This window comes from Macaca thibetana, chromosome 19, assembly GCF_024542745.1.
Source record: "Macaca thibetana thibetana isolate TM-01 chromosome 19, ASM2454274v1, whole genome shotgun sequence".
Taxonomy (NCBI): Eukaryota; Metazoa; Chordata; class Mammalia; order Primates; family Cercopithecidae; genus Macaca; species Macaca thibetana.
Window position 1 is genome coordinate 33,513,492 of NC_065596.1, and position 124,810 is coordinate 33,638,301.

The window sequence follows — 124,810 nt, forward strand, 5'->3', positions numbered from 1 at the left end:
GTAAGATTCTCATAAAAAGGGTCTGCCCAGTATTAGTAATGGCAGATTCATTCAGGGTGTACTGTTTGCATAGGCTAAAGCTCCCATAAAAACTCCTTCTAAGGCACTAGTGCTGGCTCACTCTCCCAAGCAGCCAGTTCTGTCTCTTCTTGATCTCCTGTCTCTTTAAATGAAGGTTACTTAGCCCTTTAACTCCATGTGTCTCCTGACTGAATCCTTTACGTCAGTAAGCCCAAGAACTGAAGAACTTTCACACCCCTCCCAGTAACAAAAGGTGTGTAAAGGACTTAGTGTATCAAAACTAGTAAATACAAACTGCACTCAATTATCCAAAAAAATCATACAATGCTCTTTACTTCATTTTTAAAATACTGGGAAAATATAATTAAAAGCAAAATAACTTTCTGTTGACCCAAAAATCCTCTCCACACACACACACGCGTGTGCACACACACACCCCCACAAGAATCCCAGTTGTTGGGTAGTGAATGCCTCTACCTTAATCAATACCTGTTTTGAAGCTGTCAGTTTCTATTTTCTCATCAAAGATGACGCCACAGAATCTAGTCTTTACTTTGCCTGGTAGATGAGGAATACAGAACTCCTTAATCTTATCAGAAACATGTAAATTGACTGTTTTTGCATGATATTTACTAAATTTCTTTACTCATCTACTGTGGACACTTACCACAATATGAAATAGAGACCGCTCTTGGGCCAGGCACAGTGGTTCACGCCTGTAATCCCAGCACTTTGGGAGACTGAGGTAGGTGGATAACGAGGTCAGGAGTTCAAGACCAGCCTGGCCAAGATGGTGAAACCCCGTTTCTACTAAAAATACAAAAATCAGCTGGGCATGGTGGTGGGCGACTGTAATCCCAGCTACTCAGGAGGCTGAGCAGGGAGTTGCTTAAACCCGGGAGGTGGGGGTTGCAGTGAGATCCAAGATCGCACCACTGCACTCCAGCCTGGGTGACAGGGCAAGACTCCATGTCAAAAAAGAAAAAAAAAAGAAAAGCCGGGCACGGTGGCTCATGCCTGTTATCCCAGCACTTTGGGAGGTTGAGGCAGGTGGATCACGAGGTCAGGAGATTGAGACCATCCTGGCCAACATGGTGAAATCCCATCTCTACTAAAAATACAAAAAAATTAGCCAGATGTGGTGGCAGGCACCTGTAGTCCCAGCTACTTGGGAAGCTGAGGCAGGAGAATGGCGTGAACCCGGGAGGCGGAGCTTGCAGTGAGTCGAGATTGCACCACTGCACTCCAGCCTGGGCGACAAAGCAAGACTCTGTCTCAAAAAAAAAAAAAAAGAAAAGAAAAAGAAAAACGAAATAGAGGAGACCACTCTCTTGTATTATAACTTACACAGACTGAGCTTCTTCTCCAGAACCATACATATTAATAGCAATACCAATTATAATATTAAGTAATTTTATGTAAGTAGGTGTAGAATAATTCATTATTTTTTCAGCTTTGAAATAGGTAGAAATTACATAGAATGGATTTTTTCATTCATTTACTTTAATCATCATGGATTAGAGATGTAGCTATTAGAAGTGCAATTGAACAGCATTATTCACAATAGCAAAGATATGGAATCAACCCAAATGCCCATCAATAATAGATTAGATAAAGAAAATGTAGTACATATACACTATGGAATACTATGCAGCCATAAAAAGGAAAAAGATCATGTCCTTTTCAGGGATATGGATGAAGCTGGAAGCCATTACATTCAGCAAACTAACACAGGAACAGAAAACAAAACATTGCATGTTCGTACTTATAAGTGGGAGCTAAACAATGAGAACACATAGGCACAGAGACGGAAACAACACACACTAGGGCACACTGGAGGGGTGGAAAGAGGGAGAGTACCAGGATAAATAGCTACTGCATGTGGGGCTTAATACCCAGAGGATGGGTTGATAGGTGCAGCAAACCACCACGGCACACGTTTACATATGCGATGAATTGCATGTCCCGCAGATATACCCTGGAACTTAAATTAAATTACAATAAATAAATACTTTCTTGCTTAAAACAATAAAAGTCCAGGCCGGGCCCAGTGGCTCACGCCTGTAATCTCAGCACTTTGGAAGGCTGAGGAGGGCGGATCACAAGGTCAGGAGTTCCAGACCAGGCTGGCCAATATGATGAAACCCTGTCTCTAAAAAACACAAAAATTAGCCAGGTGTGGTGGTGTGCACCTGTAATCTCAGCTACTCAGGACACTGAGGCAAGAGAATCTCTTGAACCCGGGAGGCAGAGGTTGCAGTGAGCCGAGATCGCCTCACTGCACTCCAGCCTGGGTGACAGAGACTCCATCTGAAAAAAAAAATAATAATAAATAATAAAAATAAAAGTCCATTTGAATATAACCATACGGGTAGAATAGGCCGGGTGCAGTGGCTCACGCCTGTAATCCCAGCACTTTGGGAGTCTGAGGCAGCTGGATCACCTGAGGTCAGGAGTTCAAAACCAGCCTAGGCAACATGGCAAAACCTCATCTCTACTAAAAATTTAAAAATTAGCCAGGGGTGGTGACAGGTGCCTGTAATCCCAGCTACTTGGAAGGCTGAGGCAGAGGAATTGTTTGAACCCAGGAGGCAGAGGTTGCAGTGAGCTAAGATAGCACTACTGCACTCCCGCATGAGTGAGAGATGGAAACTCCATCTCAAAATAAATAAATTTTAAAAAATGAAGAAGAATAGGCTGGACACGGTGGCTCACGCCTGTAATCCCAGCACTTTGGGAGGCTGAGGCGGGCGGCTCACCTGAGGTCAGGAGTTCTAGATCTGCCTGACCAACACGGAGAAACCCAGTCTCTACTAAAAATACAAAAAATTAGCCAGGCATGGTGGCACATGCCTGTAATTCCAGTTACTGGGAAGGCTGAGGCAGGAGAATTGCTTGAACTCCGGAGGTGGAGGGTGTGGTAAGCCGAGATCGTGCCATTGCACTCCAGCCTGGGCAACAAGAGTGAAACTCCATCTCAAAAAAAAAAAAAAAAAAAAAGAAGAAGAAGAAGAGTATAACCAGGCCAGGCACGGTGGCTCCTGTAACCCCAGCACTTTGGGAGGCTGAGGCGGGTGGATCACAAGGTCAGGAGTTTGAGACCAGCCTGGCCAACATGGTGAAACCCCGTCTCTACTAAAAAGACAAAAATTAGCCAGGCATGGTGGTCGGTGCCTGTAATCCCAGCCAATCGGGAGGCCGAGGCAAAAGAATAACTTGAAACCAGAAAACGGAGTTTGCAGTGAAGTGAGGTCATGCCATTGCACTGTAGCCTGGGCAACAGGGTGAGACTCTATCTCAAAAAATAATTAAATAAATAAAAATAAAAAGAATAAAGGATGAAAAGGAATGAACAAAACCTCCAAGAAATATAACATTATGTAAAGAAAACAAATCTATGACCCACTGGTATCCCTGATAGTGATGGGGAGAGTGAAACCAACTTGGAAAGCATATTTTAGTATATCATTCATGAGAAATTCCCCAACCTAGCTATAGAGGACAACATTCAAATTCAGAAAATGCAGAGAACCCCAGTGAAATACTTCGCAAGAATATTACCATCAAGACATATAACCATCAGATTCTGCAAGGCTGAAATGAAAGAAAAAAATGAAAGAAAAAAAAAAGGAAGCTAGAGAAAAAGGTCAGGCCAGTTACACAGGGAAGCTTATCAGATTAATAGTGGATCTCTCAGCAAAAACCCTAAGAGCCAGAAAAGGCTAAAGGCCATTATTCAACATTCTTAAAACAAAGAATTTTGTTTTTTACTCTTGTTGTCCAGGCTAGAGTGCAATGGTGGGATCTTGACTCACCGCAACCTCTGTCTCCCAGGTTCAAGCCATTCTCCTGCCTCAGCCTCCCGAGTAGCTGCGATTACAGGCATGCACCACCATGCCCGGCTAATTTTGTATTTTTAGTAGAGACGGGGTTTCTCCATGTTGGTCAGGCTGGTCTTGAACTCCCGACCTTAGGTGACCCGCCCACCTTGGCCTACCAAAATGCTGGGATTACAGGTGTGGGCCACTGCGCCTGGCCAAAACAAAGAAATTTTAACCCACAATTTCATATCCAACCAAACTAAGCTTCAAAAGTGAGGGAGAAAAAAGATCCTTTCAAATAAGCAAATGCTGTGGGAATTCATTACTACCACACCTGCCTTACAGGAGTTCCCAAAGGAAGCACTAACTATGGGAAAAAAAAGACTATTGCCAGCCATTACCAAAATACACCAAAGGATGCAAATCACTGACACTATACCAGCTATCATTGTGATGACAGGACCAAATCCACACATATCTATACTAACCTTAAATGTAAATGTGTTAAATGCACAATTAAGAGACATGGTGTGGGAAGCTGGATAAAGAACCAAGACCTACTGGTATGCTGTTTTCAAGAGACCCATCTCACATGCAATGACACATATAGGCTCAAAATAGAGGCATGAAGAAAAATCTACCAAGCAAATGGAAAACAGCAGGGATTGCAATCATAGTTTCTGACAAAACTGATTTTATTATTTTTTATTTATTTATTTATTTTCTGAGATAGAGTCTGGCTCTGGAGTGCAGTGGCACATGCCTGGCTCACTGCAACCTCCACCTCCTGGGTTCAAGCAATTCCCATCTCAGCCTCCTGAGCAGTAGGGATTACAGGTGCCCGCCACCAAACCTGACTAATTTTTTATATTTTAAGTACAGATGGGGTTTCACCATGTTAGCCAGGCTGGTCTTGAACTCCTGACCTCAAGTGATCCACCTGCCTTGGCCTCCCAAACTGCTGGGATTACAGGAGTGAGCCACCATGCCCGGCCTCTGACAAAACTTTAAACTACAAGAATCAAAGAAGACAAACAAAGGCATTACATAAAGGGTTCGATTCAACAAGAAGACCTAGCTATCCTAAATATATATGCACCCAACAAAGGAGCACTGAAAGGCATAAAGCAAGTTCTTAGAGACCTTCAAACTGACTTCAACTCCCACACAATAATAGTGGGAAACTTTAACACCCCACTGATAATATTAGACAGATCATTGAGATAGAAAATTAACACAGATATTGAGGACCTGAACTCGGTACTGAATCAAATGGACCTGATAGATATCTACAGAACGCTTTACTCTAAAACAACAGAATATACATTGTTCTCCTTGCCATATGGCACATACTCTTAAATCAATCACATAATTGGAAGTAAAACACTCCTCAGCAAAGGCAAAAGAACTGATGTTACAACAATCTCTTGGACACATTCCATTCAAATTAGAAATTTAGACTAAGAAATTTACTTAAAACCATACAATTATATGGAAATTGAATAACCTGCTCCTGAATGACTTTTGGATAAATAATAAAATTTAGGCGGAAATCAAGAAGTTCTTTGAAACTAATGAGAACAATGATACAAAATACCAGAATCTCTGGGACACAGCTAAAAAGTGTTAAGAGGAAAATTCACAGCACTAAATGCCCACATCAAAAAGTTAAAAAGATCTCCAATTAACAAGCTAATATCACAACTAATAGAACTAGAGAACCAAAAGTAAACAAATCCCAATGTTAGCAGAAGACAAGAAATAACCAAAATCAGAGCTGAACTGGACAAGATTAAGACACACACCAAAAAATTCACAAGGTCAACAAATCCAGAAAGTTGTTTTTGAAAAAATTAATAAAATAGATAAACCACTAGCTAGACTAACAAAGAAGAAAAGAGAAGATTCAGATAAACACAATCAGAAACAACAAGGGGGATGTTACCACTGGCCCCACAGTAATACAAAAAATTATCTGAGAACATTATGAACATGTCTTTGTATATAAACTAGAAAATGTAGAAGTAATGAAAAATTACTGGACACATACACCCTCCCAAGACTGAACCAGGAAGAGATTGAATCCCTGAAGAGACCAATAATGAGCTCTGAAATTGAATCAGTAATAAATAGCCTATCAATTTAAAAAAGCCCAGGACCAGAAAGATTTACAACTGAATTCTACTAGAGCTACAAAGAAGAGCTGGTATCATTCCTGCTGAAACTATCTGAAAAAAATTGAGGAGGAGGGACTCCTCCCTGATTCATTCTAGGAGGCCAGCATTATCCTGATGCCAACACCTGGCAAATATAAACAAACAAACAAAACAAACAAAAAAACCACTTCAAGCTAATATTCTTGATGAACATTGATACAAAAATCCTCCACAAAATACCAGCAAACCAAATCCAGCAGCACATCAAAAAGTTTATCTAGCCGGGTGCAGTGGCTCATGCCTGTTATCCCAGCACTTCGGGAGGCCAAGGCAGGTGGATCACGAGGTCAGGAGTTCAAGACCAGCCTGGCCAATGTGGTAAAACCCCGTCTCTACTAAAAATACAAAAAAAAATTAGCCAGGCATGGTGGTGGGTGCCTGTAATCCCAGTTACTTGGGAGGCTGAAGCAGGAGAATCACTTGAACCTGGAAGGCGGAGGTTGCAGTGAGCCGAGATCGTGTCACTGCACTCCACCCCATGTGACAGAGTGAGACTCCATCTAAAACAAAATCATATGGACCCAGAAAGAGAGCCTGAATAGCTAAGGCAATCCTAAGCAAAAAGAACAAAGCTGAAGGCATCATGTTACCCCACTTTGAACTATACTGCAGGGCCACAGTAACCAAAACGTTATGGCATTGGTACAAAAACAGACACATAGACTAATGGAACAGAATAGAGAGCCCACATTTAAGGCCACACATCTACAACCATCTGACCATCTAAAAAGCTGATGAAAACAAGCAATGGGGAAAAGAGTCCCTATTCAAGAAATGATGCCATATGCAGAAAATTGAAGCTGGACCCCTTCCTTACATCATATACAAAAATCCACTCAAAATGGATTAAAGATTTAAATGTAAAACCCACAATTATAAGCGTTCCAGAGGACAACTTGGGCAATATCATCCTGGACATAGGAACAAAGATTTTATGACAAAGATATCAAAAGCAATAGAAACAAAATAAAAACTTGACAAGTGAGATCTAGGTAAACTTAGGACCTTTTGTACACATTAAAAACAACTGGATCTTGGGTAAACTCACTCAAGAACTCACTACCAAGGCAATGAAGCTAAGCCCCCAAAATTTGGGGAAAAGCAAAAGAAACTAACAACAGGGTAAATAGACAGCCTACTGAATGGGAGAAGATTTTTGCAAACTGTGCATTTGACAAAGGTCTATGTGATGGTTAATATTAGGTTTCAACTTGATTGAAGGAAGGCTAGATGGCTGGTAATGTATTGTTTCTGGGTATGTCTGTGAGGGTGTTGTCAGAGGAGACTGACATTTGACTCAATGGACTGGGCTGGGAAGACCTACCCTCAATGTGGGTCAGCACCATCCAGTCAGCTGCCAGTGAGGCTAGAACAAAGCACCCAGAAGGTGAGATAAGCTGGGTTGCTGAGTCTTCTGGCTTTCATCTTTCTCCCACACTGGATGCTTCCTTCCATGTGTCCTGCCTTTGGACGTTAGACTTCAGGTTCTTCAGCTTTTGGACTCTTGGACTTACAGTGGTTTGCCAGGTGCTCTCAGGCCTTTGGCCACAGACTGAGGCTGCACTGTTGGCATCCCTACTTTTGAGGCATTTGAACTTGGAATGAGTCACTATTGGCTTCTTTCTTCCTCAGCGTGCAGACAGACTACTGTGGAACTTGGCCTTGTGATCGTGTGGGCCAATTCTCCTTAATAAACTCCCCCTCTTATATACATATATCCTATTAGTTCTGTCCCTTTGGAGAACCCCAATACAGATTTTGGTATCAGGAGTGGTTCAAGAGGAACAGAATTTTAAAGATGTATTTCTTTAGTTGGTTTTGGGGTCTCTAGAGTTGGCTGTTTAATCGGATTAGACCCCAAAATGCTAAGGACTCTACTTCGAATAGTATGGAGAACACTGGTAGTTATTGGCATAAACTGTTGAGTTATGCAAAATAAATGCATTTGCTACTTCTGATTCACCACTCCTGAGGGGTAAGGAGTTTAGTGACTCTATACATGATACCTTTGACCATATGTTGAGAACCAAGGAATACAATGAAGTTGGTTGATTGCTCATAAGTTTGCTGGACAAATAGATGAAAGAAAAAAAATGAGCTCAGGGATTCCATCTCCCAGCGCCAGAAGTGCATATTTAGCCTCAAATCTAACATTGCCCTGGATGGGAATCTAATCTCCTTTAGACAAAGGGCTGAAATTGGGGAAAATCAGACACAAGCTCATATAATGTAAGTGGATGACCTGCAATGAAATGTGAATGTCAGCCTTGTCAGGTGTCTACTGTTAAAGTGAGGCCATTGATTGGAAAATAATGAGAACCTATAACTTGGAATGAGGACGTGAAGAAGGACCCTGATAAAGCTGGAGATACTGAGCCCCTAAACTATTTTTTTTTTTTTTTTTTTTTTTTTTTTTTTTTTGCCAGAGGAGACAGCCTCCCTACCCTCAGTGGTGGCAACATCCCCTTCTTCACCCAGGTTGCCATCGGTCTTTCCACCTTTGTCTGAGGAGATTAACCCTGTACTGGTTGAGGCAATGGCAAGGGTCTACCCTGGGACAGTTGCCAGTTAAGACTATACTGATTCTCCTCAGCACCCACACTCTTTGCTTCTAGACCTGTCACTAGACTCAACTCCCGCAGGTTCCTAGAGGTGAGGTTCAGAGTGTGTGGTGGCTCACGCCTATAATCCCAGCACTTTGGGAGGCTGAGGTGGGCAGATCACGAAGTCAGGAGTTCAAGAGCAGCCTGACCAACATGGTGAAACCCCGTCTCCACTAAAAATACAAAAATTAGCCAGATTTGGGGGTGCATGCCTGTAATCCCAGCTACTCAGGAGGCTGGGGCAGGAGAATCACTTGAACCAGGGAGGCGGAGGTTGCAGTGAGCCGAGATGGTGCCACTGTACTCCAACCTGGGCAACAGAGCGAGACTCCATCTCAAAAAAAAAAAAAAAATCAGAGCTTAGTCCTCACTTGTGAAATAGATTTGTGAAGGAAGCACCTACATCCTTGAAGAGCTCTGTGACTGATATTTTCTGTATGCTAGATCTTACAGTGCACACCAGTCACTCAGCTGAAATACTTAAATGCAATGGGAATAATTGGATCTTAAGGAGGCAAGGACCAAGTAGCCACTCAAATGCCAAAGGAGAGGTGGGCATAGTTAACATAACGGACAGCAGAGGCAAAGTAGCAATCAAAATTGTCTGACTCACTGGGCACGCTGGCTCATGCCAGCGTAAAACCAAATTCCAGCACTTTGGGAGGCTGAGGCAGGTGGACCATCTGAGGTCAGGAGTTCCAGACCAGCCTGGCCAACATGGTGAAACCTCATCTCTACAAAAAATACAAAAATTAGCCAGGTGGGAAACCTCATCTCTACTAAAAATACAAAAATTAGCTGGGTGTGGTGGCACAGGCCTGTAATCCCAGCTATTCAGGAGGCTGAGGCATGAGAATCGCTTGAACCTAGGAGAGGTTGCAGTGAGCTGAGACTGCGCCACTGTACTCCAACCTGGGTGAGAGAGTGAGACCCTGTAAAAAAAAAAAAAAAAAAATGGCCAGGCATGGTGGTTCACGCCTTAATCCCAGTACTTTGGGAGGTCGAAGCAGACAGATCACCTGAGGTCAGGAGTTCCAGACCATCCTGGCCAACATGGCAAAACCCTGTCTCTACTAAAAATACGAAAATTAGCTGGGCGTGGTGGCGGACGCCTGTAAACCCCACTACCCAGGAGGCTGAAGCAGAATCGCTTGAGTCTGGGAGGCAGAGGTTGCAGCGAGCTGAGATCACAGCATTGCACTCTAGCCTGGGAGACAGAGCGAGACAGCAAAGGAAAGGGAAAAGGAAAGGAAAGCGAAAAGGAAAGGGAAAAGGAAAGGAAAGGGGAAAGGAAAGGAAAAGGGAAAGGGGAAAGGAAAGGGGAAAGGAAAGGAAAGGAAAGGGGAAAGGAAAGGAAAGGAAAGGGGAAAGGAAAGGAAAGCGAAAAGGAAAGGGAAAAGGAAAGGAAAGGGGAAAGGAAAGGAAAGGGGAAAGGGGAAAGGAAAGGGGAAAGGGGAAAGGAAAGGGGAAAGGGGAAAGGAAAGGAAAGGGGAAAGGAAAGGAAAGGGGAAAGGGGAAAGGAAAGGGGAAAGGAAAGGAAAGGAAAGGGGAAAGGAAAGGAAAAGGGAAAGGGGAAAGGAAAGGGGAAAGGAAAGGAAAGGGGAAAGGGGAAAGGAAAGGGGAAAGGGGAAAGGAAAGGAAAGGGGAAAGGAAAGGGGAAAGGGGAAAGGGGAAAGGAAAAAGGGAAGGGGAAAAGAAAGGGGAAAGGAAAGGGGAAAGGAAAAAGGGAAGGGAAGGGAGGGGGAGGGAAGGGAAGGGGAAGGGGAAGGGAAGACTGACTCATGTAGAACTCTGTCATTGGCTAATTATGGTGTTCCTAGAAGTGAAAGCGATAGGAAGCCTACTACATTCTTAATTTGCATAAGCAGAAAACTCCCATGTTGAACGAACAAAAGTCTAATTTGAATTAGAAAAACAGAGAATTATGGCCCCTCAATTTCCAGACTTGAGCCAGTTTACAGACCCAGGAACCTTGAATGAAAAGGAAGCTGGATTTCCTTAAGGATCTCACTGCACGACAATTTATACTGTCAATCTTTCTCCCAGCCTTTTCCAAGGAGAGCTCTGGCCTCTTACCAGAGTAAATGTGCACTGGGGAACGTGGAATGATCAGACCTTTTGGGGACTAGTGGACACTGGCTCTGAGCTAACATTGATTCCAGGGGACCCAAAACATCATTGTGGTCCTCAGAGTAAGGGTTTATGGGAGATCAGATAATTAATGGAGTTTTAGCTCAGGTCTGGTTTACAGTGAGTCCAGTGTGTCCCCAGACTCATCCTGTGGTCTTTTCCCCAGTGCCAAAATGCATAATTGGAATAGACATACTTAGCAGTGGGCAGAATCCCCACATTAGCTTGCTGACTAGCAGAGTGAGGGCTATTACGGTGGGAAAGGCCAAACGGAAGCCACTAGAGCTGCCTCCATCTAGAAAACTAGTAAATAAAAAACATCACAGGCCAGGTGCGGTGGCTCACACTTGTAATCCCAGCACTTTGGGAGGCCGAGGCAGGTGGATCACCAGGTCAGGAGTTCAAGAGCAGCCTGACCAATATGGCGAAACTCCATCTTTACTAAAAATATAAAAATACAGACTGGGCGCACTGGCTCACGCATGTAATCCCAGCACTTTGGGAGGCCGAGGCAGTCGGATCACGAGATCAGGAGTTCGAGACCAGCCTGGCCAACGCAGTAAAACCCCATCTGTACTAAAAATACAAAAATTAGCTGGGTACAGTGTCATGTGCCTGTAGTCCCAGCTACTCGGGAGGCAGAGGCAGGAGAATCGCTTGAATATGGGAGGTGAAGGTTGGAATGAGGTGAGATGGCGCCACTGCACTCTAGCCTGGGTGACAGAGCAAGACTCCATCTCAAAAAAAAAAAAGACAAAAAACCCCACAAAAATTAGTTGGGCATGGTGGCACGACCCCGTAGTCCAACTACTTGGGAGGCTGAGGCAGGCAGGAGAATCGCTTGAACCCGGGAGGCAGAGGTTGCAGTGAGCCGAGGTCGCACCACTGCACTCCAGCCTGGGCGATACAGCAAGACTCCATCTCAAAAACAAACGAACAAAAACAACATCACATCCCTGGAGGGACTGCAGAGATTAGTGCCACCATTAAGGACTTGAAAGATGCAGGGGTGGTGATTCCCACCACATCTCCATTCAGCTCTCTTATTTGGCCTGTGCAGAAGACAGGTGGATCTTGGAGAATGACAGTGGATTATCATAAGCTCAATCGAGTGGTACCTCCAATGGCAGCTCCTGTACCAGATGTGGTTTAATGGCTTGAGCAAATTACCACATCTCCTGGTAACTGGTATGCAGCCATTGATTTGGCTAAATGCTTTTTTTTCTTTCCATTCCTGTCCATAAGGCCCACCAGAAGGAATCCGCCTTCAGCTGGCAAGACCAGCAATATACCTTCCCTGTCGTGCCTCGGAGGAATATGGGCTCTCCAGCTTTACGTCATAATCTTGTTCACGGAGATCCTGATCAGTTCGCTTTCATAAGATATCACACTGCTCCTTTACATTGATGACGTTATGCTGACTGGACCCAGTGAGAAACAAGTAGCAACCACATTGAATTTATGGGTGAGACATTGGTATGCCAGGAGATGAGAAATAAATCTGAGTAAAATTCAGGATCCTTTTGCCTCAGTGAAATTTCTAGGGGTCCGGTGGCGTGGGGCCTGTCAAGATATTCCTTCTTTTTTTTTTTTTTTTTAAATGGAGTTTTGCTCTTGTTGCCCAGGCTGGAGTGCAATGACTTGCAACTTCCGCCTCCTGGGTTCAAGCAATTCTCCTGCCTCAGCCTCCCGAGTAGCTGGGATTATAGGCATCTGCCACCATGCCACGCTAATTTTTTGTATTTTTAGTAAAGACAGGGTTTCACAATGTTGGTCTTAAACTCCTGACCTCAGGTGATCCACCTGCCTCAGCCTCCCAAAGTGCTACGATTACAGGCGTAAGCCACCGCATCCGGCCAAGATATTCCTTATAAGGTGAACGATAAGTTGCTGCATTTGGCCCTTCCTACCACAAAGAAAGAGGCATTAACACCTAGTGGGCCTGTTTGGATTTGGAGACAACACATTCCTCATTTGGATGTGTTACTCCGGCTCATTTATCAAGTGACCCGAAAGGCTGCCAATTTTGAGTGTGGTCTAGAAGAGAAGACTCCGCAACAGGTCCAGGCTGCTGTGCAAGCTGCTTCACCACTGGGCCATATGACCCAGCAGATCCAATGGTACTTGAAGTGTCAGTAGCAGATAGGCATGCTGTTTGGAGCCTCTGTCAGGCCCCTAAAGGTAAATCATAGTGGGGCCTCTGGGATTTTGGAGCAAGGCCCTACCATCCTCTGCAGATAACTACTCACCTTTTGAAAGACAGCTCCCAGTCTGTCATTGGGCCTTGGCAGAAACTGAACATTTGACTATGGGTCACAAAGTTACCATGAGACCTGATCTGCCTATCATGAACTGGGTGCTTTCTGACTCATGGAGCCATAAAGCTGTGCACGCACAGCAGCATTCCATCATCAAATGGGAATGGTATATATGTGATTGGGCTCAAGCAGTTCCTGAAGGCACAAGGAAGTTACCCGAGAAAGTGGCTCAAATGGCCAGGCATGGCGGCTCATGCCTATAATCCCAGCACTTTGGGAGGCCGAGGTGGGCGGATCGCTCGAGGTCAGGAGTTTGAGACCAGCCTGGTCAATATGGCGAAACCCCATCTCTACGAAAAATACAAAAATTAGCCAGATGTGGTGGTGCATGCCTGTAACCCCAGCTACTCAGGAGGCTGAGGCAGGAGACTCGCTTGAACCCGAGAGGTGGAGGCTGCAGTGAACCGAGATTGTGCCACTGCACTCCTCCAGCCTGGGCGAGAGAGCGAGACTCCGTCTCAAAAAAAAAAAAAAAAAAAAAAAAAAAAAAGAAAGAAAAAAGAAAGAGAAAGAGAAAGTGGCTCAAATGCCCATGGTCTCTACTCCTGCCACCTGCCTTCTGTCTCTCAGCCTGCACCAACATTCTCATGGGGAGTTCCCTATGATCAATTAACACAGCAAAAGACGACTAGGGCCTAGTTTACAGATGGTTCTGCATGATATGAAAGTATCATCTGAAAGCAGACAGCTGCAGCACTTTCTAGGACATCCCTGAAGAACAGTGGTGAAGGAAAATCTTCCCAGTGGGCAGAACTTTGAGCGACACACCTGGTTGCGCACTTTGGTTGGAAGGAGAAATGGCCAGATGTGTGATTATATACTGACTCATGAGCTGTAGCTAATGGTTTGGCTGGATGGTCAGGGGCTTGGAAGGAGCATGACTAGAAAATTGGTGACAGAAAACTGGAGAAGAGGCATGTGGATGGACCCAAGTGGTCAAAAACAGTGAAGATATTTGTGTCCCTAAACAATCCCTGCTCTCCAGTAGCACTGAAACCACAAGGCCCACACCCCATCTCCAATCTATGTCTGGGTGTCAGCCCTTCCCAGGACCATGCCCAGCGGAGCCTCTTCAGAAGTTCATGTCACTAGGTCATGCACGACGGAATCTAAGTGAGATGAGAGGGACCGAGGGAAGGCATGCGTGAGTGAGCAAACATGTCAGGCAGGATGTTTCAAAGATTTGCAACTTCAAAGAATGACATTTTGTTACAGCAGGTAGCTCATATGGTATGAGCAGGAGAGGGCTCCCCCTCCCCATACACACACATCAGGAATGAGCCAGGCAACCATCAGGTGATGGTCAGGTGGTTGTTAACTGTCTCTCTAAAATAATAATTAGTCACAGCCAGCACCAGGGAAAGGCATAGATAGAAAACACCTGAAACGTGATCAGCCCCTTCCCATGAGATCTCAGGAGTTGGGCAAGTGGACTGAAGCCTGTGCATGCGGACAGCCCACCCCAAGGAAGCAAGACCCCGGAAGTATGCCAACGTATAAAACCCTAAGTCAAAAGGTCAAACTGCACACTTGCCTTTCAAGTCGTCCACTTGGTCCTCTTCCAAGTGTACTTTCCTTCCTTTTATTTCTGCTCTAAAGCTTTTTTTCTTTTTTTTTTTTTTTTGAGTCGAAGTCTTGCTTTGTTGCCCAGGCTGGAGTGCAGTGGCGTGATCTCGGCTCACCACAACCTCCACCTCCAGGGTTCAAGCGATTCTCCTGCCTCAGCCTCCTGAGTAGCTGGGACTACAGGCGGGCACCACCACGCTCGGCTAACTTTTGTATTTTTAGTAGAGATGAGTTTTCGCCATCTTAGCCAGGCTGGTCTTGAGCTCCTGACCTCAGGTGATCCACCTGCCTCGGCTTCCCAAAGTGCTGGGATTACAGGCATGAGCCACCGCACCCAGAAAAAAATTTCATATGTGTTATATTATAATCAGAGAAATCAATATGTCACAACTTAGTCAACTCATCCTATCAATCCCCCCTTTGTTCATTATTCTGTGTTCCCCTCCCGTATTCCATACGTCTCTCTCATTCTCATCTTCTCTAACTCTTGGGTTCTTTTCTGTTTTCCCCTGGGTTTCTGCTCCTCATTTTGAGCCTCTCTCCTCTCTTGCTGTTTCTCTCCTTCTTCCCACTATTCCATCTTTTCCACCTGTTCTGCTCCAGTCTTGCAACTTGTTTCACCTCCTGTCCCTCTTTCTCCCCAATCACTGGGTTGTCCCCAGCGTCCACACATTTCTGCCTCCGTCTTCCTCCATCTCTACTTCCCCTGTTAACTTCCCTCTTCCCTGTTTATGCCCCCTTGTCCTCAGTCTCTAGCACCCTCAGATTCCTAGGCTTACACTGAGGTCTATGATCCATTCTGAGTTAATTTATGCACAAAATGTGAGGTTTTTAGCTGAATTTTTTTCTCCCCCCCCCCCCGCCCATTTGCATGTCCAGTTGTTCCAGCACCAAAACTCAAAGAGAAACAGACAATCTGAACAGGCCTATAGCATTTAATGAATTTGAACCAATAATCCCTGAGAACCCTGTTGTGGTTCTCCCTCTGCTCTCCTTGTCACCAGCTGCCCCTTCTTGCTGTCCCAGCACCACGCTGCTGCCTGCCTTGGCTCCAAATCCCTCCTCCTCTCCCTCACTCTCTGTCTGAGGAGCCTCCCCTCTGCTGCCCCTCTCCCTACTTTGCTGTCCTTCATCTTTCTGGACATGGAGCTTTTCTCTACATTTCTCCAGTTGTTTCCCCATCCTGTTACTTTCTCAGCTCCTTCTTTCACTCTTCCTATCTCTTTGCGAATCCCCCATGCAACCTCCATTTTGCCATCTGTTTATGGGTTTCCCTCATTCTCTCTCTCAGTTTGTCTACTTCTCTCGTAGTCCCTGTTTCCAGATTCCCTTGGCCCACACATTCACAGGAGGGTTTGCAGTAAGAGGCCTGCATCCCGCAGGAGCACATTTTTCAGGGGGTGGACCTGGGAAGGCAAGAACACCGAGTTGTCACAGGACAGGCCCCGGGCACCTCCCTAAGGCGGGCTAAGGGGAAGCGGTGACTGCAAACGAAAGGCCTGGGGAGCAGCAGGGCCCAGCATGAGTTGGAGGGAGGTAGGGGGCGACGGCGCCTTAGGACAGGGGTGGGGTGTGCAGGATCCCACCAGGCAGAGGACGGCGGCCTCTCTGCGACTGGGGCTGCGGGGCCGACGAGGGCGAGGCTGGGAGGCGCCCAGGATTGCGACTCCACCTCGCGGGTGAGGACTTGAAAAAGTCTAGGGCAGGAGGAAGTGTCAGTAAAGGGTTTCGAACAGAAAATTTTAAGGAAATAACATGTCTACATGACCTGAAGGCAGAAACACCGGCGACGGAACCAACCTCAGAATGATTTTACCCCAAATTATTGACACGACCCCAAGAGTCTCACAGCGATGTGTGACTTACTAGCAGTGAGGGGAGCGGTATGAGAATTTTCAGGGGTGTACGAACCTCCAAATCTGGGGTATGGAGGTGAGAGAACTGCGAAGCCCAAGTTTAATCTTACTAACAAACGGGTACATCCACGCGCCGCCATAAAAGGTTCACTCCGCGCGATCTGTTTCCGGGTCTGCAGGAAACTAAGCGCGCAGAGCGGAAGCCTGGGCGGGTCCCGCGAGCGACAGTTTGGTGAGGGAAGAAGGAAGGGGGCGGGGCCTCCGCGGAGGAGCTGGGCCTGTGCTTTCCTCTTCTGGCTCCCATGGCATCTCTATTTTTCGGGTTTAGGAGGCAACATTTACCAGTGAGGCTGAAGCAACTCAGCAGGATCTCCCTGGGGCAGGGCAAACTGTCGGTGATTGGATCCAGGAAAATTCCTGCTATCGAAATTAAGTTTAGCAACTTAATTTAAAAGCCCCAGAATTGTCTGTGAAGGGGATGTAAACTGCAATGTGAAATGCAAACTCTGCATGGGGTAATGGTGCAATCCCGTGCTGATGTCCCACAAAACAAAATAGAAATCCTTTTATTTTCTAATCTACATTTACTCCAGAGAGTCAACCTTGTACTCGTTTCCAAAAACTTTCTTTTCTTTTTCTTTTTCTTTTTGAAATGGAGTTCCAAATCCGTCAGCCTCAACCTCCCAAAGTGCTGGGATTACAGGCATGAGCCACTGGGCCTGGCGTCCAGAGACTTTCATAGAGACAACACCTGGGGTGTAAGCATGGAAAGCTAGGTCTGTCATCACCCTGGATTCATCTTGCCTCTGCCCAGAAGAGACAGTGCACTGATAACAGGAGGGTTTTGCAGCAAAGAGTCTAATTATTGCAGGGCTAGCCAAGTGGAACAAGTTGGGAGAGGGGGAAGTTAGTTCTCAAATCTGTCACCCAAAAAGTTGGGAGGCTAGGGTTTTGAGGATAATTCAGAGAGCAAGGGGCTAGGGAATTGGTGTGGCTCATTAGTTGTGGAGAAAATCATAGGAGGGTTCAAAACAGGTCTCCTGGAGCTGAGTCAGTTTCTGGGTGAAGGTCACAGGACCAGGTGGTGCCAGTTCTGTGGTACCAGTGAAGAAGATGTCCAGGTGGCCTGAGTGACTCTGCCCAATTGTAAAAGTCTGAAAAATACCTCAAAGACCAATCTTAGGTTTTCAAAATAGTAATGTTATCTACAGGAGCAGCTGAGAAATTACAAATCACTGGTTATTGTTTCTGTCTACATTTTAGCAGAATTCAGTTACCTCCCATAATCCTAACATTGTAGCCTTTCATTAGTCTTAGACAGTTGGTTTCAGTCACCTGAGAGGGTCACCTTGGGGAGGGACTAGTATCATCCTTTCTTCAAAGTCATAACTATAAACTGAATTCCACCCATAGTTAGCTGGGCCAATGCCCAGTAATGAGCAAACATAGCTTGTGTGTTAGAAGCAACAATTAGGTTAGATTTCTCCATCAGGAGTTTTTGCAAAAGCAGTTTCAGGTTCAGTGATAAGTTAGATCACCAATTTTTGCTTTAAATAATAAGCAATGGCCAGGTACGGTGGCTCATGCCTGTAATCCCAGCACTTTGGGAGGCTGAGGCGGGTAGGTCACCTGAGGTCAGGAGTTCAAGACCAGCCTGGCCAACATGGGGAAACCCTGTCTCTACTAAAAATACAAAAAGTAGCCGGACATGGTGGTGCATGCCTGGAATCTCAGCTACTTGGGAGGCTGAGGCAGGAGAATCACTTGAACCTGGGAGGCAGAGGTTGCAGTGAGCCAAGGTTGCGACATTGTACTCCAGCCTTGGCGACAAGATCGAAACTTCCTCAAAGAAAAACAAAACAAACAAAACAAAAACCTAAAACATCTGATGGGAGAAAGACTGGCAAAAACAATAACAAAAAAAACCCAAACAATATACTGAGTGCTCTAATGGTAAGGAGAAATTTAAACCAGCTGATTATTAATCTTAACTTTAGCCAAGACAGAACCCCAAATTCACCTATGTACCTAGGAATGGGTATACCATCCTAGAAGCAGGAAAAAAACTCAAATTCACCTTCCCAATTGGAAGCGAGCTTAAACTTTATAAAGGAGTTACCTGCCTTCCGTTGTCATGGAAGCAGGAAAACGTGCCTTCCTTATTGGAAGCAAGTAAAACTCCAGAAAAAGAAGTTGTACAGCAAAATAAACTTAAGATCTCAACCAAATTTGGTAGATCAGGGATTCTCTGGAGAGGGGGCTCCCAGGCCTCAGCCAATTGTCCTATTGGTTTGAGCCATAAGGATAGCTCAATCTGGTACCAAGCACCAATAGGAGATTTGCCCCCTCCACTCAGAGTTACTTCCTTGGGTCACCAATTTGTCAACCAAGAGTATCTGAGACAGGTTTCAATCAATTTAGAAAGCTTATATTGCCAAGGTTAACAACGTGCCTGTGACACAGCCTCAGGAAATCCTGATGACATGTGCCCAAGGTGGTCTAAGTACAGTTTGGTTTTACACATTTTAGGGAGATATGAGACATCAATCAATATATGAAAGATGTGGGCCAGGCGCAGTGGCTCACTCCTGTAATCCCAACAATTTGGGAGGCCAAGGCGGGCAGACACAACATCGGGAGTTGGAAACCAGCCTGGCCAACATGGTGAAAGCCTGTCTCTACTAAAAATACAAAAATTAGCCAGGTGTGGTGGTGCGTGTCTGTAATCTCAGCTACTCGGGAGGCTGAGGCAGGAGATTTGCTTGAACTCGAGAGGTGGAGGTTGCAGTGAGCTGAGATAGGACCACTGCACTCCAGCCTGGGTGACAGAGTGAGACTCTGTCTCAAATTTTAAAAATAAAATAAAATAGGAATACATGAAAGATGTACATCGATTTGGTCTGGAAAGTCACACACCTCAATCAGGGAGGAAGCTTCTAGGTCATAGGTAGATAACAGACAAACTGTTGCATTCTTTTGGAGTTTCTGATTAGGCTTTCACTGAATTTGTGATTTATAGGAATAGTCACTTATGCCTTAGTCTGGCTTAGTGAAACAATAAGACAAAGGAAAAAATCAGATATGCATTTGTGTCACATGAGCAGAGGGATGACATTGCGTTCTGTCTGTCCTTTGTCCACAAGGAATTTCCTTGTAGGTAAATTTTAAGGAAGGTATGTAGCTTTTAAAAATCTTTGTAGCTGGCCGGGCGCGGTGGCTCAAGCCTGTAATCCCAGCACTTTGGGAGGCCGAGACGGGCGGATCACGAGTTCAGGAGATCGAGACCATCCTGGCTAACACGGTGAAACCCCGTCTCTACTAAAATACAAAAAAAATTAGCCGGGCGAGGTGGCGGGCGCCTGTACTCCCAGCTACTCGGGAGGCTGAGGCAGGAGAATGGCGTGAACCCGGGAGGCGGGGCTTGCAGTGAGCTGAGATCCGGCCATTGCACTCCAGCCTGGGCAACAGAGCTAGACTCCGTCTCAAAAAAAAAAAAAAAAAAAAAAAAAAAAAAAAAAAAAAAATCTTTGTAGCTATCTTATTTAGGAATAAGGAATAAAATGGGAGGCACATTTGCCTGACATAGTTCCCAGCTTGACTTTTCCCTTGGCTAAGTAATTTTGGGGTCCAAGATTTATTTTCCTATTACACCTCCTTGTAATATCATTATAAGAGAACTGCAAATTAATATGGATTTTTTCAAATAAGTTAAAGTAGCAACTACTTTGTGTGTGTGTGTGTGTGTGTGTGTGTGTGTGTATGTGTGTGTCAGAATCTCATTCTGCCACCCAGACTGGAGTGCAGTGGTGTGATCATGGCTTATTGCAGCCTCAACCTCCCCATGCTCAGGTGATCCTCTCACCTCAGCCTCCTGATAGCTGGGACTACAGGCATGTACCATCATGCCTGGCTAATTTTTGTATTTTTTGTAGAGACAGGATTTTGCCATATTGCCCAGGCCAGTCTCAAACTGGTCTCAAGTGATCCTCCCACCTCAGCCTGCCGAAATGCCAGGATTACAGGCATGAGTCACTGAGCCCATCCAGGAAGTACTTTCATCTCTTGAGTATATATTATAGCCTGTGTCACAAAAAAAAAAAAAAAAAGAGAATGTACATATTCTAACACAGATGGAACAATGAAAATATTTACTACTGTCAAAAAACAAATTTGGACATTGGTTAGAAGAGATTCTATTCAAAAAGTATATTGTGGTAGGAAGAATGCTCCAACCACAAGATCTGCAAATGTTTGAGTTACAAGAAACGGGCTTTTCTTTTCTCTAAAGAAGGAAGCAAGGCTAGAAGGCACCAGGTATGGAGCAGAGGATGAGCATCTGCTGTGACCTACTCAGGGAATTTTTTTTTTTTTTTTTTTTGAGACAGTCTCGTTCTGTCGCCCAGGTGGGAGTGCAGTATCACGATCTCAGTTCACTGCAACCTCTGCCTCTTGGGTTCAAACTATTCTCCTCCCTCAGCCTCCCGAATAGCTGAGACTACGGGTGCGTGCCACCACGCCCAGCTCATTTTTGTATCTTTAGTAGAGACAGGATTTCACCATGTTGGCCAGGATGGTCTCAATCTCTTGACCTCATGATCCGCCCACCTTGGCCTCCCAAAGTGCCAAGATTACAGGCATGAGCCACCGCACCCGGCTCAGGGAATGTTTTATCCTAAGGTCAGCCTACTCTTGGGAGGGGATATTAAGGAGGAGAAGTTGTTCTAAATCACAGTGGCCAAGCGTGATCAAGGAGGAGAGGCTGTGAAATTTCAGTGCCCAAGAGTGACCCAATAGTCAGAGACCTTGAAGTAAGAGAGAAGCCTAAATAAGATTTGATTAAGTCAAGTAAACAAGCATTGTTCCCACTGATCAATGTGGATAAACAATTGAGTAATCCTTGGTGAGACAAAGGGTGGGAAATTGGAGCTTTTTCCTATGTAAGCAAAGAAGGTATCATTAGACTTGAAGTACTCTGGGGAAAGTGGGGTTATTTGAAGTAAGCTTTTGGGTTGGGCAGAGGAGTGGTTTCTGGTAGGTTTTTTTTGTTTTTTGTTATTTTTCCCCAAGGCACAGTCTGAAGAGGTCTCGAGAACATGTGACCTTCTGGTGGGTCCTTCAACCTTTGCTATTTACTAGTTTTACAGTGCTGTGGTAAACTTCAACATTGTCAGCACATATTATAACATCAAACAAAGATTTTAAAAAATAATAAATACACGTCTTCTACTTGAAAAACAGAACTAAAATAGTAAGAACAATAGCAGACTGCTCTTTACCTCAGTTTTTGAATGACATTGAAGGGTCCTCAGTGTGCATTCCGGCTGTGTGGTATTCATTTCTATCACATGCAAGACACTGATCGGTTCTTGTTGGAAGATACCGCTCTACATTTCCAACTTCAAGGGTCTCTGCAACTATCGAATGAAGCAGAAAGCCCGGGTCATATTAAGGAAAATATTGTCCCCTTATACATTTTTCTGCTGATCATGGGAAAACGTATTCTCACAGCTTCAAGAATTCTTTGGTCATAATTTGACAATAAAAACACTAATTTATATGTCAGATCTATGTCACATCCTCATATTCATCTAAATTTTCTTGACATCCTTTTTGGTACCAGCTGAGCCCTGATGAAGGAAGGTAATTGAGAAACATTTTCTCTCGTGATCAGAGAAATAACCTAATGAGAATAAACTTTTTTTGATTGGGTTTTTTTGTTTTTTGTTTGTTTTTGAGACAGGGTCTCTCTCTGTCCCCCAGGCTGGAGTGCAGTGGCATGATCACAGCTCACTGTACCCTCCACCTCCTGGGCTCAAGCTGTCCTCCCAGCTCAGCCTCCTCAGTAGCTGGGACTACGGGGTCACGACACTGTGCCCAGCTAATTTTTTTGTATTTTTTGTAGAGATGGGGTTTTGTCATGTTGCCCAGGCTGGTCCCAAACTTCTGAACTCAAGGGATCCTCCTGCGTCAGCCTCCCACTGTGCTGGGATTACAGGTGTGCACCACCATGCCCAGCTGAAAATAAAATTAAGGTGAAGAAAGTTGTTCTCGCCGGGCGCGGTGGCTCAAGCCTGTAATCCCAGCACTTTGGGAGGCCGAGACAGGCGGATCACAAGGTCAGGAGATCGAGATCATCCTGGCGAACACAGTGAAACCCTGTCTCTACTAAAAAAATACAAAAAACTAGCCGGGCGAGGTGGCGGGTGCCTGTAGTCCCAGCTACTTGGGAGGCTGAGGCAGGAGAATGGCGTAAACCCGGGAGGCGGAGCTTGCAGTGAGCTGAGATCCAGCCACAGCACTCCAGCCTGGGCGACAGAGCAAGACTCCGTCTCAACAAAAAAATAAATAAAATAAAATAAAAAATAAATTAAAAAAAGAAAGTTGTTCTCTGTGACCTCAGGGGAAAAGCTTTAGGTAAATTTGCATTCAGATTGCTTATAGAAGAAACATACAGATGTGGATGAACTAGATACTACTTTAAAAGTCTTTCTAGCGCCAGGTGCAGTGGCTCACGCCTGTAATCCCATCACTTAAGGAGGCCGAGGCGGGTGGATCACGAGGTCAGGAGATCAAGACTATCCTGGTCAATGTGGTGAAACCCTGTCTCTACTAAAAATACAAAAATTAATTGGGTGTGGTGGCATGTGGCTGTAATCCCAGCTACTCGGGAGGCTGAGGCAGGAGAATCACTTGAACCAGGGAGTTGGCGGTTGCAGTGAGCCGAGATCACGCCACTGCACTCCAGCCTGGGCGACAGAGTGAGATACCGTCTCAATCAATCAATCAATCAATCAATCAATCAAGTCTTTCCATCCACAAACCAGCTGTTGGAGTAAGTAGGTAGCCAGGCATGAGCAGTTAAGGAAAGGAATCTTTAGAAACAGAGCCCAGTGACAATCCCCTTGTGACAGCAAAAGCAGAACAGTGGCTACGTTGCCTACACTTGTCCTTGTGGCTGGGCTTGTCTGGCCCAGGAAAAGAATTATCAGGCCCTAGCCAGAAATAACCCAGCTAGCGGATTTTCCCTATTAAGAAGCATGCACACTCCTCTAATAATTCACCCTAGAATGGCCTTTTGCTCATTATAATACTAAGAAACACATCCTCCTTTTTTTCAAATACGATCCTAGAAAAAAATAAATAAAAGCCACACCCCTGGGTGGAGATTTGAGATGCTAATGAGACATGTGATGTGTGCACTAGCATGGACAGTCACAGCACATTCCTGCCCAGAGGACTTCCCGGAACATGCTTACTAATAATGCCTGTGCACGGCCCCTTCATGAATAATCATGTCAGGTTCTCATTAAAAGGGTCAGGCCAGCATTAGTAAGGACAGACTCCTTCTTTTCAGGAGCCCACCCAGTTCTGTTGTTCCAGGTGTCTCTTCTTTCTGAGATCCAATCTCTTTAAATGAAGGGCATTTACCCTTTAACTCTTTCTGCCAATCTCTTGACTGAATCCAAGAAGACCAAGAACCAGAGACCAACTTCCACACGCCTCCAGGTAACATCTGGTGTTTTCACCTGGTTACCTGGTTACCTGACGTGGTTAGCAAGGTAAGTGCCCAAAAGCTGGTGCCAGATTCTCTGGTTGACGACCTCTGCTTCTTTCTGCACTGAAGAACCTCCTGCCCTAATGCAGTTCTTGCAGCTTTAAGGGGCGGGGTTTCTCCTCTCAGGCTCTGTCCACTAACGACTGCCCCGTACCATTTCCCTTCAGCCACTGTCACTCTGCTCCCTCTGGCTGATTTCTCAGCTTACCCTGAGGGGTGACAAGCAGAGGAGGGAGGACTTTAAACTCCACACTGAGTAGATCTGAGACACATAGTGACCATTCCTGTAGGAGGCTTATAAAAGTGGCAGGGAATATGCCTGGCTGTGCAATGACTGGGGAGTTTCATATGTTTTTGTGGTTTTTTTTGTTTGTTTGTTTTTTGAGACGGAGTCTCGCTCTGTCGCCCAGGCTGGAGTGCAGTGGCGCGATCTCGGCTCACTGCAAGCTCCGCCTCCTGGGTTTACGCCATTCTCCTGCCTCAGCCTCCTGAGTAGCTGGGACTACAGGCGCCCGCCACCGCGCCCGGCTAATCTTTTGTATTTTTAGTAGAGACGGGGTTTCACCGTGGTCTCGATCTCCTGACCTTGTGATCCGCCCGCCTCGGCCTCCCAAAGTGCTGGGATTACAGGCGTGAGCCACCACGCCCGGCCTGTTTTTGTGTTTTTTTTTGGGGGGGGGGTACAGAGTCTCACTCTGTCACCCAGCCTGCAGTGCAGTGGCGTGATCTCAGCTCACTGCAACGTCTGCCTCCTGGATTCAAGCGATTCTTCTGCCTCAGACTCCAGAGTAGCTGGGACTACAGGCGTGTGCCACCATGCCCGGCTAATTTTTGTATTTTTAGTAGACATGGGGTATCACCATATTGGCCAGGCTGATCTCGAGCTCCTGGCCTCGTGATCTGCCTGCCTCTGCCTCCCAAAGTGCTGGGATTACAGGTGTGAGCCATGGCGCCTGGACCATATCTTTTTTTTTTTTTTTTTTTTGAGACAGAGTCTCGCTCTGTCACCCAGGCTGGAGTGCAGAGGCGCAATCTCGGCTCACTGAGAGCTCAGGCCATTCTCCTGCCTCAGCCTCCCGAGCAGCTGGGACTACAGGTGCCCGCCACCACGCCCGGCTAATTTTTTGTATTTTTAGTAGAGACGGGGTTTCCCAGCGTTAGCTAGGATGGTCTTGATCTCCTGACCTCGTGATCCACCCGCCTCAGCCTCCCAAAGTGCTGGGATTACAGGCGTGAGCCACCACGCCTGGCCCTGGACCATATCTTTTAACTAAAACTACAGTCCTGTGTTAAGTCAGCTCTTATACTTGCCGTTCATGGCCGTTCAATCCCCTGAACACAATATGCCCCCACCGGTGCTTAATCTCCCAGGTCACTCTGCTTATTCTTTGCTGTCCCTCTCCTTGCCGCCGGGATTTCATGAATTCTTCCTTTGGGTGCAAGACCCTTGCAGGGCCTGCTCATCCAGGACCTGCTGCGTTTGCTTCATTGCCAGGCGCCAGAGTCCTTTGAGGGCCTATGCTGATATTTATACTTTTTTCCTCAGAAATGAGACTCAGCTTTGTCCTTTCCCTTGCCTCCTTTTTCACTGGAGGGACCAGCACTGACAGGATGCTTAAAGAAATCCCCCATCTCGGCCAGGTGCGGTGGCTCATGCCTGTAATCCCAGTACTCTGAGAGGTTGAGGAGGGTGGATCACCTAAGGGCAGGAGTTCAAGACCAGCCTGGCCAACATGGTGAAACCCATCTCTACTAAACATACAAAAATTAGCTGGGCGTGCTGGCACACGATTGTAATCCCAGCTACTTGAGAGGCTAAGGCAAGAGAATTGTTTGAACCAGGGAGGCAGACGTTGCAGTGAGCCGAGATCACGGCATTGCACTCCAGCCTGGGCAACAAGAGCGAAACTCTGTCTCGAAAAAAAAGAAATCCCTCATTTATTATTGGGTCCGTGTCCACCTGACTACTCTTCAAAAATGCCTCGTTCTGTGACTTCTCAACTGGACTGCCTGGCTCCTCCAGAGAGTCACCTGTGACCACTTCCTTATTCCCTAGTTTCTCTGTACAACCAGGGTTTCCTATGGGCCGCTGGGGACTTCTTTCTTCACCTCATTAGGCCATTGTAACAGACCCTTGAAGTACTCAGGTCCTTTTTGCTTTTTGTTGAATAAGCTGATGGAAAATGCTTCTCACATTCCCCTTGCTGTTTATGTGATCATATAATGGACCTAAAAAACCAGAATCAATAGCCCAGTTCACTAACTCTGAGCCCCAGGGGGCATCCATGCTTTTTAAGCATTTTTTTCTGTATAATCCCCGAGGAACCTTTGAAGAGTGGGGGAAGATATCACATCTTTTCCATTCCTGTAATCATTAGTATTAGCCCAATATCATCATGTATTAAGAAGACCTAGGCTGGGTGCATTGGCTCACGCCTGTAATCCCAGCACTTTGGGAGGCCAAGGTGGGCGGATCACCCAAGGTCGTGAGTTGGAGACCAGCCTGACCAACATGGAGAAACCCCATATCAGCCGGGCACGGTGGCTGACGCCTATAATTCCAGCACTTTGGGAAGCTGAGGTGGGTGGATCACGAGGTCAGGAGTTCAAGACCAGCCTGGCCAATATGGTGGAACCCTGTCTCCACTAAAAAATTAGCCAGGCCTGGTGGCGTGCATCTGTAATCCCAGTTACTCGAGAGGCTGAGGCAGGAGAATCACTTGAACCCAGGAGGTGGAGGTTGCAGTTTGCTGAGATTTCACCATTGCACTCCAGCCTGGGTGACAAGAGAGATATTCCAGCTCAAAAAAGAAAAAAAATGCCATCCACAGTGGCTCATGCCTGTAATCCCAGTACTTTGAGAGGCTGAGGCGGGTGGATCATCTGAGGTCGGGAGTTCGAGACCAGCCTGACCAATATGGAGAAACCTCGTCTCTACTAAAAATACAAAATTAGCTGGGCATGGTGGTGCATGCCTGTAATCCCAGCTACTTGGTAGGCTTAGGCTGGAGAATCACTTGAACCTGGGAGGCGGAGATATGGTGAGTCGAGATCACACCATTGCACTCCAGCCTGGGCAACAAGAGCGAAACTCTGTGTCAAAAAACAAAACAAAACAAAAAATAAGCCATTCAGGAGTTCGGACAAAAAGGTACTGCCTGCTCTTGACCCTTTCAGTAATCAACAACCATTATACCAACCAGGGTCAAAAAACCTGATCAAAACCTGGAGAGATGGGTCACTTGGGTCTCAAGTCCCTATGGAAAGGCCCCTTTACTGTCTTACTTTCCACCCCAACAGCTGTCAACATTTCTGGCATCTCCAGTTGGATACATCAGTCCCGAGGAAAACTGTGGGAAGGTCCCGAAGAACCACAGAAGAACAACAGAATTCAGCACCTGAGCATTCTTGTGAGCCACTGGAGAACTTAAAAGTCCTAGTCAAGTCAAAAGATAAGTAAAGCCTTCTCTCTGTTCACCCAAAACTAAAGTCAGTCTCAGTACCGGGAATCTTGGTTGCGGTGGCATTGGTTATTCTCCTTATTTGGACCCACACTTCCATGCCACCTGAAGTCCCAATAGCCTGTTGTATCACCAAACACTCTATCTAACCATTTAATTATTTGTCTCTCCTATTTTCACCACTTTCCTTTTGCTTTCACAAAGCTTAAGGGAGAATCAGCTATGACAGAGAAATTCCTTTTCCTTTATCTTTGCCTCCTTCCCATGCCCCTACTCTCACAGGCACAATGGAGTGAAAATTCCCTTGTCAATTTTTCCAAAATTATTGCTTCGGGAAACCATCTAAGCAACTGTTGGATCTGTCACAACTTCATCACCAGGTCCTCATCTTACCAATATATTTTGCTAAGAAATTTTTCTTTAAACCTAACATTTGGTTCAGGAATCCCTGAAGGCCAACATAAATCTGTTCCACTCCAGGTTTCGCTTGTTAACTCAGCGTACCAAGTCCCCTGCCTGGATCTCACTCCACCTTTCAATCAAAGCTCTAAAACTTCTTTCTATTTGTACAACTGCTCTTCTCTAAACCAAACCTGTTGTCCATGCCCTGAAGGACACTGTGGCCGGAAAAGCACCTCTAAGGAGGGATTCCCCAGTCCCACCATCCATCCCATGAGCTTTTCCCCAGCAGGCTGCCACCCTAACTTGACTCACTGGTGTCCAGTGAGCCATAAGCAAATGAACAATTATCGAGACAAGTCACCCCAAAACCGCTGTGCAGCTTGGGAAGGAAAAGAGCTAATCACATGGAGGGTTCTATATTCGCTTCCCAAGGCACACACTGTCCCCACATGGCCAAAAACTACTGTTCCCCTGGGAGGGCCTCTATCCCCTACATGCAATCAAACTATTCCAGCAGTGTGGAAATCGCAGTTACACAAGTGGTTCGACAGCCGCATGCCCCGGTGGGCCTGTACCCCTCCTGGCTATGTGTTTTTATGTGGACCACAAAAAAATAAACTGCCCTTTGACGGAAGTCCTAAGAGAACCTATTCAACTCCCCCCGTGGCAAACCTCTTTACTTGCATTAATAACATCCAACATACGGGGGAATGTGCTGTGGGACTTTTGGGACCACGGGGGATAGGTGTGACCGTTTATAACACCACCCAACCCAGACAGAAAAGAGCTCTGGGTCTGATACTGGCAGGGATAGGAGCGGCCGTAGGAATGATCGCCCCATGGGGAGGGTTCGCTTATCATGATGTCACCCTCAGAAATCTCTCCAGACAAATAGAAAACATAGCTAAGAGTACCGGAGATAGCATCTCTAAACTCAAGGCCTCCATAGATTCTCTAGCAAATGTAGTCATGGACAACAGATTGGCCTTAGATTACCTCTTAGCAGAGCAGGGTGGAGTCTGTGCAGTGATCAATAAAACCTGTTGCGTTTATGTCAATAACAGCGGGGCGATAGAGGAGGATATAAAAAAGATCTATGACCAGGCTACATGGCTCCATGACTTTGGAAAAGGAGGTGCTTCAACAAGGGCCATTTGGGAGACTCTGAAATCTGCTCTCCCCTCCCTCAAATGGTTTGTCCCTTTACTGGGACCAGCAACAGTTATACTCTTACTTTTCCTCTTTGGTCCTTGTTTCTTTAATTTACTGATTAAGTGTGTCTCTTCTAGGATAAAGCAATTTCACATGGAGTCCCCCAAAATGGAAAGATATCAGCTATCTGTCCCTGGAGGCCCCAGCACCTACAAGCACATCTCTCCCTTGGATGCCAGTGGGCGAAGATTCCGGGAAACTATGGAGGGATTTCCTCTCTGAGACAGAGCAAGAGACGGAGACCCTGATGACTTCTTCGCCCCATGTCAGCAGGAAGTAGTTACAGAAGACCCACGACGTCCTTACACCCAAAGCTTTTCAGGGTCTCCATCTCTTGAGGAGGGAAATATTAGGGTAGACAGGTAGGCAGGCATGAGCAGGCAAGAGAGCCCTTGGGAAAGGAATCTTTAGAAACGCAGCCCAATGATAGCTTCCTTGGTGATGCTGCCCACAGTCAGTCAGCACTTCTCTAAAAACCCACCCTAGAACAGCCATTTGCTTTTTTTTTTTTTTTTTTTTTTTGAGACAAGTTCTTGCTCTGTCTCCCAGGCTAGAGTGCAATGGTGCGACCTCGACTCACTGCAACCTCCACTTCCCAGGTTCAATCGATTCTCCTGCTTCAGCCTCCCGAGTAGCTGGGACTACAGGCATGTGCCGCCATGCCCGGCTAATTTTGTACTTTTAGTAGAGATAGGGTTTCACCACGTTGGTCAGGCTAGTCTCAAACTCCCGACCTCAGGTGATCCACCTGCCTCAGCCTCCCAAAGTGCTGGGATTATAGACGTGAGCCACTGCACCTGGCTACTCAGAACACTTCTGAATGGCACGTTCATGAATAATCATGAATTTCATGATTAATCATGATTCTCATAAAAAGCATCTGAACAGCCATTAGTAGAAGACACATCCTTTTGATCAGCCCACCCTGTTCTGTCTTTCTGAGTGTACTGTTTTGATGACTAAAAGCTCCCATAAAAACTAAGGCACTAGCAGCCGGCTCATTCTTCTGAGCAGCCAGTTGAGTCTCTTCTTGATGTCCTCTCGTTTTAAGTAAAGGTTACTTAACCATTTAACTGTTTCTGTGTGTCTCCTGACTGAATTCCTTCCTTGAGGAAGACCAAGAACTGAAGGATTCCCCACCCCTCGTGGTAACCAAAGGTCTATGAAGGATTCAGTGCATCTAAACTAGTAAATAGAGGCTGGGTGCAGTGGCTCACACCTGTAACCCTAGCACCTTGGGAGGCTGAGACAGGCGGATCGGGAGGTCAGGAGTTAGAGACCAGCCTGGCCAAAATGGTGAAACCCCGTCTCTATTAAAAATACACATATTAGCCAAACATGGTGGCAGCCACCTGTAATCTCAGCTACTCGAGGGGATGAGGCAGAAGAATTGCTTGAACCCAGGAGGCAGAGATTGCAGTGAACTGAGATTGCACCACTGTACTGCAGCCTGGGCAACAGAGCAAGGCTCCATCTCAAATAAATAAATAAATAAACTAGATTTTTTATTTATTTAGTTTATTTATTTATTGTTTAAATAAATAAACAAGCAAACTGCACTCAACTGACCAAGAAATACTCTTTATTTATTAAATGTTGGGAAAGTATAATTAAAGGCAAAATAATTTTCTCCTCACCCAGAAATCCTCTCCACAAAGGAAAACAATAAATTGATAATCCCAGCCCAGTTAGTGGCTGGTAAATGCCTCTACCTTTATCAATACATGTTTTGAAGCAGTCAGTATCTATTTTCTCATGAAAGATGACTCTAGAGAACCTAGTCTTTGCTTTGCCTGGTAGGCGAGGAATACCTTAATCTTATCAGAAATATATAAATTGGCTGGGTGCAGTGGCACACGCCTGTAATCCCAGCACTTTGGGAGGCCGAGGTGGGCAGATCACGAGGTCAGGAGATCAAGACCATCCTGGCTAACACGGTGAAACCCCGTTTCTACTAAAAATGCAAAAAATTAGCCGGGCGTGGTGGTGGGCACCTGTAGTTCCAGTTACTCGGGAGACTGAGGCAGGAGAATGGTGTGAACCCAGGAGGCGGAGCTTGCAGTGAGCTGAGACTGTACCACTGCACTCCAGCCTGGGTGAAAGAGCAAGACTGTGTCTCAAAAAAAAAAAAAAAAAAAAAAGAAATATATAAATTATCTGGTTTTGCACAATATTTACTAAATTTCTCTACTCACCCACTGTGAAGACAGCACAATTTGAAATGGACACCACTCTCTTGTAATGGAACACAGACTCAGCTTCTGCTCCATAACAATAAATAGTAATAGTAATACTAAATGAAATATTAAGTGTTGTGGGAAGTCAGGGATCCCAAACGGAGGGACCAGCTGAAGGCATGGCAGAAGAACATAAATTATGAAGATTTCATGGACATTTATCCCTTCCCCAATCAATACTCTTGTGATTTCCTATGCCTGTCTTTAATCTCTTAATCCCGTCATTTTTGTAAGCTGAGAATATATGTCACCTCAGGACCCTGTGATGATTGCGTTAACTGCATAAATTGTTCGTAAAGCATGTATGTTTGAACAATATGAAATCTGGACACCTTAAGAACAGGGTAACAGCGATGTTCAGGGAATGAGGGAGATAATCTTAAAGTCTGGCTGCCTGTGGGCCGGGCAGGACAGAGCCATATTTCTTTTATTGCCGAAAACAGGTAAGAGAAATATCGCTGAATTCTTTCCCCAGTAAGGAATATTAATAATTAACAGCCCTAGGAAAAGAATGTATTCCCGGGGGGGGCCTCTAAAATGGCCGCCCTAGGAATGTCTGCCTTTATGAAGATGTAGAAAAGGATGAAACATGCCCTAGTTTCCTGCAGCACCCCCAGGCTTGCTAGGATTAGGAAATTCCAGCCTGGCACATTCTAGTCAGACGGGTTCTCTGCCCTTGAACTTTGTTTATCAATGATAAGTGTACACAGCGGGACATGGAAGTTCATTGGTGATTCTAGTTTCGCCCTGATCTTGTGATCTCGCCCTGATCTTCTTCCGCCTTGTGATCTTTTGTTGCTCTTGAAGCATGTGATCTCTGTGACCCACACCCTATTTGTACACACCCTCCCCTTTGAAAATTGCTAATAAAAACTTGCTGGTTTTGCGGCTCAGGGGGCATCACGGAACCTGCTGACATGTGATGTCTCCCCCGGACACCCAGCTTTAAAATTTCTCTCTTTTGTACTCTTTCCCTTTATTTCTCAGACCGGCCAACACGTAGGGAAATAGAAAAGAACCCACATGAACTACTGGGGGCAGGATCCCCCGAAAATTAAGTAGTTTCATGTAAGTATGTAAACAATTGATGGTTTGATATTATTTTCAGTTTTGCAATTGGTACAAATTACATAGAATAATTTTTTTGTTCTTTTTTTTTTTTTTTTTGAGATGAAGTTTCACTCTTGTTGCCCAGACTGGAGTGCAATGGCGTAATCTCGGCTCACCACAACCTCTGCCTCCTGGGTTCAAGTGATTCTCCTGCCTCAGCCTCCCGAGTAGCTGGGATTACAGGCATGTGCCACCACGCCCACTAAATTTTTTTGTATTTTCAGTAGAGACAGGGTTTCTCCATGTTGGTCAGGCTGGTCTTGAACTCCTGACCTCAGGTGATCTGCCTGCCTCGGCCTCCCAAAGTGCTGGGATTACAGGTGTGAGTCACTGCACCCGGTCTTTATTTTCTTTCTGAGATGGAGTCTGGCTGCGTCACCCAAGCTAGAGTGCAATGGCACAATCTTGGCTCGCTGCAATCTTCACCTCCCAGGTGGTAACTGTCATGCATCAGCCTCCCAAATAGCTGAGATTACAGGTGCCTGTTACCATGCCAAGCTATTTTTGTAAGTTTTGTGGAGATGAGGTTTCACCATGTTAGCTAGGCTGGTCTCAAATGCCTGACCTTGTGATCTGCCCGCCTCGGACCCCCAAAATCCTGGGATTACAGGTGTGAGCCACTGTGCCCGGCCTCTATCTTAATTTCTTCTGTGTTCATGAGCTTGTGGCATACATGTGGCTCTGAAACAGAAAAGTCAAAGGGCATTTTATGAGCTGGGTATTGGGGATGAGAACCTCCCGATAACAAATGCTTTGGCCTCAGTGATGAGTGAGATGACAATGAGTCTCCACTGTCCTACCTTGGAATCGTGCCTTAGGAATTAGAGTTTTAATTGAAAGAAGCCACCTTAATGGTGTTTGGTTGTTGTTCATTCTCCTCCAGCTGGCAGGAGATAAGGACAGAGTCCTCAAAGCTGCTAGAGAGCTTAAGGTGAATATAAAACATTAAAACTTCATTTACTTGAAAAGCCAGCAGCCAAGAAGCTGCTCAAGATTAATGCCAATGATGTCTTGCTTCCTGGCATTCAGGAACGTTCTTTTCCCCTAACCCTGACTCTTTCCTCCCTCTCTATCCCAATCTCAGTCACTTTAAGGAAATGCTGCATATTCTGAACATTTTGGGGGAAAAGAGAGATTCAAACTTTTGTAGCTCTGTTGGTAAGAGGTCTCGCAACCACCATCAGAGGAGAAATGTTAGGTGCAGGAGTGTCTCAAGCCACCAAGACCTGTGGGACCAAGCATATAAGGGGCCCGTAGGAAGAAGCCACGGAGCCTCCGGACCCTCCAGATGCTGGGAGGTACATGGAACAGTAAGCAGTATTATGCTTGTATCAAGCACTCAAGGACAAAATAAGGCCACCTAGCTGTCCCAGCCTTCCCTGACATGATTTTCACCTATGGCTCTGGGTTTCTTTGGGGACCTTCAACATAAATGTAATTCCTCCTTCTCCTTCATAAGCTCAAAATAAGAATAGGTTTGCTAGCAGTCTTTTTTTTTTTTTTTTGAGACGGAGTGTTGCTCTTAACGCCCAGGCTGGAGTGCAGTGGTGCGATCTCAGCTGGCTGCAATCTTCATCTCCTGGGTGCAAGCAATTCTCCTGCCTCAGCCTCCCAAGTAGCTGGACTGCAGGCGCCCACCACCACACACACAGCTAATTTTTTGTATTTTTAGTAGAGATAGGATTTCACCATGTTGGCCAGGCTGGTCTCAAATTCCTGACCTCAGGTGATCTGCCCACCTCGGCCTCCCAAAGCATTGGGGTTACAGGCTTGAGCCACCGCCCCCAGCCGGCTAGCAGTCTTTTTAAAAAGACTGGTGCCGGCCGGGCGCGGTGGCTCAAGCCTGTAATCCCAGCACTTTGGGAGGCCGAGGCGGGTGGATCACGAGGTCAGGAGATCGAGACTTTCCTGGCTAACATGGTGAAACCCCGTCTCTACTAAAAATACAAAAAAAAAACTAGCCGGGCGTGGTGGCGGGCGCCTGTAGTCCCAGCTACTCAGGAGGCTGAGGCGGGAGAGAATGGCGTGAACCCGGGAGGCGGAGCTTGCAGGGAGCCGAGATCACGCCACTGCACTCCAGCCTGGGAGACACAGTGAGACTCCGTCTCAAAAAAAAAAAAAAAAAAAAAGACTGGTGCCACTCCTGTTTACAAGACAATAAGAAGGCACCAAGACCCGCACCCACCAGCACCCCACCCCAGAACCGACTTCCAGGGCAACACAGTCTCCAGAAGGTGCCCCCACCCCGACACAGCGGCATTGTCTCTGCCACGGTGGTGAATGCCGGCACGGAGGCAGGGAACGCAGCACTCACTGGCACTTTGCTGCAGCTGCTGCACTTCAGCTCCTGCAGCACAGTAGATTACGAGCCTTGAGAAGCCAGAGAACAATGTCAGTGTGCAATACAAGCTTCTGAGATTTACAGCATGCACTCCAGGAGTTGGGAGCTGAGCACTGGTGCCCCTAAAATCTTCCAGAAGCAAAGCCAGTTGGTTAAATCCACCTTATACCACAATCAGACGCTCAAGGTCATCAAATGGGATAAAAGAAAAGGCTGGGCGCAGTGGCTCATGTCTGTAATCCCAGCACGTTGGGAGGCAGAGGCGGGCAGATCATTTGAGGTCAGGAGTTCAAGACCAGCTTGGCCAACATTGTGAAACCCTGTCTCTACTAAAAATACAAAAATTAGTTAGGCATGTGGGTGGCACACACCTGTAGTCCCAGCTACTACAGAGGCTAAGGCAGGAGAATAGCTTGAAACTGGGAGGCGGAAGTTGCAGTGAGCTGAGATTGCACCACTGCACTCCAGTCTGGGCAACAGAGCGAGGCTCCATCTCAAAAAAAGGAAAAAAAAAAGAAAAACAAACTCATCCAAAGGTCAGTTTCCTCAAAGACTGAAGGGAGATAAGCCCAGAAAGATGAGAAAAAAATGAAGGCCAGGTGCGGTGGCTCATGCCTGTAATCCCAGCACTTTGGGAGGCCAAGGCAGGGGGATCACGAGGTCAGGAGATCGAGACCATCCTGCCTAACACGGTGAAACCCCGTCTCTACTAAAAATACAAAAAAAAAAAAAAAAAAAATCAGCTGGTCGTGGTGGTGGGCACCGGTAGCCCCAGCTGCTCGGGAGGCTGAGGCAGGAGAATGGCCTGAACCCAGGAAGCAGGGCTTGCAGTGAGCCAAGATCGCGCCAATGCACTCCAGCCTGGGCGACAGAGCGAGACTCCATCTCAAAAAAAAAAAAAAAAAAAAAAAAGATGAGAAAAAAATCAGCGCAAAACCCCTGAAGACTCAAAATGCTCCAGAGCTTCCTTTCCTAGAAACAAGCAAATCATCTTTCCAGCAAGGATTCTCAACTAGGCTGTGATGACCGAAATGACAGAAATAGAATTCAGCATATGGATAGGAATGAAGATCACTGAACTACAGTACATTGGTACCTGATGCAAGGAATCACATTGGGTTTCAATGCAATTTTACAATCGTGATAAAACAATGCAAGAACTGACAGACAAAATAGCCATTAGAGAAAAGAATGTAAGCAATCGGATAGAGCTGAAAAACACATACCAAGAATTTCATAATGCAATCACAAGTACTAGTAGCAGAACAGACCAAGCAGAGGAAAGAACCTCAGAGCTTGAAGGCTGGCTTTCTGAAATGAGACAGTCAGACAAGAATAGAGAGTGAATGATGACAAAGAACAAACAAAATCTCCAAGAAATGTGGGATCATCTAAAGAGGCTGAATCTGTGACTCTCTAGCACCCCTGAAAGAGATGGGGAGAGTGGACCCAACTTGCAAAACATATTTTAGGACATCACCCATGAGAAACTCCCAACCTAGCTATAGAGGACAACATTCAAATTTAGGAAATGCAGAGAACCCCGGTAAGATATGGCACAAGAAGATCATTCTCAAGACACATAATCAGCAGATTTTCCAAGGTTGAAATGAAAGAAAAAATACTAAAGGAAGCTAGAGACAAAAGTCTAGTCATCTGTAAGCCCATTAGACTAACAGTAGAGCTCTCAGCAGAAACTCTACAAGGCAGAAGAGATTGGGGGCCAATATTCAACGATCTTATTTATTTATTTAGAGATGTAGTCTCAATCTGTCACTCAGGCTGGAGTGCAGTGGCATGATCTCGGCTCACTGCAACCTCTGTCTCCCAGGTTCAAACGATTCTCCTGCCTCAACCTCCCAAGGTCTGGGATTATAGGCGCCCGCCACCATGCCTGGCTAATTTTTGTATTTTTAGTAGAGATGGGGTTTCACCATGTTGGCCAGGCTGGTCTTGAACTCCTGACATAAAGTGATTCATCCCCCTCGGCCTCCCAAAGCACTGGGATTACAAGCAGGAGTCCCTGTGCCCAGCCTAATATTCAATATTCTTAAAGAAAAGAAATTCCAAACCAGAATCTCATATCCAGCCAAACTAAGCTTCATAAGCAAAGGAGAAATAAAATCCTTTTCAGACAAGCAAGTGCTGAGGGATTTTGATACCACCAGACCTGCCTTACAACAGCTCCTGAAGGAAGCACTAAAAATGAAAAGACCATTACCAGCCACGACAAAAACACACTGATGTTCACAGATGAGTGATATTATACCAGCTAACATCATGATGACAGGATCAAATCCACACATATCAATACTAATCCTAAATGTAAATGGGTTAAATGCCCCATTTATGAGACACAGAATGGCAAGCTGGTAAAGAGTCAAGACCCGGGGCCAGGCACAGTGGCTCACGCCTGTAATCCCAGGACTTAGGGAGGCCGAGGCGGGTGGATCAGGAGGTCAGGAGTTTGAGACCAGCCTGACCAACATGGTGAAACCCCGTCTCTACTAAAAATACAAAAGTTAGCCAGGTGTGGTGGCGCACGCCTGTAATCCCAGCTACTCAGGGGGCTAAGGCAGGAGAATCGGTAGAACCTGGGAAGCGGAGGTTGCAGTGAGCTGAGATCGCACCACTGCACTCTGGCTTGGGTGACAGAGGGGGACTCTGTCTAAAAAAAAAAAAAAAAAGAGTCAAGACCCATTGGCATCCTCTCTTCAACAGACCCACCTGCAATGACACACATAGGGAGAAAATAAAGGCATGGAGAAAAATCGACCAAGCAAATGTGAAACAGCAGAGGTTGCAATCCTAGTTTCTGACAAAACAGACTTTAAACCAACAGAGATCAAAAAAGACAAACAGGGGCGTTACGTAATTGTAAAGAGGTCAATTCTTCGAGAAGACTCAACTATCCTAAATATATATGCACTCAACAGAGCAGCATCCAGATTCTTTTTTTTTTTTTTTTTTTTTTTTTTTTTTTGAGATGGAGTCTCGCTCTGTCGCCCAGGCTGGGGTGCAGTGGCCGGATCTCAGCTCACTGCAAGCTCCGCCTCCCGGGTTCACGCCATTCTCCTGCCTCAGCCTCCGGAGTAGCTGGGACTACAGGCGCCTGCCACCTTGCCCAGCTAGTTTTTTGTATTTTTTAGTAGAGACGGGGTTTCACCGTGTTAGCCAGGATGGTCTCGATCTCCTGACCTTGTGATCCGCCCGTCTCGGCCTCCCAAAGTGCTGGGATTACAGGCTTGAGCCACCGTGCCTGGCCACATCCAGATTCTTGAAGCAAATTCCCAGAGACCTTCAAGGAGGCTTAGATTCCCATATAATAATATTGAGAGACTTTGACACTGCACTGACAATATTAGACAGATTATCAGGACAGAAAATTACCAAAGATATTCAGGGCCTGAACTCAGCACTGGATCAAATGGACCTGACAGAGATCTACAGAACTCTTCACTCAAAGGCATATATGTCCAAGAATTTATCCATTTCTTCTAGATTTTCTAGTGTATGTGCATAGATGTGTTCATAATTTTTTTTTCTTTTTTCTTTTTTTTTGAGACAGAGTTTCGCTAGTTTCACCATGTTGGCCAGGCTGGTCTCGAACTCCTGACCTCATGTGATCTGCCTGCCTCAGCCTCCCAAAGTGCTGGGATTACAGGCATGAGCCACCATGCCTGGCCACGTGTTTGTAATATTATCTGACGGTTGTTTTCATGTGGAGACAATGGTAATAACTCCTTTGTTGTTTCTAATTGTGTTTATTTGAGTCATTTCTTTTTCTTCTTTATTAGTTTACCTTCACAAGACTGAACCAGGTAGAAACTGAATTCCTGAACAGACTAATAACAAACTCTGAAATTGAATCAGTAATAAATAACCCAGCCAGGGGTGGTGGCTCACAAGATATAAACAAAATGAGATTGTTAACAATGAGAAACCATGAAGAAGAAACACCAAGAGATTCTAGCATCTGTGCGCAGTGGCTCACATCTGTAATCCCAGCACTTTGGGAGGCCAAGGCAGAAGGATCCCTTGAGGCCAGGAGTTCAAGACTTGTCTGGGAAACATGGTGAAACTCTGTCTGTACTAAAAAAATACAAAAAGTTAGCTGGGCGTGGTGGCACATGCCTGTGGTCCTAGCTAGTAGGGAGGCTGACTTGGGAGGATCACTTGAGCCTGGGAGGTAGAGGTTGCTGTGAGCCAAGATCACACCACTGCACTCCAACCTGGGTGAGAGTAAGATCCTGTCTCAAGAAACAAAAACAAAACAAAACAAAAATTATAGAGCTGAAAAACATAATAACCGAATTGAAAAACATACCAGAGAAACTAAAAAACGGACTTGATCAGGTAGAAGAAACAGTTAAAAAAAAAAAAGAAGAAAAAATAAAGCCATCCTAAGGGAATTAAAGTAATCTATCATGTATATTCCCTACATGTCACAGTACAAAAGAGGATAACAGACTACTAGGATAAAATATATGCCAATACAGGGCAACTGCAATCCCAGCTACTCAGGAGGCTGAGCCAGGAGAATCACTTAAACTCAGGAGGCAGAGGTTGCAGTGAGCCGAGATCACGCCATTGGACTCCAGCTGGGGCAACAAGAGTGACACTTTGTCTAAAAAAACATATATATATGTGTATATATATGTGTGTGTGTATATATATGTATATATACACATATACATATATGTGTGTGTGCATATATATGTATGTATATATGTATATATACACATATATATACACACACACATATATACATATATATATATGCCAATAAAGTAAGATAATGCAGAATGAATAAATCTCTAGAAATACATAACTTACTGACAGGCGCAGTGGCTCACGCCTGTAATCCCAGCACTTTGGGAGGCTGAGGCAGGTGGATCACGAGATCAGGAGTTCAAGACCAGCCTGACAAACATGATGAAACCCTGTCTCTACCAAAAATACAAAAATTAGACAGGCATGGTGGTGCGTGCCTGTAATCCCAGCGACTCAGGAGGTTGAGGCAAGAGAATTGCTTGAACCTGGAAGGCAGAGGTTGTAGTGAGCCGAGACCACGCCACTGCATTCCAGCCTGGTACTTTCTCTCAAAAAAAAGAAAAGAAAAAAAAAAAAAAGAAAAATATAACTTACCACGACTGAATCAAAAATAAATTTTAAAAATCTGTACATGCCTATAAATAATAACACTAAAGTAATCAAAATGTCCCAACAAAAGAGACCAAGTATAGACACATTATTTGTAATCATTGCATAATTCTTTTTTTTTTTTTTTTTTTTTTTTTTTGAGACGGAGTCATGCTCTGTCGCCCAGGCTGGAGTGCAGTGGCCGGATCTCAGCTCACTGCAAGCTCCGCCTCCCGGGTTCACGCCATTCTCCTGCCTCAGCCTCCCAAGTAGCTGGGACTACAGGCGCCCGCCACTTCGCCCGGCTAGTTTTTTTTGTATTTTTTAGTAGAGACGGGGTTTCACCGTGTTAGCCAGGATGGTCTCGATCTCCTGACGTCGTGATCCGCCCGTCTCGGCCTCCCAAAGTGCTGGGATTACAGGCTTGAGCCACCGCGCCCGGCCATCATTGCATAATTCTACTGAACATTTAATAAAAAATTAACACTGAGAACAGTGGTTCTCCACTGAGATGTGCAGGAGGGAGGAAAGCTGAACAGAAATGTCTTAGTGCCTAAGCTGTATGTTTGCAGTTATACTATCAAACAAATACATTAATCATGTGATGTTTAAATAAGGAGAATATTTAATAATTATTGGGTTAAAAAATGGTTCCATCATCTCCAATGGCAAAGTTCTAATCCTCTGTCTGAGTACAACGATAACCATTTTCACCTAAAACACATTTCACAGGGGTTCCTCCAGGAATACACAGACTGTGGTCTGTGTTCTGGACTATCTGCAAATAGTTTAACATTTGCTGTTTGACATTTACATTGACTTCATATCTTAAAATGAGTAATGAGATGAAAGTGTCTTATCACTGATGTCTGTGTCTCAGCTTTCCATTCCATTCCCAGTCATTAAGATTTTGGAGTCGGCCGGGGCGCGGTGGCTCAAGCCTGTAATCCCAGCACTTTGGGAGGCCGAGGCGGGCGGATCACGAGGTCAGGAGATCGAGGCCATCCTGGCTAACACGGTGAAACCCCGTCTCTACTAAAAAATACAAAAAACTAGCCGGGCGAGGTGGCGGCGCCTGTAGTCCCAGCTACTCGGGAGGCTGAGGCAGGAGAATGGTGTGAACCGGGAGGCGGAGCTTGCAGTGAGCTGAGATCGCACCACCGCACTCCAGCCTGGGCGACAGAGCCAGACTCCGTCTCAAAAAAAAAAAAAAAAAAATTAAAAAAAAGATTTTGGAGTCAAAAACACAGTGACTCACTCACTCAGAGTTTCAAATATGATATAAATGAGGCAGGAAAGCTTTCCCCTTAGTGTTCTAATTTTAAAGCATTTAGCAGGAACTTGGGCATAGTAATATTTGACTTCATGGGCAGTTTCTTGAATCCTGTTCTACTAAGAAGTGGCATGCATCCAGATGTGACCCCTAAACAATCCCTGCTGCCCGGCATACAACCCACACAAATATATGACAAGAAAACAAAACTATAGACCAATATCCCTGAAAAGATTGGTGAAAAAGTCCTCAACATAATATTAGGGGGCCCACACCCCATCTCCAATCCAGGCCCCTTCCCAAGTTCCCAAGTTGGGAAGAGAGGAGCCTCTTCCCAAGTTCTTGTCACTAGGTCATGGGCAATGGAATGTAAGTGACATGAGAAGGACTGAGGGACGGCATGGGTAAGTAAGCAAACATGTCAGGCAGGAAGCTTCAGACTCAAAGACTTGCAACTCGAAAGAATGACATGTTGTTATTGCAGGTAACTCCTCCGGTATGAGCAGGACAGGGCAGGGCAGGGCTCCCCTTCCCCACACACACACATCAGGAATGTTCAGGCAACCATCAGGTGATGGTCAGGTGGTTGTTAAACATCTAAAATAATAGTCACAGCTGGTAGCAGGGAAAGGCAGGCTCCTCATAGATAGAAAACACCTGAAACTGGTGATCTGCCGCTTCCCATGAGAGCTCAGGAGTTGGGCGAGTGGACTCAAGCATGCGCATGCGGACAGGTCCGCCCCAAGGTAAGAATCAGGGAAGCAAGACCCCGGAAGTATGGCAATGTATAAAATCCCAAGTCAAAAGGTCAAACTGCACACTTGCCCTTCAAGTTGCCTGCTTGGCCCTCTTCCAAGTGTCCTTTCCTTCATTTCTGCTCCAAGCTTTGTTCTTTTTGTTTGTTTGTTTTGAGACAGAGCCTTGCTCTGTCACCCAGGCTGGAGTGCCATGGCATCATCTTGGCTCACTGCCAACCTCCACATCCTGAGCTCAAAGGAATCTCCTGCCTCAGCCTCCCAAGTCGCTGAGACTACAGTCATGCACCACCACACTGGCTGATTTTTATCTTTTTTGTAGAGGTGGGGTTTTGCCATGTTGCCCAGGCTGGTTTTGAACTGCTGGACTCAAGCCATGCACCCACCTCGGCCTGCCAAAACATTGAGATTACCGGTGTGAGCCACTGCGCCTGGCCATTTCTGCTCTGAAACTATTTATTCATTCATGTATTAATTTTTGAGACGGAGTTTTGCTCTTATTGACCAGGCTGGAGTGAAATTGCACCATCTCGGCTCACCGCAACCTCCACCTCCCGTGTTCAAGCAATTCTCCCGCCTCAGCCTCAGGTCAGGCTGATCTCGAACTCGAGACCTCAAGTGATCTGCCGCCTCAGGTCAGGCTGGTCTCGAACTGGAGACCTCACATGATCTGCCGCCTTGGCCTCCCAAAGTGCTAGGATTATAGGCGTGAGCCACCCCGCCCAGCCCTGCTCTAAAACTTTCTAATAAACTTTTGCTTTCACTCCTGCTCTAAAACTTGCCTCAGTCTCTCCTAGTGCCCTATGCCCCTCAGTTGAATTTTTTCTTCTGAGGAGGCAAAAACTGAGGTTGGTGCAGACCTGTATGGACACAGATTCACCACCTGTAACAATGTCAGAAACAAGAGAAATAAAAATCAACCGACACTATTACTTTACCTGAGTAAGAACCATCCCTGTTTCTTCTTTCTCTTCTTCCTCTTCTAGGCATCTTCCTTGGGTAATATGAAAAAGCCTTTAGAAGTCAAGCCTGAATGTCTAAAATATGCTGGTTAATGACTGGAATCAACACCCTCATTTTCGTGCCTCGAACACCTATTCAGGGAAGCCCTCGCTGTGGAAAGCCAGTTCTCTGCGAGTCATTGCACCAGATGGGACACAGGGACAACAAGCTCCTACAGGAAGACCAACAGGAGAGTTTTGGGCCCATTTCTTCAGATCCCGCTCCCCTCCCAGAGAGGCCCCCACACACACTGCAGCAGTGGGGAGCTGGGCTGGACTGAGCTTCTCTTCAGGGCACAGACCCAGCCCTGAGCAAACCTCATGCAGAGCACAGCCTCCCTCACCCATCTGTGAATCACAGGCTGATTCCAACCCTCAGAAACAAAGGGCGGAGCCTGGATGCTCAATGCTGAACACACATGGAATCACCTTTAAATATGATTAAGGACAGGTCCCAATGTATTTGAATGAAAACTGCCGGTAAGGGGGCACCAGAGGTGTACCCGCAAAATGCCCCAGCACTGCAATGTGAAGCCAGGGTTGGGTTCTGCCCAGAGAGGGAAGCCCAATACAGCCCCCACCTTCTGGCTCTGCCCCCACTTCGGGCCTTATTGTCATCAGGATCGAAACAGTAGACAGCAAAGGGGCAGACAGTAACATCCACAGTAGCCAACATGGACCAGAGGTGAGGGTTGAGGGTGGCTGGAGTGTTAAATTGGGGGTGGGGGAGTCCACAGAAGTTCCCATTAAAAAGGTGACACCATGCTGGGCACAGAGGCTCAGGCTTGTAATCCCAGCACTTTGCAGATCACAAGGTCAGGAGTTTGAGAACAGACGGGCCAACATAGTGAAACCCCATCTCTACTAAAAACACCAAAAATTAGCTGGGCATGGTGGCAGGCGCCTGTAATCTCAGCTACTCTGGAGGCTGAGGCAGGAGAATTGCTTGAACCCGGGAGGTGGAGGCTGAAGTGAGCTGAGATCGTGCCATTGCACTCCAGCCCGGGTGACAGAGCAAGAATCTGTCTCACAAAAAAAAAAAAAAAAAAAAAAAGACCAGGCTCGGTGGCTCACGCCTGTAATCCCAGCACTTCGGGAGGCCGAGGCAGGTGAATCACGAGGTCAAGAGATCGAGACCATCCTGGCTAACACAGCAAAACCCCATTTCTACTAAAAATACAAAAAATTAGCCAGGCATAATGGCGGGCACTTGTAGTCCCAGCTACTCGGGATGCTGAAGCAGGAAAATGGTGTGAACCTGGGAGGCGGAGCTTGCAGTGAGTGGGGATGGCGCCACTGCACTCCAGCCTGGGCGACAGAGTAAGACTCCATCTCAAAAAAAAAAAAAAAAAAAAAAGGAAGGTGGTATCAGAAAAAAGACGGGTGTTTGCACCTGCAGCTGAGGGGCCACAGAGTCCTAGGCAGAGGGACAGCCCACATCGAGGCCCTAAGGCAGGAGCAACCTCGGCCCCGGGAACAGGAAAGAGGCCTGTGTGGCTGCAGAAGGAGCAGGGAACAGAGGCAGGGCATGAGGTCAGAGAGGGCATGAGGTCAGAGAGGTCCTGGGGGCACACATCAGGTAGAGATGAGGTCTCTAAACATTTCTCTCCCGTACCTCAAAAGAATCTAGAAATGACTTATTTCCTTACCTGTTTTAAGTAAACATGTAATTTTTTCTTTCTCTTATAAATTAACATACTAATGATGTCACTTTTTATAATTTTAATACATATTGACATGTTCAGCTAAGTCCCAGGAAATTCAGGGTTGCCCTCATCTGAGATGTGCAGGACTGCAGAGGAATGCATTTGGGGAGTTCAGGAAGTCACTTTTGGACACATGAAGGTGGAGATGCCTGCTGGACTCCCAGAGGAGAGTTGAAGAGACAATTGGACACAGGATCCCAGTGTTCAGGGGAGAGGTCTGCAGGGAACATGGAGCCGTGTAGGTGGGTTTAAAGACATGAGATGAGATGAGATGATAAGGGCAGTGGGTGTGGGCAGAGATCAGAAGTCCAAGGGGGTAAGCTGAGGGTCACTGCGTATTCAGAAAACAGAGCTCAAGACATACCAGAAGATAAAAGTGTAAAGTGATCAGGGAGGCAAGAAGAAAACTAAGAGAAATATATTTTTATTTTTTTAATTAAAAATTTTTTTGAGATTGAGTCTTGTTCTGTAGCCCAGGCTGCAGTGCAGTGGTGCGATCTCGGATGACTGCAACCTCCGTCTCTCGGGATCAAGCGATTTGCCTGCCTCACCCTCCGAGTAGCTGAGATTACAGGTGTGCAGCACCACACCCGGCTAATTTTTAGTAGAGACGGGGTTTCACCATGTTGGGCAGGCTGGTCTCGAACTCCTGACCTCAACTGATCCACCCGCCTCGGCCTCTCAAAGTGCTGGGATTACAGGCGTGAGCCACCGCGCCCGGCTCCTTCTTTCACTCTTCCCGTCTCTTTGCAAATTCCGACCCGTCCTATACTTTGCCATGTGTTGATGGGTTTCCTTCATTCTTTCCTCTGTCTCAGTTTTTCTACTTCTCTCTCAGCCGCTCTCTCTGTCTCCTGATCCTTTTGGACCACACATTCACAGGAGGGTTTGGAGTAAGACGCCTGCATCCCGGAGGAGCACATTTTCCAGACGGTGGAGCTGGGCAGGCAAGAACACCGGGTGTCACAGGACAGGCCCCGGGCACCTCCCCAACGCGGGCGCAGGGTAAGCGGTGACTGCGAAGGGGAGACCTGGGGAGCAGCAGGGCACGAGGAGGGGAGATGTAGGGGGCGACGCCTTAGGACGGGGTGGGGTCTGCAGGATCCCAGGATCAGGCGGAGGACGCGGCGTCCCCGGGACTGGGGCTGCGGCGCTGCGCTCCAAGGCAGACGACGGAGAGGCTGGGAGGCGCTCAGGACGGGAATCCACCTCGCGGGTGAGGACTTTAAAAAGCGCGGGGCGGGAGGAGGGCTCAGGAAAGGGTTTTATGCGGGAAAAAGACGCGAAAGGCAGGGGACAGGGACTGGTCTCAGAGCGAGTTTTACCCACATGGCGAGGTCTGTATTTACCTGGGGTGGAGGGCGCGATGCAGGGATTTTAAGGTCAGCAGAGCGGGTGTGGAAAAGGGGGACGGCGAATCGAAGGCTCAATCTACACTCAGGCACACTCTTGCTCGGCGGCGTCACCTTCACACACCACCAGCCGCTTCCGGGACTCCAGGAAACTGCGCGTGCGCGCAGAGCCCAGGTAGCCTGGGGCGGAGCCCGGGGAGAGGCAGGGTCTGCGGAGGGACAGCGGGGGCGGGGCCCGTGCAGTTTTAAGGTAAAAAGCATGGAGTTGTGCGGCCCCCTTATGTTGGAAAGCAAAATGTTTTCTTCCTACCAAGACGAAAACTGTTTATCTCAAAATTGTTTTTGCCGGCGGGTTGGGCCCGATCCTGCTAGGGAGTCTCCTGCAGCTCAGCGATCTGGGAACTGGGAATTCGGTGGGGGAGTCCAGGAGGAGCAGTGAGTGATTGGATCCAGGAAAGTTCCTGCAATTCAAATTAATTCGAGTAACTTACTTTAAAAGCCCTGAAATTATCCGTGAAGGGGATGCAGACTAGACTGTGAAATGCAAAACTCCGCCCGGAATGAATGTGATACGTAATGCTATTGCCCAAAGGATCCTCCTTTCCATTTCTATTCCACACCTGTCCCAGTGGAAGACCCAAGTCTGTGCTTCCAGAGAATTTTACAGGACAACACCTGGACCGTGAGCTATGGACCGTGGAAGGCTAAAACCCGCAGTAAGCTGGATCACCAACTGCTGCTTTAAAACACGCAATAACTTTTTAAAAATACATATAAATTGCATTGTTCTTCCTTATACTTGTTATTCGGTTCCACACTTGACAAAACCTCAAATAACTGAGATAAACTTCCTTTTTTTTTTTTTTTTTTGAGATGAAGTCTCGCTCTGTCCCCCAGGCTCCTGGAATGCAATGGCGCGATTTGGGTTCACTGCAACCTCTGCCTCCCAAGTTCAAGCGATTCTCCTGCCTCAGCCTCCGGAGTAGCTGGGATTACAGGTGCGTGCCATCACGCCCAGCTAATTTTTGTGTTTTTAGTGGAGACGGGATGACAGGCATGCTTTGTGTTTTTTTCAGCGTTGTAATGGTAAAGCCATGTTTCATCTTCTGTTAATATTCTCCTAAGCTACCTAGAGTTCACATGGCTGCACTATTCCTTTATTTATTTATTTATTTATTTATTTTTGTTATTATTCTTTGAGAAAAAGTTTCACTCTGTTGCCCAGGCTGGAGTGCAGTGGTGCAATCTCGGCTCACTGCAATCTCCACCTCTCTGGTTCAAGTGGTTCTCCTGCCTCAGCGTCCCAAGTAGCTGGGATTATAGGCATGTGCCACAACACCCAGCTAATTTTTTTTTTTTTTTAATTTAGTAGAGGCGGGGTTTCATCATGTTGGTCAGGTTGGTCTTGAACTCCTGGCCTCAAATGATCCACTTGCCTTGGCCTCCCAAATTACTGGGATTACAGGCATGAGCCACCGCACCCGGCCCTGCACTGTTCCATAGAAAAAGCTTGTGTATGGCTGGGTATGGTGGCTCATGCTTGTAATCCCGGCAATTTGGGAGGCCAAGGCAGATGGATTGCTTGAGCTCAGGAGTTCAAGACCAGCCTGGGCAACATGATGAAACCCCATCGCTACCAAAAAAAATCAAAAAACAAAAAACAACAAAAAAAGAAAGAAAGAGGAAGAAAAAATAGCTCACGTAGACCAGGTGCAGTGGCTCACACCTGTCCACCATTTCCCAACCGAGCCACTGCAGCTCCCTACCTCCTGGGAGCAAGCTACGTAGGAGACACTCCATCACCCCCTTCCCTGTTTTTGCTGGGCCACACCCCTGGCTACTTAAAGCCTGAAAACACAGTGCCTGAACCAACCTCCTTGGGTTTTGGACTTGTAAGTTACCTGAGATACCCACCACATATATACCTCTTCGATGGTAACTGCTCGCTTGCTGTTGGACACTGGTGGGAACAGTGCATCTTACAGCCAGAGCTCTGTGTTACCCTGTAACATGAACTGCCCATTCTCACTCGGGTGCTCACAAACCTTACCAATAAAATTGGACAGGCTCAGTAGTGCTCAACTATAAAATGGAACGGCATATTCAAGACAAGGCACAGCAGAACCTCAAGGGACCAGTGTACTCCATGAACAAATGGGTAGCTTACAATAAGGGGTCAAACAATCCTTAAGGGATCCTTTGTCTCCTCTTGTGGCTACCTGGGACCCAAGGTTCACATATATGCCCACCAAGTATATGGCATGGTTTACTGATGTCTCTGCAAAACAATAAACACACAGGGTCTACTGGGCTTCAGCCCAATGGATGGCCATTCTTTGACCCAGTGAATGGCCATTCAGCCAGTGGAAGGCCATTCTTGACTACGACTAGACACAGACATTTTGCCTAATTAGCCAAACTGCATGCATTGGTAATGGCCCCTGCAGGCCACATCCACCACCATATCTCATCATGTTTTCATGACTCATGAGCCATGCAGACTTGTGTGGAACCCTTTAATGCTGCAGGACAATAGGGGCTCCTTTGGTCCACCCAATCTTTGAAACTGTTGTATTAAGACCTTTGTTTCAACTCCATCAATTTCCATTTCCATTTCACTCATCCCATTTTTTTTGAGACAGGGTCTCGCTTTCACCCAGGCTGGATTGCAGTGGTTCAATCACTGCTCACTGCAGCCTTGACCTCCTGGGCTCAAGTGATCCTGCCATCCTGGCCTCCCGAGTTAGCTGGGACCATAAACGTGCACCACCACACCTGACTAATTTTTGTATTTTTTGTAAAGACTCGGTTTCGCCATACTGCCCAGGCTGGTCATCCCATTTCTTAACTACCATCTAAAGATTTCCACTCTGCTGGGAGGACAGCCATGAGACGGAGTCTCGCTCTGTCGCCCAGGCTGGAGGAGTTTAGTGGCACAATCTGAGCTCACTGCAACCTCCCCCTTCCACGTTCAAGCCATTCTCCTGCCTCAGGCTCCAGAGTAGCTGTGATTATAGGCGTGCACCACCACACCCAGCTAATTGTTTTGTATTTTTAGTAAAGACGGGGTTTCACCGTGTAGGCCAAGCTGGTCTCGAACTCCTGACCCTAAGGGGTCCACCCGCCTCGGCCTCCCAAAGTGCTGGGATTACAGGTGTGAGTCACCATACCCAGCTCATGAATGCTTGCTTTATTCACCTTTTTTCTTAATGACCATTTAAAAATGTCCACCTTCATGAGAGAAGTCCTTTGAATCTCCATTATTTTCCCCCATCCATTTTCTTCTTAATTAACTTGATATTGTTAATTGGCACTTGAAAGTTCCAACAGGAGATGTGGAGACAGCAAATTTGATAAGGCTTCCTGAGCTGTCTTTTGGTTTTGTAGAAGTAAGGTACCGTGGGATGTATACATTAAAGGAACAACCTTAAATTATTTTTCTCTCCTTCCTTGCTTGTAGTTCTCAAGAACAACTTCAGAATGTATTGGGAAGGTAATACCCTGAAATGAAGAAACTGGCCCAAGCAGCCTGGGCTCCATTCCAGAGTCCCCTGCCCCTCTTTCAAAAAACAGGATATCCTTCAGTGCTTTAGGGTGGCTCATCACGAGGCCATGTGCCATAAAACCTAGGATGGGTGCTCTCTGAGGTCCGTCAGCATCAGTGCCGGTGGGACACCAGTAGATAAGACTCCATCTTCCCCAAGCAGTTTTCCTGAGCCTTGGGGGACCAGCTTGCAATGAATCAATCCTAGGCTTCTACTGCCCCTTGTTGCCTGTCAGTAGTAAACTCACTTTATTGAACTTGTGTGCATGGGTTCTGTCTCACTGGAGTCAGACATTTGGTAACAGTGCGAAGTGAACCTACATCACAGGCAAGAGAGTTTGTAATCCTCCTATGCTTGGTGGTGAGAATGTACAATGGCACACCCACTATGGAAAACAGTATGTTGGAAAACTTCCTCAATAGGGTACCTACAAAACCTTAGAGCAAACATCATACATCATGGTCAAAAAGTGAGATTCCTTTCCCAAGGTTGGGGACAAGGCAAAGATGTACACTGTTACCACTTTTATTCCACGTAGTGTTGGCAATTCTTGGCTGAGGGTAGTGGCTCACGTCTGTAATCCCAGAACTTTCGGAGGCTGAGGCAGGAGGACTGATTGAGTCCAGGAATTTGAGACCAGCCTGGGCAAGATGGGGAGACCCCATCTCTACAAAAAAAACCCTGAAAATTGGCTGGTGGCTGGTCGAGATGGCTCATGCCTGTAATTTAACCACTTTGGAAGGCTGAGGCAGGAGGATCCCTTAAGCCCAAGTGTTCAAGAGTGCAGTAAGCTCTGACTGCACCACCGCACTCCAGCCTGGGTAACAAAGCCAGACCCCATCTAGAAAAGAATAATAAATGAAATAAGAAAAATAAGAGACCAAAAAGGAAAGCATAATAGTGTACATGATGTGATGGCTGTGGTAAGCTAATGACCCCCACCCCCAAAGATACACATACAAAGGATTTCCGTATCAATAGCCCTATACGCTATATTACATGGTTTCTCAAAGCAGAGTTTGCAGATGTCATCTGGCTGAGGGCCTTGAGATGGCAGAATATCCAGGATTATCTGGTTAAAGCAACATCATCACAAGAGTCCATATAGGAAAAATACAGGTGGACTTAGAATCACAGAGAATTGGCAATGCTTGCATAGCAAAGACACAAGGAGATTTTATGACACTACCTTCTGACTGTGAAAACGGAGGGATGTAGACCATGAGGTAAAGGATCTAAGTGGCCTCTGGAACCTAGCAGGGGTAAAGAAATAAACTCTTCCCTAGAGATTCAAGAAGGATCATAGTTCTGTAAACCTGTTTTGACTTCTGACCACCACACATTAACAGCATAAATTTGTGGGGTTTTTTGGTTTTGTTTTTGAGACAGAGTCTTGCTCTGTCGCCCAGACTAGAGTGCGGTGGCACGATCCCGGCTCACTGCGACCTCCACCTCAGGCAATTCTCCTGCCTCAGCCTCCCGAGTAGTTGGGATTACAGGCATGTGCCACCGCGTCCGGCTAATTTTTGTAGTTTTAGCAGAGATGGGGTTTCACCATCTTGGCCTGGCTGGTCTCAAACTCCTGACCTCATGATCCACCTGCCTCGGCCTCCCAAAGTGCTGGGATTACAGGTGTGAGCCACCATGCCCAGCCTAAATTTGGGTTGTTTTAAGCCACTCACTTTGTGGTAATTGTTACAGCAGCAATGGGAAATTAATAGTTTATGTAGAAAACCCTAAGAAATCTAAAAAATCTGGAGAACGAGATTTTAAGGAAATAGACTACGAAATTAACATACAAAAACTACTTTATTTCTATATACTAGCAATTAATACATGGAAATTGAAAATAAAATACAATACTCCTCTGGTTTGAATATCCCGAACAAAACTCATTTGGAAACTTGGTCCCCGGTGTGGCCATATTGAGAGGTGGAGCCTTTAAGAGGTCACTGGATCATGAGAGTTCTGCTGTCATGAATGAATCAATCCATGCACAGATTAATGGACTGTGTTACCATGGGAACAGAAATGATGGTTTTATAGGAAGAAGAGAGACCTGAGCAAACAGTATACTCAGCGCTCTCACAATGATGTGCCACATTGCTTCAGGATGCCGCAGAGTGTCCACCAAGAAACCCTTAACAGCATTGACCAAAAAGGTCAAAAAATGTCTAATTTTAGTAAGGAGACCTTTGTTTCTTACAAAGGGTCGCAGCCTGCAGGCTAGCCATCTGGCAGGGTGGGAAGCATGGTCTCTACCAGAAGCAACACAGGTAGTTCAGAGGAGGAAAGCTGCCGCAGGAATTTATGCTGAATAGCAGTATGTTGAATATTAAGTAAACATACTCAACAGGTTATGGGAGAGTCATGCCTGTGTGTGATAAGCAAACATACATGTTCCTAGTTTATCTACCAGAACAAAATAAAACTCTCATTTTCTATATTTACTCTTAAGAGGAAACTCACGAACATTAATCTTTTCAAATTATATCAATATTCCAAGAACATCATGAAGGAGGTTTTATCTTTATTCTCCACTTTTTTTTTTGAGACAGAGTTTTGCTCTTGTTGCCCAGGCTGGAGTGTGGTGGCGCAATCTCAGCTCACTGCAGCCCCTGCCTCCTGGGTTCAAGCCATTCTCCTGCCTCAGCCCGCCAAGTAGCTGGGATTTACAGGCGTGCGCCACCACATCTGGCTAATGTTTTTGTATTTTTAGTAGAGATGGGGTTTCACCATGTTGGCCAGTTTGGTCTCGAACTCCTGACCTGAAGTAATCTACCCGCCTCAGCCTCCCAAACTGCTGGCATTACAGGCGTGAGCCACCATGCCCGGCCAAATTTAAAAAAAAAAAAATTTTTTTTTGAGACCGAGATTCGCTCTTGGTGCCCACGCTGGAGTGTAATGGCATGATCTCAGCTCACTGCAACCTCCACCTCCCAGGTTCAAGCAATTCTCCTGCCTCAGCCTCCCAAATAGCTGGGACTACAGGCATGCACCACTAAGCCCAGCTAATTTTGTATTTTTAGTAGAGAAGGGGTTTCACCATGCTGGCCAGGCTGGTTTCTCCTGACCTCGGGTGATCTGCTTGCCTTGGCCTCCCAAAGTGCTAGGATTACAGGTGTGAGCCACCGTGCCTGGCCAAACTTTTATTTCCCATATTCTTACTATGTATTTTCACTTCATGGAAAACAAGATGCATAGCATAGGTCTTACTTGGCATACAAGAAACTGATGTGGAAATATAATAATATGGTGCATATGCATCAATGGCAATGCAGATTTTGGGGTGTAAGAATGTGAAATTAACTTTCGGTAAGATTTTCATTATACCCCCAAAAGTATCCTAAGCCACAGTGTGGGGCACATAATTCAAGCGCAAAATGTGGTTATAGGTTTCCAAAACTGTGTTATTTGATTTCACCATGAAAAAAATTGTTCTTGATCCTTTAAGAGCCTAGTGGTGCATTGTTATTATGTTATGAAGTATCCTACTGAGACAGGATAAAACTATGTTGGCAGAAAGAATGTGATTCATTCATAGAGAAAAACCATTCTATTAGTTAAAACGTTATATCTATGATACATTCTGAATAAAACATTAGCAAAGTGTGCTTTAAGCAGATAATGTGAGTTCTACTAAAGAATATGTTACTCTACTTCTGTTGATTAAACTCTTCACTCTGACTACTCTCTCTTCACTTTCTTTCTCTTTTAGATGGAGTTTTGTTCTTGTTGCCCAGGCTGGAGTGCAATGGCATGATCTTGGCTCACCACAACCTCTGCCTCCCGGGTTCAAGCGATTCTCCTGCCTCAGCCTCCCAAGTAGCTGGGATTACAGGCATCTACCAACATGCCCAGCTAATTTTGTATTTTTAGTAGAGATGGGGTTTCTCCATGTTGGTCAGGCTGGTCTCAAACTCCCGACCTCAGGTGATCCACCTGCCTCAGCCTCCCAAAGTGCTGGGATTACAAGTGTGAGCCACTGCGCCTGGCTTCTCTCTTCAATTTCAAAAACAAGATCAATTTTTCATCACTCTTTGCTAAACAACAGGTATTGCTCTTTAATGGATAAGGGGGCGACCTTTTCCCCTGCAGTATTTCTACCACACAATCAGTGTCTAATTACCTATTACTCTCCTCCCACAAAAATCCCAATGTCCTAGGGTCTTGGCCTGCTCCATTTCATGTTCAGTTGATAGACCATTTCTTTCTTCTAAGCCACAGTACTCTCCTGGTAGGAGAAAGGCACCCTGAACATTATCAGAATGGTGAGTGACATCATGGTTTTACATTGTTTTTTGCCACTCCCAAATGCTAATTCCGACAATACTTGATTTTAAAAGCAAAGTCCTCCTTCTTCACAAATTGGATAGAAATAATCCTTCACCTAATTAATGATCTTCACGCAATCGATGATCCTTCCATCCCAATGATCTTTCCAAGAAACCACCATGGAAGGTGTGTAAGGATGCACAATAACAGATTTCAAAGTTCACATTGAAACTCAACAGTAGGCTTTCCAAAAAACCTTAAATAACTCAATAAAACATTTCATAAGGTGAAGGTAACTGACTGCCTACAAATATCCTGCAATCTTTTCATATATGAGTTAAAAAATATAATTTTTAGCATATTTGGACTGGTGAGTATTCTACAGTGTATAATATCAAAGGCAAACAGGGAAACCAGAGACTGTTATTCCTCATAGGAATTCTCACTTACCGTCAGTCACTGGGTAATGGCCTAAGGATGCATATTACATTTGTTTGGTTTCATCAAAGATATAAATTTTGATGCCGAGTAACCTGCGAGGCCTGGATAAACCCTCTGCCACATGTTTACATGATGTCTCTTGCTTACGGCCTCTCGTATCTATTAATGCTTCAACCCATGAGGGATTAGCCACTGTCACTGCATTTGTAAGGATTCTGTCAAGAATGAATTAACTGATGTGAAAAGAGTGAATTGTACCTAATGACCTCACCACACTCATTTGTAAGGTTTCTCTCCGGTATGCATTCTGTGATGACTTGCAAGATTTGAACTCTGCCTGAAGACCTTGCCACACTCATTACATTTGTAACGTTTTTCTCCAGTGTGGATTGCCATATGGGTAGTTAGACTTGACCTTACCCTAAAGGCTTTCCCACACTCTGTACACCTGTAAGGTTTCTCTCCAGTATGAATTCTTCGGTGATTTGCCAGGTGCGCATTTTGAGTAAAGACCTTGCCACATTCGTTACATTTGTAAGGTTTTTTCCCAGTATGGATTGCCTGATGGGTGGTTAGGCTTGAACGAACACTGAAGGCTTTCCCACACTCATCGCATCGGTAAGGTTTCTCTCCGGTGTGAGTCCTTTGATGATTTGCAAGGTGTGAATTTTGAGTGAAGACCTTGCCACATTCATTACATTTGTAAGGCTTCTCTCCAGTGTGGATGACCTTATGGGTAGTTAGGTTTGAATGCATACTAAAGGCTTTGCCACACTCATTACACTTGTAAGGTTTCTCTCCCGTATGAATTCGCCGATGAGTTGCAAGGTATGAATTGTGCCTAAAAACCTTGCCGCATTCATGACATTTGTAAGGTTTCTCTCCAGTATGTATTGCCTGATGAAAAGTTAGGCTTGAACGATCACTAAAGGCTCTGCCACAGTCATTACACTTGTAAGGTTTTTCTCCAGTATGAACTCTCCAGTGCCTTGCAAGTTGTGACGTTTGAGCGAAGACTTTCCCACATTCATTACACTTGTAAGGTTTCTCTCCGGAATGAATTCCCCGATGACTTCTAAGGTGTGATTTTTGAGTGAAGCTCTTGCCACATTCAATACATTTGTAAGGCTTCTCTCCAGAGTGGATTGCCTGATGGGTAGTCAGACTTGAACGAACACTGAAGGCTTTCCCACACTCATTACACTTGTAAGGTTTCTCGCCAGTATGAATTCTTCGATGATTTGCAAGTTGTGAATTTTGAGTGAAAACCTTGCTGCATTCATTGCATTTGAAAGGTTTTGTTCCAGTATGGATGACCTGATGGGTAGCTAGGTTTGAATGCATACTAAAGGCTTTGCCACATTGATTACACTTGTAAGGTTTCTCACCAGTATGAACCCTCCGATGCCTTCCGAGGTACGAATTGTACCTAAAGACTTTGCCACATTCATTACATTTGTAAGGTTTTTCTCCAGTGTGGATTGTCTGATGGATTGCTAGGCTTGAACGAACACTAAAGGCTTTGCCGCACTCATTGCACTTGTAAGGTTTCTCTCCAGTGTGAATTCTCCAATGACTAATAAGGTGTGAATTTTGAGTGAAGAGCTTGCCACATTCATTACATTTGAACGGTTTTTCTCCAGTATGAATTAACTGATGGGTAGTTAGGTTTGAATGTCCTCTAAAGGCTTTTCCACACTCATTACACTTGTAAGGTTTCTCTCCAGTATGAATTCGCCGATGAGTTGCAAGGTATGAATTGTGCCTGAAGACCTTGCCACACTCATGACATTTGTAAGGTTTCTCTCCAGTATGGATGACCTGATGAATAGTTAGATTTGAACGAACAGTAAAGGTTTTGCCACACTCACTGCATTTGTAAGGCTTCTCTCCACTATGAATTCTCCTATGACTCGTAAGGTTTGAATTCTGAGTGAACGCCTTGCCACATTCATTACATTTGTAAGGTTTTCCACAACTGTTTGCTTTTCGTCTTTGTGTGAGTAATGAAAAATGGTTAAGTTCATGATATTTTTTAGACCTGTGGGTTTGGACACTAGAAGGAATTTGTTGAAGTGGTGACACTGAGGAACCATTGTTCGTAGACTTCTCAACTTGCTTACATTCATACATTTTCCCTTCACCTTGAAATAGCTGCAGTTCAGGCAGATGCGAATGAAAGCTTACTCCCAGCTGATTGTTAATAAGCTTGTTTTCTACGTCTCTTCTGTCGCGCTGATCTCTTTTACGTTCTTTCTGGGTCATAAGCACTCCCTTGTAATTTCCTGTGTCATCTCTCCATTGACACTCAAAGTCATGCATATTCTTCTGAAGTTCCTTGAAGGAAAAGTCTTCAATGTCAGGGCTTTCGTGTCTTTCCAACATCACTGTGTGGAATACTGCTTCTGTACTGCTCTTCTCTTTTGGTAGCAAATCCTTGGTTGTACATTTAGGAGGGATATCTATAAGACATAAAGAACCACACATTTCCAATTAATTACAGTAAATAAGTATTTTACATTAAAAACATATTCCACCAAAAGTAATACTTATATTGAACAGACTTTGGAACTTCAGAACCGTGAGTTTCAATTTTTAGGAACAAAAATGTAGTTTTGTTTTTTTTTTTGAGACAGAGTCTCGCTCTGTCGCCCAGGCTGGAGTGCAGTGGTGCGATCTTGGCTCACTGCAAGCTCCGCCTCCTGGGTTCACGCCATTCTCCTGCCTCAGCCTCCTGAGTAGCTGGGACTACAGGCGCCCACCACCATGCCCGGCTAATTTTGTTGCTGTACTTTTAGTAGAGACAGGGTTTCACCATGTTAGTCAGAATGGTCTCGATCTCCTGACCTCGTGAGCCACCTGCCTCGGACTCCCAAAGTGATGGAATTACAGGCATGAGTCACCACCCCCAGCCAAAAGTAGTATTTTTTAACAAAGAAAATGCAGTTACATGTAATTCAAATATTTGGGAAGGGCTGGGTGTTGTGGCTCATGCCCGTAATCCCAATGCTTTCGGAGCCTAAGGCGGGAGGATCATAGGAGGCCACGAGTTTGAGACCAGCCTGGGCAACATAGCGAGACCCCATCTCTACAAAAACAAAATAATTTAAAAATTAGGCCAGGCGCGGTGACTCATGCCTGTAATCCCAGCACTTTGGGAGGCTGAGGCGGGTGGATCATGAGATCAGGAGATTGAGACCAGCTTGGCAAACATGGTGAAACCCCATCTCTACTAAAAATACAAGAATCAGTCAGGCGTGGTGGCATGCACCTGTAGTCTCAGCTTCTCAGGAGGCTGAGGCAGAATCGCTTGAACCTGGGAGGTGGAGGTTGCAGTGGGCTGAGATTGTGCCACTGCACTCCAACAGGGGTGACAAAGTGAGACTCCGTCAAAAAAAAAAAAAAAAAAAATCAGTATGGCATGCTGGTATGTGCCTGAAGTTCTGGATACTCGAGGCCGAGGCTGCCGGGCGCAGTGGCTCATGCCTGTAATCCCAACACTTTGGGAGGCCAAGGCAGGTGGATCACCTTAGGTCAGGAGTTCAAGACCAGCCTGGTCAACATGGCGAAACTCTGCCTCTGCTAAAAATATAAACAATTGGCTGAGCATAGTAGCGGACACCTGTAATCTCAGCAACTTGGGAAGCTCAGGAGGAGAATTGCTTGAACTCAGGAGGTGGAGGTTGCGGTGAGCCGAGATTGCACCACTGCACTCCAGCCTGGGCAATAAGACCAAAACTCCGTCTCATCAAAAAAAAAACAAACAAAAGGCTGAGGCATGAGGATTGTCTTAGCCCAAGAGTTCAAGGTTACAGTGAGCTATGATTGTACCACTGCACTACAGCCTTAGAGCCACTGAGGTGTCTTAAAAAATAAAAAAATAAATTGGGGCAGCCTAGCTTCAAACTACCTATGACCAAAACACTCACATGATGCAATCCTATGTTAGCCATCAAAGGATTATTTCTCCACCATGACCTCACAGCACAAACCAATTGGCCAAAAACATATGGCTAGCTCAGTTGAAGAAAAATAAGTTATACACATTTAAAGCATATTCATTATGTACAAATACATGCTAAAGTACAACATGATATGTTATAATGGAAAGGGCTCACAGGTAACATAATTAAGAAGCAGGAATTCTGAACTGCAAAACCATAACAGCACTAGGAAAATGACTATCCAATAAAACTATGTCAGAAAAAAATGTCTTGAAATACCTATTATATAACTATATCCACACAGAGCAGGCATTTGGCAACATTAGTAAGTGGTACATGACAGTTATATTTCTTTGTTTTTTTTTTTTTTTTAGACAAAGTCTTGCTCTGTTCCCCAGGCTGGAGTGTAGTGGCACAATCTTGGCTCACTGCAACCCCTGCCTCCAGGGTTCAAGCGACTCTCCTGCCTCAGCCTCCCGAATAGCTGGGACTGCAGGCGTGCGCCATTACACCTGGATAATTTTTGTATTTTTAGTAGAGACGGGATTTTACCACGTTGGTCAGGCTGGTCTTGAACTCCTGACCTCACTATCTGCCTGCCTCGGCCTCCCAAAGTGCTGGGATTATAGGCATGAGCCTCCGCGCCTAGACTGGCAGTTACATTTCATAATACATGCTGAAAACCATAATGTGTTAATTTTATTAAAATCAACTAATAAGATATTCTAGCAGCCCATGATAAAATGAATTGAGAGGAATAACTGCATATATAAAATGTTCTTGTTTAAGGCCATGTGTGGAAACTTAAAAAAAAAAAATTATTGGCCAGGCGCGGTAGCTCACGCCTGTAATCCCAGCATTTTGCGAGGCTGCAGCAGGTGGATCACCTGAGGTCGGGAGTTCGAGACCAGCCTGACCAACATGGAGAAACCCCGTCTCTACTAAAAATACAAAATTAACCAGGCCTGGTGGCACATGCCTGTAATCCCAGCTACTTGGGAGGCTGAGGCAGGAGAATCTCTTGAACCCAGGAGGCAGAGGTTGTGGTGAGCTGAGATCCCACCATTGCACTCTAGCCTGGGCAACAAGAGTGAAACTTTGTCTCAAAAAAAAAAAAACAAAAAAAAAACTATTGTCTGTGGAATAATAAACAATTTTCTCTTAAGAAAAAGAAAGATTTTTATTTCAGAACCAGCACAGATAACAAGAACTGGAATATGATTTTTTATAAAAAATTCTATATTGACAAATTATAGTTATATACATTTACAGGAAACAAACTGATATTCTGTTATAGGTATACAATGTGGACTGATGGAAACAAGCTTATTACCATACAAGTCATCTCAAAAACCTATCATTTACTCCTAATGTTTTCACCCAGTGACCGACATCTCCCTATTCCCTCCAGTCCTCAACCTGTGGTAACCCACACTCTACTCTTTGCTGCTATTAGTTTTATTGGTTTAGATTCCAAATATAAGTGAGGACATGTAGTACATGTACTTCTGTGCTAAAGCCTGGAAAAACAGAATATGCACCCCATGTAAGACTAAGAATCAATGAGAGAATGATTTTGTTAGGTGTCTTTACAGTTATGCTGAGAACAATCTCAGAAGATAGAACCCACTCGCTTATCACACACCCCCATGAAGAACGGCAAAAGCAGAATGGAAGAAACAGCTGAGGGAACTCGACAGGCAGAGACGGCTGGAGTCTCTTCCATGAGGTTCGGGGCAGCAGATGCCAAGGAGCAGCAGCCAATGGCAGGTCTCCACGCACAGGAAATGGGGTGGGACATAAATAAGTCTAAATGTTAGGACTAAGCACTATGGAGGCTTCACCTCTGACTCATATGGACTAAGAACTGAGCACCATATGGAATTCAACACAGAGGGCGAGACCAAGAAAGCAAGCAGTCTCTTCAAAAGGAACCACAGAGTTCAAATGACAGGGTGTTGTCCATCATGGTCAAGACTTTGCCTCTGTCTCTGAGGCAACTTATTTCCCCAAAGAACTGTCTCATTTGCAGAGTTTCCCACACTTTTTTATTTATTTATTTTGAGACGGAGTTCCGCTCTGCCACCCAGGCTGTAGTGCAGTAGCATCATCTTGACTCACTGCAACCTCTGCCTCCCGGGTTCAAGCAATTCTCTCGCCTCAGCCTCCTGAGTAGCTGGGACTACAGGCATGCGCCACCACGCCCAGCTAATTTTTTTGTATTTTTAGTAGAGATGGGGTTTCACAATATTGGTCAGGCTGGTCTTGAACTCCTGAACTCAAGTGATCTGCCCGCCTTGGCCTCCCAAAGTGTTGAGATTACAGGCATGAGCAACTGTGCCCAGCCTCCCACACTCTAAGGAGTGGCCTTCTCTCTGCCCATCTGAGCTCTTACCTGTGATCACACCTTTGACACATTCCCGCATTCTTGGTTTTCTTGCTATTTTCACACAGTTCTTCACAGTCCAGGGCTCTTTCCCTTCCTCCAACATGGAGATAATATTCATATCAAAATGACACAGTCCTGTTTATAAAAAGAAAGGATCACAATGTGCTGGGGCTTTTTCAGAATCCCAGCCCTATGTTTACATGAGAGGACATTACAGGTGGATCTAAGAAAACGTCAAAAATTCATCCACCGGGCCGGGCGCGGTGGCTCACGCCTGTAATCCCAGCACTTTGGGAGGTCGAGGCGGGCGGATCACAAGGTCAGGAGATCGAGATCATCCTTGCTACCACGGTGAAACCGTCTCTACTAAAAACACAAAAAATTAGCCGGGCGAGGTGGCAGCGCCTGTAGTCCCAGCTACTCGGGAGGCTGAGGCAGGAGAATGGCGTGAACCCGGGAGGCAGAGCTTGCAGTGAGCCGAGATCGTACCACTGCACTCCAGCCTGGGCGACAGAGCGAGACTCCGTCTCAAAAAAAAAAAAAAAAAAAGAACAGATCTTGACTTCTGGAAGAAAGTCATTCTCACCCAGAGAAACCAGGTTCCAGTAGTTCTCCAACATCACATCCCTGTATAGAGTCCTCTGAGCAGGGTCCAGGCATTTCCACTCCTCCTGAGAGAATTCTATGGCCACATCCCTAAATGTCAACCGTACCTAAAATGAAAAACACATTTCACCAAGTGGCTAAGGGGAGAGTTCAAAACTTCACATAAAAGGAGAAGAGGAGAAAACTGTGAGAATAGGTCAAATTGAAGTGGGTGAGCTGACAGATCCAGATTGTGACAATGTGACATACAGATTTGGTCTTCATCCCCCTCTCCTGACATAAGAGGTCTCTTGAAATCTGTGGAGTGATAAGTGTCTTTTTGTACATTAATGGGATAATTGGTGGCTGGAGCACCTAGGTAGCTTCAGGATGGAGAGCGGTCACTGGAACTAAGGCTCGGAGGGTGGTCACTGGAAAGACTGAGGCTCGGTTAGACTAAGCCTCTGTCCTCTCGGGAGGGCAGAGGGAATGAAGGTTCAGTTGATCACCAATGCTAATGATGGGAGCAATGCCTCCATAATGGGGCCTCCATGAAAACTCAAAAGACAGAATACATCCCAGCTCCTCACTCCTCTCCCAGACCTCAGCTAATAGATCACTTCCATCTAGATGTTCATCTGTGTGCTTTGTAGTATCTTCTCTTATAAATGGGTAAATATAAGTAAAGTGTGTCCCTGTGTTCTGTGAGCCACTCAAGCAAACTAATCAATTCCAAGGAGGGGGTCACCGGAATTCACAATTCACAGTTGGTCATTGAGAAACACAGGCCACAACCTGTGTTTGCGACTGGCATGAAAGTGTGTGTGCTGTTGTGGGACTGAACCCTCAGCCTATGGGAGCTGACCCTATATCCAGATAGACAGTGTCAGAATGGAATCGAATATGAGAACACCCATGTGGGGTCTGTTGCAGAACTGTTTATTTCATGTGTAGAGGAAAACCCAATACCTCCAAGATCACAGAAGTATTCATATTATGGAAGCAAAGTAGGAGAAACTGAGTCTGTTTTTCCCATATTTCCCTATACATTAAGGACTTTTGAGCAAGTTATGTCTCCCTAATTCTGTTCGATTATTCTTTTACCTAAGAGGTTGTGATATCCTCTATATTAGTGTCCATTTCTCAGTTTTATGGGCAATAAGTATACAAATAAAAAACTGAAAACAGGTTATCTCTATGGAAGTCTTAGATATGTTTGACATACTGAGTGATAGTCAATATCTACATGAACTAAAGCACAACTGATACCTTAAGAAATGATAATGCGGCTGGGCGTGGTGGCTCACGCCTGTAATCTAGCACTTTGAAAGGCCGAGGCGGGTGGATCGCTTGAGGTCAGGAGTTCAAGACCAGCCTGGCCAACATGGTGAAACCCCGTCTCTACTAAAAATACAAAAATTAGCCAGGCGTGGTGGCAGGTGCCTGTAATCCAAGCTATTCAGGAGGCTAAGGCAGGAGAATCACTTAAACCCAGGAGCTGGAAGTTGCAGTGAGCCGAGATCACGCCACTGCACTCCAGCCTGGGCGAAAGAGTGAGACTCCCTCTCAAAAAAAAAAAAAAAAAGAAAGAAAACTGTACTGAAGTGGTGCTGTCTATAAGACAGAGGAGTAGGAAGTCCCCACCACTACCCATGGAGACACAGATTTCATAACACTACATGGACTAAATTGCCTTTGTGGGAAATCTGGCAACCACATCAGAGGTTAGAACACTTTTGAAACACCTACTCACCTGAGGCCCTGCCCTGGCATGATGCAGTATCCCTGTGAGAAAACCACACTTCCATTTTCTCCTGGGGAGAGAAAGTACGGGAATATCCATCTAACATTCGGACTGCTTTTTTTCTCTTTTTTCCTGTAATACCACACAAGGCTCATAACGTTCTGACTTTTCAGGGCACTGCTAAGGGACAAGTTTCTGTCTTGCCTGAATACAAACACTGAAGTAACAGGACCCCAGGTAAGGAAGCTACTGAGAACAAAGCCATCCATCATAAACCAGAGCTTGTAGTAACGTAGGCAGACACTAGGTGGCGGTGCAGCCCCCAGCTTACTAGAACACCAGCGAAGCAAAGCTGCTGCGGAACAGCCGGCAGACAACAGAGGCTTTCCCGCATACAAACCGGCACAACTGCTTTAGTTAAGCTACAAGCAAAAAGTCCCTAGAAGAGGCGTGAGGGATTTCCAGAGCCTCTAGTCAGGATGACTGTAGCATGTCTTCCCTAAAGGAAGCCAGAATCAAAAACTAGAAGTGGCTGATTAGTGAAAAGCTCAGGTCCCAACAGGAGGTAACAAGATATCAAAAGAGGCCGGGCACGGTGGCTCACGCCTGTAATCCCAGCACTTTGGGAGGCCGAGGCCGGTGGATCACGAGGTCAGGAGTTCGAGACCAGCCTGGCCAACATGGTGAAATCCCACCTCTACTTAAAATACAAAAATTAGCAGGGCATGGTGGCAGATGCCTGCAAGCCCAGCTACTCAGGAGGCCAAGGCAGAAAATCGCTTGAACCCGGGAGGCGGAGGTTGCAGTGAGCTGAGATCGCACCACTGCACTCCAGCCTGGGTGACAGAGTGAGACTCCATCTCAAAAAAAAAAAAAAAAGATATCAAAAGGAAAAAAAAGAAACATGGACCGTACACAGCAACACATTAAATCACCACAAAGTAATACTAAAGCAGCATATATACACACACATACACACACACACACACACACACGTTATCAAAGAAATAACAATAAGACTCCTAAAGTTGCTCAATGTATTAAGGCAGTACTCATAAACAACTTCAGAAAATCAGAAAAACAATAAATATGAGACTATCAACAAAGAGATAAAAACTATGAATAAGAAACAGAAATTCTAGACTGAAAAACATAACTGAATTAAAAAACACACTAGAGCCAGGCGCGGTGGCTCATGCCTGTAATCCCAGCGCTTTGGAAGGCTGAGCCGAGAGGGCTGCTTGAGCCTGTGAGTTCAAAACCAACCTGGCAACATAGTAAGACCCTATCTCTACAAAATAAATAAATAAATAAAAATGAGCTGGGCATGGTGGCATGCATCTTTAGTCCAAGCTACTTGAGAGGCTGAGGTGGGAGGACTGCTCGAGCGCAAGAGTTCAAGGTTGCAGTGAACTATGATTGTGCCACTACACTCCAGCCTGGGTGACAACAAGACTCTGAGACACACACACACACACACACACACACAGAGTAGACTTGACCAGGCAGAAGAAATCAATAGTGAAGTGAAAAAAGGAGAAAATGAGGCTAGGCACAGTGGTTGATGTCCCTTCTCCCAGAACCTTGGGATGCTGAGGGAGGAGGGTCGCTTGAGGCCAGGAGTTCAAGACCAGTCTGGGCAACATAGGGAGACTGTCGTTTCTACAAAAAATGGGCCAGGCGTGGTGGCTCATGCCTGTAATCCCAGCACTTTGGGAGGCCGAGGCAGGTGGATCACCTGAGGTCAGGAGTTCAAGACCAGCCTGGCCAACATGATGAAACCTCGTCTCTACAAAAATACAAAAACTTAGCTGGGCATGGTGGCGGGCGCCTGTAATCCCAGCTAATTGGTAGGCTGAGGCAGGAGAATCGCTTGGACCCAGGAGATGGAGGTTGCAATGAGCTGAGATCGCACCATTACACTCCAGCCTGGGCAACAAGAGTTGCCATATCGGGAAAAAAAAAATACACAAAATTAGCTGGGTGTAGTGGCAGGAGCCTGTAGTCCCAGCTACTCAGGAGGCTGAGGTAGGAGGATCATTTGAGCCTAGGAGGTTGAAGGTGCAGTAAGCTATGATCACACCACTGTACTCCAGCCTGGGCTACAAAGTGAGACCCTGTCTCTAAAAAAAATAAAAAATAAAAGGAGAAAATGAAATAGAAGAATGATGAAGATAGTCAGGCATGGTGATGTGTGCCTGTAATCCCAGCTACTCAGGAGGCTGAGGCAGAAGAATCAGTTGAACTCGGGAGGCAGAGGTTGCAGTGAGCCAAGATCACACCACTGCACTCCAGCCTGGGCAACAAGAGTGAAACTCCGTCTCAAAAAAACAAACAAACAAAAAAAAAGGTCTGCCTTGGCCTCCCAAAGTTCTGGGATTACAGGTGTGAGCCACCGCGCCCAGCCCAATCAGCAGCACTCTTAAACGCCAGTAACGTTCAAGCTGAGAAACACATCATCAAGAATGCAATCCTATTAAAAATAGCCACACACCCCCAAAAATGCCTAGAAATATGTCTAACCAAGGTGGTGAACTATCTCTATGAACTACAAAATACCAGTGAAAGAAATCAGAGACAACACAAACAAATGGAAAAGCATTTCATGCTCATGGGTTGAAAGAATCAATATCATTGATATGTCCAAACTGCCCAAAGCAATCCATACATTCAACAGTATTTCCTATTAAATGATCAACATAACTTTTCACAGAATTAGAAAAACCTTCTAAAATGTATATGAAAGCAAAAAAAGAGCTCAAAGAGCCAAGACAGTCCTAAGCAAAAGGAATAAAGCTGGATGCGTCACACTACCTGACTTCAAACTATATTGCAAGGCTACAGTAAACAAAATAGCATGGTACTGGTACAGAAACAGACACATATACCAATGGAATAGAACAGAGACCCCTAAAATAAAGGCCCACACCTCCAACCAATTGATCTTCAGCAAAATCAACAAAAATAAACAATGAGGAAAGGATACCCTATTCAATAAGTGGTGCTGGGAAAACTGGCTAAACATCTGCAGAAGAATGAAACTGGACCCCTATCTCTCACCATATAAAAAAATTAACTTGAGATGGATTAAATAATATAAGACCTCCAACTATAAAAATTCTAGAAGACTTTGGCCTAAGCAAGGAATTCATGAAGACCTCAATAGTAAATGCAGCAAAATGAAAAACAGACAAGTGGAACTTAATTAAAGAGCTTGTTACAGAAAAACAAACTATCAACAAAATAAACAATCTACAGAATGGGAGAAAATACTTGCAAACTACACATCTGACAAATGACTAATATCCAGAATCTATAAGAAACATAAGCAAATCAACAAGAAGAAAACAAATTACCCTACTAAAAAGTGACAAAATAACATAAACAGACACTTCTCAAAAGAAGTCGTACTATTGGCCAACAAGCATATGAAAAAATGCTCAACACCTTGATCATCAGAGAATGCAAATCAAAACCATAATGAGACACCATTTCATACCAGGCATAATAGCTATTATTAAAAAGTCAAAAAAATAACAAATATTGACAAGGCTTCAGAGAAAAGGAAACACTTATACACTCATACACTTACGGGAATGCAAATTTGTTCAGACCATGTGGAAAGCAGTTCGGAGATTTCTCAAAGACTGAAAACAGAATTACAATTCAAACCAGCAATCCCATTACTGGATATGTACCCGAAGGAAAATAGATTGTTCTCTCAAAAAGACACCTGTATTCATATGTATATTGCAGCACCATTTACAATAGCAAAGACATGGAATCAACCTAGGTGACCATCAACAGTGGATCAGATAAAGAAAATATAGTAGACATATACCCTATGGAATATTATACAGCCATAAAAAAACAAAATCATGTCCTTTGCAACAACATGGATGCAACTGGAGGCCATTATCCCTAGCGAATTAATGCACAAATAGAAAAATACCGCACATTCTCACGATGGAAGCTAAACACTGGGTGCACAAGAACACAAAGATGAGAACAACAGACACTGAGGACTCCAAAAAGGAACAGGAAGGAAGAGGGGAAGGACTGAAAAACTATCTATCGGGTACTATGTTCACTACTTGGGTGATGGGATCTTCGGAAGACTAAACCTCAACATCACTAAATATGCCCACGTAAGAAATCTCATGTGTACCCCCTGAATCTAAATAGTATAAAATGAATCAAATAAAGTACGTACCAATGTACACACATTCAAATTCATAAGACACATTCTGTGGAAAAATCAAATTGTTTTTCCTACTATAATCTCAGAAAATGCTTCTAAAATCAGATGTGCCAGGTACAGTGGCTCACGCCTATAATCCCAGCACTTTAGGAGGCCAAGGCAGGAGTACTGCGTGAGCTCAGGAAACCAGCCTGGGACATGGAATGAAACCTCATCTCTACAAAAAAATCAAGCTGGGCATGGTGGTGCATGCCTATAGTCTCAGTTACTCCAGAGGCTAAGGTGGGAGGATCCCTTGAGCCCCAGAGATCGAGGCTGCAGTGAGCTGTGATCCCACCACTGAACTCCAGCCTGGACAACACAGTGAGACCCTGTCTCAAAACAATAAACAAACAAACAAATAAATATATAAACAGATATAAATATATATAAACAGTATAGTTTCCCCCCATACCAGCAAGCAATCAATTGTGCAGCAGGCACCGCCTGGGTGTCCTCCAACCCCAGTTCAGTTTCAACACCATCGACCTGGAGATGGTGTCAAATCCCACAGGTTGAGGGTTCAGTCCCACTTTGGGTGCCAATAGCAAGCCCCAGGTTGTTTTTCCTGTGCTTTTGACAGACTATTAATCAGGGTTCCTGTAATTCCCTCATTGGGTTCAATTAATTTGCTAGACCTCACAGACCTCAGGGAGACACTTTATGTACATTTACCCATTTATTATAAAGGATATTACGACAAATGTTTATGAAGAGATGCAGACAGTGAGGTATGGGAAAAGGGGCTGGGACTTCCATGCCCTCCCTGGGCATGCTACCCTCAGGAATCTCCGCATGCTCACCTATCCTGCAGCTCTCTCTGAACCGTGTGCTTTTGGGTTTTCATAGAAATTTCATGAAATAGGCATGATTAAACCATTGGCCACTGGTGATCAAGCTTCATCGCCTCTCCCTCTCCCTGGCAGCTGAGGAGTGGAGTCTAAAGCCCCCATCTTCCAATCTTGCCGTGGATATTCTGGTGACCCGCGCCCTATCCTGAAGCCTGCTGGGGGCTGCCAGCTATCAGTCAATACATCAGCATGCAAAAGGCAACACTTTGGAAACTCTACAGATTTTAGGAGCTGTATATGCCAGGAACTGGGTCAAAGACAAAGGCCACGTGAACAACCCACCAGTAGATAAAGATAAAGCATATCATTTCATTTCGTAAGGCCTTCCAAAACAAGATAAACCAAACAAATAATTGAGAAAGGGGTAAGCAAAGAAAGATTACTTTTACAACAGAATAATGTGTAATTGAAAGGAACACAACAGTGCGTATATAAAGAATTAAACCAAGCCGGGCACGATGGCTCATGCCCGTAATCCCAGCACTTTAGGAGGCACAGTCAGGAGGATGGCTTGGGCCCAGGAGTTCAAGACCAGCCTGGACAACATAGTGAGAACCTGTCTCTACAAAAAACAAAAACATAAAAAATTAGCTGGGTGTGGCAGCACACAACTGTAGTTCCAGCTACTTAGGAGACTGAGGTGGGACAACTGCTTGGGCCAAGGAGGTCAAGGCTACAGTGAGTCACGACTGTACTATAACCGAGTACCCTCATTTTTCCAAGAAAAAGGGGGTGAGTTATTATTTTTTTCTCTTATTTTCTCTTTTCTCCATTTTCCCCCGTTCCCTACTTCCTACTTAGCCCTTTAGAAATACACTTATAACCTTTTACCTCCCCTTCACCAGACACTCTCTACAGGGCAAGTTCATCTATGTGCTTGGAGCTCCAGAGGGGAATCTCACCTGCCAGGCCTCGAGACAGCAATCAGTCTACAACCCACAGTGCTGCTACAACACTCTCTCCCACCCGGAGAGTTTCAGCCACTTTTACAACCTAGTTCTGGTTGCCAGCTCAACCCCTCGGTACCTAAGGCACAGAAGCAAGTTAGGGGGACCCCCACCTGCTTGCTTCCTCTCCTGCGTGCCATTCATGCCAAGCCCCCCTTTTTAAAGCACCTGCTTTCTGCTCCAAAAGCAACGCAGTACCTTAAGGCAGGAAGCCTGTACTTCTTCCCCAAAGCTAGCTTTGGAATTAAAAAGTCACCGTCTTTCTACTAGACCTTGCTCTTGTTAACGGAACTCTGCCAGCAGCGAGCAACTGAACCTGCATGTCAGTGACAGAGCCGCTGTGCTCCAGCCTCGCTCCAGCAACAGAGTGAGACCCCGTCTCAAAAAATGTAATAAAAGTTAAAAAGAAAATAAACTGCAGAATACAAAATAGCTCCTGAATTCCAGGAACAGAAAATGGAGCAAAGTATAAAAATTCATTTCATATATACACATCTACAAAGTAATGCAACCCACTCAGACTCACAAGGAATAAGAAAATGAAAATGCAATGGGGTGCATTATCTCCAGATTTTCGTAATATAAAATGAACACAGTGGCAAGTTTGCTTAATGAGGGGGAAATCTGACGTGGTACTGGTGCGAGAGGCCGCCTCTGCACCTGGGATAGGGATAGAATCTTGCCAGATCTAGCAACACGGGCAATGCACCATCCTAGAAGAGATCACTCTTCCCATGGCCAAGCCCGGAGGAACCCTCCACGATCTGTAGTGAAGTCGGCATGGTCACAGGCAGCCAGGGTGGCACCTTTTTTCTTCTCTTTGAGACAAGGTCTGGTTCTGTCACTCAGGCTGAAGTGCAGTGGTGCTATAATGGCTCACTGCAGCCTCAATCTCTGGGGTTCATGATCCTCCCACCCTGGCCTCCACAAGTGCTGGGATTACAGGTGTGAGCCACCATGCAGCACCCTGTGTGATATTCTTCATAAAAGTGAGAAAGTTAAAAGATCCACCTATCTTCATTCCCAGAATGCTCCGACAAGGATGTAGAAAAGTGAGCTCCTGTTTCCTAACACGAAAACATGTCAATGTTCAAAACTTGCAGGTTAACATATCACAACCAAACATTCACTGAGGAATTTGTTGAAATCTCATAATGATGTCAAAATACATTTCTACAGGACTCGCACTGACCCTTCCCACACAACGGAGAACAGTGGCTTCCCACTGAGATGTGAGGGAGGGTGGAAGGCTGGACAGGAAAAGGCATGCTTTCCCTCTTGGCGCATAAATGTATTGTTTCACTATCAAACAAATATATACATGATGCCATGTTTAAAATAAAAGAAACGAAATGTTGACTCATAACCGGTAAAACAAAAATACAGTTCCAGTCTCTCTAACGGCAAGGTTGTTCTGCTCATATACCATTCTCACCTGCAATACCCGACGGACAAAGCTTCTTGTAAGAGCATCACAGTCTCCATGGGATAGAGTTTCTGAGACTAGTTTAATGAATCTTGTTACACATTTATGTTGATGTCATACATTAAACTGGATGATGGAATGAAAGAATCATCTATCTCCAATATCAGCGTCTAAATTTTCCATTCCGTTCCCAGTCTTTACGAGTTTGGAGTCGGAAACACAATGACTCACTTGTTCGGCTTCAAATGCACTAAAAATGAGGCAGGAAAGCTTTCCTCTTAGTGTTCTTATTCTACGCCAGTGAGCAGGTGCTTGTGCACAGTAATACCTGACTTCATGGGCAGCTTCTGTTATCATGGTTTACACAGAGCTGACAGTGCATCCAGATGTGGCCCCTGAACAATCCCCGCTGCCCAACAGCCCTGACACCACGGGACCCTCACCCCGTCCTCCATCCACGTCTGGGTGTGAGCCCTTCCCAGGACCATGCCCAGTGCCGCCTCTTCCCAAGTTCACGTCACTGGGTCCTGATGAGACGGAATCTAAGCGAGATGAGAGGGACTGAGGGAAGGCATGGGTGAGTGTCAGCAAACGTGTCAGGCAGGACGCTTCAGACTCAGAGAAGATTCGCAACGGCAATACCAGGTATTTCAGGAAGAAATAAAAGAACAATCCACCAGGAATATCACTTTACCTGAGTAAGGGCCATTCCTGACTCCTTTCCTTTCCTCTTCTTCCAGACTTCTTCCTTGGGTAACATAAAAGAATCTTTAGAAGTCAATACTGAATATCCAAAATATGCTGCTTAGGGCTGAGAATCTATACTTCCCCTTCATGTGCCACAATCACACGCACAGAAGATCTCACCCTATGGAAAGATGGTCCTCTGCGCCCCACTGCACTGGGGGAATACAGGCACGAGAAACTCCTACAGGAAGAAGTGAGCTTCTGACCCCTTTCTTCAGAACCTGCTCTCCTCCTGGAGAAGCCCACACATGCTGCAGCAGTGGGGAGCTGGGCTGGACTGAGCTTCCCTTTAGGGCACAGACCCAGCCCTGACCAAACCCCACGCAGAACACAGCCCCTCACCTCTCTGTGGATCCCAGGCTGAGCTCAGCCTTCAGAAACAAAAGACAGGGATTGGTACTAAGCTGGCTACAGAACAGAGTCAACTTTAAATATTACTCGGCTGGGCTCTAAAACACTGAAATGAAAATATGTCAAGGGGGTACAAGAGATGTTTCTGTAAAACGCCTGGGCACTCTTAACGTGAAGCCAGGGTTGAGCTGCACTGAGGGGGCGAGCCCAGCACAGCCCCACCTTCTGCCTCTGCTCTTCTGCTGGGGACTTGTTCTCACCAGGATCCAGACTGGATATTGAAGGAGCAAAAAGAATCACACCGAACAGGCAACATGGACCAGAGGTGGGGGTGAAGGTGGGGCTGCCATGTCAAATGGGAGGCTGTGGGACATCACAAAGGTTTCCACAGAGAAAGTGATGTCGGAACAAAGACCTCAGGAAGAAAGGCTGCTTGGCACTTGCAGCTGAGAGGCCAGAGAGTTCCAGGCAGAGGGCCAGCCCACATGGAAGCCTTGAGGCAGGCGCAACCTTGGCTCCAGGAAAAGGAAAGGGGCCTGTGTGGCTACAGCAGAGGGGGCGGGGCGGACACGGGAAGGAGATGACATCCGAGAGGTCCTGAGGGGGCAGATCACACAGGGAGAGGTCTTCAAACATTCTTTCTCCCATACCTCAAAAGAATTTATGAAACCATGTATTTCCTCACCTGTTTTAAGTAAATGCGTAATTTTTTCTTTATTTTACAAAGTAACACACTTACAACATAATATCTTCCATATTTTACACGTGACAAGAAGTTCAGCTGAGCCCCAGGAAGTACAGGGTTGCCCTCAGCTGAGATGTGCAAGACTGCAGGGGGTGGACATGTTTGGAGGAGTTTGGGAAGTCACTTTTTTTTTTTTTTTTTGAGACGGAGTCTTGCTCTGTAGCCCAGGCTGGAGTACAGTGGCCGGATCTCAGCTCACTGCAAGCTCCGCCTCCCGGGTTCACACCATTCTCCTGCCTCAGCCTCCAGAGTAGCTGGGACTACAGGCGCCCGCCGCCTCGCCCGGCTAGTTTTTTGTATTTTTTAGTAGAGACGGGGTTTCACCGTGTTAGCCAGGATGGTCTCAATCTCCTGACCTCGTGATGCACCCGTCTCGGCCTCCCAAAGTGCTGGGACTACAGGCTTGAGCCACCGCACCCGGCCGTCACTTTTATTTATTTAATTAATTTATTTATTAATTTTTGAGACGGAGTTTCACTCTTGTTGCCCAGGCTGGAGTGCACTGGCATAATCTCGGCTCACTGCAGCCTCTGCCTCCCGGGTTCAAGCGATTTTCCTGCCTCAGCCTCCCGAGTAGCTGGGATTACAGGCGCCCTCTACTACGCCTGGCTAATTTTTTGTATTTTTAGTAGAGACAGGGTTTTACCATGTTGGCCAGGCTGGTCTTAAACTCTTGGCCTCAGGTGATCTGCCTGCCTCGCCTCCCAAAGTGCTGGGATTACAGGCATGAGCCAGCGCACCCAGCCAGGAAGTCACTTTTAGACATATGAAGATGGAGATGCCTGCTGGGATATTCCTGCAGAGTGTTTTGGAGACAAATGGACACAGGATTTTAGACCTCAGAGGGGGGTCTGCAGGGGACACGGAGCCGTGTATTAATAGGTGGGACATAAAGCCATGAGATGAGACAGTAAGGAAAGGCAGTGGGTGTGGAAGGAGACAAGAAGAGGTGTAGGGACTGAGCCATGAGCACTCACACATTCAGAGAACAGAAAGTTCTGGAGACACCAGAAGAGAAGAGGAAAGCAGAAAGTGATGAGAGTGGCAAGAAGATTGAATAGATATGTAAAAGTTAACGGGGTGTCATAAAAGCCAGGACAACAGAAGAGGAAGTGATTGGCTGTGCTACATGCTACCAATAGGAAGAAAAAGATGAGGACAGGACATGAATGACGGCATTTAGGAATGGGGAGGTCACTGATGACTGAAAAAGGAAGAATCGGTGGAATGCTGGATGTGAAAGCTAGATTCAAGCAATAATTCAAAGGTTGAAGCAAGAATTGAAGACAAAGTGGCTGCACATGGCTCACGCTTGTAATCCCAGTACTATTGGAGGCTGAGGTAGAAAGACTACTTGAGCCCAGGAGTTTGAGACCAGCCTGGCCAACACAGCAAGATCCTGTCTCTATATTTTTATTAAAAAAAAAAAAAAAAGAATTGAAGGCAAAGTAAAACTAGTTTTTAGTATATTATGCTCTTAAATAGAGCATAAATAGGTACTTATTACAGAGGGAAATGTAGTTGAGAGTATTTTTTGTCTTAAAGATGGAAAAGTAGAAGAAAAAAAGGCTTTATTACGCATTGGAGATCTGTTCAGAGAGGAAAAAAATTGTTCATACTACTCTGACACTCAACACAGAACGTTTCACCTCTAGTCACCAAAATGTGTGTCATTTTTCCCCACAATGGCAGGTTCTCCAGCAGACTACCAGGTAGGGAGTCCCAGGTAGGGAGTCCTGCCGTTTTCCTCAATTCTGACACTGTCTACAAAACAGAATCAGACACCACAGCTTGAGAGCTCAGTCGCACAAGGCTGCCCTCACTTCATATGCTGTACGCTCTGACTGACCTGATCGATGTGCTTCCCTAACACTTTGCTTGGGTTTGAATAACTAGCCAGCACAGCTTTTCCATCTGGCTGTTCATCTGTGTCCTTTGCAACATACTTTATAACAAATGAGTAAACCAAGTGTTTTCCTGAGTTCAGTGAATGACTGTGGCAGATTACTACAACCTGAGGAGGGGAGTCAAGGGAATCCCCAATTTACATTTGGTCGCCCAGAAATTCAGGTCCCAACCTGTGACTTGTGACTGGCATTTGAAGTGGGGGCAGCCCTGTGGAACTGACCAACCAGTAAACAGCATCTGATCCTAATTCTAGTTGGACAGTGTCAGAATTGAGTTGAACTATAAGGTCACCCAGTTAGTGTAGGATGGAAAATGCACTGCTGGTGGGAAGAAGTTCCTCCAGATTTTGGTGATGAGTTTTCCGCGTTGCGTGTTCACTATTATATTGACTGTACACTATTATATTGACTATAATCAGCATCATATAATACTAAATATTATGTAATCAGTATTACATTAACTCATGTTCTCGCCTCTACCCAATCCCAGGGAAAGGGAGGAAAAGGGTGGCCCACAAATGAATGAGTCAAGTCACTGCCCTCTGGTTGAAAAGGTTATAAGTGGAAGCTAACCTCTGATGCCATAATTATAAAATGCATAGCCTTATAGACAAGAGTTTTGCAATTCTCATCTTTATCTGTGTATTTTAAGCATATTTAAAACCTGTTCGATTATAAAGACAGAAATCAACATGTCACAACTAAGTTACCCATATTCAATCAACTCACCACTCACCTGAGCCAAGGTCCCCGCCTTCTTCCTTCCTGTGTGTTTTCCTCTCATTCTGTACATATCTCATCCTCACTTCTCTCTCTGGCTTTTTCTCTGTTTCCTCCCAGGTTTCTGCTCCTCATTTTGAGCCCCCCTCCTCTCCTGCTCTTTCTCCCCTTCTTCCCTCCTTTCCTTCTCTTCTGCCTGTTCTGCTCCATTCCTACACCTTCTTCCACCTTATTCCTCTCTCTGCCCAATCTTTTCATTGTTCCAATCCCAATCTCCACATATTTCTGCCTCTTTCTTCCCTCACGTGTGCTCCCCGTCTGCTCCCCCTATTAAATCCCCTCTTCCCTGTTACACCCCTTGTCCCCATTCTCTGGCACCCCCAGATCCCAAGCCTCCCCATGCTGTGGTTCTCCCTATGCTCTCCTTGTCACCAGCTGTCCCATCTTGCTGTCCCAGCACCACACTGCTGTCTGCCCTGGCTCCAAATCCCTCCTCCTCTCCCCCACTCTGTCTGAGAAGCCTCCCCCTTTCTGCCCCTCTCCTTATCTTGCTGTCTTCATCTCTCTGGAGACGCAGCTTTTCTCTACATTTCTCCAGTTGCTCCCTGCCCCACACTTTCTCAGCTTTGTCTTTCACTCTGTGTCTGTCTGCAAATTCCCCACCCATCCTCTGCGTTGCCATCTGTTCATGGTTCTCACCCATCCTTTTCACTCCTTCTCAGTTTTTCTATTTCCTCTCTCTTTCTCCTGATCCCGTCTCTCTCCTGATCCCCTTTGGCCACATATTTACAGGGAAGGGGATGGAATAAGATGCCCACCTACTGAAAGCACAAGTTCTAGTGGAGTGGAATCTGGACAAAAGAACATTGGAGGTGAACAGACAGGCCCGAGTCACCTCATTCAACGCTGGGTCAGAGGAAGCCATGCTTATGAGGGGGAGGCCTGCGGGGCAGAGGGCAAGGCTCAATGAGAGCAAGATGGGCAGGTGTCTCAGAGGAGGGGTGGATCTGCGGAATCCCAGGACCAGGGCGAGGACTCTTGCACTGGAGCTGCGGTGCTGCGGTGCAGACACAATGAAGGGTGAGGCTTAGGGGATCCAAAGGGTGAATGCACCTCGCGGGTGAGGACTTTACAAGGCACAGGGTGGGAAGTGAGTAAAGAGTTTTAAGCAGGAAATGGCGTGAAAGGTGTCTACATGGCCTGAAGGCAGAAATACTGCAAGCAGGACCAGCCTGTGTGGTTCAATGGGAAGTGACCCCTGACCTCTCATGGACATCTCTGAATTTACTTGGGGATAAGAGAGCCATGAGGGGATATTAAGGTCTATAGGACCCAAAGTGATGGCTCACGTCTGTAATCCCAGCACTTTGTGGGCTGTAATTCCAGTCGAAGCGGGAGGATCACTTGAGCACAGGAGTTCGAGACCAGCTCAGGCAACACAGTGAGACCCCCTCTCTACTAAATATATATATTTTAAAAATTATTTAAACGTGGTGGTACACACCAGCGGTCCCAGCTACTCAGGAGGCTGAGATGGGAGGATCACTTGAGCCCAGGAGGTCCAGGCTGCAGTGAACTACAATCACGCCACAGTACCCCAGTCTGGGCTACAGAGCCAGACCCTATCTTAATTTTTATATATATATATGTGTATGTATGTCTCTGAGGACTCCTGGAAATCAAGCATGGATGTGCAGGAGCCTGGGGAGCCCAAGTTTAACCTAAACAGAGGGAAACTCACGTGTGAGGCCTTCACTCCAAGTATCAGCTTCTAGAGGCTGCAGGAATCTGTAAGAAGAGCTGGGTTCCCTGCAGGCGGGGCCTGGGTGGGCGCCTCATGCAGAGGGGCCAGCAGTTGGGAGGAGCCTGAGGGATGAAGAGGGGAGGGCTTGGGGAAAGGCAGCAACACCTGTGCTTCCCTTCGTCTTGCTCCCAGGAGTCTGTTTCCAGAGCTTTGGAGGAGAGCCCTACCAGCGAGGCTGAAGCCACTCAGTGGGCTGGGAGCTAGGATCTCTCTAGGTCGTCGACGGGGCAGTGTTCGGATCCAGGAATGTTTCTGCAATACAGAACATGAAATGCAAAACTTGAGCTTAGCGGGGAGTGTACAATTTCATGCTGACCAGCAGAACCTCCTTTCCATTTCTATTCCCCACCCAGCCAGGAAGGACAGTGTCAACCTTGGTTCTGGAGCAGGGCTGAGGCCTATGATTAGTTAGGTCAATAACTTGCTTTTTAAAAAGCAGTAACTTTTTACAAATAGCAACAAATTCCATTGTTCTTCCTTTATCCCATTCCACTCTTGAGATGACACAGCCTCAAATACCTTTGAGATAAACTTTGTCATCATAATATGCTTATGTCAATAATTTCTACATATAGTGTAATTTGAAATTCACTTTACATGCATTCTGAAAGTACTTGAAAAAATAGAAGAGAAACAAAAAAGCATAGATTACAATTTTTAAATAAAAATTGTTTTGTAAGTACTTATTTTAATCTGTTGTAGAAAAAAAGCCTGTAAAATCGTCTTCAGAAAACATCTGCATTTATATTCACCTCAAGGGTAATTAATTTTGCAAGATTTTAAGCATATTTGATAGGGTATTCCCTTTTTTTTTTTTTTTTGAGACAAAGTCTCTCTGTCGCCCAGGCTGGAGTGCAATGGCGCAATCTTGGCTCATTGCAACCTCCGCCTCCTGGGTTCAAGCAGTTCTCCTGTCTCAGCCTCCCAAATAACCAGGATTACAGACGCACGCCACTACACCCAGCTAATTTTTTTTGTATTTTTAGTGGAGACAGGGTTTCACATTGGCCAGGGTGGTCTCAAACGCCTGACCTCAAGTGATCTATCTGCCTTGGCCTCCCAGAGTGCTGGGATTACAGGCGTGAGTTACCATGCCCCGCTGGCTATTCTCCTTCATATGAACCCTATACAAAGTAAAACTAGATGATCAAATATTAAATGGCATCGTATCTACTAGCGAGAATTTTCTGTCAACATCTGTGAATTTACCTCTACTTTGAAGTATGTTTGCCTCTCACCTCCCTACATGTGGAAGATTTCATCAATGGAAATTTATTGAAGTGGTGATTTATTGAAAATACAATTGTTTAGATAGGAAAAATAGCATATTTAACAACTATATCTACACAGTTTCAAAAGATATGGTGTCTGGGATTTGGCGACTTTTGCAAGGTAGACTGCTCTGTGTTATGCAATATTGTTAAATACCTGTGTTGCCAAGAAAGCAGTTTCAGCATGGACTTCCATGATTCCAAGCAAAGAAATGATTTGATTTTGGATCTTTTCATTAAACTGAGAATAGTAGGGGTGAATCTGATTATAGGCGAAAGTCATGAATCCATTTTCTATATGCAGAGTTTAAATGCTTATACAATTTTCATTGAAGCAAAATCAACACATTCACAAGAGACTGAAAAGGATATTTCCAGCTGGGCACGGTGGTTCATGCCTGTAATCCCAGCACTTCACTTTGGGAGGTTAAGGCAGGTGGATCACTTGAGGTCAGGAGTTCAAGACAAGCCTGGCCAACATGGTGAAACCGCGTCTCTATTAAAAATACAAAAATTAGCCAGGTGCAGTGGCAGCGCCTGTTATCCCAGCTACTAGGGAGGCTGAGGCAGGAGAATCACTTGAACCTGGGAGGCAGAGGTTGCAGCGAGCCGAGATCGTGCCTCTGCACTCCAGCCTGGGCGACAGTGCAAGACTCCATTTCAAAAAAAAAAAAAAAAAAAAAAAAAAAAAAAAAGAATGGTGGGGGAGGCTCAACCTTTGCTATTTGCTAGGATTACAGGGTCAAAATCAGCTTCTACATTGTCAACACATAACAAGTGAAACTCAAAAATAATGAACACACATATATTTGAAAATTGGAATATGACAAACTTTAAACTTGCCCTGGTACCTTGGCCTTTGAGAGGCACTGAATCCAGCCTGGGCAACTAGTAAGACCCCATCTATACAAAAAAATTTAGAAATTATCCAGGTGTGGTCATGTATGTCTATAGTCCCAGCTATTCAGGAGGCTGAAGTGAGTTTGAGATTGCAGTGAGCTATGATCACGACACTCCAGCCTGGGCGACAGAGCCTGTCTCAAAAAACAAAAGCAAAAAGCTTTGCAGGGCACTCAATCTTCACTGTGGGTGTACTGACTATTCCTGTCACACATAAGATACATCATTAACTGCTAAAAGAAAATTTCAGCTAATTGAAAAAATGAGATGCACCAAGTTTATTTCAAAGCCATACACATCTAAAATCCCTTACAATTGTGTAACAGATCAACAACTGAAATATAAGGAAACAAGGCATTAGTGATGCACATGCTCCAATGAGACCCTGATATCATACAAGGTAACACGCCAAACTATCATTTTATCTTCCAAAATGCATCTGAAAGCTTCTTGATCTACAACACAAAATACTCCAAGATACCAAAGGTAACCCAGAAATTTATCTCTGAGATTTCCCCTATAATTCCTCTATTTTAAGTATTCTTTATGTTTAAGGGAATGGTTGGCGACCTAAATTACCAGACACCCTTCCTCCACACACCCTGGTCCAGGGCCCTTGAAACGTCCCTGGACCTAAGCCCAGAGTTTCTCTCTTCCATCCAGAAATGGAAACGATGTTCTAATTGTTGTCACCATGAAACTGAACACAGCACAAGTAGAAATTTCACCTTCGTTTCATCCTCTAAACAGACAAATCAGGTCCTGGATTAATTAAGCAGGTCTAATTGCCAGTTCCAGGGTGAAACCACGGCCCCACAGGGACCATCCGCTGATGCCCCTGCACCCCTCCTGGTACCTTGAGCTAAAATGAGTTGTGATCCTCTTAAAGGTAGGATGCCTGTCTCCACCTGCAAACAAAATGAGTTTTTCACTTAAATCGTTTTCTTTTTTTTTTAATTTTTTTTTTTTTTTTTAATTTGAGACAGAGTCTCGCTCGTGGCCTAGGCTGGAGTGCAGTGGCACAATCTCGGCTCACTGCAAGCTCCGCCTCCCGGGCTCACGCCATTCTCCTGCCTCAGCCTCCCAAGTACCTGGGACTACAGGCACCCGCCACCTCGCCCGGCTAGTTTTTTGTAGTTTTTTTTAGTAGAGACGGGGTTTCCCCGTGTTAGCCAGGATGGTCTGGATCTCCTGACCTCGTGATCCGCCCGTCTCGGCCTCCCAAAGTGCTGGGATTACAGGCTTGAGCCACCGCGCCCGGCCAAATCGTTTTCAATGTAAGAGTAAATAAACCTTAGCCTTCAATTAAGCGGCCCAATACAATTCTGTTCTTTTGCCTTAAATTGTTTGAAATGTTGTATTAACTGAAAATAAGCAGGTAGCATCCCTGAACTGAAAATAAGCCGGAAGCATCCCTACTTATTAACTGAAAATAAGCAGGAAGCATCCCCGCCTAATTTCAATTAGCTGAAATTTTCTTTTAGCAGTGCAATGCTGATGATCCAGTCCTAGTGGAGAGAAAATGACCTGGGGCCCAGAGGAGTAGAGAGCCCAGACCCGCTGCTTTCCTGGCCCTGCCCGCTTCCCACAGCCTAGACCGCACCATAGCAGCTTCCACCCTCCCATCCCGCCCTCTTCCACCCCTTTCCCATTGCCCAGACCCCACCCCGGGGAGGCTTCCACCGTTCTCACCCCGCCCCCTCCCCACTGTCCAGGCCCCGCACCCATAGTAGTTCCACCCTCCCACCCGACCCTCTTCCACCCCTTTCTCACTGCCCAGACCCCATCCCACGGTGGCTTCCACCCTGGTCCCTTGCCACTGTCCAGGTCCCGCCCCCACGGTGGCTTCTACCCTTCCCACCCCACCCCTTCCCAATGCCCAGGCCCCGCCCCTACGGCGGCTTCCACCCTCCCACCCAGCCTCCTCCCCACTGCCCAGGCCCCGCCCCACAGCATTTCCACCATCCCACCCGACCCTCTTCCACTCCTTTCCCATTGCCCAGACCCCATCTCACCCTCCCTACCTGGCCTCTCGCCACTATCCAAGACCCGCCCCTCGCTGGCCACAGCCCCCACCCAGAATCCGTTTCCAGTTTTCTCACCTGCAGGAGAGCATTCAAACCTGCCTTTCAGGGCACTCCACCCCGTCCAGCCACACTAGGAATCCACCATCCCACCAGACGTTAAAATCTCCAGGCGCGCCCATGGGATTGGTAGCGAGTCCCAGGGTTCCGGTGGGAAACTCTGAGACCCGGTGGCTCTGTAACTTTTCTATGATTTGAACCCTCTGCTTGATTTGGAGACTGGACTGCTCTTTTTAATACTCCCAGTTGGTGGCTGGTGTGCTTCCCAGCTGTCTGCTGGTTTGTTCTCATGAGAGATGACTCCACAGTATCTAGTCTTTGCTTTGCATAACGGATGAGGAATACAAAATGCCTTAATCTAATGAATATATAAATTGTCTGTTTATGCACCCTGTTCAGTCGTTTATTCACTCGTCTCCCGTGGAATCCTAAGCACAATTATAAAAGAATCCCGTTACATGAGATCAGTGTCTAACAGACAAAGCCTCTGTCTCAATAACAGTAAATAATAATAGCAACATTAAATGAAATATTAGTATTGCTAAAATGGGGGTGTAGTAAAAATTAAATAATAAGTAAATAATTAAAAATAAATGACATATGGCCAGGCGCGGTGACTTATGCTTGTAATCCCAGCACTTTGGGATGCTGAGGTGGGCAGATCATATGAAGTCAGGAGTTCAAGACCAGCCTGACCAACATGATGAAACTCCATCTCTACTAAAAATACAAAAAAATGACCCAGGAGTGGTGGCTCATGTCTGTAGACCCAGCTACTCGGGAGGCTGAGGCAGGAGAATTGCTTGAACCCGGGAGACAGAGGTTGCAGTCAGCTGACATCGCACCACTGCACTCCAGCCTGGGAGACAGAACGAGACTCCGTCTCAAAATGAATGAATGAATTAATTAATTAATAAATATTAGGCCATTTTTATGGCCTTCACATTGGGAGACTGATGTATGCAGGGGACTTGTTTGTCCTTGGGGTGATCTTTATTGTGAGAAGAGAGCTGAGCAGGACCAGCTGAGGGGCAGAGCCAAGGACCCTTCATGGAGACACTCTGCTTGCCCAACAGGTGGAAGGGCGAGTGTAAGTTCACCCCGAAACACATCTGGCTGACTATGGGATCGTTGTCTGAGGCTGAGCAGACCCACTTGGCCAATAAAAGACCCTAAACTCTGCAAAAAGAAGAGAGACCTCTCTGTGCCCAGACCCCTACATAGAAAAAAGGTCCTGGGGTCTAAGATTTCTCACTTGCCAATGATGTTGGCTTGAATATTATTCGGACCCAAATCCTTGGGTCTTGTGTGGGACAAACTGACCGTAGACATGCAGGAAGTGAGAGTCTGAACAGAGCAGCAGAAAGGCAGGCAGAACACTTGAGGGAGGGGAGAAAGGAGAGACACAAACAGACCAGCCCCTCCTCTTCCTCAGTCACCCACCTGGGGAAACATTAGTTTCCCCTCTTGGAGAGGACAGTGGGGAAAGGGAGAAGTGTGTGCATAGGGTGAGATGTGTGTTGGGCGGACAGAAAGACTCCTTTCCCTAAATGTGACCCCATGAGCTCACCCCATTCTACTGCACAAATTCCTGAGCAGAGGGGCACCCTGTGGGGATGAACACAGCTCCTCGCCGCTCTGGTTCCTGAGTCTCCCTGCCATGACCAGGGCTGTAATCCTCCAGCTCCCTTCCCAGGGCCCCGTGGACCCTCTGCACTGGAGAAAGATCCGTGTTCCACAGCCGGTCTCAAGGACCTTGCCCCTCAGCTCCCCAGCTGCCCTGTGACTCTGTGATCTTGGAATAAACAGGGAGAGGCCACTGGCCTGGCAGCAAGAATGTGGCAGCTCTATCTTCCCAAGGACAGTCCCAGTGGAAGTCTTTGGGCTGCAGCTCAGTGTGCTATTTTCGCCCTGATTCTTGGAGAAATCTTTCCCCTGCTCTGGGACCCTGACAACCACTCCCTCTTGAGTCGCACCCATAGATGCCCCCACAACAAACCCTCCCTAATGAAGGCCATCTGCGCCTGATTCTTAGGCCCTGCGTTGCCCTTCTGGACCCAGATATGCTTATAAACTCCCACACTCCTCATATACTTCATAAAGATCCCACATTCCCCAGATACTTCATAAAGATCCAGAAGCCCTGTTATGAAATCTCACAAGCCCCAGACACTCATGGAATAATATACACAAACACGCCAGGGACTCGCTGACCCAGGACAACATATTTCTACTCATAGTGACTCCACCCCACATGGAAATACCACTAAAACCTACCAATAAAACAGAGATGTCTCTCATGATGCAATGCCCCAATTAGACTCCAGCACCATAAAAGGAAACACTCCAAATGATCATTTCATCCTCAGAAACGCAACTGAAAGTCTATTGACTTGCAACTGGAAATACCCCGAATGCCAAAGGCAACCCAGAAAATCATCTGCGATTCCTCCTATCTTTCCTCTATGGGTTTCAGGAGCGTTTCTGCACTTCCCAAAGCCTCCGCAGAAATCACCCTGTGGAGCGGATGCTGTGGAGCAGCTCTGGGATCCACACCCAGGCCAAGCTACCCATCCTCCTGCGGCTGAAGCTCCCTACGGGCTCAGCTTCGGCCCTGGTTCTAAGTACACTTCAGGATGTTTCTCTGCATGATGCCACGGCCTTCAGTCCTCTTCACCGTGATGAGTTTCCCAGTTAAACTCCTGGTGCAAATCTCTGTGTCAGCATCTGTTTCCCAGGTAACCTGAGCTGAGACATCAGGGCGTTACAAAATGATCCTGCAGCCCCACAACCACCCCAAAATCCACTTAGCCAGACCTAAGACTTCTTTCCAAGTGTGCCACACACCCCGTGAGCCCGCAGCCACGCATGGGCCGGGTGCATGCGCATTCATCCAGCTCCTCCAGAGGCTCAGCCTCGCTTCCATGCCTCACTTGACACCTCTAAGTACTTCTTCACTTGCCCCATTTTTCTACTTCTCTTCCAGCCTGAGGAGCACACTGGATGGAAAGGCCTCTGGACACAAGCGATGTGGCAGGAATGGACACCAACGGCTATTTGCAGGACAGTGGGGCCTCGAGTGTAGATTCTAGAAGTTGGCCCTGCTGGAAGGAGTTGCCAGCGATTTGGGGACACCATGGAGTCCAGTTTAAAGGCAGGTGAAGATCAGCCGGACTGAGCTGATGGAGGATGTCCAAGAAAAAGAGAGGCCCCAGATCTCATGAGGGAGGATGCCATTGTCCCGCTGTCTCTCTACTCACAGTCACCTGCAAAATCCCCCTGCTGTTTAGGGAGTGGCTTCTTCATGGCCCATTTAGCTTCTGAACTTCTCGCTGCCCTTCCTGAAGGGAATCCAGGACCCCTGACTCTGAGGACATCACCTGCTGGAAGGCAAAGCCCCTGCCCAGGATGGCCACTGGGCCCTGGTGATGTGCAGAGTGTGGGAGACCCGGGAGCTGGAGTAAGGCAGTGGGGACGCCTCGGCACTGGCTGAGGACACAGGGTCTGCGGGGCTTTTCAGGCCTCAGTGAGGCCTTCTGCTCTTTTTCTTTTTTTTTTCTTTTTTTTTTTTGAGACAGAGTCTTGCTCTGTCACCCAGGCTGGAGTGCGGTAGCGTGATCTCAGCTCACTGCAAGCTCTGCCTCCCGGGTTCACGCCATTCTCCTGCCTCAGCCTCCCGAGTAGCTGGGACTGCAGGCGTCCGCCACCACACCCGGCTAAGTTTTTGTATTTTTACTAGAGACAGGGTTTCACCGTGTCAGCCAGGACGGTCTCAATCTCTTGACTTAGTGATCCGCCCGCCTCAGCCTCTCAAAGTGCTGGGATTACAGGTGTGAGCCACCGTGCCCGGCCATGCCTTCTGCTCTTGTATAGACTGGAATAAATAGCCACAGGAGGTTTAGACCAATTACAGATGAAATTTCCAGAATATGGGACCATCCTCACTACCCGCCCTATCCTTTTGGTCTTCCCTGAGGACTCCTCAGCCCGACCCCAGCCCCAGCATCTGAATCACCACCCCGGAGGTGCTAGAGTCGTCCTGTGGCCAAGATGGAGACTGCATCCTCCAACGGAGGGCGACACAAAACACTCAAGATAATCCACGCAGAAAAGTGTCCGATGTGGTGATGGATGCAGAGACAGTGAAACCTGAGTAACATGATAGACAGAGATGCAGAGAAAACTTCAGATGGGGGTGCAAGGGGGCAGGAGACAGCTCTGAGGCTAGACCCGAAGGAGAAGAAAGGGACGGAGCTGTGATGATTTGGGGACATAGGGTAAGAGGAGGGGCAAACACTGAGACAGGAAGGGTTCTGATGTTTGGGAAAAGAGAAAAGCAAATGTGACTGGGGCAGAGGGAGTCGGGAGAGGAGGGCAAGCTCCCAGGAGGAGGCTGGACACTGGCAGGGGCCCTGGATACAGGGCTGTGGAGCCACAGTGAGGAGTTGGGCTTTTGTCCTGGGGAACACGGGAAGCCGGTGGAGGGTTCCCTGCCAGGGACTGACATGACTGTTTTAGATTTAGCCATAACTCTAATGCAGAGAAAGGCCTCTGAAGATGCTCTGACTCTGAGTCTATGCCCTGGCTTCCATCCTTGTGGTTTTAGTTTTGTTTTGTTTTAAATTTTAAAGGACTGAGTCCCATTTAAATTTTTAATTGCAGTGGGCACTCCCCACTTCCTAGAAGAACTGCAAAACACAGATGGACACCCAATTTTGCCAAACATTAAGGGGGTCAGTGTTGCTCAGACTGAGGTATATTACTGAGTCTCTCACCTTCATGTTGCAGGTGGGTTTACTGAGGGCTAGAGGGGGAGACGTTTCACCAAGTCATCGAAGTTGAATTAGAAGATGTATCTGACTCTACGACAGCCTCGAAGGGCCAATGGGAAACACTAGACTTTCTCACACCTCCCTGGAAAATTCCAGGCTCTTCTTTCATATACCTTGGCAAAAGAAACTTCTCCTTCACGGCTTTATCACACTGATCCCAAACATTTAATTCCTCTTTTCGAGAAACACACAACATACTTATGAAACGCAGAACTGTGAAAACATGGCTATTGGTGTTGAAAACAGTGAAAGACTGTCAGCTGTAGAAATGAACTCTCTCAGCAAATTTTTTCATGAACACATAAGCTCTGCTGGAATAAAGTTTTGAGGCAATCCGGCCCATCCTTCCACATTTACAGAAAATAGAACTGACAAAAGGGACTTGAGGGGGACATCCACTTAGTAGTTCACAGGTCACTATTTTAACAGATGACATAAGGGAAGAAAACGGACTAGTAACAAATTAGTTAGCCGGGCACAGTGGCTCATGCCTGTAATCCCAGCACTTGGGAGGCTGAGGCGGGTGGATCACGAGGTCAGGAGATTGAGATCATCCTGGCTAACATGGTGAAATCGTGTCTCTGCTAAAAATACAAAAAATGGCGATGGAGTGAGACTCCGTCTCAAAAAAAAAAAAAACCAAATAAGTTAATATGTTCTCATGTTAAGGTTTAAAAAAAAAAAAAGTCATTGATATCTTTACCAAATACACGTTGACACCATCTAAAATTCCTACTGATGGCCGGCGCAGTGGCTTATGCCTGTAATCCCAGCACTTTGGGAGGGATCACTTGAGATTAGGAGTTCGAGACCAGCCTGGCCAATATAATGAAACCCTATCTCTACTAAAAATACAAAAATTAGCCAGGTGTGGTGGCAGGTGCCTGTAATTCCAGCTACTTGGGAGGCAGAGGCAGGAGAATTGCTTGAACCTGGGAGGTGGAGGTGGCAGTGAGCCAAGGTCACACCAGTGCACTCCAGCCTGGGCGACAGAGTAAGACTCCATCTCAAAATAAATAAATAAATAAGGGCAGGCACGGTGGCTCACGCCTGTAATCCCAGAACTTTGGGAGGCCAAGACAGGTGGATCACTTGAGGTCAGGAGGTTGAGAGCAGCCTGGCCAACATGGTGAAATCCTGTCTCTACTAAAAATACAAAAAATTAGCCAGGCATGGTGGCGCACACCTGTAATCCCAGCTACTCAGGAGGCTGAGGCAGGAGAATTGCTTGAACCTGGGAGACAGAGGTTGCAGTGAGCTGAGATCATGCCACTGCCCTCCAGCCCGCGTGACAGAGTGAGACTCTGTCTCAAAAATAAATAAATATGAATAAAATTACCTACTGACTACCAAAGAGTATTCCCAGTATGTGATAAAGAGTAGAAAGCGTGCAGACCTCAATCTGAACTCAACACAATTAACTTCGAATGGAAACCATTTTGAATATATATATATTATTTAATATGTATATATTATTTAACTATATATGGAATTCTACAAAGGGAAAAAATTGAAAATATATCACATTTAGAAAAGAATGACATGAGCCAATATAGGATTCCACAAAAGCTTACTTCAGCAATAATTACATATAGAAAAAGAGACTGAATTAGATAAGCTTTATCTCAACCTTCAACATGAACTGTGAGATGAAAGGTAAATACAAGGCACCAGGCAGTGACAGTCAGTCACGCCTTGCCCCTCTTCACTGCCCCACACCCTACCCCATCCTAGGAAACAGGAAGAGGGAGACCCACAACCGAATGAGGCAAGTCACCGCCCAGTGGCTGAACAGCATGGGCAAATGAAAGCTAGCCTCTGATGCTATAATTATAAAATGCACAAACCTTTTACAGAGCTTTGTAATTCTCATCCCTACATGTAGAATTGAAACAGTAAGGTTACAATTTAAATGTAACACATTATAAATAGAGAAATCAAATTGTCATATCCAATCTCAACTTACCTCTCATCTGGCCCCAGGGCGCCCCTCTTTGTAACTATGTGTTCCTCTCCCCCCATTTTGTACCTCTCACTTTCACCCTGTCTCTCCAGCCCTTCTTTTCCCCCTTTTATTTTCCCCCTAGAATTCTGATTTTGTGGCTCTTTTTTCTTCTGCTGTTTCTCCCTTCTTTGTTTTCCCCCCTTATATCTGTTCTACTCCATTCTTGCAATTTGTTTCAACTCTTGTGGCGCTTTCTTTCCAATCTTTTCATCGTCCCAGTCTCCAACTATTTCTGCCTCTTTCTTACCCCATCTCTGCGCCTCCTCTGCTCTCCCTGTTAAATTCCCTCTTCCCTGTTACACCCGCTTATCCTCGCTATCTGGCACTCCCAGACCGAGGCCTCCCCGTGTTGAAGTCCTCCCTCTGCTCGCCTTGTCACCGGCTGTCCCCTCCTGCTGTCCCAGCACCACGCTGCTCTGTCTGTCCTGGCTCCCAATCTCTTCGCCTCTCACTCTCTTGTCTGAGGAGACTCCTTCTTTGCTGTCCGTCTCCTTATCTTGTGGTCCTTCATTTGTGGACATCGAGCTTTTCTCTACATTTCGCCAATTGCTTTTCTGCCCCTGCTACTTTCTTGACTGCTTCTTTCACTCTGTCTCTTTGCAAATCCCTCACCCATCCTCCACTTTGCTATCTGTTTATAGGTCTCCCTCATTTTTCTTTTTCTCTTTCTTGGTTTTTCCATCTTCTCTCAGTCGCTCTTTGTCTCTCTCCTGATTCCCTGGGGCCACACATTCACTGGAGGGTTTGGAGTAGGATGTCTGCATGTCGGAGGAGTACATTTTCCAGGGGGTGGAGCTGGGCAGGCAAAAACATGGGGTATCACAGGACAGGCCCCGGGCACCTCCCCAACAAGGGCTCAAGGGAAGCGGTGACTGCGAAGGGGAGGCCTGGGGAGCAGCAGGGCCCGACACGAGGAAGAGGGAGGCGGGGGGCGACGACGCCTTAGGACACGGGTGGGATCTGCAGGATTCCAGGATCAAGCAGAGGCGCGGCCTCCCCGGGACTGGGGCTGCGGCGCTGCGCTCCAGGGGCCGACGAGAGCGAGGCTGGGAGGCGCCCAGGGCAGGCGGTGAGGACTTTAAGCGATGCTGGGCGGGAGGAGGCGTCAGTAAAGGATTTTAAGCAGGAAAATCCTGCTTAAACGTTTAAAAAACCGGGAAAGGCCATGTTTACTTGGCCCGAGGCAGAAAGACCGGGGGCAGGGACCAGCCTCAGGGCGACTTTAACCCAAAAGGAAGCGTCTCCGGGCCCACACCGCAAGGCCTATTTACCTGAGGTGGAGGGTGCGGTGCGGAGATGTTAAGTCCGTAGCAAACCCCGGGCATCGGGTGTGCGAACGGGGGACGGCGAGGCTCAGGTTGACTCTACACAGAGGAACACTCATACGCCATGGTGTGATGCTTGCTCCGCACGATCCACTTCCGGGTCTGGGGGCAACTGCGCGGAGGGAAGCGACCCAGTGGCCTGGGGCGGGGTCCGAGGTGGGCGGAACCGGAAAAGGGCGGGGCGTTGAGAGAGCCGGGCTGGGGCTGGGGCTGGGGCAGGGGCCCCGGGGCAGAGACCCCGGGGAAGGAACTAGGAGGAGCCACCGGGGAAGGGCGGGGAGTGGCCGAGTGGGAGGGACCCGGGGGCGGGCCGGGGAGGAGCCACCGGGGAAGGGCGGGGAGGAACCGGGGGGAGGGACGGCCTGGGAGGTTCTCGGGGGAGAGGCGGGGCGGGCCGGGCCGGGACACGCTAGGGTCTGCGATTTCGTGTGACGCCCACTGCCCAGCGCCCAGCGCCCAGAGCCTTTAGTCTGTAGTGTCATGTGGAACGGCGTAGGTGTTTCAAAAGGTTTCAAGTTAAAGGTACAGTTGTGTAGGTTATTTTGGAAACCAAACTGCTTTCCTCTTAGAATGGAAACGGTTTATGTTGAAACCATTTTTTGCTAGCGCGTTTACCCAGTAATGTTATTGACGCTGAAGCAGCCCAGGAGTCTGGGAATGTGGGTCGACACGGAGCGGTGATGGCATCCTGGAAAGTTTCTGCGATTAAAATTAAGTAACTTAAAAGCCCTGAAATTAGCAATAACTTTTAAAATATATATATAAATTGCATTGCCCTTTTTAAATACTATTTTCTATTCCGTACGAGATGACAACCTCAAACGCCTATACTTTTTTTTTGAGCTGGAGTCGCGCTCTCTCGCCCAGGATGGAGTGCAGTGGCATGCTCTCTGCTCACTGCAACCTCGGCCTCCCGGGTTCAAGCAATTCTCCTGTCTCAGCCTCCCGAGTAGCTGGGATTACAGGCGCCCTCCACCACGTCCTTTAGTAGAGATGAAGTGTCACCATGTTGCTCAGGCTGGTCTCGAACTCCTGACCTGAAGTGATCCACCCGCCTCAGCCTCCCAAAGTGCTGGGATTACAGGCGTGAGCCACCATGCCTGGCCCCAGGAACCACTTTCACCTACTGAATATGTATTAAGCCCTCTGCCACAATGAGAATATACATAATTTATCTCAGAACAATTAAGACATTTACCACTGTAAATGACAAATTCAGACTTAGAGAAGGAAAGATTTTATTCAAAAGGACTATTATAATAGAGCGAATGTTCCAATTACAAGATCTGAAAATGTCCAAGAGACACAAACTAACAAGCATTTTTTTTTTTTCATATATGGAGGAGTAAACAAGGCTAGAAAGCACAAGCACAAGTTATGGGGCTGTGGATGAGCATTTGGCATGACTACAGTTATTCAGGGAAAGTTTATGTTATGTTATGTTATGTTATGTTATGTTATGTTATGTTATGTTATGTTTATTGGAGAGAGTCTTGCTCTGTCACCCAGACTGGAGTGCAGTGGCGTTATCTCTGTTCACTGCAACTTTTCATCTATCAGGCTCAGGCAGTCCTCCCACCTCAATCTCCCCAGTAGCTGGGACTACAGGCACACATCACCACGCCTAGTTAATTTTTGTACTTTTTTGTAGAGACGGGGGTTTTGCCATGTTGCTAAGGCTAGCCTTGAACTCTTGAGCTCAAGGGATCCCCCACACCTTGACCTCCCAAAGTGCCGGGATTACAGGCGTGAGCCACCGTGCCCGGTCTATTTATTTTTTGAGAGAGCATCTTGCTGTGTTGCCCAGGCTAGAGTGCAGTGTCAAGACCATAGCTCACTGCAGCCTTCAACTCTGGAATCAAGTGATCCTCCTACCTCAGCCTCCCAAGTAGCTGGGACTATGGGTTTGCACTACCACACTTTCCTAATTTTTTTACTTTTTGCAGAGGTGGATTCTCACTATGTTGCCTAGGCAGGTCTTGAACTTCTAGCCTCAAGTGATCCTCCTGCCTCGACCTCCCCAAGTGTTGGGATTACAGGTGTGAGCCTGGCTCATCATGGAGTTCAAGACCAGTTTGGGCAACATAGCAAGACTCCCATCTCTACAGAAAATTTTTAAAAATTATCTGGGCATGGTGGCACACACCTATAGTCCCAGCTACTCAGGAAGATTGCTTGAACCCAGGAGTTCGAGGCTGCAGTGAGCTATGATCCTGACACTGCACTCCAGTCTGGGCAACAGAGTGAGAACCTGTCTCTCTTTCAAAAAAAAAAAAAAAAAAAAAAAAAAGCCTACTCTTGGGAGGGGTGTTATTAAGGAAAAGTTGTTCCAAATTACACTGACAAATAATGGTTCAGAGGGTTGGGCATGGTGGCTCATGCCTGCAATCCCTGCACTTTGGGAGGCCGAGGTGAGCGGATATGAGGTCAGAAGTTCGAGACCAGCCTGGCCAACATGGCCAAACCGCGTCTCTACTAACAATACAAAAATTAGCCGGGCGTGGTGGTCCACGCCTGTAATCCCAGCTACTCAGGAGGCTGAGAGGCAGGAGAATTGCTTGAACCAGGGAGGCAGAGGCTGCAGTGAGCTGAGATTGTGCCACTGAACTCCAGCTTGGTTGACAGAACGAGACTCTGTCTCAAATAAATAAATAAATAATAACAAATAAATAAGGCTGTGTGCGGTGGCTCGAGCCTGTAATCCCAGCACTCTGGGAGGTTGAGGCGGGCGGATCACATGAGGTCAAGAGATCGAGACCGTCCTGGTCAACATGGTGAAACCCTGTCTCTATTAAAAATACAAAAATTAGCTGGGCATGGTGGCACATGTCTGTAGTCCCAGCTATTCGGGAGGCTGAGGCAGGAGAATTGCTTGAAACCAAGAGGCAGAGGTTGCAGTGAGCCAAGATCATGCCACTGCACTCCAGCCTGGTGACAGAGTGAGACTGCATCCCATGAATGAACAAATTAATGAATAAATAAATAGTGAATTAGTAATCAAAAACCTCAAAAAAGAAAAGTTTGTAGCTGTACACGGTGGCTCACACCTGCAACCCCAGCACTTTGGGAGACCGAGGCAGGCAGATCCCTTGAGCTCACAAGTTTGAGACCAGCGTGGTCTACATGGTGAAACCCTGTCTCTACAAAAAATACAAAAATTAGCCAAGCGTGGTGGTGCGCATCTGTAGTCCCAGCTACTCGGGAAGCTGGGGTGGGAGGATCACTTGAGCCCAGGAAGTTAAGGCTGCAGTGAGCCAGGATTGCACCACTGCACTCTACTGGGCAAGAGACCAAGAGTCTGTCTCCAAAAAAAAGAAAAAAAAGACCGTTTAAAAAGTTCTGGAGTTTGTGTAGGTTTTGGAGAAACTCCTGCTGAGCCATACCCTCTGCACTAGAGAAGGAAATGTTACACTAAAACACACAAATCAATAGACATTCCCTGATACAACAGTTCCACATATCACAAATTTAAAACTATGAGTACTAAGGTGTCATCAACAAAACTGCTGATTAAATAAAAAGCCAAGTTCATTTATAATACATGGAAATGTACTAGACAAAATTAGCAGTGCTGGAGCGACCTCAGCAAGGTGGTTGACTACAGAAGCCTAGTAAAAATCATAAAAAATAACAAAGTAATTTTACTAAAGTTGAAAATAAACCTTAGAACGTAAACAAACATTTCAGTGTTTGGCATTATCACTGTCAATACTGAAACTAAACCTTAGAAGGAGTTCATTGCAGTTCCTGTAAAGTGGTCACAAGTTAAAATTCCTAACAACGTTATCAGGGTGAATATATAATTTCTACTTTATCTACCAAAACAAAACAAAATTCACATTGTGTATGTTAATTTTTTTTTTTTTTTTTTTTTTTTTTTTTTTGAGACGGAGTCTCGCTCTGTAGCCCAGGCTGGAGTGCAGTGGCCAGATCTCAGCTCACTGCAAGCTCCGCCTCCCGGGTTCACGCCATTCTCCGGCCTCAGCCTCCCGAGTAGCTGGGACTACAGGCGCCCACCACCTCGCCCGGCTAGTTTTTTGTATTTCTTAGTAGAGACGGGGTTTCACCGTGTTAGCCAGGATGGTCTCGATCTCCTGACCTCGTGATCCACCCGTCTCGGCCTCCCAAAGTGCTGGGATTACAGGCTTGAGCCACCGCGCCCGGCTGTGTATGTTAATTTTTAAAAGGAAGGTCATAAACAATAATTATTCTTTTCAAATTATGACACTGAACACTCTAAGGATAAAAAAACATTTTATCCTTATCCCCCACATTTAAAACATTTTAGGGTATTTTCCATATTCTTTTTTTTTTTTTTTTTTTTTTTGGAGACGGAGTCTCGCTGTGTCACCCAGGCTGGAGTGCAGTGGCCGGATCTCAGCTCACTGTAAGCTCCGCCTCCCGGGTTCACACCATTCTCCTGCCTCAGCCTCCCGAGTAGCTGGGACTACAGGCGCCCGCCACCTCGCCCGGCTAATTTTTTGTATTTTTTAGTAGAGATGGAGTTTCATCATGTTAGCCAGGATGGTCTCGATCCCCTGACCTTGTGATCCGCCCGTCTCGGCCTCCCAAAGTGCTGGGATTACATCCATATTCTTACTATATTTGTACTTTCCCTTCATGTAAATCAAGGTGTACTCCTTGGGTCTTATCTGACACACAAGAGGCATGTGGAAAAATAATCATATGGTGCAAGTCACCAAGAGTGATACAGCTGGCCAGGGACGGTGGCTCACACCTGTAATCCCAGCACTTCAAGAGGCTAAGGCAGGCAGATAACCTGAAGTAAGGAGTTTGAGACCAGCCTGGCCAACATGGTAAACCGTTGTCTCTACTAAAAATACACAAATTAGCCAGACATGGTGGCGTGTGCCTGTAATCCCAGCTACTCAGGAGGCTGAGGCAGGAGAATCGCTTGAACCCGGGAGGCGGAGCTTGCAGTGAGCTATTGTGCCACTGTACTCCTGCCTGGGCGACAGAGCAAGACTCCGTCTCAAAAAATAAAAATAAAAAAAAAGAGTGATACAGCTTTCATGGTGTAAAATAACTTTCTTGGGATTTTCATTATATTCACATAAGTATCCTGAGGCAGGGCATATGGAGAACAACTCAAGTGCACTCTATGTGTATGTTCCCAACATTCTATTTAATTCCAAGAAAAAAAATGGTTCTATCTTTCAGCCTTAAGAGTCTAATGGTGTGTTGTTATCGTCTGTTACAAAGTATAACCTACTAAGGTGTGATAAAACTATGTTGGTAGAAAGAACATGATGCATTCATAGTTATGCAAAAATTAGATTTTATTAATTAGCACATGAGATCTATGATACATTCTGAATAAAACGGTAGCAAAATGTAATAACAGCAGTAAATGTGAATCCTAATTAGTAACATAGTATTGTGGTTTATCTTTGAGGTTGTGGTTTCTACCGTGGTTTCAATCTTGGCTGTACAACAGCGATGGCCGTTCCATGCAGAAGGTAGCCACCATTTTCCCCTGAATTATTTCCACCATGGAATCAGTCACTTATAACCCATTACGCTCCTCCCACAAATCAAAATGTCTAAGGTCTTGGTCGGCTCTTATTTTTTTTGAGACGCAGTCTCTCTCAGTCACTTAGGCTGGAGTGCAGTGGTGTAATCTCGGCTCACTGCCACCTCCGCCTCCCGGGTTCAAGACAGTCTCCTGCCTCAGTCTCCCAAGTAGCTGGGATTATAGGCATGTGCCACCACTCCTGGCTAATTTTTGTATTTTTAGTAGAGACGGGGTTTCACCATCTTGGCCAGGCTGGTCTTGAACTCCTGACCCCATGATCCACCCGCCTCAGCCACCCAAGTGCTGAGATTACAGGTGTGAGCCACCACGCCCGGTCGTGGTCTGCTCTGTTTCATGGTCAGTTTGTAGGTCATCTCTTTCTTGTAACCCAAAGTGCCCTCTGTCAGGAGAACACCCTGAACACAATAAGGATGATGATCAATATCATCGTTTTGCATTATTCTCTGCCTGCCCACATGCTTGGTAATTTGGGGCAGAGTCCTTATTCTTCAAAGAATTTGAATAGAAATGATCCTCATCTAATGCAGTGAGCCCTTCCATCTTACTGATTCTTTCCCAGACATCGCCATGAAAGGCAGGTAAGGAGGCATATCAACAGATTTCAAGGTTTAGGTTGAAAGTCATAAATCCTAAAATATAAAGTAGTGGCCTTGCAAGACACCTAAAATAAATAAATAAAATATTTTAAAATCTGGAGATAACCAGTGACTTCAAACATCCTGTAACCTTTAATACATATCATGTTGTGTATGAGTTTTAACACATTTGAACTTGCAGTTGTTCTACAATGTATATGAAAAGTTTATCAGCACTAGATTGAATTATTCCTCACATAAATCCTTGGATGTTTTAGTTTTGATCCTTGGTTAATAGCTTCAACATGCACAAAATATAAAAAGATGTATATACATTTTGATATCTAGTGAGTTGTGAGACCTAAATGGAGCCTCTGCCACATACTTAGGTTTATATGATTTCTCTTTAGCATGGACTCTGACATCAATGAATGCTTGAACTCGTGATGAAGGGTTTGCCATACTTGTAAGGATTCTCTCGAGAATGAAATTCTCTGATGCTGTGTAAGAGTTAATTGTGACTGAAAACCTTGCCACATTTATTATATTTGTATGGTTTCTCTCTGGTATAAATTCTTTGATGACTCACAAGATTTAAACTTTGACTGAAGACCTTGCCATACTAATTTCTTTTATAAGGTTTCTCCTTAGTATGGATAATTTGATGTCTAAAGAGGTTTGGGCGCACACTAAAGGACTTCCCACAATCACTACATTTGTAAGGTTTCTTTCCAGTATGGATTATCTGATGTCTAGTGAGGTTTGGGCGCACACTAAAGGATCTGCCACATTCATTACATTTGTAAGGTTTTTCTCCAGTATGGATGACCTGATGGGTAGTTAGGCTTGAATGCACACTGAAGGCTTTGCCACACTCATTACATTTGTAAGGTTTCTCTCCAGTATGGATGACCTGATGGGTAGTTAAGTTCGAATGCACACTAAAGGCTTTGCCACACTCATTACACTTGTAAGGTTTCTCTCCAGTATGAACTCTCTGATGACTCGCAAGGTGTGAATTATAACTGAAAACCTTACCACATTCATTGCATTTGTAAGGTTTCTCTCCAGTATGAATTCTCCAATGCCTTGCAAGGCTTGAAGTTTGACTGAAGACTTTACCACATTCATTACACTTGTATGGTTTCTCCCCAGTGTGAATTCTCTGATGAGTTGCAAGGCTTGAAGTCTGACTGAACACCTTGCCACATTCATTGCATTTGTAAGGTTTCTCGCCACTATGAATTACCTGATGGTTGCTAAGTGTTGACCTCACACTAAAGGCTTTGCCACACACATTACACTTGTAAGGTTTCTCTCCAATGTGAATTTTCTGATGTAGTGCAAGGCATGAATTGCGACTGAAGACCTTGTCACATTCATAACATTTGTAAGGTTTCTCTCCAGTATGAACTCTCCGATGCAGTGCAAGGCATGAGTTGCGACTGAAACCTTTGTCACATTCATTACATTTGTATGGTTTTTCTCCAGTGTGAACTCTCCAATGACGCACAAGGTTTGATTTTTGACTAAAGACCTTGCCACATAGATCACATTTATATCGTTTCTCTCCAGAATGACTTACCTGATGTACAGTCATGTGGGAGCCATGATTCAAGGCTTTGTCACACTCATTGTATCTGTAAGGTTTTTCCCTAATGCATGATTTCTGTTCTTGTGTGAGTAACGAAGAACAGACGAAATCAGTCCCATATTTATTAGAAATATGGGTTTTGACGGTAGAAGAAATTATTTGGGGTGCTGAGACTGAGGAACCATGGTTGACAGACTTCTCAACATGGTTACATTCATAAATTTTCCCTTCAGCCTGAAATTGCTGCAGTTCAGGGGGATGTGGTAGAAAGCTTAATCCAAGCTGATTTTTAATAGACTTGTTTTCTATACCACTTCTATCATGTTGGTCTCTTCTACAAGTAAGATTTTCTTTTGGGGCCATAGTCGCTTTGTTGTAATTTCTTTCATTATCTCTCCACTGACAGTCAAAGTCATGTATTTTTTTCTTCATTTCCCTGAAGCAAAACTCTTCGATGTCATGTTTTTCATGTTGTTCCAATGTCACTATGTGGAATACTTCTTCTCTGTTACTTTCCCGTTGCGGTGCTAATTCCTTGATCATACAGTTACGAGAGAGATCTATAAGAAATAAAAAACCATAGGTTTCCAATTAGAGACAGTATATAAATATTTTATACTGAATAACAGAATTACACAAAAAGCAATATTTATACACAACAGAGTTATAAAACTTCCCAATCAAGATCTTTAATTTTTAGGAACACAAAGGAATCACATTCTTTAGTAAAAAAAAGGTGATTATATGTAATTCAAATGAATTCTAGGGAAGGACAGTTTCAAACATCCTATGACCAAAACACATTGTTCAAACCTATGTTAGCCCTGAAAGGAGTATTTTTTCACCTTGACAACAAAGTACACACCGATTGGCAGAAAAGACATGGCTGTCTCATTATTGAAAGGAAATAAATATTACATTTTACCTAGCTACAGCATATTTACTGTGCCCATATACATGAAAAAAGTACTACACAATATATCATAATGGTAACTAAGCCGCAACAAACTTATGGAATAAGGTACATAAATGATAATTCTGAATTGCAAAACAGTAATAGCACTGACAAAATGAGAAAAAAATTAATAAAACATTGTTAAAAATAGCTAATTTTTCTGAATACCTGTTATGAAACTATCTGTACCCATCCAGACCAGGCATTTTTGACATTAATGAGTGATGCATGTCAGTTATATTGCATGAAACTTACTAAAAACCCATCATCTGTAAATCATAACAATTAATTAATAAAACACTGTAGTAACCCATGATAAAACCAGCAAACCAAAAACTAGTAACTACCTTGTACAAAGTTATAGCCTGTAAATGATTCTCACCTAAGAAAAAAACAAGGACCATTTCAGAACCAGCACACAACCTGTGAACCAGAATATATGTTAAGATCTCTGACATTTGATGCATGAGGTCAGGTAAATATATAGCATTATAAAGAAGTGAAGAACAAAGTCAGAAATCACAATTATGACTTCACACCTGCACTTATACAACAAATAGCCAGTCAATAAAGCAATTCCCTACATATGCATTGTCCTTTCGTGACCTAGTTCATCGACCACAAAACACACATAACTTGGCAAATTTATTAACTGAAATCAGAGAACACAATGTTTAGAACGGACTGAAAAATAAAAACAAACAAAATAGAATGCAGTCTCTACGGTCTGAATATATTGGCCAAAATTCATATGCTAAGGTCCTATTCCCTAGTGTAATGTTGTTGCAGATGGGGCATTTGGGATATAATTAGGTCATGAGGTTGGACTACTCAAAAATAGGATTAATGTCCTTACAGGACGAGATGTAAGAGCTCGTTTTATCTTGCCCTTTCCATCATGTGGGACAGTCAGAAGATGGCTGGGGTAAACCAGGCAGCGGGCCTGCACCAGGAACTGATTCACCTGGCTCCTTAATTTTGACTTCCCAGCCTCCAGGTCTGGGAGATACAAATTTCTGTGGTTTAGTTCTCCTAGCTTATGATATTTTTTTTTTTTTTTTTTTGAGACAGAATTTCGCTCTTCTCGCCCAGGCTGGAGTGCAATGGGGCAATCTTGGCTAACTGAAACCTCCGCCGCCTGGGTTCAAGTGATTGTCCTGCCTCAGTCTCCCAAGTAGCTGGGATTACAGGCGCCTACCACCATGCCTGGCTGATTTTTGTATTTTTAGTAGACATGGGGTTTCACCATGTTGGCCAGGCTGGTCTCGAACTCCTGACCTCAGGTGATCTGCCCACTTCAGCCTTCCAAAGTGCTGGGATTTCAGGTGTGAGCCACCGTGCCTGGCCTGCCTGTGATATTTCTTATGGCACGATGAGTTATATAAGACAGAAAAAGGACAATCTCATCACAATCATCAGAGAAGGTTGATCAATCTTATTAAACAAAGAAACTTTGGGACTTTACTGTAAGACATGCAATATTCCAAGTAATCACACACCACCACCTTGTTTTAAAAACTTTCAGGTAAATTGTTATTATTTTTCAAATAAAGACATTAGGCTCACAGTATTCATGTATCTAATCTCAATTTTTACAGAAAATAAGAGAAAAACAGGACTAAATCCTGGGCCACGAGGCTCAGACTTTTTTTTTTTTCCTTTTTGAGACAGAGTCTCACTCTGTCGCCCAGGCTGGAGTGCAGTGGCGTGATCTTGGCTCACTGTCACCACTGCCTCCCAGGTTCAACCAATTCTCCTGCCTCAGCCTCCCGAGGAGCTGGGATTACAGGCACCTGCCACCATGCCTGGCTAATTTTTTTTTTTATTTTTAGTAGAGAAGGGGTTTAACCATGTTGGCCAGGCTGGTTTCAAACTCCTGACCTCAAGTGATCCGACCACCTCGGACTCCCAAAGTGCTGGGATTACAGGCGTGAGCCACTGCGCCAGGCCACCAGACATGTTTTTAAGCACATGTCCACCCAGGCAGTACGGAAAACCTGGGTGGACATGTGCAGTGTTGAAAACTATCAGTCACAGCAAGAATGCACCCAGGCAAGGAGCACATGAAGAAAAGGAGATACAAGAGCTGGACTGTGTTGGTAATAGTGTTATTCAGTCAGCTCTTGTGGAAGGCAGCTATGCTCACCACTACACCACCAACACATCTAGTCAGTCAGCTCTCATGGATAATGGTATGTGAGTCATCACTTCCTACACATACTGATTTAGGCAGATCCTGACTTACAAAGCGGCTGAGTAGCATCTAGTCTTGCATACTGTAAGTAGTGTGGAGGGTGAAGAAGTCCTGTGGAAATCGGGGTGTTCAGGAATACAAAATCAATATGCTAAAAAGCAACAGTATATTCCATGCAGATCAAGATATCATGTGAGGATAGGAGAGAGAAAGGGCAAGAGCACAGGGGAGGGAGGAATGGGAATATAGGAGGAAAATTTGTGCATGCATGTCTCTGGGATATAATTCCACTAGGACAGTTACAATTCTGACCTTGGGGCCGGGCATGGTGGCTCACGCATGTAATCCCAGCACTTTGGGAGGCCGAGGTGGGTGGATCACCTGAGGTCGGGAGTTCAAGACCAGACTGACCAACATGGAGAAACTCTGTCTCTACTAAAAATACAAAATCAGCCAGGTGTGATGGTGCATGCCTACAATCCCAGCTACTCAGAAGGCTGAGGCAGGAGCATCACTTGAACCTGGGAGGCGGAGGTTGCGGTGAGCTGAGATTGTGCCATTGTACTCCAGCCTGGGTGACAAGAGCGAAACTCCATCTCCAAAAAAAAAAAAAAGTATCTCAAAAAATACAGAATTTATGACTAAATGAAAAAGGTGTTCATTTATACCACATGCAAATGTACAAGATGAAAGTAATAGTGGCTTAAACAAATGACACTGGACTTTTTTTTTTTTTTTTTTTTTTTGAGACGGAGTCTCGCTCTGTCGCCCAGGCTGGAGTGCAGTGGCCGGATCTCAGCTCACTGCAAGCTCCGCCTCCCGGGTTCACGCCATTCTCCTGCCTCAGCCTCCCCAGTAGCTGGGACTACAGGCGCCCGCCACCTCGCCCGGCTAGTTTTTTGTATTTTTTAGTAGAGACGGGGTTTCACCGTGTCAGCTAGGATGGTCTCGATCTCCTGACCTCGTGATCCGCCCGCCTCGGCCTCCCAAAGTGCTGGGATTACAGGCTTGAGCCACCGCGCCCGGCCGACACTGGACTTTAAAAACCAAGGCATTACAGCGGTGTGAAGCAAAAAAAAAAACAAATGAGAAGAAACCAAGGCACCATTCAGCTTCACAAGCTCCCTCCACAAGATGTGATGTGTCAACGCTGTATTTATTGTAGGTTTGAACCTACAACAAATTGAACCCAGGCTGAACAAAGGTTTGGTGATGAGAATGAACAATGGAGCACACAGGATGGAAAATGAACAAATACGGCGTGAACAATAGTTTAGTCAAGAGCCTCACACATATGATGCTGTGAACTTGGACAATGTCATCACTAGGAGAACATCCCACACCGACTGCTGGCTTAGGGGAGATGATCATTAGTTTATGTGTCCAGCACTGTCACAGTGCCCTTCAGATACACTTTTGTGAGGCTCCTCAAAACTCGAAGGACAGCTGGAAACACTTGTCAATCAGGCTCGCCTGATATTTTGTATCCTGGGCCATGCTGACAATTCTGCTCAGCGCTTTAAGGGGCATCTCTACATGTAGCAGGAGGCTATTCAATTATATTAGTCAAAGAGTTTTCCCTCACAAATTTCCTGTTATCACATAAACACCCTCCATAAGAGACTCCAGGAGAAGGTATGCATAACCTATAGGTTGGTTATCACAGCAGGAATACAAATGACAGACCCTAGGGGTGTATATATCAAAAGCCGGGTTTTGTTTTGTTTTTGAAATGGAGTCTTGTTCTGTTACCCAGGCTGTAGTGCAGTGGTGCCGTCTCAGCTAACTGCAACCTCTGCCTCGTGGGGTCATGTGATTCTCCTGCCTTGGCCTCCTGAGTAGCTGGGCTTACAGGCGCATGCCACCACACCCGGCTAATTTTTGTATTTTTAGTAGAGATGGGGTTTCACCATGTTGGCCAGGTTGGTCTTGAACTCCTGATTTCAGGTGATCCACCTGCCTTGGCTTCCCAGAGTGCTGGGATTACAAGGTATGAGCCACCGTGCCCAGCCATGCCTGGCTAATTTTTGTATTTTAGTAGAGATGGGGTTTCACCATGTTGGTCAGTCTGATCTTGAACTCCTGACCTCAGGTGATCCACCCACCTCGGCCTCCCAGAGAGCTAGAATTACAGGCGTGAGCCACCGCACCTGACCCAAAGTCGGTTTTCAGAGGAAAAATCATGCAAACTTAAGAGAAAACAAAATCAGGAAGAGCCAAGGTTTTTCTACATTCATATAGTAGTGAGACCAATGGAAAAGAGAGAAAAATACAACATATGAAGCTGGATTTTGAAAGATCTTGAGATAGGATTGTCTGCTCTGCCTATAGATAGATCCTAAGCTAAGAGCCTGAAAGACTAAGATATACTCCCTGTGTAGGACGGGGGATCCCAGTGAAGACCTGTCAACTGTTCTTACAGTTCTGCTGAGTAACAGTCTCAGAAGATCCAACCCCCTCCCCTGGTCCACACACCCATGAACTGTGGCAAAAGCAGAAGAGAAGAAATGGCTGAGGGATCAAAACAGGCACAAAGGGCTTGAGACAGCTCCTTGCAGCTTGCAGGGCCTCCGATGCAAAGGAGGAGCAGCCAGCGTTTCCCATCTCCTGCGCAGGTCTTCCAAACACCGGAAATGAGGTGGAGCATAGATAGCTCCAGGCATCAGGACTGTGGAGGCCTCAGCTCTGATCTATACGGAAAGCGAACTGAGCATCAGGTGGGCATCAAGAACAGGAGAGACTGGCAGGGCGCAGCAGCTCAAGCCTGTAATCTCAACACTCCGGGAGGCCGAGGCGGGTGGATCACCTGAGGTTGGGAGTTTGAGACCAGCCTGACCAACATGGTGAAACCCCGTCTCTACTAAAAATACAAAATCAGCCAGATGTGGTGGTGCACGCCTATAATCCCAGCTACCCGGGAGGCTGAGGCAGGAGAATCATTTGAATCCGGGAGGCGGTGGTTGCGGTGAGCTGAGATTGTGCCATCACACTCCAGCGTGGGCAACAAGAGCGAAACTCCGTCTCAGAAAAAAAGAAGAACAGGAGAGACCAAGGGAGAAGCAGACCCTTGTGATATGGCCCCTCCTGGACCCCTCAGAGTAAAGGAGCCAGAGAGTTCACGGAAGTCAGAGGGCAATGTTGTCCATCATAATAAGCACTTCCACTTGTCTCTGTTTGAGCTGCAGCTCCCCTGGACAGCGAAAGGATCATCCATGACACGTCTCAAGGGCAGAGGCAGAAGTAGGGGAAGTTTAAAATTTCCTCTAAGAGCTCACAGGATATAAACATTTGTTTTCCTATAGAACTCTCCCACTGGCTGAGAGTTTCCAAACATAATTTAATGGTGTGGCTTCTTCTCCCCCCATCTGAGGTCTTACCTATTTTCACACCTTTGATCCATTCCCACCCTTTTGGTTTTCTTGCTATTTGCACTTGGCTTTCCATGGTCCAGGGCTCTTTCCTGTGCTCCCACATGAGATAATATTCTGGTCAAGAAGAGAATTTCCTGCTTATGAAATGAATGGAACATGATGTGCTGTGGCTTTTCAACAATCTCAGCCCTTTGCTTGGATAAGAAGAGAGAATATCACAGATGGATCTAGGAAAATATTTCACAAATTCTTTCACTGAATGCCTACTCTGAATGCTTAGGGAAGACTTCAGAGTAATATGCAAATATCTAGCTCCCCTCCAAGAACTACTGAATCAAAGTACAGGGGTAGAAAACAAGAAGTGAGTATTTCAGAAGTCTACTATAAGCTTTCATGGATACTTCAGCTCTGGAACCACCACTGTTGTATCAGGAAGGGATCAGAACATCTGGAAAAAGGGGATGGTTGAACTCCAGAGTCCACATTATGGAGCTTTTCATTTCAGAGTCAACAAGGCCTCAAACTCAGTCAGGCAATGCAGGGGCTCCCAAGAGGCACACAAGGGAAAATAGCAAGATACCAAGGGCAGATTTTGACTTCTGGAAGAAAATAATCCTCACCCAGAGAGACCAGGTTCCTGTAGTTCTCCAACATCACGTCCCTGTATAAAGTCCTCTGTGTAGAATTCAGGCATTTCCACTCCTCTTGAGAGAATTCGATGGCCACGTCCCTGAATGTCAACTGTCCCTAAAATAATAAACACATTTCACCAAGGGGTTATGAAGGGAGTTACCATCTTCACACAAAATAAGAATAAAAGAGAATTTTAAGTATAGATTTAATTGAAGTGTGTGTTCTGATAAACCTACACTAAGGTATTTTTGAGTATACATCTCTCCCTAATTGTGCTTTTTTTTTTCTCTCTCTTTCTTTTTTTTTTTGTTTGAGACAAGGTCTCGCTCTGCTGCCCAGGCTGAAGTGCAGTGGCATGATCATGGCTCACTGCAGACTCAATCTCCCAGGTTCAAGTGACCCTCTGACCTTAGCTTTCCAAGTAGCTGGACTATAGGCATGTGTGTACAAAGTACATTTGAAAACTTCCATGATGAACTAGGGATCAAGCAGAAGAAAAAAATTCAGAACTTGAAGACAGGTCTTTTGAAATAAACAAGTCAGTCAAAAATAAAGACAAAAATAAAAAAGAATGAACACAGCCTATGCGACATATGGGGCAGGCACCATAAGGTGACCAAATATTTGAATTTTTGGTGTCCCAGAAGGTGGAGAGAAAATGAAAAGGATAGAAACCTATCTAACAAAATAATAACCAAAAACTTTCTAAGTGTAGTAAAAAGCTTAGATACCTAGATACAGGAAGTTCATAGATTCTCAAAGAGAGACAATCCAAAAATGTCTTCTCCTTGGCACATTATAGTCAAACTGTCAAAAGAAAAAGAAAGAGAATTCTAAAAAAAAAAGCAAGAGAAAAGCATCTGGTCACTTACACAGGGTGCTCCATAAAACAGGAAATTTCTCAATAGAAACCTTACAGGCCAACAGAGAATGGTATGATATATTCAATGTGCTGAAAGAAAACCAAAACCAAAAACAAAAACCCTGCCAGCCAAGGATACTATACTCAGCAAAATTATCCTTCATAAAAAGGAGAAATAGTCTTTCCCAGAGAAGCAAAGGCTTAGGGAATGCTTCACCAGTAGACTGGCCCTACAAGAAAGGCTTAAGGGATCCCTACATCTAGAAGCAAAAGGACAATATTGGCCATCATGAAAACACACAATACTATAAAACCCACGGTCAGAGCTAACATGCAAGTAAGGAAAGGAGTCAAATGTAAATGTTACCACTATAGAAAACCACCAAACCACAATGAAAAACAGTTAGACAAAGAAAGGAGCAAAGAACATACAAAACAACCAGAAATCAATGAACAAAGTGACAGTAACAAGCCCTTGCATGTCAATAATGAACTTAACGTAAATGGTTTAAACTTTCCACATAAAAGATATAGACTGGCTAAACTGATACAAGCATATAACCCAACTATGTGCTACCTTTAAGAAACTCATCTCAGCCAGGTGTGGTGGCTCACGCCTGTAATCCCAGCACTTTGGGAGGCCAAGGCGGGTGGATAACAAGGTCAGGAGTTCGACACCAGCCTGGCCAAGAGGGTGAAACCCTGTCTCTACAAAAAATAAAAAATCAGCCGGGCATGCTGGCACGTGCCTGTAGTCCCAGCTACTTGGGAGGCTGAGGCAGGAGAATTCCTTGAACCTGGGAGGTGGAGGTTGCAGTGAGCCGAGATCACGCCACTGCACTCTAGCCTGGGTGACAGAGTGAGACTCCATCTCAAAAAAAAAAAAAAAAAAAAAAAGATTCCATCTCAAAAAAAAAAAAAAGAAACTCAAAGAAACTCATCTCAACTGTAAAGACACAAATAGACTCAAAGTGAAAATATGAAAAAAGGTATTATATGCAAATGAAACCAAAAGCAAGCAGGAGTACCTCTACTTAACAAAATGAACTTTAAGTTAAAAACAGTAAAAGAGATGAAAAAGGTCATTATATACTAATAAAGAGATCAATACGAGGAATATAACAATTGTAAACATATATGCACCTAACACTGGAGCATCCAGACATATAAGGCAAATATTATTAAAGGGAGAGATACACTCCAAAACTAATAATTGGGATTTTAGCATTAGACAGCTGATTTAGACAGAAAATTAATAAAGAAACACTGAATTTAAACTGCATTTTAGACTAGCCATACCTAAGAGATATTTACAGAACATTTCATCCAACAAGTACAGAATATACATTCTTTGCATCAGCACATAGAACATTCTCCAAGACAGACTATATATCAGAACACAAAACAAGTCTCAACACATTTTAAAAATATCAAAATCTTAATAAGTATCTTCTTAGAACAACAATGGAATAAAATTAGAAATCAATACCATGAGAAACTTTGAAAACTGTACAAATACATGGAAATTGGACAGCCTAAATGACCATTGGGTCTAGGAAGAAATTAAGGGGGAAATTTAAAAAAAAATCTTGAAACAAGTAAAAATGAAAACACAATATGTCAAAACCTATGGAATACAGCAAAAGCAATGCTAAGAGGGAAGTTTATAGTAATAAACACCTACTTGAAAAAAGTAGAAAAATTTCGAATAGGCCAGGCACAGTGGCTCTCTCCTGTAAACCCAGCACTTTGGGAGGCCAAGGTGGGTGGATCACCTGAGGTCAGGAGTTCAAGACCACCCTGGCCAAGATGGTAAAACCCCGTCTCTACTAAAAACACAAAAATTAGGCTGGGTGCAGTGGCTCACGCCTGTAATCCCAGCACATTAGGAGGTCAAGGCTGGCGGATCACGAGGTCAGAAGATCGAGACCATCCTGGCTAACACTGTGAAACCCCATCTCTACTAAAAAATAGAAAAAATTAGCTGGGCGTGGTGGCAGGCGCCTGTAGTCCCAGATACTCAGGAGGTTGAGGCAGGAGAATGGTGTGAACCTGGGAGGTGGAGCTTGCAGTGAGCCGAGATCACGCCACTGCATTCCAGCCTGGGCAACAGAGCGAGACTCCATTTCAAAAAAAAAAAAAAAGAAACACCTAGATGGCAAACCCACAGCTAAAATCACGCTGAATGGAAAAAAGCTGAATGCTTTTCCTCTAAGAACTGGAATAACTCAAAGATGCCCACTGTTACCACTTCTATTTCACACAGTTCTGGAAGTTGTAGTCACAGCAATCAGGCAAGAAAAAGAGATAAAGGACATCGAATTGAAAAAGAACAAGTCAAACTGTCCTATTTTACAGATGATATTAATCTAAAAAAACCTCAAGGGCCCACCAAAAAATACTTAGTTCTGATAAATTCAGTGAGGTTGTAAGTTACAAAATCAATATACAAATACCAGTAGTGTTTCTATACACCAAAAATAACTACCTGAAAAAGGAATCATGAGGGCAAAATCAAAGGAATCACAAAGGCAAAATCAATTTATAAGAGTTACAAAGAATTAAAATACCTAGGAATGGCAGGCTGGGCATGGTGGCTCACACCTATAATCCCAGCACTTTGGGAGGCAGAGGCGGGTGCATCACCTGAGGTCAGGAGTTTGAGACCAGCCTGGCCAACACGGTGAAACCCTGTCTCCACTAAAAATACAAAAGATAAGCCCAGCGTGGGGGCAGGCGCCTGTCCCCCAGCTACTTGGGAGGCTGAGGCATGAGAATCTCTTGAACCCAGGAGGCGGAGGTTGCAGTGAGCCGAGACCAACCTGTGCAACAGAGCAAGACTCAGTCTCAAAATATATATATATTAATTCTTTCAATTTGTGAGCATGAAATGTCTTTCCATTTGTTTGTGTCCTCTTGAATTTTTTTCACCAGTATTTTGTAGGGTTCTTTTTTTTTTTTTTTTTTTTTTTTTGAGACACAGTCTCTCTCAGTCACCTAGGCTGGAGTGCAGTGGTGTAATCTCAGCTCACTGCAACCTCTACCTCCCGGGTTCAAGGGATTCTACTGCCTCAGCCTCCCAAGCAGCTGGGATTACAGGCATACACCACACCTAAATAATTTTGTATTTTTTTTAGTAGAAATGGGGTTTCTCCATGTTGGTCAGGCTGGTCTTCAACTCCTGACCTCAGGGATCCACATGCCTCGGCCTTCCAAAGTGCTGGGATTATAGGTGTGAGCCACCGTGCCCAGCTGTAGGGTTCCTTTGGTAGACATCTTTTACCTCCTTGGTTAAATCCATTCCTAAGTTTTTCTTCTTTTTTTTTTTTTTTTTTGAGACAGAGTCTTGCTCTGTCACCTAGGCTGGAGTGCAATGGTGTCATCTCGGCTCACTGCAACCTCCACCTCCCGGTTTCAAGCAATTCTCCTGCCTCAGCCTCCTGAGTAGCTGGGATTACAGGTGCCTGCCACCACACCTGGATAAGTTTTTGTATTTTTAATAGAGACGGGGTTTCACCATGTTGGCCAGGCTGGTCTCGAACTCCTGACCTTGTGATCTGCCCGCCTTGGCCTCCCAAAGTGAGAATTAATATTGTTAAAATGACCATAGTGCCCAAAGAATTTACAGATTCAATGCAATCTCTATTGAAATACCAATGTCATTTTATTAAAAACAGAAAAATGAATCCTAAAATTTGTATGGTATCAAAAAAGAGCCCAAAGAATCAAAGCAATCCTGAGTAAAGCTGAAGGCATCACTCTACCTGACTTCAAAATGTATTACAAGGCTATAGTAAACAAAAGAGCATGGTATTGGTATAAAAACAGCCACACAGACAAATGAAACAAAATTGTGAACCCAGAAATAAATACATGTACTTACAGCCAAATGATTTTTGACAAAGGCACCAAATACATACACTGGGGAAATGACATCCTCTTTAATAAATGGCGCTGGGAAAATTGGATATCCACGTGTAGAAGAATGAAATTGGATCCCTATATGGCACCATATACAAAAATCAACACAGATGCATTAACAACTTAAAAATAAGACCCCAAAAATATAAAACTACTATAAGAAAACAGGACAAACACTTCAGGACACTGGTCTAGACAAAGGTTTTATGGCTAAGACCTCAAAAGCATCAATGGCAAAAACAAAGATAGATAAATGGCACTATATTAAATTTAAAAGCTTTGTATAGAGTGAAGAGGCAACCTGTTGAACAGGAGGAAATATTTGTAAACTATTCATCTGACAAAGGACTAATATTCAGACCGTACAAGGAACTCAAACAGTTCAAAAGTAACAAAGAAATAATCCCATTAAAATTTGGGCAAAGGACAGAAGAGACCTTTCTCCAAAGAGGACATACAAATGGCCAACAGATGTATATAAAAAATGCTCAACATCAGTAATCATCAAAGAATGAGAAAAGCACAGTATCATCTTATCCCGGCTATTACTAAAAAAGACTATTAAAAGACTATTACTAAAAAGACTATTACTGGCTATTACTAAAAAAGACAAAAAAAATAACAGATGCTGGTGAGGAATATGGAGAATGGGTAACTCTTATTCACTGCTGGTGGGAATGTAAATTAGTATAGCCATTACAGGCCAGGCGTGGTGGCTCACATCTATAATCTCAGCACTTTGGGAGGTCAAGGCAGGCAGATACCTGAAGCGAGGAGTTCGAGACCAGCCTACTCAATATGACAAAACTCACCACCCCCTGTCTCTACTAAAAATACAAAAATTAGCTGGGTGTGGTGGCAGGCACCTGTAATCCCAGCTACTCAGGAGACTGAGGCAGGGAGAACTGCTTGAACCTGTGAGGCGGACAATGCAGTGAGCTGTGATCGTGCCACTGCACTCCAGCCTGGGCAACAGAATGAGACTCTGTCTCAAGAAAATTAAAATAAATAAATAAATAAATTAGTATAGCCATTATGAACAGTATGAAGACTTCTCAAAAACTAAAACTAGAACTACCACATAATCCAGCAATCCCATTACTGGGTATTTATCAAGGAAGAAGAAATCAGTATATCAAAGGGATACTGTACTCCCATGTTTACTGCAGCACTATTCACAATAGCAAAGATATGACATCAACCTAACTATCTATCAACAGGTGAATGGATAATGAAATGTGGTATACTCAGCCATAAAAAAGAATGTAGCAACATGAATGGAACTGCTGGTCATTATATTAAGTGACATACGTCAGGAACAGAAAGGCAAATCTCACATGTTGACACTCACTGGTAGGAGCTAAAAAAAAGTTGATTGCATGGAGGTAGAAAGTAGAATGGTAGTTATCAGAGACTGTGAAGGGTGTGTGGGTGGGTGCGGGCAGGGAGGACAAAGAGAAGTTGGTTAATGAGTACAACTATAGTTAGAAGGAATAAGTTCTAATGTTCGACAGCATTGTAAGGTGACTACAGTTATCAACAATGTATCGTATATTTTCAAAACAGCTAGAAGAGAGGACTTGAAATATTCTCAACACTTAAAAATGATAAATAATTGGCCGGGCGCGGTGGCTCACGCCTGTAATCCCAGCACTTTAGGAGGCCGAGACGGGTGGATCACGAGGTCAGGAGATCGAGACCATCCTGGCTAACACGGTGAAACCCCGTCTCTACTAAAAAATACAAAAAACTAGCCGGGCGAGGTGGTGGGCGCCTATAGTCCCAGCTACTCGGGAGGCTGAGGCAGGAGAATGGCGTGAACCCGGGAGGCGGAGCTTGCAATGAGCTGAGATCCGGCCACTGCACTCCAGCCTGGGTGACAGAGCGAGACTCCGCCTCAAAAAAAAAAAAAAAAAAAAAAAAAAAAAGATAAATAATCAAGGTAATAGAAACCTCAAATACCATTACTTGATCATTACACATTCTATGACACATGCAACAAAATATCACATCTGCCCCTTAAATATGAACCAATATGATGTATCGACTTGAAAAAGGGGCAAGCTATCCTTGTTCCTTAATATGAAAACATGTAAATATTCACAACTTGCAGGATAAAATACCCCAACAAAACATTTACTGAAAATTTTCTTCTAAAATCTCACAATGATTAAACACATTTCAACAGGGCTTGAACTGTCTCTTCACACAGAACTGACAATAGTGGCTCACCATTGAGACGTGTGCAAGGGTGTAAGGCTTGATAGGAAAAGGGATGCTCTGTATCTAAGCACCTAAATGTGTCTCTACTGAGAGTTTCACCATAAAACAAATATATACATCGTGTGATGTTTAAAATAAAAGCAGCATAACACTTAATAATAATAGATATCATAAGAATATGGCTATATCCTCTTCAATGAAAAAGGAGTTCTGCTCTGATATCTGAGCAAAACTGTTATCATTTTTGCCTAAAATATCTGATGCCTAAGAGACCCTGCAGGAAAAGCACCATCTCCATGGTATGCAAATGCTGAGAATGGTTTAAAAACTTGGCCGGGCGTGGTGGCTCACGCCTCTAATCCCAGCACTTTGGGAGGCCGAGGTGGATGGATCATGAGGTCAGGAGTTGGAGACCAGCCTGACCTACATGGTGAAACCCCGTCTCTACTAAAAATACAAAAATTAGCTGGGCGTGGTAGCGTGCACCTGTAATCCCAGCTAGCCAGGAGGCTGAGGCAGGAGAATCGCTTGAACTCGGGAAGCAGAGGTTGCAGTAAGCTGAGATCGCGCCACTGCACTCCAGCCTGGGTGACAGCAGGACTCAAAAAAAAAAAAAAAAGTCCTACTCCTACAGCTGGCCAGGCACGGTGGCTCACGCCTATAATCCCAGCACTTTGGGAGGCTGAGGCAGGTGGACCATACGGTCAGGAGTTCAAGACCAGTCTGGTGGCCAACATAGTGAAACTCCATCTCAACAAAAATTAGCCGGGCACAGTGGTGGGCGCCTGTAGTCTCAGCTACTTGGGAGGCTGAGGCAGAGGAATCACTTGAACCCGGGAGGTGGAGGTTGCAGTGAGCCAAGATCATGCCACTGCACTCCAGCCTGGGCGACAGAGTGAGACTCTGTCTCAAAAACAAACAAAAAAAAGGCCGGGCGCGGTGGCTCAAGCCTGTAATCCCAGCACTTTGGGAGGCCGAGACGGGCGGATCACGAGGTCAGGAGATCGAGACCATCCTGGCTGACACGGTGAAACCCCGTCTCTACTTTAAAAAAAAATACAAAAAACTAGCCGGGCGAGGTGGCGGCACCTGTAGTCCCAGCTACTCGGGAGGCTGAGGCAGGAGAATGGCGTGAACCCGGGAGGCGGAGCTTGCAGTGAGCTGAGATCCGGCCACTGCACTCCAGCCTGGGCGACAGAGTGAGACTCTGTCTCAAAAAAAAAGTCCAACAGTTACACTTTTTGTTGTTGTTGTTAGACAGAGTCTCGCCCTATCACCCACACTGGAGTGCAGCGCAGTGGTGCGATCTCCACTCACTGTAACCTCTGCCTCCCAGGTTCAAGTAATTCTCCTATCTCAGCCTCCTGAGTAGTGGGGATTACAGGCGTGTGCCACCACGCCTGGCTGATTTTTGTATTTTTAGTAAAGACGGGGTTTCACCATGTTTGCTGGTCTCAAACTCCTGACCCACAGTGATCCGCTCACCTCGGCCTCCAAAGTGCTGGGATTACAGGCCTGGGCCACTGTGTTCAGCCTTACAGTTACACTTCTACATTGACTTTATGTTTCAAAGTCATTAAAGGAAAAAACGCCCTCTGGTACTGATGTCTGCATCTCAACTTTACATTCCATTCCAAGTCATTAACAGTCTGGAGTCAGAGAATCAGGCACAAAATATATCCCCTTATTGGCTGCCTTTTCCAGGATTTACCAGGTATTTGTCTACATTAATATGTGACTTTAGGCCAGGCATGGTGGCTCACGCCTGTCATCCCAGCACTTCGGGAGGCCAACGCAGGTGGATCACCTGAGGTCGGGAGTTCGAGACCAGCCTGACCAACATAGAGAAACCCCATCTCTATTAAAAATACAAAATTAGCCAGGCATGGTGGCGCATGCCTGTAATCCCAGCTACTTGGGAGGCTGAGGCAGGAGAATCGCTTGAACTCGGGAGGCAGAGGTTCCGGTGAGCCGAGATTGCACCATTGCACTCCAGCCTGGGCAACAAGAGCGAAACTCTGTCTCAAAAACAAACAAACAACAACAAAAAGAAACATGACTTCCATGGGCAGCTTCTCTGCTTCTCTATTCCTGGGCCACAGAGAGCTGACAGAGCATCCAGATGTGGCCCCTGAACAATCCCTGCTGCCCGACAGCACTGACACCACGGTACCCTCACCCCGTCTCCATCCATGTCTGGGTGTGAGCCCTTCCCAGGACCACGCCCACTGGACTCTTCCCAAGGTCATGTCACTGGGTCAGAGTGAGACGGAGTCTCAGTAGAGATGAGAGGGACTGAGGAAAGGCATGGGCGAATGTGAGCAAACACGTCAGGCAGGACACTTCAGAGTCGGAGAAGATTTGCAGCTCCAATGCATTGTCTCCTGCCTTTCTGAAAGGAAGAAGACAGAATGATCCACACAGAATCTTTCTTTACCTGAGTAAAAGCCATTCCTGACTCCTTTGCTCTCTTCTTCCGGGTTTCTTCCTCATGTGCCAAGAGTCTTTAGAGGTCAATGCTGAATAACAACAACAACAAAAAGTGCTCTTTATTGCTCAAAAACAACACACCCCCTCTGTGACAGGCACACACATACACAGGGAGGAGCTTGCCCTGTGCAAAGATGGTCCTCTGCTGCCCACTGCACCAGGGTGGCCCCAGGGACAAGAAACTCCTACAGGAAAACCCATACATGAGTCTTCTGACCCCTTTCTTCAGAACCCTCTCCCCTCCTGGAGAAGCTCGCACACACACTGCAGCAGTGGGGAGTAGACCCAGCCCTGATCAACTGCCATGCAGAGCCCAGCCCCTTTTCCCTCTCTGTGGCTCCCAGGCTGAGCTCAGCCCTCAGAAATAGAGGGCGCAGAGCCTTGGTGCTCAGGGCTGGATATAGTTGAGAATCATGCTGGGCACTGTATCATCTAGGGCGGGTCCCAACCTATGTGAATGGGAATCTCTGTGACACGGGTGTGGGCACAAGAAGTATATCTGCAAAGTACCTCAGCACTTCCACGTGAAGCCAGGGGTGAGCTCTACTCAAACAGGGTCAGCCCAGCATAGCCCCCACCTTCTGACTCTGTTCTCCCCTTGGGACCTTGGGTTCATCAGGATCCAGACAGTGGAAGCAGAAAGAATCGAGAGAAGCATGCAGAACAGGTAATATGGACCAGAGGAGGGAGTGAGGGTGCGGCTGGAGTGTTAAATGGGAGGTGGGTCACAGAAGTCCCCACTGAGAGGGTGATATCAGAACAGAAACCTGGGGAAGGAGGGTGTTTGCACCTGCAGCTGAGGGGTCAGCGAGTTCCAGCAGAGGGACAGCCCACGTGAAGGCCCTGAGGCAGGAGCAACCTCAGCCCAGGAACAGGAAAGATACCTGCGTGGCTGGAGCAGAGGAAGAGAGGAGGATACAGGTAGGAGATGAGGCCAGAGAGGTCCTGGGAGGGCAGATAAGACAGGGCAGATGCCTTCAAACGTTTTTCTCCCATATCTCAAAAGAATTTTGGAAATTATATATTTCCTCACCCATTTTAATTAAACATATAATATTTTCTTTATAAATTAACACAGTTACAATGTAATATCTTATATATTTGAAGTCCCAGGAAATACGTGGTCGCCCTCATCTGAGATGTGCAGGACTGCAGGGGAAGGCATCTAGGGAGTCAGGAAGTCACTTTTGGACACCTGAAAGTGGAGATACCTGTTAGATGTCCTAGCAGAAAGTTGAGGAGAAGGCCAGGCGCAGTGGCTCACGCCTGTAATCCCAGCACTTTGGGAGGCCGAGGCAGGTGGATCACCTGAGGTCAGGAGTTCGAGACGAGCCTGACCAACATGGTGAAACCCCATCTCTACTAAAAATACAAAAAGAAATTAGCCAGGCATGGTGGTGGGCACTGGTAATCCATCCCAGCTACTCGGGAGGCTGAGGCAGGAGAATCGTTTGAACCCGGGAGGCAGAGGTTGTGGTGAGCCGAGATTGCGCCACTGCACTACAGCATAGGCAACAAGAGCGAAACTCCATGTCAAAAAAAAAAAGAGGTTTATTTGGCTCATGGTTCTGCAGGCTGTACAAGCAGCACAGTGCCAGCATCTGCCTCTGATGAGGGCCTCAGGAAGCTTCCGTTCAGCGTGGAGGGTGAAGGGGCGCCAGCAGGGCAGATGAAATGGTGAGAGAGGAGGCAAGAGACAGAGAGAGGTCAGGCTTTTTGACAACCAGCTCTCAGGAGAACTAAGAGTCAGAACTCACTCCCTAGAGAATGACATCAAGTCATTCGCAAGCGATCTGCTCCCATGACACTCACCAGACCCTACCCCCAAGTTTGGAAATCACATTTCAACATGAGAGTTGGTGGGGCAAAACAAATCATATCCAAACAATTGCACATTCTGAGGCTATGAGTGGGGCTGGCATCTGGTACACAATTGGAGGGTTAGCAGCAGCCAGGAGCAGGAACAGACCATTCCCAGTCACTACTGAGTAGGGATCCCAAGCCCTGAGACAGGTGGGTGGGTAAGTTGGAAAAGATCTCTTCCTTTGCTTCCAGGGGCTCAACAGTGAAGAAAAACCAAGGCCTTCAGATGAGCAAAAAGAAGAAAGAAAAGTTCCAGAGACAAGGTGCAGAATAGAAAAATAGGAGAATGGAAGAGGTGTGGGGCAGGAATTAAATGACACCAGGAAATCTGGGTGTATGTTTTCTTCAGGCTGTGATCAGTTACCCAGGGACAGAAGCAAAGTAACAGAGTTGGATGTGAGGATATCTGGGAGAAACACATGATTTCGTACACTTGACTTGCAAATCATGTAGTATCTGAAAGGGTTTGTTCATATCCAATTTTTTTTTTTTTTTTTTTTTTTAGACGGAGTCTCGCTCTGTCAACAGGCTGGAGTGTGGTGCCGTGATTTCGGCTCACTGCAACCTCCGCCTCTCGGGTTCAAGCAATTCTCCTGCCTCAGCCTCTTGAGTAGCTGGGAATACAGGCACATGCCACCATGCCCAACTATTTTTTGTATTTTTAGTAGAGACAGGGTTTCACCATGTTGGCCAGGATGGTCTTAATCTCCCGACCTCATGATCCACCCACCTCAGCCTCCCAAAGTGCTGGGATTACAGGCATGAGCCACTGCTCCTGGCCTTTTTTGTTTTTAAACAGGATCTTGCTCTGTCGGCCAGGCTAGAGTGCAGTGATGCAATCCTGGCTCAGTGCAGCCTTGACCTCCTGGGCTAAAGCAATCCTCCCACCTCAGCCTCTGGAGTAGCTGGGACGACAACAGGCACAAGCCACCACATCTGGCTAATTTTTAAATTTTTTATAGAGACAAGGTCTCACTATGTTACCTAGGCTGGTCTCAAACTGGGCTCAAGTGATTGTCCTGTCTCAGCCTCTGAAAGTGCTGGGATTATAGGTGTTAGCAACCATGCCTGCCATATCTCTATCATTTTAAAAATAAAACTGGGGCCGGGCGCAGTGGCTCTCGCCTGTAATCCCAGCACTTTGGGAGGCCGAGGCGGGCGGATTATGAGGTCAGGAGTTTGAGGCCAGGCTGACCAACATGGTGAGACCCCATCTCTACTAAAAATACAAATTAGCCGGGCGTGGTGGCGCACGCCTGTAATCCCAGCTACTCAGGAGACTGGGGCAGGAGAATCACTTGAACCTGGGAGGCGGAGGTTGCAGTGAGGTAAGATCATGCCACTGCATTCCAGCCTGGGTGACAGAGCAAGCCTCCGTCTCAAAAAGTACTGGGATTATAGGCATGAACCACCGTGCCCGGCCTCAACACTTTTAATGTTCCTTTAGAGCAAGGTTGTCCAATCCGCAGCCTAGGAAGGCTTTGAATGCAGCCCAACACAAATTCCTAAACTTTCTTAAAACATTTTGAGATTTTTTGCATATTTTTAATTAATTAATTATTTTTAGCTCATCAACTATTGTCAGTGTTAGTGTACTTTATGTGTGGCCCAAGATAATTCTTCTTCCAATGTGGCCCAGGGAAGCCAAAAGATTGGACACCCCTGCTTTGAAGAGACACTATGTAGTGACAGAGTCACTTTCTGTCCAGCTTTACTCTCCCACTCCCCCTTCCCCTCCCCCTGCCCCAATGCCAGGGAAGGGGAAGAGGATGACCTGTGGGATTAATGAGTCAAGTCACTTCCCTCTGCCTTAACAGGGATTGCAAATGGAAGCTAACTTCTGATGCCGTAATTATAAAATGCACCAGCCTTAATAGGCAGGAGTTTTGCAATTCTCATCTTCATCCGTGTATTTTAAACTTATAAAGACAGAAATCAACAGGTCAAAATGTAGATAACACATCCAGTCAATTCACAACTCACCTGGACCCAGGGTCCTCCTGTTTCCTCATTACGGTGTGTTTCCCTCCCTCATTCCGTACATAGCTCTCATTCTCACCTTCTTTCTCTAGCTCTTTCCTTCCCCTTTATTTTCCCCCTAGGATTCTGCTCATTTTGAGCCCCTCTCCTCTCCTGCTGTTTCTCCCCTTCTTTCCTCTATTTCTTCTCTTCCACCTGTTCTTTCCAGTCTTGCAATTTGTTTCACCTCATATTCCTCTTTCTTCCTAATCTTTTCATTGTCCCAATCTCCACATATTTCTGGCTCTTTGTTCCCCATTTCAGCGCCCCCTGTTAAATTCCCTCTTCCCTGTTACAAACCCTTGTCCCCACTCTTTGGCACCCCCAGATCCCAGGCCTCCCCGTGCTGTGGTTCTCTCTCTGCTCTCCTTGTCTTCGGCTGCCCCTTCTTTTTGTCCCAGCACCACACTGCTCTGTCTGCCCTGGCTCCAAATCCCTCCTCCTCTCTCCCACTCTCTATGTGAGGAGCCTCCCCCTTTGCTGCCACCCGCCCTACCTTGCTGTCCTTCATCTCTCTGGATACTGTGCGTTTTCTCGAAATGTGTCTAGTTACTTTTCTCTCCTTGCAACTTTCTGGGCTTCTTCTTTCACTCTTACTGTCTCTTTGAAAATCTCTAACCATCCTCTACTTTGCCATCTGTTTATTGGTTTCCCTCATTCTTTCCTCTGTCTCAGGTTTCCTACTGCTCTCTCTGTCCCTCTCCCGATCCCTTTGGCCCACACATTCACAAGAGGGTTTGGGGTAAGATGCCTGCAACCTGGAGGAGAGCATTTTCCAGGGAGTGGAGGGGGGCAGGCAAGAACACCGGGTGTCACAGGACAGGCCCTGAGCACCTCCCCAACGCGGGCTCAGGGGAGGGCTGGGGAGCAGCAGGGCCCGGCACGAGGAGGAGGGAGGTGGAGGGCGACGGCACCTTCGGACAGGGTGGGGTCTGCAGGATCCCAGGACCAGGCAGAGCACGCGGGCTCTGGGGCGCTGCGCTCCAGGGCCCGACAAGGGCGAGGCTGGGATGCGCCCAGGACGGGAATCCACCTCTTGGGTGAGGACTTTAAAAAGCCCGGGATTGGAGGAGGGGTCAGGAAAAGGTTTTAAGCGGGAGGAAGCAGCAAAGGGCCGGGGACAGGGAGCAGCCTCAGAGCGACTTCAACCCAAAGGGAAGCGATTCCGGACCTACACCGTGAGGCCTGTATTCATCTGGGGTGGAGGGCGCGGTGCGGGAATTTTAAAGCCCGTAGCGACCCCGGGCATCGGCTGTGGAAATGGGAAACAGGGAGCGCAGGTTTAATCTACACAGAGGGCCACTCACGCTCAGCGCCGTCACCTTCACCCAACACGATCCGTTTCCGGGACTGTAGGAAACTGCGCATGTGCGGAGAGAAGAGCCCAGGCAGCCTGGAGGCGTGGCGTGGTTGGAGTGGGCGGGGCCTGCGCCGTTTTAAGGTTAAGAAGCAGAGTTGTGTGGGCCACTTATGTTGGAAACCAAAATATTTTCCACTTACCAAGTTGAAAACGGTTTATGGTAAAAGCATTTTGCCTGCAGGTTGGACCCGATCCTGCTAGGGAGTCTCCTGCAGCTTAGCAGTCCGGGAACTGGGATTTCAGTGGGGGATCCACAACTAGCAGTGGCTGGATCCATAAACGTTATTGAAAAACAAAAATAAAGTGTCTGGAATAAATCCACTGGATTTCAAGACTACCAATATAGGAAAGATAATAAAAATTGTGTGGTATTGGGGCAATAAAAGACATGGATTGATGCAATACAATAAGTGAGTGCAAAAATAGCCTCCACAGGTACTTCCAACTGATTTTTGACAAAGTTACCGAGGGAATTGAAGGAAGGAAGAATTTTGTAAAACTGGTGAGGAGCTAACTTAATATCCATAGCAGAAAAGAAGTCATCTTTACTCAAACTTCACAAGCGTACAGACATTAGCTCAACATTGACCATACCCTAAATGTAAAGTATCAAACCATAAAATGGTATCCTGTAAGAGACTGAAAGAAAAAAATATTCACAGAATAAAATCGTAAGAATCAAGAGCTTATTCAAAAATTCTTAGCCATGGCAGCAAAAGCACGATTCATTAAAGAAAAAAAATCAACTGGTATTTACCAAATTAAAAACTTAAGACAAGGAAAGAAAAGGTATTTGATATGGTTTGGATCGATGTCCGCATCAAATCTCATCTTCAAGTATAATCCTCAGTTGTTGAGGGAGGGACCTGGTGGGAGGTGACTGGATATGGAGGTGGTTTTCCCATGCCGTTCTCATAATAGCAAGTTCTCAGATCTCATGGTTTAAAAATCTGTGATAGTTCCTCCTTTGATCGCTCTCTCTCCTACTGCATGCAAGGCGTGCCTTGCTTCCCCTTTGCCTTCCTCCATCATTGTAAGTTTCCTGAGGCCTCCCTAGCCAAGTGGAACTGTGAGTCAATTAAACCTCTTTTGTTTATAAATCACCCAGTCTCTGACTGTATCTTTATGGCAGTGTGAAAATGGACTAATACAGTACTGAATAATAGAAAATATTTGCCTACCATATATCTGCCATAAAACTGGTATGTGGAATGTATAAAGAATTCTAGAATGACTTAAAAAAAAAAGCAAAATAATCAAATTAGAAAATGGATAGAACTATGAAGAGACATTTCACTGAAGCAGATATACTGAGATAAATGGGCACATAAAAACATTTCCAACATCACCATCCATCAAATCTCAGACCTCAGCATTTTCTGCTTTCTCCATATGAACCCCTGGATGCTGTCAGAGATAATGGGAAACACAGGAGCTTCTACTGAACAGTCCAGTTGATGTGTATTAGCAACCTGTAATTGTTTTTGGAAACTAACAACGGAAACACAGATACAAAAATATTAGCTCAACAAATATGCACTGTCTTTGTCACTATTAGCGATTTTTTTTTTTTTTTTTTTTTTTTTTTTGAGACGGAGTCTTGTTCTGTCACCCAGGCTGGAGTGCAGTGGCGTGCACTCGGTTCACTGCAACCTCTACCTCCTGGGCTCAAGCGATTCATTGGCCTTAGCCTCCTACGTAGCTGTGACCACAGGTGCGTGCCACCACACCCAGCTATTTTTTGTATTGTTAGTAGAGATAGGGTTTTGCCATGTTGGCCAGGCTGGTCTGCAATTCCTGACCTCAGGTGATCTGCCTACCTTGGCTTCCCAAAGTGCTGGGATTACAGGGGTGAGCCACCGCGCCTGACCACTATTAGTGAATTCTTAAACTCACACCTCAGGTACTGGATGCCTCCTTCGAAAGATTTGATAATCTTTCTTACAGGATTATGTGGTAATGAGTGTCTCTGTCATTCATTTAGGTAATATGCATAGGCAATAGTGATCTAAAAAAATGTAGACTTAATTGATCTATAAAAATATAGATTTAATACAAAGTTACCACAATCACAATGACACATGAAGATAAACCATTTAAAAATTACAAGAGATACTAACAAAATAGGCATAGCTGGTGAGTAAAGGACAAAAATAACTAGCATTGTTACTGTAGCATCATCATTAAAAGCTTTGTCTTTGCAGCCAGACAACATGGATTCAAATCTCGATTCTGCCTCTTACTGAAATGTGATTGAGCCTTTTAAAGCAGAATATGCTGAGGTCTGAGATTTGATGGATGGTGACGTTGGAAATCTTTTTATGTGCCTATTTATCTCAGTATATCTGCTTCAGTGAAATGTCACTTCATAGTTTTAACCATTTTCTAATTATATATAACATATATGTATATATTATATAATGTGTATATTATATACGTATATATTATATACAGTGTATGTTATATGTGTGTATATTATATATGTATATATTATATACATATATTATATATGTATATTATATGTATATAGGTATATTATATATGTATATAATATACATATGTATATTATATACATATATGTATATTATATATAGTATATGCATATACAGCATAGTATGTACATAATATATACGTATATTATATATGATGTTATATGTATATAATATACATATATTATATATGTATTTTAGAGAGAGAGAGAGGGAGATGCAGTCCTGCTCTGTCGCCAAGGCTGGAGTGCAATGATGGGATTTCGGCTCAATGCAACAGCCACCTCCCAGGCTCAAGCGATTGTCCTGCCTCAGCCTCCCAAATAGCTGGGATTACAGGTGCCCGCCACCACACCCAGCTAATTTTTCTATTTTTAGTAGAGATTGGGTTTCACCATGTTGATCAGGCTGGTCTTGAACTCCTGACCTCAGGTGATCCCCCCCACCTCGGCCTCCCAAAGTGCTGGGATTACAGGCATGAGCCACTGTGCCTGGCCTAATTTGATTATTTTGCCTATCTGTCCTAGGTTTCCTCACCTCTGAAATGAGAATATCATCAATACTTATTTCAGGGAGCTGACGATTCAGTTGTTACATTTAAAGCATTAATAACTGTGATTCTTACTCTAACTGCGATTGACCTAAAAGAAAATATATATGCAGGCTGGGCGCGGTGGCTCAAGCCTGTAATCCCAGCACTTTGGGAGGCCGAGACAGGCGGATCACGAGGTCAGGAGATCGAGACCATCCTGGCTAACATGGTGAAACCCCGTCTCTACTAAAAAATACAAAAAACTAGCCGGGCGAGGTGGCGGGCGCCTGTAGTCCCAGCTACTCGGGAGGCTGAGCCAGGAGAATGGCGTGAACCCGGGGGTGGAGCTTGCAGTGAGCTGAGATCTGGCCACTGCACTCCAGCCTGGGCAACAGAGCGAGACTCCGTCTCAAAAAAAAAAAAAAAAAAAAAAGAAAATATATATGCAAAGATAAATCACTTATTAAAGTATATATATATATCAGTTTTTTTTAAATGGAAACAAAACTAAAGGGAGTATATTAAATGGCAGCTATCATGGCAAAAGTTGCACAAATATCATGTTTTGCTGTAAGAGCCTCTGGCTCAGAACAGAAATACCAGCCACAGTGGGAAGTTGAATTGCCTCCAGGGACTCATTGACAGAAATTATCTCCTTTGCATAAATGATAGTATCTTGGGGACTCTCTTATTAACTGTATTTTCATTTACTTCTCCAGATGCTGGTTAACATCCACACGCTTGATTTTCAAGCAGCTGATCTTTGATAACTTCCATATTAAGAGACTTCATTTCACCATCTAGTATCCCTGTACTTTAATTGAACTGAAGATTTACAAGGACACTCCATTTTCCTATTTACAGAGAACCTAGTCTGTACCTGCCATTGTCTTACATACATTTTCATGTCACAAAATTTTATTTCCAAACAACACCCTAATTTATGTATTTTCTAAGTTTTCACTGGAGTAACACAGAGAAGAAATGCAGTAAACATATAATTTAGATTAAAATGTATGGAAGGAAAAAATCCTTAAAGTAAAAATCATATACAAAAAGTCATTTTACTACTATTGGCTCACGGCTGTAATCCTAGCCCTTTGGGAAGCTGAGGCAGGAGGAATGCTTGAGGCCAAGAGTTCAAGACCAACCTGGCCAACATAGCGAGACCTCACGTCTAAAAAGAAAAAGAAAAAAAAAAGATGCTATGGAATATATTACACAATGCCATAAACTGAACATGACATTAACATAACACAGCCTTTGGAAAAATACCCTTTGGCTAAAGTTGCTTGATCATATTATGTAATAAACTTTTCCAGAAATTCATTTGCACTGAAATACTCTAAAAATATTTTAGGCAATTTAAACAGCATTTCACAAACATTTTCAAGAATGACGTTATGTAATGGGATCTATGGGTTCAGCAGAAAAGGAAGAGTAGTTATCTACTATATGAAGAAAGCGAAGGTCTTTCCTAACAAAGAAGTTAGAAATTTTTTTTTTTCTCTTTTGTTTTGAGACAGAGTCTCACTCTATTGCTCAGGCTGGAGTCCAGTGGTGAGATCTCAGCTCACTGCAACCTCCATCTCCCAGGTTCAAGTGATTCTCCCGCCTCAGCCTCCCTAGTAGCTAGAACTACAGGTATGCGCTGCCACACCTGGCTAATTTTTGTATTTTTAGTAGAGATGGGGTTTCACTATGTTGGCCAGGCTGGTCTTGAGCTCCTGACCTAAGGTGATACACCTGCCTCAGGCTCCCAAAGTGCTGCAATTACAGGCATGAGCCACCATGCCTGGCCAGAAATCAGAAGTTTCAAGAGTAAATATTCAGTGTTGTACTGGAGTCAGTTTCCATTTTGTGATTTTTGTCTTATAACACCTTTTATACCTCTGCACTCCCCCTTCTTATTCTGCCCATCTGGCCAAGCTGGTAATGCCCGTGTTCCCTCCTTTGGCACTAGATGGAAGTTCAAAGCACGTGTGGGACCCTCACCCCAACTTCACCCTTTTATTAAAGGTTATTACCATAACACCCCAAGCAAGTTATTTATCCTTGCTCTCTCAAGCCATTTTGGACCAGTTTGGGAAGTCAATCCTGCTTCTCACAGAAAGCCTCATTATGCAATACACACTTTCCTAAAACTTCATTGTTTGGCATCATCATTTTCCATATCTAAACCAAACTGTAGGTGGAGTTCAATACACTTCTTGTGGAGAGGTGACAAATTAACATTGCCAAAAACGTGATAAGGTTAAATTTATGAAACTTCTAGTTTACCTACCAAAACAAAATGAAATTTCCATTTATATGTTCATTTTTAAGAGGAAACTGATGAATATTAGTCTTGTCAAATTATGTCACTGAGCATAGCATTCTTTATTAGTGTTATTTTTGTTATTCTGCACTATTTATAATTTTTTTTTTTTTTTTTACGGAGTCTCGCTCTCTTGCCCAGGCTGGAGTGCAGTGGCGCGATCTCGGCTCACTGCAACCTCCGCCTCCTGGGTTTAAGTGATTCTTCTGCCTCAGCCTCTCGAGTAGCTGGGATTACAGGCACATGCCACCACGTCCAGTCAACTTTTTTTTTTTTTGTATTTTTTAGTAGATGATGGAGTTTCACTGTGTTGGCCAGGGTGGTCTCGACCTTCTGACCTCATAATCCACCCACCTCAGCCTCCCTAAGTGCTGGGATTACAGGTGTGAGCCACCGCACCCAGCTAATATTTTCCATACAATTTTTTTTTCTGAGACAGGGTCTCACTCTGTCACCCAGGCTGGAGTGCAATGGTGTGATCTTGGCTCACTGCAACCTCTGCCTCCAGGCTCAAGTGATCCACCTGCCTCAGTCTCGCAGAGGATCTGGGACTACAGGCGTAAGCCACTCTGTCCAGGTAATTTTCCTTTTTTTTTTTTTTTTTTTTTTGTAGAGACAGGGTTTTGCCATGTTGCCCTGGCTGGTCTAACTCCTGCACTCAAGTGACCCACCTGCCTTGGGCTCTCAAAGTGCTAGGAT

General features: G+C 45.5%; 3 protein-coding genes across 8 annotated transcripts; 1 reads left to right on the plus strand and 2 right to left on the minus strand.

The window, feature by feature from the left end:
- The first annotated feature begins 23,868 nt into the window (after nucleotides 1–23,868).
- On the plus strand, nucleotides 23,869–30,301 carry ERVV-2 (endogenous retrovirus group V member 2, envelope). Its single transcript, XM_050771358.1, has 2 exons — nucleotides 23,869–24,090; nucleotides 27,387–30,301. Exon 2 carries the CDS (start codon nucleotides 27,770–27,772, stop codon nucleotides 29,381–29,383), a length of 1,614 nt encoding a protein of 537 aa, XP_050627315.1. The 5' UTR covers nucleotides 23,869–24,090; nucleotides 27,387–27,769; the 3' UTR covers nucleotides 29,384–30,301.
- Nucleotides 30,302–51,413: 21,112 nt separating this feature from the next.
- Nucleotides 51,414–89,362, minus strand: ZNF160 (zinc finger protein 160). Of its 3 annotated transcripts, XM_050771273.1 has the most exons (7): nucleotides 89,103–89,362; nucleotides 76,907–76,991; nucleotides 76,677–76,801; nucleotides 71,160–71,213; nucleotides 61,259–61,385; nucleotides 60,679–60,807; nucleotides 51,414–56,801 (listed from the first exon to the last, which is right to left on the minus strand). In XM_050771273.1, the coding sequence occupies exons 4-7, from the start codon at nucleotides 71,172–71,174 to the stop codon at nucleotides 54,616–54,618; spliced, it is 2,457 nt and encodes an 818-aa protein (XP_050627230.1). In that variant the 5' UTR covers nucleotides 71,175–71,213; nucleotides 76,677–76,801; nucleotides 76,907–76,991; nucleotides 89,103–89,362; the 3' UTR covers nucleotides 51,414–54,615. The 3 variants fall into 3 exon arrangements, with proteins under 3 accessions (XP_050627230.1, XP_050627229.1, XP_050627228.1); XM_050771272.1 differs by having other exon boundaries at nucleotides 71,160–76,991; XM_050771271.1 differs by lacking the exons at nucleotides 71,160–71,213; nucleotides 76,677–76,801; nucleotides 76,907–76,991; nucleotides 89,103–89,362 and adding an exon at nucleotides 63,011–67,617.
- Nucleotides 89,363–93,448: 4,086 nt separating this feature from the next.
- ZNF415 (zinc finger protein 415) lies at nucleotides 93,449–121,259 on the minus strand. 4 transcript variants are annotated; one of them, XM_050771352.1, is made up of 4 exons: nucleotides 118,721–121,259; nucleotides 113,479–113,560; nucleotides 104,023–104,149; nucleotides 93,449–97,442 (listed from the first exon to the last, which is right to left on the minus strand). In XM_050771352.1, the coding sequence occupies exons 2-4, from the start codon at nucleotides 113,491–113,493 to the stop codon at nucleotides 95,911–95,913; spliced, it is 1,674 nt and encodes a 557-aa protein (XP_050627309.1). In that variant the 5' UTR covers nucleotides 113,494–113,560; nucleotides 118,721–121,259; the 3' UTR covers nucleotides 93,449–95,910. The 4 variants fall into 4 exon arrangements, with proteins under 4 accessions (XP_050627309.1, XP_050627312.1, XP_050627311.1 ...); XM_050771355.1 differs by having other exon boundaries at nucleotides 117,378–121,259; XM_050771354.1 differs by lacking the exon at nucleotides 118,721–121,259 and adding an exon at nucleotides 114,322–117,352.
- Between the last annotated feature and the right edge of the window lie 3,551 nt (nucleotides 121,260–124,810).

What these genes read in the sequence shown, in the direction of transcription:
- ERVV-2 (XM_050771358.1), top strand. Translation starts at nt 27,770, where the DNA reads ATGACAGAGAAATTCCTTTTCCTTTATCTTTGCCTCCTTCCCATGCCC.
- ZNF160 (XM_050771271.1), bottom strand. Translation starts at nt 63,100, where the DNA reads ATGGATATTCCCGTACTTTCTCTCCCCAGGAGAAAATGGAAGTGTGGT. An exon ending in ATGCCAGGGCAGGGCCTCAG is followed by an intron (nt 61,386 to 63,010) that starts GTGAGTAGGTGT and finishes TTTTCATTTTAG; the next exon opens with GTACGGTTGACATTTAGGGA. An exon ending in CTGGAACCTGGTTTCTCTGG is followed by an intron (nt 60,808 to 61,258) that starts GTGAGAATGACT and finishes TTTTATAAACAG; the next exon opens with GACTGTGTCATTTTGATATG.
- ZNF415 (XM_050771352.1), bottom strand. An exon ending in CAGGAACCTGGTCTCTCTGG is followed by an intron (nt 97,443 to 104,022) that starts GTGAGGATTATT and finishes TATTTCTTATAG; the next exon opens with ATCTCTCTCGTAACTGTATG.